Source organism: Onychomys torridus, chromosome 2 (assembly GCF_903995425.1).
Source record: "Onychomys torridus chromosome 2, mOncTor1.1, whole genome shotgun sequence".
NCBI classification, from domain to species: domain Eukaryota; kingdom Metazoa; phylum Chordata; class Mammalia; order Rodentia; family Cricetidae; genus Onychomys; species Onychomys torridus.
The window spans coordinates 14,985,781-15,129,959 of NC_050444.1; the positions used below are offsets into that span (position 1 = coordinate 14,985,781).

The 144,179-nt window shown below is 36.9% G+C and overlaps 1 protein-coding gene across 4 annotated transcripts; it reads left to right on the forward strand.

Annotated features, from left to right (window-relative positions):
• The first annotated feature begins 31,291 nt into the window (after positions 1-31,291).
• On the forward strand, positions 31,292-102,495 carry Triqk (triple QxxK/R motif containing). 4 transcript variants are annotated; one of them, XM_036179742.1, is made up of 5 exons: positions 31,292-31,414; positions 49,698-49,776; positions 79,048-79,129; positions 95,943-96,028; positions 101,420-102,495. In XM_036179742.1, the coding sequence occupies exons 3-5, from the start codon at positions 79,069-79,071 to the stop codon at positions 101,531-101,533; spliced, it is 261 nt and encodes an 86-aa protein (XP_036035635.1). In that variant the 5' UTR covers positions 31,292-31,414; positions 49,698-49,776; positions 79,048-79,068; the 3' UTR covers positions 101,534-102,495. The 4 variants fall into 4 exon arrangements, with proteins under 4 accessions (XP_036035635.1, XP_036035636.1, XP_036035637.1 ...); XM_036179743.1 differs by having other exon boundaries at positions 79,051-79,129; XM_036179744.1 differs by lacking the exon at positions 49,698-49,776.
• The last annotated feature ends 41,684 nt before the right edge of the window (positions 102,496-144,179 follow it).

The following is a 144,179-nucleotide window of genomic DNA, read 5'->3' on the forward strand; positions in this document are numbered from 1 at the left end:
GAAAATCATTTCAGACTTCAATAACTAACAATCAGTTATTGCTCTGGGCAATAATAAAGCTGAATGCAATTACCTAAAGTGAAGTTAGCAGTGTAACAAATGAAATACAGAGTGTTTTCCCCCCTCTCCCTTAAAACAAATGTAGCATCCCCTCATCCAATGTTACTGTGTATTACAATAGGGTCTTTCAAACAGCATTGTCTGAATAGCCTATTTGAGGTTTGGAATACATGTGATTACAATTTATAAAGTTACTTTTTATGATATCATTGACTTGGTTGATATTCAGAAAAATCAGCAATAATAAGTAATAACAGTAAATAAAAATACCATGCTAGTTAAGACCCACAAACTGTATACTATAAAATATTTGCTTGAAAGATTTGCTTGATGGAGTTGTGTTTTTTTAAAATTACTCTTATTAATGAACATAATAATTTTTTGCTGGAATTTATTCATGTAGCAAAAGGGCCAGCACAAAAAAAAAAATAATAATAGAATCACCTTTCTGAGTTAGATAGGTTGGGCTTGCACATACTTATTGTCTTTTATTGTTAAGGTATTTGCTGAAATGAATAGTGAAAACAAGGAAGTAGTGAACAAGAAAGGCTAATGTACAAGTTTTACTCTTAGAATTACTTTTTCCTGTGATGCTATTTACTTACCCAAAACTGATTTCTAATTCATTGTTTGCATATATTTCCTGTTTGCCACAACAGAATGTAATTATTCTGAGTCGGATTTCACAGTAGAAAGTTAATCCTGCTGTTTCCCATTTTGTTTAACCATTTTTTTAATGTATAAATGTAGTTGCATTTTTGCGTTGCTGCTCCTGAAAAAGTGGCTTTTCTGGCAATTTGACTGTTAGCATCCATTTGATGGTGAATATGGCCTTTCCTTAGCTCTGTATTCAGACAGCTCTGCCAAAGTATTTTCCATGTTCTTTACTCATTTATGTTTATAACAAATCTTTGGAAGTCTGATGCTAACATCTGCTTTCTGAAGTAATCCTTTCCCTTGCTCTGCAAAAGCACACCCTGACTTATTACTGTCCAGTTGTTTATTAGAGTTAGGCTGCTAACAATTATTGTTGTTTAAGAAAATGGATTGTTTCAGAGGGAAAATCATGTAGGAAAACTGCATGAATAATAGTATTAAAGGTTATATAAAATTGGCATTCACAAATATTGAGAGCATCTGCTTCCCCACAGATTTATATTCTGTAGTTTTATTACATGTTGAGTGATTAAAGGGATGTTCCTACTTCATGGACCACACTGTTGGGAAATAAAATTCATGTATCAGAATAAAATCATTATTGAATTTTCTTGCTTGCTTAGATGTTTTATTTTAACTTCTTTATTTAATTCTAATTGGTCTTTCTATCTCCCTTTCTTACCTTTCTTCCTGGCCTTCTTTCAATTGATGATTATTGGCAACATACTATGCCTTGGGTCCATAAGTCATACTTTCTACTTGCATAATAAGTAAAACAAATACGTAAACTGCTGATGGGTAGTTTTTATTTATTGTTGTTGTTTTGTTTATAGTGCTGGCATTAAACTCAGGGCCTTACGCATACTGTGGTCATTATTCTACCGCTGGACTACATCCCCAGACCAGACCATTATTTTTTAAATTGAATGGGAGTCAAACCAAATATTTAAACTGTTCCTTAATAAAGTCTCATTGAATGTTTTTCTATTTATTTGCAATATTTTGAGGATGAAATATTAAGAATATTGCACATTGTATTTCCCTCTGACCTCCACTGAGAGGTCAAACTCATTTAATGACAGAGAACTCAGCAAAGATTTAGCAAAGCTGGTTTGGTTGATCACTCTTGTGTAAGATTTCACATTTCTTACATTCTCCCTTCATACTACACATAAATACACAAACACACATGTGTGCACATGTATATGCACACATACAGCAAATGCACTGGTGGCTTTCAGATTAAACATGCATCTTGATCATTCAGAGAGTCTATGAAAGCATAAAATACTGAGTCCACATGTGTGTTTCTGTAATTCAACAGATCTAGGAAAAAGGCTGAAAATTGCATGTTTGTCATGTTTTCAGATGCCAACTCTGGATTAAAGACCTGCACAGTAAGAACTGCATCATTAGGAACATGTTCTATCCTCTGCTTCAAGGGTGAGGTTGATAAATCAAAACTACTGGCACATGCTATTAATGTTAAGCTCAAGATGGAGCTAATCCATCCATGTAAAGTGGTTTTCTGCCACTGCTGCTCTGCTGCTATATTTGTGCCAGTCTCCAAATATTAACAAGTCCTGGAATATGTCTGAATTTTGGATTAAAATTGAGCATTTGAATAATAAAACAAAGTGAAAAGCTAGGCCCCCTTTCTGTAATTTGTGTAGTTAATTTTATTTTTAATTCATTGGAGAGTGACCTAGTAGGGCACAGTATATTTATAACTACACAAGAGAACTCACCTTACTAAAACCACTATGTCTTTCTAGGATGGCACCTACATCAGTTGATCTACCAACAAGAGCAGCATCTGTACAGAACATTTAAGATATTATTTAGTACCAGGAAAAGAAAGAAACATAATTGTGTTTAATACAAAAAGCAAAGCTGGAGAGGAAAAACTGTTGCCACTTAAATCAGGTTTCTGATTTAAGACTTACAGAAGGATAATCAATTCACTCAATTTTGAGGCCCAAATTACTTCTTATGGCCATCCTGCCTCTAATTTATGTCTCATCAGCTTTTGCTGTTCTCCCTTTCCATTTGTTGCTTCATCATCCAGTACTAGATATTCTTCACAGTCTTCCTAGATACATTCTCCAGTTGATGAATATCATCCTCTCCTTCCCACTCTTGATCATCCACTTCAGTCACTAGCCCTCAGCATTTGCATTTACCAAGGCTTTGATAGACGTGAAGCAGAAGCTGGTGAAAATGGACACGAGTTTCAATTTACGGAGGGTTTGGGTCCCATCCCTGATCATTAATTGCACTACTTTATCAAGTTTTCCAGGTTTTTATTCCTTAGATCTTTATCTGTAAAACAAAGTTCATTGTCACTCTACAGCTATGTTATTGCTCTTTACCTATTAAATCATTTTAGGTTCTCTGAAAAATAGTGACTTATTTGTTGCCAGTATCACTCCAGTAAGAGTAACTTAAAGCTATCATTTCATTTCCATAGTGTCAATGTCTAAAATAGTATCAAGACCAGGTCCTTAATAAGTATCTCTCAAACGAATAAAAAAGTAGTGGAATAATCACTTTCTTTATTTGATATTCAAAAAAGTCTGCCAAAGTTCTAATATAATTACATACTTACCTACAAATGACCTTATATTATTGTTGAAATACTTGCCTTCAAATCAAATTAAGGAGTTTTGTTTTACTCTTTTTTTTCATGAGAAATACAACATATGGATTGAAACTATTGATTTTATGCTTTGCCTTCTAATTGCACAAAAACTAATCCCTCATTTCTTTATGTAAACTATTTGATTATTTATTTTTCTATCAATTCTTTTCTTTCTTTATTTCCTTCTTTCTTAGTGAACTGACAAGTTTATTCTCAGTATAAAATAATATTCAGCTTAATAGTGATAATAATTTTTGCAGATAGGAAAACACCCAAACTTTAAAAGTTGCAAAGCCAGCTGGTGACATAAAGGACAGAGATCAAACTAGTCTATAGAAATGATAAGTCCTTAAGAGAGAAGGCTTTCTATATGCAGTAAGGTATATGGAAATATACGCTTAACATCAAAATATTAGTAGTACTCAACAATGCAAGATGAGAAGATAAATGCACAGTACAAAATGGCAGAAGTATGTTTAGTGTCCATTCAGTAACATTTGTTTATTTATTGATATATTTATCTATCTATCTATCTATCTATCTATCTATCTATCTATCTATCTATCTAATAATCTATCTATTTATCCATTTATGTATTTATTTATTCATCTATCTATCTATCTATCTATCTATCTATCTATCTATCTATCTATCTATCTACCTGTCTATTTATTTATCCATTTATCTATTTATTTATTCATCTATCTATCTATTTATTTATTATTGGAGGGTTGGGTTGGGAGAACAATTTATTTGACTCACAACTTCAGGTTATAGTCTACCATTGAGAGGAACTTGAGTGAGGACCTCAAAGGAGCTATTTAAATTACATTCAGGGAGAAATCAACAAATACTTGCTTGCTTGTCTGCCAGTTTGCACTCAGCCATCTTCTTGCACTTGGTGGAATGGGTCACTTAACAATCAAGATCCTATTCCCCAGACATGCCTACATGATTCCTCTGTCAATTTTCCTTCCAGGGTGTTTCTACCTCTGCGAAGTTGACAGATGATAACCAACTCCACTTGAACAAAGGAAACACTCAACAAGAGGCAACCCATGCCTGGTGCTTGAGACCTAGCTAACGGCCTGTGGCTAATGAAGTCATGGATTTTGGAGGAGCACCTATGGCTGACACTTTATTAAACCACCATAACCCCTAACTCTATCCCTTTTCCCCTTTTAATGAAAACAGATATTTTCTCATATAATATTTCCTGATTATGTTTTGCCCTCCTTTTTATTCCAAATCGTTCCGCTCCACTTTCCCTACCATCCAGATCCACTCCCTTTCTGACTCTCATTAGAAAAGAACAGGTGCCCCGAACTCCCACCTGGACCAGAGGTGAGTGCCTGGGGTCACACCCAGAGAGGCCCGCACCTGGGTCAGAGCCCAGGGCACCAGCCACTCCTGGGAAGACCTGCCCAACTGGGCCCCAGGTTCTGGCCATAGGGGAGGACCCCCCCATCCCCAACAGAAAGGTTTCGCCTCTCCAACACCCTCTGGTGCACCCTATAACCTCTGCGCCCTGCCCCCAAACCCATCTGCCCAAGACCCCAGCCACTTCCTGAGACTTAGAAACCAGCCCCCAGCTTCCATCCTGCCTGGAACTCCCATCTGGACCAGAGGTGAGTGCCTGGGGTTGTAGTCAGAGAGACAACCACCTCTGAGTCCCACCCCTGGGCACCAGCAATCCGAGGAGGACCTGCCCAACTTGGCCCGAGTATCCGGCCAATCGGTAGGCCTTGTGGGAAGGCTCCCATTTTCCAAGACTGCAGGCAGATCCTGCAGTCTCCACACCCTGCCTCCACACCCATTTGCCAGAGACCCTAGCCACTTCCTGAGACTCAGAGACCAGGCTCCAGCTCCCATCTGCCCTGGAACTCCCATCTGGACCAGACAGACCCTCCAGTGGACACTACAAACTCAATGCCTTGCCCCCACACCCATCTGCTGGAGACCCCAGCCACTTCCAGAGACTCAGAGACCAGTGTCCAGCATTCCATCCTGCCCCAGAACTCCCAATGGACCAGAAAGCCCCCAGCTACCATCAGCCCCAGAACTCCCATCTGGAGCAGTGCTTCCATCCTGTCCCGGAACTCCCATTTGGACAAGAGGAGCTCCCATCTGGACAAGATAAGGAGATCCCAGGGACTTCCTGAGACTCAGAGTCCAGCACCCCAGCTCCTATCCAGCCAGCACTCCCTTCTGGACCAGAGTGAGGCCCCCTAAATCTGTCAGCTCTGTCTGGACCAAGTACACTGATAAGACAATGAATGAACCCAAGAGGAGATGGGCAGACGTCAAGGCAGAAGTACATACAACAAAATAAAGAGCAATACAGCATAACCAGAACCTAGCCCTTCTCCAACAGCTAGACCTGAACATCATGGAATGGAAGAAGAAGAAGGAAACAACCTTATAAGTAACATCATGAAGAGGCTAGAGCCTTATATAGAAGAAATCAAAAATAAAGTGGAGGAACAGACAAACAAAAAATGGGAAGAATGCTATAAACAAAAAAAAAACTAAAGGAAAGGACAATTAAAGCAGAAGAAAACAATAAGTTCCTGAAAGAAAATCATGAGAAAGCAAGGGAAACAGTCCAAGACCTGAAGAGGGAAATAGAAAAAATGAAGAAGACACTAGCAGAAGAAATGCCTGACATAGAAAATCTGAGTAAATGAACAGGAACTTCAGATGCAAGTATAACCAAGAGAATGCAAGAGATGGAAGAGAGGATCTCTAGTGTTGAAGATACGGTAGAAGAAATAGATTCATCAGTCAAAGAAAACACTAAAACCAACAAAGTCATGACCCAATATGTCCAAGAAATTTGGGACACCATGAAAAGAACAAACCTACGAATAATAGGGATAGAGGAAGGAGAAGAATAACAACTCAAAGGCACAGAAAATATATTTCACAAGATCATAGAAGAAAACTTTCCCAACTTAAAGAATGAAATGCCTATGAAGATAAAAGAAGCCTATAGAACACCAAACAGACTAGACCCCCCAAAAAAGTCCCCTCATCACATAATAATAAAACAACTAAATGTACAGAATAAAGAAAGAATATTAAGGGCAGCAAAGGAAAAAGGCCAAGTGACTTATAAAGGCAAACCCATCAGAATAAAACCTGATTCCTCAATGGAGACTTTGAAAGCCAAAAGGACCTGGACAGATATAATGCAGACATTAAGAGACCATGGATGCTGGCCTAGATTAATATACCCAGCAAAACTTTCAATCATCATAGATGGAGTAAACAAGACCTTCCAAGACAAAACCAGATTTAAACAATACTTACCCACAAACCCAGCCCTACAGAAAGCACTAGAAGGAAAATTCCAACCTAAGGAAGGCAGACACACCCATGAAAACACAGGCAATAGATAACACCACAGCAGTAAACCCCAAAGAAGAGAAGTACACACACACTACCACCAAAAAATCAAAATAATAACAGGAACAAACAATCACTGGTCATTAATAACCTTTAATATCAATGGACTTAATTCACCTATAAAAAGATACAGACTAACAGAATGGATACAAAAACAGGACCCATCTTTCTGCTGCATACAAGAAACACACCTCAAACTCAAAGACAGACACCTCCTAAGAATAAAAGGCTGGGAAAAGACTTTCCAATCAAATAGTCTTAAGAAGCAAGCTAGTGTAGCCATCCTAATATCCAGCAAAATATTCTTCAAACTAAAATCAATCAAAAGAAATGATGAAGGACATTACATACTCATCACAGGAAAGATCCACCAAGATGAAGTCTCAACTCTGAACATTTATGCCCCAAACACAAGGGCACCCACATATGTAAAAGAAACATTACTAAAGCTTAAATCACATATAAAACCCCGCACATTAATAGTAGGAGACTTCAACACCCCACTTTCACCTCTGGACAGATCGGCCAAATTGAAACTTAACAGAGACATAATGGACATAACTGATGTTATGGCTCAAATGGACTTAATCGATATCTACAGAACATTCCACCCAAACAAAAAAGAATATACCTTCTTCTCAGCACCCCATGGAACTTTCTCTAAAATCGACCACATGCTTGGCCACAAAGCAAATCTCAACAGATACAAAACAATTGGAATAAGCTCCTGTGTTCTATCAGATCACCATGGTTTAAAGTTAGATTTCAACAACAGAAAAAACTACAGAAATCCTACAATCTCATGGAAACTGAATAATGCTCAACTGAATCACCAATGGGTTAAGCAAGAAATAAAGAAAGAAATTAAAGACTTCCTAGAGATCAATGAAAATGAATACACCACGTACCCAAACTTATGGAACACTATGAAAGCAGTGCTAAGGAGAAAATTCATAGCACTGAATGCCCACATAAAGAAGCAGGAGAAATCTCATACGAGTGACTTGACAGCACACCTGAAAGCCCTTGAACAGGAAGAAGCAAAGTTTCCCAGGAGGAACAGTCGCCAGGAAATTATCAAATTGAGAGCTGAAATCAATAAAATAGAAATAAAAAGAACAAAACAAAGGATTAATGAAACAAAGAGTTTGTTCTTTGAGAAGATCAACAAGATAGACAAGCCCTTATCCAAACTAACCAAAAGACAGAGAGAGAGCATCCAAATTAACAAAATCAGAAATGAAAAGGGGGACATAACAACAGACAATGAGGAAATCCAGAGAATCATCAGGTCATACTTCAAAACCTCTACTCCACAAAACTGGAAAATCTAAAAGAAATGGATAATTTTCTGGATAGGTACCACATACCTAAATTAAATCAAGAAGACCATTTAAATAGTCCAAAAACCCCTAAGGAAATAGAATCAGTCATTAAAAGTCTCCCAACCAAAAAAAAGCCCAGGACCAGATGGTTTCACTGAAGAATTCTAACAGATCTTCAAAGAAGACTTAGTACCAATACTCTTTAAATTGTTCCACACAATAGAAGCAGAAGGAATATTACCAAACTCCTTCTATGAGGCTACAATTACCCTGATTCCTTAAACAAACAAAGATGCAACAAAGAAAGAGAACTACAGACCGATCTCTCTCATGAACATTGTTGCAAAAATACTCAATAAAATACTGGGAAGCACACTCCAAGAACACATCAAAACAATTATCCACCATGATCAAGTAGGCTTCATCCCAGGGATTCAAGGGTGGTTCAACATATGAAAGTCCGTCAATGTAATACACCATATAAACAAACTCAAAGAAAAAAACCACATGATCATCTCACTAGATGCAGAAAAGGCATTTCACAAAATCCAACACCCCTTCATGATAAAGGTCTTGGAGTTATCAGGAATAGAGGGAACATACCTAAACCTAATAAAGGCAATCTACAGCAAGCCATCAGCCAACATCAAATTAAATGGAGAGAAACTAAAATCAGGAACAAGGCAAGTCTGTCCTCTCTCCCCATACTTATTCAATATAGTACTTGAAGTTCTAGCCAGAGCTATAAGACAACATAAGGAGAGTAAGGGGATACAAATTGGAAAGGAAGAAGTCAAGCTTTCCCTATTTGCAGATGACAGCATAGTATATACGAGTGACCCCAAAAATTCAACCAAGGAACTGATACAGCTAATAAAAACCTTCAGCAACATAGCAGGATACAAGATCAACTAAAAAAAATCAGTAGCCTTACTGTATACAATAGACAAACAGGCTGAGAAGGAATCACCCTTTACAATAGTCACAAATGATACAAAATGTCTTAGGGTTATTCTAACTAAGCATGTGAGGGACCTATATGACAAGACCTTTAAGTCCCTGAAAAAAGAAATTGAAGAAGATGTCAGAAAATGGAAAGATCTCCCATGATCATGGATAGGCAGGATTAACATAGTAAAAATGGCAATCTTTCCAAAAGCAATCTACAGATTCAATGCAATTCCCATCAAATTACCAACACAATTCTTCACAGATCTGGAAAGAATAATACTCAACTTCATATAGAAAAACAAAAAACCCAGGATACCCAAAAGAATCCTGTACAATAAGACAACCTCTGGAGGCATCACAATCCCTGACCTCAAGCTCTACTATAGAGCTATAGTAATAACAGCGGCTTTGTGCTGACATAAAAACTGACATGTGGATCAATGGAATGGATTTGAAGACCATGAAATTAATATGCACACATATGAACATATAATTTTTGACAAAGAATCCAAGTCAGTACAATCAAAAAAAGAAAGAATTTTCAAAAAATGGTGCTGGCATAACTGGATGTCAATGTGTAGAAGGCTGCAAATAGATCCATATCTGTCACTGTGCACAGAACTTAAGTCCAAGTGGATCAAAGACCTCAACATAAAACTAGTTACTCTGAACCTGATAGAAGAGAAAATAGGATGTACTCTTGAATGTATTGGCATAGGAGAACACTTCCTAAATACAACACCAGTAGCACAGACACTGAGAGAAACAATCAATCAATGGGACCTGTTGAAACTGAGAAGCTTTTGTAGAGCAAAGGACATGGTCAACAAGACAAAGCAACAGCCTGCAGAATGGGAAAAGGTCTTCACCAACCCCACATCTTACAGAGGGCTGATATCCAGAATATATAAAGAACTCAAGAAATTAGACATCAAAATGCCCAACAGTCCAAGTTAGAAATGGGCTATAGAACTAAACAGAGAATTCTCAACAAAGGAAGTTCAAATGGCTGAAAGACATTTAAGGAATTGCTCAACATCCCTAATTATCTGGGAAATGCAAATCAAAACAACTCTGAGATACCACCTTACACCTGTCAGAGTGGCAAAGATCAAAAACACAGAAGACAGCTTATGCTGGAGAGGATGTGGAGCAAGGGGAACTCTCCTCCACTGCTGGTGGGAATGCAAGCCTGTACAGTCACTTTAGAAATCAATATGGTGCTTCTTTAGAAAATTGGGAATCAATCTCCCCCAAGACCCATCTGTAGCACTCTTGGGCATATACCCAAGGAATGCTCAATCATACCCCAAGGGCATTTGCTCTGCTGTGTTCATATCAGCATTGTTTTGTAATAGCCAAAACTGGAAACAACCTAGATGCCCTTCATCTGAAGAATGGATAAAGAAAATATGGTACATATACACAATGGAGTACTACTCAGCAGAGAAAAACAATGACATCATGAAGTTTGCAGGCAAATGGATGGATCTAGAAAAAATCATCCTGAGTGAGGTAACCCAGACTCAGAAGGACAAACATGGTATGTACTCACTCATAGGAGGATACTGGAGGTAAAACAAAGATGACTAGACTGCTACACAACTCTAGGATGCTACCTAGAAAACAGGACCCTAGGAAAGACACAGGGATCGTCCAATGACAGAGAAATGGATGAGATCTACATGAACAACATGGACGACAGTGGGAGTAATGAAGGGAAGATTTGAGGGACAGAAAGCTTTGGGGAGCAGGAGATCGCAGCTGGATCAAGAACAGAAAGGGAGAACAAGGAATAAGAGACCATGATAAATGAAGACCACATGAGAACAGGAATAGGCAGAGTGCTGAAGAGGTCCCCAGAGATCCACAATGATATATCCTCTGTAGACTGCTGGCAATAGTTGAGAGAAAGCCTGATCTGACCTTGTCTGGTGATCAGATGGCCAAAACACCCTAACAGTCGTGCTGGAACTCTCATCCAATAACCAATGGAAGTGGATGCAGAGATCCTCAGCCAGGCCCCAGGTGGAGCTTCAGGTGTCCAATTGTCATGAAAAAGGAGGGACTGTAAGAGCATGAATTGTTGAGACCAAGATTGGAAAAAGCACAGGGACAAATAGCCAAACAAATGGAAGCACATGAATTATGAACCAAGGGCTGTGGAGCCCCCAGCTGGATCAGGCCCTCTGGATAAGTGAGACAATTGAATAGCTTGATCTGTTTGGGAGGCACCCAGTCTGTGGGTCGGGGGTCTGTCCTTAGTGCATGAGCTGGCTATTTGAAACCTTGGGCTTACACAGGGACACTTTGCTCAGTCTGGAAAGAGGTGACAGGACCTGCCTGTACTGAATCCACCAATTTTAAAATGAATCCCCAGGGGTGTCTTGGCCCTGGATGAGATGGGAATGGAGGGAAGGGGCTGGGGGGAAGGTGAGGTAGGGGCGGGAGGGGGGAGGACAGGGGAACCCATAGCTGATGTGTAAAATTAAAACACAAATATAATAATAATAATAATAATAATAATAATAATGATAATGATAATGATAATAATAATAAAAGAAAAGAATTGGCTTCTAGGGGATAATAATGAAATAAAATAAACAAAACTAACTCACCAGAATAGGCCAAAACAAACAAACACAAGGAAAAGAGCCCGAGGAAAGGCACAAGAATCAGATATAGACACAGATACACATTCAGTCTCACATTCAGGAGTCACATAAAACAATAATCTGGAAGCCATAATATATACATAAAGGGCCAGTAGAGTTGAAAAAGAGAAAAATAGTAAACATATAAACAAAAATTTAAGAAGTCTTTTTTAAAAAGCTCTGATATGACATCACGATACAAGGAATTACAGAGATACCATTAAGTTTGTTTTCTGTTGTGCAGCTATGTTTGGGCAGCCTCCTTTTAAGGGTGACTTATTTTCCCAGTGAAATTCCACTAGAGAAAACTGAATTTTCATTTCAAAGTGGCTGTCAATTAGAGAGAGCTTCTGGGTTAGGACATGTCCATTTCTGTGGGTTCATGTGCATCCCTCACAACATACCTTCAATCCATTTCTCTTTCAGTTTCTACTTTAATATAGCTGATGATTAGTGAAGTCAAAGTAAATATAAAGAGAGGAGAAACCTGTCATTATTAAGAAGGCTAAATAGTCCACAGCAGAAGGCAAGCAGATGAGAGACAGGCCTCCAGGCTGCACCACCACCACTGCAATCCACAGGATTCTGTTCCCCAAGATCCACTCCACTTTCCAAACCCACACACCTGTTCATCCTCTCCATGGCCAGTCCTCCCCAACAATGCCAGTAGACTACAAAGGCACAGGCACTACCCACACCAATTGGAAGAATATGTGAGTGACTGCCATCCCAGCTGAACTGCCCCAAGGACCAGACACTAAACCCCAAGGCACATCTTGTGTCTCTCCCCCTTCCATTTGAGCAAGGCAGCTAGGCCTTGCCCCCAACTCTGGTGGAACCCCACTGCTCTGGTGAAGTCCCCAGCAGCCAGCAAGCAGGTGAGAGACCTGCCCCCAGGCTGCACCACCACACTGCCACCAACTAGATTCTTTTTCCCCAAGACCCACTCTGTGACCCAACCTCACAAACCTTGTCATCTCCCTTGTGGCCAGCCCTCCCCTGCAATCCCAGCAGACTACATAGGCACAGCTGAAACCCACACCAGTTGGAAGAACATGAGTAAATGCCAGAGTAAGAATACACTGAACTGCTGGGCGGTGGTGGCACACACCTGTAACCCAAGCACTGGGGAGGCAGAGGCAGGTGGATATCTGTGAGTTTGAGGCCAGCCTGGTCTACAGAGCTAGTCCAGGACAGGCGCCAAAAGCTACAGAGAAACCATGTCTCAAAAAACAAACAAACAAAAAACAAAACAAACAAACAAAAGCCAACCAAACAAACAAAAAAATAATACACTGAATGTAGAGGACAGGCAGTGGTGGCAAACACTTTTAATCCCAGTACTGGGAAGCACACACACCTTTAATCCAAGGAAGTGATGTCTGGGCAAAGTAAGGTATATAAGGCATGAGGAAACAGGAACTCACTCTCTTGGGGCTGAGGTAAGCTAGTGGCTGCCTTTTCTGATTCTCTGATCTTTCAGCTTTCACCCAATATCTGACTCTGGGTTTTTTATTGTAAGACCTTTTAAGATTCATATTACAGAAAACTTTCCCAACTTAAAGAATGACATGCCTATAAAGGTACAAGATGCTTTACAGACCACCAAACAGGCTGGACCAACAAAAATAAAGACCCCTCATCACATAATAATCAAAATACTAAACATACAGAACAAAGAAAGAGTTTTAAGAGCTGTAAAGGAAAAAGGACAAGTAACACAGAAAGGCAGACCTTTCAGAATTACACCCAACTTCTCAATGGAGACTGTAAAAGCCAGAAGGTTCTGGACAGACATTTGGCAGACATTAAGAGACTACAAGGTATGGCCTCCCATGGGGAGTCAGCAGAGCCTGGGTACATTCAGCAGAGGCAGGTCTAAGCCTCTCCCTTTGCATCAAGGCTGAGCAAGGTGTCCCCACACAGTAGTGGGCTCCAAAAAGCCAGCTCACTCATGAGGGATGGATCCTGATCCTACTGCCAGGGGCCCCTTAAGCAGATCAAGTAACTTATTTTTTAAAATTGGATTGTTTAGTATTTTATGTCTAGTTTCTTTATATATTTTGGAGATCAACCCTCTCTCAGATGTGGGGTTGGTGAAGATCTTCAATTTTTTTAAAGTAATTTATTTTTATTTTATGTGTATCAGTGTTTGCCTTTTCCCATTCTGTAGGCTACTGTTTTGTCTTATTTACTGTGTCCTTTGCCTGACAAAAGCTTCTCAGTTTAAGGAGGTCCCATTTATTAATTGTTGCTTTCAGTGTCTATATTACTGGTGTTAAATTTAGGAAGTGATCTCCTGTGCCAATGTGTTCATCAGGTTCAGTGTAACTAGATTTATGTTGAGGTCTTTGATCCACTTGGACTTGAGATTTGTACATGATCTCCATAGTGCTAGCTGCGACTAGAGTTGAGCTGCTGTTAAGAGCATCTGTAAAGGTTCAGGGGTGCTTGCTCCCAAGGTCCTTGGGGCTCCTCTGTCCTAGTTTACTCTCTGTTGCTGTGATAAAACACTGACCAAAAGCATCTTGAGAGAAATAAAGAGTTCATTTAGGTTACAGACCATCATGGAGGGCCATCAATGTACTACCTTAAGGTGACAAACCTGGAGGAAGGGACTGAGGCAGACACAGCAATGGAGTATTGTTTCCTGGCTTGTTCTTCATGGGTTGCTCAGATTAGTTTCTTATATGACCCAGGACCGCTTGCCCAAGGTTGGCACTACTCACAGCAGTCTTGGCCCTATTACAGCAATCTTTCATCAAGAAAATGTTCTAAAACATGCCCATAGGCCAATCTGATGGAGGCAATTCCTCAACTGAGGTTCCCTCTTCCAAGGTGTCTATAGTTTGTCTCAAGATGACAAAAATGTGACCTCTTTCATGTTTATATATGTGTGTGTGTGTGTGTGTGTGTGTGTGTGTGTGTGTACGCATATATGTATGTATGTATGCATACAGGAGCACATTTTGCTTTGATTCAAAATTAACCTTTTGTCACTTGTTATCAACAGATTCTACTTGGTAAAAGAAACAAAAAAAATGGTTTTATTTTGTTTTTTTTGTTTTTGCTTTTCGAGACAGGGTTTCTCTGTGTAGCTTTGCGCCTTTCCTGGAACTCACTTGGTAGGCAGGCTGGCCTCGAACTCACAGAGATCCACCTGGCTCTGCCTCCTGAGTGCTGGGATTAAAGGCATGTGCCACTACTGCCCGGAAAAAAAAAATGTTTTTGTTTTTTTTAATATATATATTTTAACTTAAACACCAATGATACAGATTCATCTTGGCAAGCCTTATCATACAAACCATAGTACAGACACAAACATAAAACATAGAGAGTATAAAAAGAGCATCGATGCAAAAATAGCATCCATATTAGTACATAATTGACTGAATTCTTAGAGCAACAGATGTTCTAGCTAATTTAATTTTCTTATAAATTGACAAATAAGACAAGAAGCTCCCAACATTTGAGAAAAGTCTTTATGAACTGTCTTGCTTCACTTCATTGTATCAAAAAACAAAAATCTCACTGCACTGTTTTGTTGGTGATTCCAGGTTTCCCTCTATCCTACATCATTCTGACTGCTACTGCACACAGTGATAACAGTTTCCTATTTTAAATCTATACTTTAAATTGCATCTTAATGAATTGTTAGTGGTTCCTAAAAATCACTAATATGATAATTAAACTTGATTATCAACTTGAGGACATTTAGAATTAGGAGACACACCTCTGGGTTTTGAGTCTTTTTCCAGGGAGGATTAACTAAGAAGGGATATCCTGCTTTGAATGTGAGTACCACAGTCTCTGAGAGGGCTACCTGGACTGAATGAAAATGAGGAAGTGAGGGGAATGCCAGCACTCACTTCTCTCTACTTCCTGACTATACATGCAACATGACCAGATGCCTCAGTTAGAGTCTCTTATTAGCAAGCTCTCTGTGCCATGACGAACTAGATCCTTCTAAAACAGCCAGAACACACCCTTCATTAGGGTGCATCTGTGGGCACTTTATTTCAGCAGCAAGAAGAGTGATTAGTACAGAAAGCTGGTACTGGGAATAACCTGGTGCTTTTCTAAAGTGCTAATAAATGCAGTATAGGCTTTTGATGTAGGTTGCAGCTATGAGCTAGAGAAGCTCTAGAATTCTCTAAGCAAAGTTTAATGGGCCAGTCTGGGGGGAGTTTGGAAGACCGGAATACTAAGAGAAATGAGAATGGTGGAAACCTGACTCATGAAGTTCAGAACAGAGCAAGGATTCTATTGGGAATTGCAGCAAGAGAAACAGAAATACATAAAACTTAGTTTGATGAGGGACTTGGGAGTTTGAAGTTGTGATTGAAAGGATGCAGAGAATGAATCTGTAGTTGTTAGAACAAATAGCACAGTTAGAGAAACCCCTGCTTTGAGCTAAGACTCCACTCACGGAAGGCTCCAGCTCATAAAAATGCAAATTCTTTTTTTTCGAGGCAGGGTTTCTCTGTGTAGTTTTTTTTCTTTGTTTGTTTTGTTTTTCGAAACGGTTTCTCTGGGTAGCTTTGCGCCTTTCCTGGAACTCACTTGGTAGCCCAGGCTGGCCTCGAACTCACAGAGATCCACCTGGCTCTGCCTCCTGAATGCTGGGATTAATAAAGGCATGTGCCACTGCCACCCAGCTAAAAATGCAAATTCTTTTGGCAGGATAGAGAATGAACAGAGAATATAACTTAGTGGTTCTTTGCTGAAAAAACACCACAATGGGTAGTTTTTCCAGGTTCGCCCAGTTAGGTGCACAGAGCCTATGATGAAAGGGAGACAGACAGCTCCAGTTGGCCCCAGAACTTGGCACTGCCACACACATTGTACTAGCTATGGGGATATACAAAGCACAAGAGTAAGGGAGCCCTGGAGAAAGAATGCCACTGAGGCTGGCAGTATGTGTCTTTTGAGGACTTTGTTTGGTGGCTAGGGTGTTACAATTTAAAATGATGTGTTTTGTGTCGACCTAACAAGGGTTGAGCTTGTAGTGCTTAATATTGTCCATTTGATGTTCAATTGTTATTTTGATGGGATTTGGAATCATCTGGAAGATACATCCCTGGGCACATCTATGAAGGTATTTCCACAGTAGTTTAACCGAGGAAGGAAAGCTTGCCTTGAATATGGGTAGTACCATGCCACATGCTTCACTTCTAAACTGAACAGAAGGGGAAGGCAGGTGGAGCACTAGCATGCATCTATCTGTTTCTAATGACAGATGAAATGGAACTAGCTGCTTCATGCTCCTGCCACTCACTACCTCTACCCTCATGATGTACAACTTCTGTTTTATTTAGTTACTATTTGATTGCTGTGATGAAACATTATGACCAAGGCAATCTGGAAAAGAAAGCATTTGATTTGGAGGCTTGCTTCCAGTTTCAGAGGATTAGCATGTGGCTATCACAGCAGTGAGCATGGTGGCAGGCATGGCTCTGGAGCAGCAGCTGAGAGGCCACATCTGATCCACAAGCATGGGACAGAGAGAGAGAGGCTCAAGATGGCAAGGGATTTTGAAACCTCAAAGCTACCTTCAGTGACACACTTCGTCCAAAAAGGCCACACCTCCTAGTCTTTCCTGAAACTCCTCCACCAGCACGGAACCAAACATTCAAAGACATGAGTCTATGGGGCCATTCTCATTCAAGACACCTCAGATTTCCCCCAAACAATGAACTGAAGTAAACCTTTCACAAATTTACTTGGTCAGGCATTTTGTTACAGCAACAAGAAAAGGAACTGACACAACTTAATACCAAGTTTTAAGTATTAATCTTTTCTGGAATCTTCCATCATTTATTGTTGCCAATTTTAAAAATATGTTTTTAATTGAAATAGAATTACATCACTTTCCTTTCTCCTTTCCTTCCCTCCATCCCCTCCCAACTATCTTTCCTCAAACCCCTTCCATATACCCCAAGTTTCAAGAATATATATATTCTTTTCTTTGATAGTTATTGTTATACACACATCCATGTATGTATATGCATGCACAAATATATAAAAATATAATTTTCTAAGTCTATTGTTGTGGTCTGTTTATATATGGCTTTAGGTCTGAGGTTTGTACAACCAATAAGAGGGTTGACTCCTGGGAGAGGCCAGTCTCTTGTGGTAACATTTGCAGTTGCACTTATTTGTCTAGGGTGGGATCCAGAAAAATTATCACTCTTCCACGTTAATATGACCATTGTTATTGTAATTTTATTCAGTCATGTTTATATAGCCATTTCTAGGAGAGACTGTTTCACAGCCGACTTCCCCAGTATTCTGGCTCTTACCATCTTCCCATGCTCTCTTCTGCTATGTTCCCTGAGCCATAGATGCAGGAGCTGTAATGTAGATGCATCCATTAGGGCATGGCTCCCCATGATCTGGGAGACATCACTTATTAATGTATTACATTTAGTTATTAAATTCATAGATTATCCTATAACCAAACTTCTCTGTTTGCTTTCCTGATTGAGAATGTGGTTCCCCCCAAATTTCAAGTTTTTAGGTATATCTAAATAATTTTCATAGAAAATATATTTTCAAGTTGCTGATGCCCTTTAAGTTTGCTTTCTATCCTCTAAGTGAAGATAGGGATTGACATAAAAAGTGAAGGTTGCTCACTAAGAAGAACCCAAGTAAAACTGGGAGAGATATCTGTTTGTATGCTACAAACACTGGATTATGTAAAGAAGACAATGAGTTATGAAACATTTTATGACTCCTCAGTTATTGAATCTGAACAGCCTTAAGCAATTGAAATGCTAAGCAAAGAATTCAATGGTATAGTTTTTAGAATGATCAATGACCTCAAGCAGTAGACAATGAACAAAAAATGTAAAGTAGTATGTACAGAACTTGAAAAAGAAATTTACCAAGTAGAGATTCTGAAAATTACACACACACACACACACACACACACACACACACACACACACACACACACCATTGGTATTGAAAAACTCAATGAAATACATTAAAAGTGCAATGGAATGGATCACCAATTGACAAAATCAAGCACAAGAATGAATACCAATGATTAAAGTCAAGATTTATTTTTTATACCTAGCTTTTTGAGAAACCTTCAGACTGATTTCCAAAGTAGTTGCACTAGTTTACACTCTGCCAACAGTCCCTACATCCATGCCAGCATCTTTTGTTAATTGTATTCCTAATCATAGTCATTCTGATATGAGTGAAATGGAATCTTAAAGTGGTTTTAGTAAAATACCATTAAAATGGAAGTAGAGTGGGGTAATATTGGGAGAGGAATGTTTCAAACATGGTGAGAAATGGGGGATGGGGAATTAAGAATGTGGAAAGAGGTATAACCAAAATGAAGGGAATATAAAAAAGATACATGAAAATCTATAATCTTGCAACATACATAAAATATATAATTAAGTGGGATAGTGTAACAAAAGTGACATAAAAGGACAGAGAGGATAGTCGTAGTGAAAAGCTTAGGTAAGAATGGAGGGAGGGGATAAAGGGGAGATCAGGGCATAGGGTTTGAGTTAAAGAAAACTAAGGCTGTATGAATAAGTCTTCTAGAAATCCACTAGTTAGTAAGATAATTAAAAACACAATATTAAAAATGAGATTTTGATCAGAAATACTCTGAGGCAGTAGATGATACATGTCCTAGAAACCATCGGTAGTTACTGAAAATTTTAGTGGCAGACAGTAGTGATATGTCAATTTATTGGTGATAAGGAAACAACATAGGGTATTTCCATTTCTCTTGGTAGATGGCATAACTGGTAATACTCCATTGTTGAAGCTATTATCCACTTTGATTGCAAAACACTGATAAATTCATCTCCATCTAACCAGAAAATCTCACCCAGTATTCATAGTGCTTGGAATGCTATCCAAGCTGCTGGAGGTGGAGTAATTATCTTACCCTGTTCTGGACCTAATATGCGACAATGCTAACTCACTGGGCAATTTGTGTCTACTGGTGAAACTGTGGTAGGATGGTTATGACATCAACTTTCTGATTGGATTAGAGGCATGCTCTATAGGAGATATATCATGTCTGGTAGGGTAAACCTGTTCAAAATTTCATACCTCTTGGTTGCAGAGATCATAGTCCTTGCAGGAGATGCCACCTATTGATGTTTCACTAAATGGTCACATTGATAAGTTGCCCACCTTTTATCAATGTTTTGCTTATTGTTCATGAAGACATATAAGATCTGAACATTTGATGGCTTTAAGTTCCAAATAATTGCACAGTTGTCCCACAAACAACATGGTCAGGAACATTATAGCAACATTCTCTGTGTAGTACCAATTGCAAAAGCAACATAGAAAGAAAGGATTTGTGTTTCTTTGGGGTTACAGTTCATCAACAAAGGAAGCCAAGGCAGGAATTCAAGTGGGGAATCTAGGGGCAGGAACTGAATCAGAAGCAAATGAACCCTTTCCTTCCATGTTGCTTTTGGTCAAAGTGTTTTAACACAGCAATAGAAAGTTTCTTTATATTTATGTTCATGTCAATAGGTTTGTGCAGCTTTCAATGTGGTCAGAGAAGCTCTTTTGGTTTAAAGCAGTTAGTGGTTGATACTGAGATTCATAACTGGTCAATGTACTAAGAATAAGATATTTTCAGTGTACAGGAGTAGATGGTTCATATATATCACACTCCTATCCAAGGATCAGAGAACACTTTGGGCGAGTGGGTGGAAAGAACATAAGAGCCAGGAGATGCTGAGGAGTGCTAAGAATTCTGTCTTCTGCACTCAAAATTGTTAAAGCACATAGGAACCCACAGCAGCACCAAGACCTGCACAAAATGAAAGCAATCAAAATTACAGCATGGATAGAGGAGGGGCTCTGAGGCTCCACCCCCAGCTGAGAAAATAAAGGCAGATGAAGTTTGTTCAGGGAAAGAAAATAATATTTTTTTAGGATGTGCCCTCTGGTAGGTCTCTCATGCTCCCGGAAAGGACCCCACACCCATGTTCACATGTTCAGCACTAAATGAACTCAGTAGGCTACTATCAAAGTACACTGTATTAAAGTGTGGAAATGTTATGTAATTCATTACTTTGTATACTTAATATATGCTATTAAAATTTTTAACAAACACAGAAGAAACACAGATGATAGAGTTATTATACAAATAGAATAAATAGTCATTATAAATATACTCCAGATGCTCAGAAGTTAGAGAAGAGGATGTAAATATTAAGGAAATAAATGTGTGGCATTTATAAAGCACCACTCCAAACTTCTGAATGCAAAAATGAACAATGTGTAGCATGAAAAATTAATTGGATGAGACAAAGGGCCATGAATTTGAATATAAAACAATAATGACTATTAAAACTTATGGAGATAAGTAGAAAATAAGAAATTAAGTATCCATGTATATATTAAGTGTATATATGCACATATATATATGAATATATGAAGTTCTTGAAGGTAAAAAGTACCAGGAAAAATATTTAAAGTCATGACTGAAATATTTTAAAATTTGATGAAATTACAAATCCATGTAAGAAATGAAACAGATCAGAAACACAAAAGGCAAGAAAAAAATGGCACTGTTCCATGGTGTGATCAAATTGAAGTGACCAGTAAAGGAAAATATCAGAAGCACACAGAGAAAAAAGATTCAGTAGTTACAAAGGAACAGACATATTGTCAGAAATACACAAGGCAGGAAGAAATTTGGATGTTGTCTTTAATGTACTGAAAAAAATTTGTACCAGGATTGTATGCCCAACAATGATATGTTTGAAAAATAATGGTAAAATGATGACTTACTAGGACATACAAAAGGTTAAAAATTTCACAGCTAGTAGACACAATATTAAATGTTAAAAGACATTTATTAAGCAGAAGGAAAATAATCACATGACATAATAGTTATCTACAGAAAGGAATAAAAAAACTGGAAATAGTAAGTATATGGGTTAATATACAAGGTTTTCTTTCAAGGTTTTAAAAATTCCTTTAAGAGAAGACCTGCCCCCAAAATAAACATACACATTATTCAATTCATAGCATATCTAGAAGTAAAATATAAGACATATCACAGGCTGAAGATATGGCATGGACTGTGAAGTTTATTTCAATATATATATATATATATATATATATATATATAATATTCAATATATATATTACTCAGCTAGATGGTGGCAAGTTAAATTTAAAGATTGTAACCTTGTGGCAACCATTATAAATTATTGATGTTAAGTCAGTAAAGGAAACAGATTTGAGTTATAAAAATATTCCCAAATAGAACACAAACAAAGGGGAACAAAAATACAAAGAGCCAAGAGAAAAAAAAATCAAGAAAATACACAGAAAACCAAGCCATATCAGTAATCACATAGATAGAAAAGGCATATCTCCCAATCACACGTCACATAATGTCAAATTAGATTGAAAGCAAGATTCAAATAATATGTTATCTAAAAACACTTCTATATATGTAGACATAGGTTGCTTAAAGTAGAAACTAAAAATTTAAATAATGTTAATAGTATCCAAAAGAAAACAAAGCTCAGTGTACTGTAACCATAGTACTTGTTGAGTTTGAGACAGGAGGATCTCTATGAGTTCAAGACCAACCTAGGCTACATAGTGATTTCCAGGTTGACTTGGGCTTTAGTGTGGGAACTTATCTCAATTTAAAAAAAGCACATAGGAATGAAATAATCAAAGAAACTAGACATAATTTTATTAGGATCAGAAATGTTGCTTCACAGCAGATGATATTATCAGAAATAAAGAGTATTTTATAATGTGTATCAGGATGTTCTAATGTCTTGTTACACAGTCTCTACTGTCCTGATTCTAACTATTTAACCCATGCTAGAATGAATGAGGTTGGTATTTTATAGACTCATATATTTGAATGCTTAGTCCTGAGCTAAGCAGTTGAAGAAGAATTAGGAAGTGTGGCTTTGTTGGAGGAGATGTGCCACTGGGGGTGGGCTTTGATATCTCAAAAGCCCATGCCAGGGGCAGGGCCAGACCCAGTCTCCCAGTCTTACTCTCTGTCTTTCTGTCTCTCTGTCTCTGTCATCTCCACCCCTTCTGCTGCTACCTGAGGATCAGGATATAAAAGCTCTCAGTTACTGCTCCAGCACCATGCTTACATGTGCGGCCATGTTCTCAGCCACGATGGTAATGGAATAAACCTCTGAAACTGTAAGTCAATCTCAATTAAATATTTTCATTTATAAGAGTTACCATAGTCATGGTGTCTCCACAGCAACAGAAAACTAACTATGACACTGACCTAGAAATTTCAGTAATTCTTCTGCCTTAGCCTCCCACATGCTGGGAACGTGAGCAGGTACCACCACACCACCTTATAGTTTATTTATTGCCTGTCTCTAAAATGTATTTATTTATTTATTTGGTACTTGGTCAGTTATATTCAGCATATATTTATGCTCTTCCAATGTACCTTGTGTGTATGCAAGAATTACAAGTGTTAGAGCAGAAATATCAAATGCAAAATAAGTAACTGAGGTCTAGACAGTCTTAAATTCTTCAGCTATGAATGTAGGAAGCATTAAGTTAGTTGAAGCCAATCTTTTTAGCTTAATTCATTTTAAAAATTGGTGTAAGGTTACCTTCTAGTAGTTACTATATACTGTAACATGGCCAATGATACTTCATTCAGCAGTAAATGCTTACACAATAAGTAATGTAACCAAGCCCAACTCAGAAGTACATCCACAGTTAGAAACACAGCGGCATATCAGCCCTCTGTCAGATGTGGGGTTGGTGAAGACCTTTTCCCATTCTGTAGGCTGTTGCTTTGTCTTGTTGACCGCATCCTTTGCTCTACAAAAGCTTCTCAGTTTCAACAGGTCCCATTGATTGACTGTTTCTCTTAGTGTTTGTGCTACTGGTGTTATATTTAGAAAGTAATCTCCAGTGCCAATGCGTTCAAGAGTACTTCCTACTTTCTCTTCTATCAAAATGCCCAACAGTCCAATTAAGAAATGGGCTATAGAACTAAAAAGACAATTCTCAACAGAGGAAGTTCAAATGGCTGAAAGACAGTTAAGGAATCACTCGATATCCCTAATTATCCGGGAAATGCAAATCAAAACCACCTTACACCTGTCAGAGTGGCTAAGATCAAAAACACAGAAGACAGCTTATGCTGGAGAGGATGTGGAGCAAGAGGAACTCTCTTCCATTGCTGGTGGGAATGCAAGCTTGTACAGCCACTTTGGAAATCAATATGGCACTTCCTTAGAAAATTGGGAATCAATCTCCCCCAAGACTCATCTGTAGCACTCTTGGGCATATACCCAAGGAATGCTCAATCATACTACAAGGGCATTTGCTCTGCTGTATTCAGATCAGCATTGTTTGTAATATCCAGAACCTGGAAACAACCTAGATGCCCTTCAACTGAAGAATGGATAAAGAAAATATGGTACATATACACAATGGAGTACTGCTCAGCAGAGAAAAACAATGACATCATGAAGTTTGCAGGCAAATGGATGGATCTAGAAAAACCATCCTGAGTGAGGTAATCCAGACTCAGAAGGACAAACAGGGTATGTACTCACTCATAGGAGGATACTAGATGTAATACAAAGATGACTAGACTGCTACACAACTCCAGGGATGCTACCTAGAAAACGGGACCCTAGGAAAGACACAGGGATCACCCAATGACAGAGAAATGGATGAGATCTACATGAACAACCTGGACGACAGTGGGAGTAATGAAGGGCACAGTTTGAGGGAAAGAAAGCTTAAGGGAGCAGGAGATCCCAGCTGGATCAAGAACAGAAAGGGAGAACAAGGAATAACAGACCATGATAAATGAAGACCACATGAGAACAGGAATAGGCAGAGTGCTGAAGAGGTCCCAGAAATCCACAATGGTACATCCTCTGTAGAGTGCTCGCAATGGTCGAGAGAAAGCCTGATCTGACCTTGTCTGGTGATCAGATGGCCAAACACCCTAACAGTTGTGCTGGAACTCTCATCCAACAACTGATGGAAGTGGATGCAGAAATCCTCAGCCAGGCCCCAGGTGGAGCTCCAGGTGTCCAATTGTCGAGAAAGAGGAGGGACTGTAAGAGCATGAATTGTTGAGACCAAGATTGGAAAAAAAGCACAGGGACAAATAGCCAAATAAATGGAAGCACATGAATTATGAACCAAAGGCTGTGGAGCCCCCAGCTGGATCAGGCCCTCTGGATAAGTGAGACAATTGAATAGTTTGAACTGTTTGGGAGGCATCCAGGCTGTGGGTCCCAGACCTGTCCTTAGTGCATGAGCTGGCTGTTTGGAACCTTGGGCTTACACAGGGACACTTTGCTCAGCCTGGAAGGAGGGGACTGGACCTGCCTGTTCTGAATCCATCAGGTTTAAATGAATCCCCAGGGGAGTCTTGGACCTGGATGAGATGGGAATGGAGGGGCTGGGGGGAAGGTGGGGATGGGAGCAGGAGGGGGGAGGACAGGGGAACCCATGGCTGATGTGTAAAATTAAAATGCAAATGTAATAATAATAATAATAAAACTGTTTAAAAAAAAACCACAGCGGCAGAGAGTTATTATTTGTTGTTCTTTGCATATGGAGCATAGTGTTTTCTCCTGGATGTGTGACTAAATAAAAAGGTGCAGAGTTCCAGCAATCAGAATAAATGCCTCAAACATCTGCAGCTATACATATGTGGAAAATACAGCTGTGTTTATTTCAAAGATAACACATTTACATGCATACAATACATTTGCTTAAATGTATATTTTATGCATGTGCAAAATTCAAACAAAGGCATTTTCTCTATTTGAATATGCATTGGAAAAATGACTCAAAGACATTCTCCACGTTTATTTAAAGCTAACAGCATTTATTTATATAGTATACTTATTAATACACAATCATAACTCTTTCAGAGTAACATATTTTAAAAGATTAAAGTAACTTAAATGGGAGCATAAGTCACACACATCAAAAAAGTTTTTGGTAGAGTTATTCATAGTTCAATCCTTCAGAAGACTTTGAAAGTTCAGCAAGATTTAAAAAAAAATCATTTGCAATTGGAATGTGTTCATTTTATTCCAACAATTTTGTTGCAACAGGGTAGGCATTTTATTTGAAAAAGGAAACATATATCTTGAGTTATTTATTTTTCTTTCTACTATAATATCTGACAAGATACACATTCCTTGTTTTTGATTTAGTACATGATAAATAGAATGCTACATTATTTAAAACCCTTCCCTGAGAAAAATACATATACAAGCCTGGTTAAGAATATTAATATAATCTCATTTAATTCTACCTTTGCTTATGTTTAAAGAAGTGGATATCCTATTCCCTTGTGGTCTTCATTTATCATGGTTTCTTATTCCTTGTTTTCCCTCTCTGTTCTTGATCCAGCTGGGATCTCCCACTCTCCTAACCCCTCTTTCCCTCGACCCTTGTCCTTTATTACCCCCACTCACATCCAGGTTGCTCATGTAGATCTCATCCATTCTTGAGTGCCATCTTGAGCTCCTTGTTCTTCTCCATCATTATTTTTATCATCAGCATCTTCACCATAAGACTTCAGCATTATGTTCCAATTCTTCTTTCTTCTCTTCAGTCAAATCTTCCTGAACCTCCTCCTCTCCTTCCTTCTGGTACTGTTCATCAATATCATCCTCCTGCTGGTCTGGATTCCTTGCCATCACCAAGTGCTCATCCATTTCTGCATTCTCTTGCTTTGCTTCACCTTTTTTCTGCTCCTCACTTTCCTCTGGCAAATTCTCTTCCCTCACTTGCTCAGCTTTCTCAAATTCATCTTCCCCTTGATTGTTGGGCTCATCTGCTGGGTTTACATCCTCCACAGCCATCCTATCTGCCTCAGCTTTGGTGTTAGCTTCTTGGGGTCCTGGTTCATGAGGTTCCTCTCTGTTGCCTGGGTGTTCTTCAGCTTCATCTTGGAATTGGTTCTCTCTCTCATAGGCTCCTCCCTCTTCTTCATGGATTCCCTGGACCTTGGCTCCCTGCATGACATCATACTCTACAGCATTGTAATTAACTTGCTGACATAGCTGCTGCGGGTGCTGGGGGTGCTGCAGGTGCTGGACGTCCTCATGCTATGCCTGCTTCTCTGAGCCATCTCTCTGGACAGGAGCTGCTGCTGCTGTAGCAAGTGTCCATGTAGCCTCTGTTGTGAACCAATAGCTGAGGATTAGTAGTTGATTAGCTTGAATGCTGTGGATATTGATCTGTATAAATAAAATGCTGATTGGCCAGTAGCCAGGCAGGAAATATAGGTGGGACAAGAAGGGAGGAGAATTCTGGGAAGTGGAAGGTGGAAAGGAAGAGCTGCTGCCATGACAATATTTAAGGTACAGGTAAGCCATGAGCCACGTGGCAACTTAGAGATTAATAGAAATGGGTTAATTTAAGATAGAAGAAGTAGATAACAAGAAGCCTGCCATGGCCATACAGTTTGTAAACAATATAGTTTCTGTGTGTTTACTTGGGTCTGAGTGTCTATGGGCCTGGCGAGTGAGAGAGATTTGTCCTGACTGTGGGCCAGGCAGAAAAATCTAACTACAAATGGCGCCCAATGTGGGGCAAGAGTTTTCACCTAAAACCTAAAAAAAAAAAAGATGCTAAAAACAGCTTCCTAGTTGTCTCTTTCAAGTTAGCAGCAGCCTGCTTGTTTGGGCTACTATGGTGGGTTCCTGGTGTGTGTGTCTGACCTGCAGTGTGGTGGGAATGAGGAGTCTACAAGTGGCACTTTACTCTGCTGCATGGTGGATTTAGCCTTTGCTAGTTAAAAAAAAACAAAAACAAAAACAAAAACAAAAAAAGGTTTCTGGGCTATGTGCTGCTTTGATAGAACTGCTTCTGATAGTTGATGGTACACATGGCTCCAGACCCAGAGCTGGCAGTAAACTGTACCACCTCCATGTTAGAAAGCTGAGGTGGGCGGAACCAGCAGCCACAGAGGCCTTTCAATCTTACAAAGATGGATATTACACAGAGAATCTGTTTTATATTGTCTTTGGGATTTTTAACTACAGAAAAAGATTTGATCGTAAAAACTGTTGAGTTAAACAAATATGTAAATTTTAAAGGCATCTTGACATCAAAATTTGGATATAAGGATATGTTGCTTGGAAAAGAGTCTCTGCTTTTGTTTCCACAGAAAGCCAGAGGCGGTAGATTTGTTCCAGATTAAGATACATCAGGTTTGATCAGCCAAGACCACCTGAAAGGTCTCTGATGACACCATGGCCCAGATGATCCAACATCCAGAATGGTTTCAAGGCAACTGGCTCAGAGGTTTGCCCTCACAGACTACTCCATAATCCTAAAATTTTCTTTGTGTACCCATAAGATACAGCGCCCCCTCCAGCAGGAAGTAGTAAGAGAAACTATGCCCAATTTCCCAAAATTATCAAGCTGGCTTTGGAGATGGAATTGGCTCACTCCTTCTCTAAACCCAGACACATTGCTAAAAGAAAAGGTTAAGAGATTTTTGTATCCCAAATCAGAAGAGCCCTGTGGTGTGGGACAGAAAAAGAAAAAAAAAACCAAAAAACAGTATTTTTATTTAAAACATCTTGGTTATAAATGTGTTCTCTTTCTAAAGAAGAAAAGGGGACATGAGACAGATATAATAGGAAAAAAAGGGTAGATTAAGAAACTTAAAAAGAACAACAACTTGCTTAAAATGTTTTACATTGGTATAGATTTTAGTCTATTTATACAAACTTAAAGTTAATTTTGTTATACTGTGTGTATATTTCTACTCTTGTTTAAGGTATTATGTTTATATAGCTCATTTAAAATTGTAATGGATAATTAAAAATAGATTAATAATTAATCATCTAAGATAATCATACTCGTAGCCATGTTAGTTAAGTCTTCTAGGTATACATAGAGATATTTCAGATAGATAGGTAATCTTCAAATACTTCAAAGACCTAAAGAATATGACATTTAAAATATTTTTAAAATTTTAGACTTTCTGGACAGTGAGACATGTCTGCTCCTGGCAGCACCAGATTTACTTCAGAGAGGAGGAGGGGATTGAAGACACTTCATATCTTATCTTCACCTTGGCAAAAATAGCCATATGGACAAGAAACTGCTCTTGCCTGAACTGCTTGATCAACTAGACATGCAGGACCCATAGAAAGGTGACCACTAAACTTTGTTTGACAAAATGGTCCTTACAAGACACTGAGAGAAGTGATTGAGAGACTCTAGCCCTGTGGGCTGAAGGCAAATGCCCCAACTTTACAAAGGAACATTAGGTGACTGTCCAGGCTGCCAGCTGTCTTTGTCTACCCTACAAGACTCCCGAAAAATGCTTGCATCCTTCTCCCGGTTTTCAGGTAATATTATATCCTTCTGAGGTCCTTGATGTGGTTGAAGACTAGATAGTTATAATTTCCTCAGTTATGATAACGATAAAATAGTTATAAAACCTTAGACTCACAAATATAAGATAGATAGGATATCTTCTTTAATATTGTAACTGTAATTCTTGCTTGATAATTGTTTTGTTATATGTAATTTTACTATGTAAAAGTTAAAACCTTCCTTTAAAAAAAAAAAGAAAAGAAAAGGGGAAGTGCTGTGGATATTGATCTGTATAAATAAAATGCTGATTGGCCATTAGCCAGGCAGGAAATATAGGCGGGACAAGAAGGGAGGAGAATTCTGGGAAGTTGAAGGTGAAAGGGAGAGATATGGCCAGCTGCTGCCATGACAAGATGTAAGATACAGGTAAGCCAGGAGCCACGTGGCAACTTAGAGATTAATAGAAATGGATTAATTTAAGATAAAAGAAGTAGATAACAAGAAGCCTGCCACAGCCATACAGTTTGTAAACAATATAAGTTTCTGTGTGTTTACTTGGTTGGGTCTGAGCGTCTAAGGGCCTGGCGAGTGAGAGAGATTTGTCCTGACTGTGGGCCAGGCAGAAAAATCTAACTACACTTGAACTGTTTGAGAGGCCCCCAGGCAGTGGAACTGGGATCTGTCCTTAGTGCATGAGCTGGCTTTTTGGAACCTGGGACTTATATAGGGACACTTTGCTCAGCCTGGGAGGAGGGAGGAGGGGACTGGACCTGCCTGGACTGAATCTACCAGGCTGAGCTGACTCCCTAGGGGAGACCTTGCCTTGGAGGAGATAGGAATGAGGGGTGGGCTGGGGGGAAGGTGGGTGAAGAGGGAGGACAGGGGAATCCATGGCTGATATATAAAATTAAATTAAATTATAAATTTAAAAAAAGAAGTGGATATTCAAAAATAATTGAGAAGTACAGAAAATAAAAAAACATATTTTAAGTTTCATTCCTCAATATGGTATGATGAGAGATTTGGGAGAAATTTTTATGTGTCTACATTCTTTCTGTATGGTATTTTGCCTCTTACAAAAGATGTGATGGGTTAGCAAGGAAGATAGCAAACTTCAGTAACAAAAATTACAATTGAAGGGATTTTATTATTGTATTATAATTTTCTTTTTTATTTAAAAATAGATTCTCCCCTCATACCATACATCCCAACCAGTTTCCCCTCTCTCCACTACTCTAGCTCCCACTCACCCCCAAAACGTCCTCTCTCCTCTACATCCACTACCCCTATGTTTCCTCTCATAAAAGGGCTGGCCTCCAAGAGAAGTTAGCCAAACAGGACAAAACAAGATACAACAAGACAATGCAAATCCCTCATATCGAGGCTGGACGAGACAACTCAATAGGAGGGAAAGAGTCTCAAGAGCAGACAAAGAGTCAAGAGATACACCTGCTCCTGCTGTTAGGAGTCCCACAAGTACACCAAGCTGACAGCCATACACACAGAGGACCTGGTGCAGACCCATGCAGGCCCCATGCTGCTTCAGTCTGTGAGCCCATGTGAGCCTGCTTAGTTGATTTGGTGAGTTCTCCTGGTGTCCTCCATCCCTCTGACTCCTACAGTTTGGATTTTAAATTAGTTTACATCAGTGTAAAGATAACCACTGCTGACCCTTAGATTTGCTCAGTGATTAAAAAAAACGTAACCACTTCTAGTCTGTTTCATACACTGTAGATAATAATCTTTCAAGAGGTTTTGTCAGGATTGCAGAAGGCATAGTTTAGAAAGCAGTCCATTGTCAAATACACTCCCAATGTTAAATACCTCAATATTGTTTGTTCCTGTTTTACAGATGTGAAGCTGTCTGAAAAAGACCCACAATCATAGTCATTGGTCACATTTCAATAATTACTTTTCCTAAATTGACTCTCTTGATAAGAGTTTCCCATTCATTTTCTGTTTTTGAATTTCACTACACCCCCACCCCTTGACTCTCACATGTTCTCACTCTTGGAAAATTTGCCTAATATGGATTTTGCCCTGACTGGATTTGAGTGTGTTTGCGTGTGAAAGGTGAAGTTGGTTACTCATTAAAATAAATTATTATGTTTGTGAAAAAGTCATCCTTGTGCATCCTCAGAAGTACTAAAGCTTTCTGGTGTAGAGAAAGGGTGGGCCTAAGGGCTCGCGCCATCCTGCAGGCTCGCGCGGGGAAGGTCTAGCCAATCAGAGCGCGGACTGAGAGCTGGCCCCGCCCCTCCCCCTAAGGTCCTCCTGGAGTAGGGGAGTGCGGCTCCTCGTCCCGCCCCTGCCTCTGAGTGACAGCAGCGTGGACAGCTGCCCACCCGGCCGGACCCGCAGTTGGGCCGCCCTCGTTGTGCTCCGCTGAGGTGTGTTTCCGGCGAGGGCTGGGGGTTCGGGGTCCCAGTGCTCAGGACGCGGGCCGGAGCTGGAAGCGCGCTTCCCCAGCGTCTCCCAGCCCTGTCTCCGGAGACTGTAGCTCCGGCCCGGGGGCGGCCCCAGGCGCGGGCCTGGGCCTTGGGGGGCTCTTCCTGGGGAGCTGGGCTCCGAGGCCTCCTTTTCCATGGGTCTCGGTCTGGCTGGGCTGGGGCGGGGTGGGCGTGGCCGCCTCGGTTGCGGAGCGACGCGGGGTGCGCGCCCTGCCAGCGTGTCTTGGAGCTCCTGGTCTTGAAACTCAGTCCCACCCACTCCCCTCCGCCCCAGTGTTACCCTAGGCTGTGGATTCGCTCCCTGTGCTGTCCATTAACTCGAGGGCCTTTTCAGGTCGGCGTGTAATTCTAGTTTCTACAAATTCTGCTCAAGCCTCCCTCTTCTGTGTTTTAACTCCTGTACACTCTATCCTGTTTCCCTTTTATGGGAACAGTCTCTGAAACCAAAACATTTGTAGAGAAGAGTTGCTTTATTGGTTAGTGCTTGTGGCTAAATGGGGTTACTTTTCCTGATGCTTGGTGAGTCCTTGAACCCAAACGATGTTGCTGTCTATGTGGATGCCTAGGAAAAGGGGTTCTGCGGTATAGTGTCTTCTGCTTGACCTTAATGAACTTTCTCTGGAAGTCGCAACTCATTATAGGAAGGGCTTTTGTATATGATCTCCCTTGCAGTCTACTGTGAAGCATATTAAACATCTAAGCGCCTACTATTGGACCCATATTTAATGATGAACTACAAGTGCAACACAGATAACTTCTGCAGATCTCTTCTTCCCCCATATCTTTGGCCCCACATGATTCAGCAGAATAAACTTTCTGTAGGAAAACACAAAGGAGAAAGAAGTAGGTCTTTCTGTCTCTGTGCTAGATTTCCAATGTAAATCCTCAGGAAGGGAGCTTTGCTTGTTCCGCTTGTTCACTAGCCTGGTAAGGCAAGGTTAGTTTTCCTTATGTGAGAACCCTCAACAATTTCTCATCTCTAAAGTGCTCAATCCCTAGTAGGATTAATTGATTTAAAAGGATTATTAAAATAGTGATCTGTACAAATGCAAGGTGTTACTGATTACAATTTCCATTTGTTTAGCTTAGAGTACTTTAAAATGTTCTTGACTTTTCTCTTAGTTCTTTGATTTGTTGAGAAATGAAAATAAAGCCATTAATCTTTCCCTTAGTAGTTCAGCATTGTTACTGCTTAGGAGGCACATGAGTGTCTTGCAGGGCAATTTCTCTGCCCTTAACAACATTAGTTCCCCACCTGATAAGAATACTTAGAAGCAGGGCTGTGGTCGTGTGGGGGCTCTTGGAAAGATTAGGAAATGTTAGTGTTAAATCTAGTAATTTCCAAACTTTTTGATGTCACCATTTTGAGAAGTCAAGGAAAGCTGTAAGTAATACTTTAGATGGGTCAGAAATTGAAGAGTAAGAGGAAGTTATGTTGAGACCACCTGTTTTAATTTAGGGACAAGGTAATTATTTTGTCCCATGACTGATTAAGGAAAACTTGGAACAGAGATTTTTAATACTCTTTCTTCCAAAGAGCCTCTTAACCCATCTAACTTTCCATATAGGGTCATTGCAATCCATATCCTATTTATTAGTAATCAACCAACATCCAATGCTGAATAATGTGTTGCTGTGTTAAAGTGTAAGCTGTATTTCATTCCAGATCTCCATTGATCTTGCCTATGAAATCATATTCAGGTATTTAAACATGTGAAGAAAATTTAGTGTTATAGGGCAGTGGTAAATTTTATTTTGAGATACACATAAAACATGTAAAATTTCTCTTGCATCAGTGTTCATTTGGACAAAGAGAGGCTGATTATGTTTAGTTCATGCAACTGTAAAATTGTTAACCTGGTTCATTTTTACAGTTGAAGTGAAAGATCTTTTGTGTTTTAATTTACATAGACTAGCACACATATCATGGTTTTCTCTACTGGTAGCTGTTTTCCTGACTTTATTTTCAAATAGAAGAATTTAAATAGAGTTTGATATTTTTCTTGCTCAGATAACCCACAAAAGCAGATACCAGTTGTAGACATGCTACCACTCACTGGATAGAGATAGCATCAGAGTATGAAGTATGTATTTCATACTTTTGTAGTAAGTGTTGAGTATTCAAAAGTACCCGGTATTTCTTAGAACTATTCATATGAACTCTGTCCTTCTTTACTGGGCTCTCAATTTTTAGTAAATAAACTAGATCAAAGAAAGATAAACTAGATAGAGCATCAATGGCTTAAACATCTTAAGACTTAGAAATGGATTTTTGATTCTTGTCTTGAGTTTGTAAACAGTATTTGAACATCAGTTTTGTTATTAACAAGATGACTGGGGGTTAGTGCTCCTGACAGGAGACCAAAAATGGCTAGTCCTTTCTCCTAGTCTCTCTAGCCCCTCTAATCCCTTTCCCAGAGACTAGACCTTCAATTACCTGCTGGGAAAATATTTCGTTTTCAGAATAGATATGCTTACTCAGACTTACAGTTTTGTATCCCCCACATTAGCTCCATCATGGGAGTGATGTAGACTGGTGGGTCCCAGTCACTGATTAGGCAGTGCTCTCCAGTAGTTCCTGACCTTGTTGCTGACAAAATACCTGACTACAGCAACTGAGGGATGAAAGGTTTATTCTGGAGTAATGTACCAGAAGTAGTCAGAGGTGGTGGGGAAGGCCTGGAGTCTTTACTTTTGGTGTAATAACACTAGTTTAGTGGTTTATAAACAATGCAGTTTTATCAACTTAAACTCCTGTAGTTTGTATCATATTGGATGGTAATAACAGTATTATCAGCTCTGTATTCCTTTGTGTAACTTCCATTAGACAATCTTGGTTTCTGTGCCTTTCCCATCCACTCACATCCCTACATATCTGACCCTCTTCTTTCATCTTTTAAGACGGCAACATTGCATGTGTCTGACTTGTCCTTTGTAACCCCATCTCCTAATGACAGTGTGGACCCATCAGTAACTTATTCCAGGTTCTGTGGATTAAAATTTGTACATCTTTGGGCTTAGGAGGTATAATACCATCTCTGGTATAAGTAAGTCAGAAGTTCACAATGTTTTATTCTCATTCAAATATATATTGTCACTACTGAATTGATTTGTTTCTTTAATACGTGCTGTCAGTTTTAAATAAGACCTAACTAAAGTATTTGGAGACTCTGCTCCATCAGCTTAAGTAGCATACACATACACTTTTATGTTCATGGCACACGTCTTATAATTAGTACCTTACCAGGTTGAGTTTTTCCCAAAAGCAAACATGGTAGCTAGACGCTCTTATACTTATAGCAGCAGATTTCTATTGCTCAAACCCTAGTAATACCAGACACATGGGAATATATTTTAAATTCCTAAAACATTGCTCTGCTGGCTTTGTGGAATTATACAATGCAAAGAGCAGATGTGAAAGTGGGAACTTTCCAATCCTGAAGATATATTCTTTTGTTTTCATGTGAAATAGTTTTTTTCTTTATGATTGCATTTTGAAATTGTTCTTTCTTTGAGTGGTCATATCTTACATAAAAAAGATGCTTTTTGAATTTCTGGTTCGTTTTCAGCTTGTAAAATGTTTTCAACTCCTGGCCTGAATGATGAACGTTAATATATAAGACTGAATGATGCCTTTCCATTCAGTAGATCCAGATTTACTCCAGATGTCCATCAATGTTTTGCTTGCCTCAGCATCTTCTTGATCTTTGATGAACTGTGCCAACATCAGAAAAATCTACTTTTCTTTACATTTCATAATAGTGCTTTTTATTTTTATCATCTGTAGAAATGGGTCAACGTTTTCATGAAGATCTTAGACTTTGCTTTTGAAAGGCAAACATGTTACTACCTAGATATTATAAATATTTGACCATTGTATGCTAAAAACCTGTGACTATTGTAGATGTAACCGGCTTGTTAAATAAGAAACACAGAACCAATTGCAGAGTTAAAAACCACGAGGTCAGAGCAAGAGTGGAAAACCTTACCCTTCACTGCTTCTGCTGTTCTTCCTCTCCACAAGAGACCTACTTCTGTGTGTCCTGTCTATTTATAGACTTTCTGTTCTGTTTTCTCATTGGTTGTAAACCCAGCCACATGACCTCCTCATCACTGCCTGTTTGTACAGACCTCCAGGTCTTCTATGGTTAGTATTGAGATTAAAGGCGTGTATCTGCCATGCTGGCTGTGTCCTTGAACAAACAGATCTACCTAGCTCTGCCTCCCAAGTGCTGGGATTAAAGGCGTGTACCACTACGGCCCAGCTTCTGCTCTGGCTTGCTCTGACTTCAAGGCAACTTTATTAACATACAAATAAAATCACATTTCAATACAAATAAAATATCACTATAGACTATAAAGGTAAGCATTGTAATGTTTAATAAGAAAATTACTTATTAATCATATAATCAAAGATTTGCCTGGAAAAGTATGTAAATTATACAGAATAAATATAAAATTTAATGGAGTCTTCAAGACTTGCGGTGAATTCAAGGTTGATAACTCTAGGAAGAAGCTTGCACTGAGAGAAAATAGAGCTGTGAAGGTGCTGAAATTGTAAAGGCAGGCATACCATTTGATTGGGAAACAGAAAAGAATTCAGTGGCTAGGACAGACTATTCTTAACTTGGTTAAAGCAGGGGCCATTGGGACCTAGAACCACATGAAGAACACTGACATAGATAATGCAAAGAAATCTGCATCATGTAGATGAAAACAAATGGAGGTTTTAAAATAGTATAGTACACAGCCAGGTTAGCCCTTTCAAATATTAGTTCTCAAACCTTTCAAGTGCAGAATTCTCTAAAATCCTTTAATTCTGTTATCACATAATTGAGGGTAACCTTGACAAAGTCTGACCTCCATGTTATTAATAACATTTTCCTTTAAAGGATTGTGTATAAAGTTTCTTAGATACCCTAGGAACACATGGAGTATTTAAAATGCTGTCATATGTAAACATATGTGCTAAATAAATCAAAATCATTCAAAATTCAGAAGATTAAGTCATCTATAAGCTACAAAATGTAGTATTATCTGGTCTTCCTAGGTATATCAATTTAGACAAAACATAATCCACAATCATGTATATTTGCTTTCTGTGATATCTTTAAATTTTGCCTATAGAAAGTTCATGAAAGCTTAACGGTTCTATTTTGATTAGAGGGCCACTTGGCAATATTTAGATTTTATAGTTTAGGTGTGGATAATGCAATCTCTAAACTAATGCTTAGTATTTCTTTTGATAAAATTAACATTTCAGTGCCTATAGGGAATTTGACTACCTGTGCTCTGCCTTTAATATTGGCTCAAGAGATAATGAAATCATTTTTGGATTTTATATATATATATATATATAATTTTTGGATAATATATGAATTTATATTTCACTTATAAAGAGTTTTTCTTCCATTTCACCAATGGAATGTCAGTCCACAGCTCAGAATACATTCCCTGTAAAGAGTGAATTCTCTGGATACATTTCAATCCCTTCCCCTCTCAAGACAGCATGTTCAAGTGGGTCACTTACTGAGTCCCACGGGAACCATTTCTTCAGTTGCAGCTAATTGTACTTATTCCAGAGGGACATAAAGACAAGTTCTGACTGTATAGCTGAATACATAATCACAGTGCTTGCCGTGTTAACTGCCATTTTACAAATGCCAACTAGTCAATATTATCACTAATTTCATCATCATTTATAAAGGGTCAGTACCTGTTATTTATATTCTAAAAATTCAGTAGTTCCATTAAATTACCATTTCTGGAGCTTTGCATAATGTGTGATTGATGTGACAGCCAGGGATGGACTGTCATTGGCATTCTAATGCCCTCATTGGGCATGAGATTTCTCCAGTGTTTATCCTTGCTTCTCTTTGTGAGTTTCACATACACAATTAGGAGACATGAACATGTTATCTTTACACAGTTTAAACACTTCTAAGACACACGTGGCCCCCAAGTTTTTAGATAGGGACTTCATAAGAAGTTATTATGATACTTTTATTTTAAACTCCATATTGAGATATATAGTCCACAAGCATAATATTTGCCATTTTTAAAATGATACATTTGAATAGGTTTAGAATGTTACAGAATTGTACAACTGTTAACACTAATGTTGAAATATTTTTTTCTATTTCAGCAAGACATCTTTTCTGCATTGGGAATTATACTTTATCTCTTCTACTGCTACACTATAAGCAACCCTCAATCTTTGAATCTCACTATTGATTTTTTCCCATTCTGAATATTTCATGTAAAGTGAGCAATAGCGTTGATACAGTTGGTGAGCTCCTCTGCCTGCTGTTTTTCACTTAGCTTGTTTTCTAGGATCATCTGTGTTGTAACATGCATTAGCATTTGATTCATTTCTCACTAATATTCCATTATGTGGCTGTGCATTGTGGATTGGTTTCTCTTTTCAGTTGTTAAAATAATTCTGTTCTGAAGACACATGTGCATGTTTTGTACAGAGATGCCTTCATTTCTCTGAGTGTGCATTTAGGAACAAAAAGAAGCGTTGGTCATATGCAATTCTATGTTTGGGTTTTTGAGAGCAGTGCGCTCTAATGCATGAGTTCACTCTTTTACTTTCCCAACCAGTGCATGGGGTTTCTAGTCTGTCTTCATGGCCATTGTTTTCCTTTTGATAGAGTCAACCATACAGAGGTGAAGTCATGTGCCATTGTTCTGAAATTCTATGATTAATAATGATGTTGAACATCTATTAATGTGCTTGTGGAAATTTGAAAATCCTTTGGAAACATGTCATTTCAAATATTTGATCATTGGAAAATTGGTTAAATATTTTTTTAAATTGCTAAATAGTAATTATCCTTCATATAATCTGAGTACAAAACTTTTATCCAATAACAGATTTATAAATGTTTTCTTGTATTGTGTGGATTATCTTTGTATTGTTTTCTTCTTTGAAGCACATACTATTTTAATTGTAGCTAAGTTTTTTGTGTACTCTGGTTTTAGTTGTTAAGAAACTGTTATGTAGCTCTAAATCATGAAGTCTATCTCTGATGTTTTTTCAAGTATATCATAATACTAGCCCTTGCATTTAGGGCTGTGGTTTATTTTTTGTTATCTTTAGTCTGTGGTGTGATATGAGCATTAAACTTTATTCTGTAATAGCAGTATTTATTTAAAAGCCATTCTTTCAAGTTATGACTCTTGAATTCTTATCTGTATTTATAAAAGGTCTTCAGGCTGGATAGATGGCTCCACAGGTAAGAGTGCTTGCTGCTTTTGCAGAGTACTGAAGATCAGTTACCAGCACCCACACTGGGTGGCCTACTGTATCAGATTCACAGGATCTGGTACACCCTCTGGCTTTCACAGGCACCCTCATTCACATGCCTGTGCTTGTCTGCATGCGTATTTGTGTATGTGCGTGTGCACTGACCCCCTCACTCACCCACCCCTATATATACACAATTTAAGAAAGTGTTACCTAAAATTGTAGGATATTTATATTGATCACATTGGAATTGAAAAGTTTATATTCTCAAATACATGGTTTCTAGTTTTCAGTTAGTATTATTAGAAAGCATCTTGAATTCACAAAAATTTGATTCTCATCTATATGAGAGTAATTTCAGTGTAAACTAGAGAAAAATTCAGTTTGGTGCAAAATATGTATGTAATACATATTACTTTTATGTTAAATGAACACATGTATATACATTGGACAAAAATGAATACATTACATTTATATATGGTGTTTTCCATTATTACTGTTAATAAGTGTTTAGGAAATAATATGCACTTTAAAGTTTATGATTAAATACTATTGTTTTATGAGTTAATAATACATAATTGAAATAGCTGAAAGTAATTTGAAATTAGTCTTTTACATTCATGCATGACAATAGCAGTTCTCAACCTATGAACCTCAACTCCTCTGATGGTCACATACCAGACATCCTGAATATCAGATAATTACAATTTATAACAGTAGCAAAATTACAGTTATGAAGTAGCAACAAAGTAACGTTAAGGTTGGGTATAGCTAGAAGCTTTTCTGTGTTCTGCCTGCCAGTTCCCAATCCTGCCACCACATGTAAATAATCACCACAACATGAGGAACTGTATTAAAGGGTCGCAGCATTAGGAGGTTGGGAACCAGTGCTCTAGAAAGTAGTGGAACATCTCCCACTGCTTCTCAGATGACCTTTGCACATGTATTTGGTCAAGTAAATTTCTGTAATGATTTCCTATAAAGGACCATTTCCTAGCCATTGTTATGGAACTGTGCCTTATGAAGATGCATTATTTTCTTAATTTTCTGGGGAAGTTAAATCTGTTTTAGGTTAAATAGGTAACAGTTAGAAACCAGGAATCAAAGAATGAAAACAAAAAGAACCATACAAAACTCCTAAATTATTTTTTGATCATATGTGTGTGTGTGTGTGTGTGTGTGTGTGTGTGTGTGTGTCAACTGTTTGTATTTGTATGTATGTGTGGGTGTATCTGGAGGCCCAGGCTGACATTAGGTATCTTCCTTAATTATGAAACCATGAGATATAATCTCCACATAATATAATGAGATAGGGTTGGGCACTAGAGCCCAGAGCTGAACCATTTGACTAATCCAGCTAGCCAGCTTGCTTCAGGGATAGCCACTCTCTCTGTTTCCCAAGCACTGAGATTTCCAGTGGGCCCCTGTCCTCCCTGTCTATACATCCGGGAAACCTGAACTCTGATCCTTATATTTGCACAGCACACTCTTTACCAGCTGAACTCTTTCTCTAGCCCCTTCAGCGTGTCTTGTTTTTAGTCAGTTAGGTAACTGGAAATCATCCATTTAATTTGTCCATATAGTCTCAGCTTAAATTACAGTAAGAAAAGTCAAGCAAGAGTGTAGCTTTGTGACTGGAATTGAATGTGCCAGGAATGCAGCTCAGCTTCTGAGGCCTTGCTTCGGGAAACATCTCTTTTTTGGCCGCTTTCCAGAGTTTAGACTTGGCAGCATCAAGGACACAGTGTAAGGTGTGTTTTCTTGATTGAACATGTGGAAAAGGTGTTTTGATTTGTGGTTTGTTTCCTTTTACTTTGTTTTTCTTGGTTTGAATTATTTGCTTCTGGCAATGAACTTGGGTTATGAACATGGCTTTTTGTTGCACAATTATAATGAGAAAATGTTGTACATGGTTTCATTTGTGTAATTTAGACATAAAGTAAATCAAGATTCAAAAGCTGTAGATTTTTATCTAACTTATTTGTTACATAATATTGTGCTATTATGTACTGACTGATTACCACATTTAGCATGTAGTCTCTTGATGCTTGGTACATTATTATACTTTAGTAGATTACAATATTTTGGTAATTACTTATTGGCTTTAATCAATGTTGCAATATATTAATTAGTGAACATAAAATTAGCTATACAGCATTACATTTACTGTTCCTTAGTATTTTGACACATTGCTTCAAAGGAGTTATAGAGAGGAAACACTGCATAAAGTCAGCCTCTTACCCGTTTGACCACACTTTTCCTTTCTCACTCCCGATTCACAGCTTGTTGGTTATTCCAGCTCAAAGCTGAGGCTCTGAAGTTGGCCAGGCTTTCTTTACTAAACCTGTCCCCTTGTTTACTTTCTAATCTCATCTTTGCCCTTGTACTCATTCATTTGTTTCAGGCTTAGCCCTCACTCTTTGAACATTTTCAGGCTCTCCCCCGACCCCATTTCAGAAAGCTTGAACTTGCTGTTCTAGTCTATTTCTTTTGCACTGCATTAAAATGTCACCATCTCTGTGTATTAAAAGGTCACTTTTCAGTTAGAAGGTCTTCCATCAACACTGTATCATTCTCTATCTTGTAGTATTAATGAGTGTTTAATAAGTCATATATTTGATACTTATCTTGCTTATTATGGTTGTCACCAGCAAGAATATGAGATAGAATTGTGGTTTTATTGTGAATTGTGCCACAAAAACCTCATATATTTGAACAGTTGGTGCTTTGTGAGGAGTTGAGGTTTAGTGGAGGAAGTAACTCAGTGGGCCATAGGATGTGTAGGTGAGCCCTGCTTTCTGCCCTGTCTGTCTTTCCTGCTCCATGGAGATGTAAGCCAGCAGCATCCTGCCCCTGCTGTCACACTGTGATATGCACCTCCCATCATGCCTGCAGGGCTGCAGTAGACTGTGTCCCTTATAGTGAACCAAGATAAGTCCTTCCTACCCTAACTCATTTCTTGAGAGGTTGTTTGGTCATGGCAAGACAAGCAAGTAAATACAGTATGTGATGGCTGTGTTTCTACTCAGTCTCCATTAACTAGTCTTTGGTAACTAATAAGTGAATGATGAGTGAATTCATAATCATTTGTAAAGTACATACTAAGAGTTAAATACTGCTAGATAGTGATGATACTAAATGCTGTGCACAGTTCTTGCTTTGATAAATACAGTTAAATAAAGAAAACATAATTACAACAGCCATTTTTATTACAATAGTGTATAATAAAAACATGTAACAAAATGTTGTATTGACCTAAATCAGAGTAAAGTGTATTCATGAAATGCTTCCTGGAAAATGATTAGCAGTTAGAATAGCCTTGGATGTTCATATATTCATTTATGTATGTAAGTAAGACCATAGCTCAATTTCTTAAAACCACAAAGTTTATTTCTTACATGGGCAATATGCCCAAAATGGATTAGTGGGAAAACTTAAGTGCCCCTGAACACTTGAAAATACCCAGTGTTCACTGCAGCAGTGAAGGAGACCAGCTACTTGGGCGCTACATTGAGAGTTTGTGTATATTTGTTTGACCAGGGGAACAAGCCCATGTGCCTAGACTGAGTGAAGATGGCTGGGGGATTTGAGAGGTGTGAGCATGGGGTAACTATGGAGTGGAGTGGAAGGCAGCAGAACACAGGCACAGAGTTACAGCACATTAGGCATTTACCAAGCCCAATTGCACAGTGTACTGCAGAAACTGCCCTAGAAAGCTCATCGTTCTTTACATTGTTGTGAGCAACATTTGGAGATATATTCCTTTAAAAGAATTCTGTGTGGTTTCTCTGAGAATCACTCATGAGATGCAGTCTAGCTCATGGACAAGAGTCTTGCATCATGTAAATAATAAAATTTAAGAAAAGAAAATTTTCTGAAACTTAAATAATTATCTAGTACTTTCTAGAAGCATTTTTATGTGAGTCTTTTATTATAAAACTTCTTTGTGATCAGTCTTAGGATGACAGCAAATTCGAGAGAATGATATAGAGATTTCCCATGTGTTTCCTATCCCAACACACATGTAGTTTCATCTGTGATCCACATCCCACAGCATGCGCGCGCGCGCACACACACACACACACACACACACACACACACACACACACACACACTAAGGAGTGCACAGTGGTTCACTCCAAGCTCACTGCTCTGTAGGCTTCACTGTTGGCACCATCTCTGGCCCTGTGTATAGGGACACATGTCCTCAGAATGTATTTACTGCTTTAGGAGTCTCCTGCATCTTCATCTTTCTAGGACTCACAACTCCTAGACACCACTTTGCTTTTAACTGTCCCCATAATTTTGCTTTTCCTGCTGAATATCATATAGCTAGAGTAATAGAATTTGTAGAATACTGAAAAAAATCCAAATTGGCTGTTTGTGTTTCTACTTCTGAATACTCTTTATTATGGTCATTAGTTCATGTATTGGCAGATTGTTTTGTGTTTTTAATTTTTGGAGTTATTTATATATTTTATATTTAACTCTCTAAACTATAGCTAGAAGAGATTTTCATTCATCCTATAGGCTGCCTGTTCGCACTGCTGATAGTTTCTTTGCTGTACAGATTTTAAATTTCATGTAAGCCTTAGGGTTATTTGCTGTGTAATTGGAGTCATCTTAAAGAAAGTTCATCCTGCCTCTATATCTTGAAGTGTTTTCCTTAAGAAGTTTCAGGGCTTAAGGTCCTATACTGAGATTTTTGATCCACTGGAAGGTTATTTTTGTGCAGATAAGTATCTAATGTCTCCTGCATTTGGATCTGTCCAGTTTTCCTGGCTTCATTTATCGACAAGGCTGTCTTTTGTTCTAATGTATATTTTTGGCATATTTGACCAGAATTAAGAGCTTAGCTATCAAGGAAATGCAAAGTAAAATTGTTTGAGAACCCATTTCACTCCTCTCAGAAAGGCTATCATCAGTAAAATTACACATGCTAGTGAGGATGTGGTGTCAGATGAACCCATATACTGTTGGCGTGTGTGTAAATAGTATAGACACTATGGAAATCAATATGGAGGTTTCTGAATATACTAAAAGTAGAAATATCATGGGACCCAGCTATACCCCTCCTGTGTACACACTCAAAGGACTGTCAGTCCTACTATAGAGACCCTTGTACATCCATGTTGACTGCTCACCTATTCATATTAGCTAATGTCTATGAAGAAATTAATGGATAAAGAATATATGGTAGATCTATACAATGTAGTTAGAGTTTTCCTGCCTGTCCCAGTCAGGACAGATCTCTCTTACCCACCAGTCTCACAGTCGCTCAGACCCAACCAAGAAAGTACACAGAAACTTACATTGTTTACAAACTGTATGGCCGTGGCAGGCTTCTTGTTATCTACTTCTTCTATCTTAAATTAACCCATTTCTGTTAGTCTATACTTTGCCACATGGATTGTGGCTTACCAGTGTCTTTACATGTTGCTTTTCATGGCGGCAGCTGGCAGTGTCTCCTTCAGCCTTCCACTTCCCAGACTTCTCTTCTCTCTTGTCCCACCTTTACTTCTTGCCTGGCCACTAGCCAAACAGCATTTTATTTATACAGAGCGATATCCACAGCACTTGCCCTTTTCTTTTTTTTTTTTTTAAATGAAGGTTTTAACTTTTACATAATAAAATTACATATAACAAAACAATTATCAAGCAAGAATTACAGTTACAATATTAAAGAAGATATCCTATTTTATATTTGTGAGTCCAAGGTTTTATATCTAATTTATCTTTTATAATAACTGAGAAAATTATAACTATCTAGTCTTCAACTACATCAAAGACCTCAGAAGGATATAATATTACCTGAGAACCGGGAGAAGGATGCAAGCAACTTTTGGGAGTCTTGCAGGGCAGCCTGGACAGTCACCTAATGTTCCTTTGTAAAGTTGGGGCATTTGTCTTCAGCCACAGGGCTAGAGTCTCTCGGTCACTTCTCTCAGTGTCCTGTAGAATTTCTGCCTGTTTCCCCTGCGAAGCAGGTACCTGAAGGACCATTTTGTCAAACAAAGTTTAGTGGTCACCTTTCTATGGGTCCTGCATGTCCAGTCGATCAAGCAGTCCAGGCAAGAACAATTTCTTGCCCAAATGGCTATTTTTGCCAAGGTGAAGATAAGATATGAAGTGTCTTCAATGCCCATCCTCTTCTCTGAAGTAAATAGGTGTTGTCAGGAGCAGACATGTCTCATTGTCCAGAAAGTCTAAATTTTAAAAATATTTTAAATGCCATATTCTTTAGGTTTTTGAAGTATTTGAAGATTACCTATCTATCTGAAATATCTCTGTGTATACCTAGAAGACTTAACTAACATGGCTACGAGTATGATTATCATAGATGACTAATTACTAATCTATTTTTAATTATCCATTACAATTTTAAATGAGCTGTACAAACATAATACCTTAAACAAGAGTACAAATATACATACAGTATAACAAAATTAACTTTAAGTTTGTATCAATAGACTAAAATCTATACCAATGTAAAACATTTTAAACAAGTTGTTGCTCTTTAGAAGTAAGTTCCTTAATCTACCCTTTCAGACTATTATATCTATATCATATCCTCTTTTCTTCTTTAGAAAGAGATCACATTTATAATCAACCTGCTTTAAATAAAAATATTGGTTTTTTTCTGTCCCACATCAGAGGGCTCTTCTGATTTGGGATACAAAAATCTCTTAACCTTTTCTTTTAGCAGTATGTCTGGGTTTAGAGAAGGAGTGAGCCAATTCCATCTCCAAAGCCAGCTTGATAATTTTGGGAAATTGGGTGTAGTTTTTCTTACTACTTCCTGCTGGTAGGGGGCGCTGTATCTTATGGGGACACAAAGAAAATTTTAGGATTATGGAGTAGTCCGTGAGGGTAAACCTCTGAGCCAGTTGCCTGGAAACCATTCTGGATGTTGGATCATCTGGGCCATGGTGTCATCAGAGACCTTTCAGGTGGTCTTGGCTGATCAAACCTGATGTATCTTAATCTGGAACAAATCCATAGCCTCTGGCTTTCTGTGGAAACAAAAGCAGAGACTCTTTTCCAAAGCAACATATCCTTATATCCAAATTTTGAAGTCACGATGCCTTTAAAATTTACATATTTGTTTAACTCAACAGTTTTTATGATCAAATCTTTTTCTGTAGTTAAAAATTGCAAAGACAATATAAAACAGATTCTCTGTGTAATATCCATCTTTGTAAGATTGAAAGGCCTCTGTGGCTGCTGGCTCCACCCACCTCAGCTTCCCAACATGGTCGTGGTACAGTTTACTACCAGTTCTGGGTCTGGAGCCATGTGTACCATCAACTATCAGAAGCAGTTCTATCAAAGCAGCGCATAGCCCAGAAACTTTTTTTTTTTTTAACTACCAAAGTCTAAATCCACCATGCAGCAGAGTAAAGTGCTGCTTGTAGATTCCTCATTCCTGCCACACTGCAGGTCAGACGCACAAGCCAGGAACCCGCCATAGTAGTTCACACCTGCAGGCTGCCGCTAACTTGAGAGAGACAACTAGGAAGCTGTTTTTAGCTCCGTTTTAGAATCTTTTTTCTCAGGTTTTAGGTGGAAATTCTTGCCAACATGTTGGGCACCATTTGTAGTTAGAGTTTTCCTGCCTGGCCCAGTCAGGACAAATCTCTCTCACCTGCCAGTCTCACAGTCGCTCAGACCCAACCAAGAAAGCACACAGAAACTTACATTGTTTAGAGACTGTATGGCCGTGGCAGGCTTCTTGTTATCTACTTCTTCTATCTTAAATTAACCCATTTCTGTTAGTCTATACTTTGCCACATGGCTTGTGGCTTACCAGTGTCTTTACATGTTGCTTTTCATGGCGGCAGCTGTCGCTGTCTCTCCCCAGCCTTCTACTTTCCAGAATTCTCTTCTCTCTTGTCCCGCCTATACTTCCTGCCTGGCCACTGGCCAATCAGAACTTTCTTTACACAGAGCGATATCTACAGCAACACAATGTGATTTTATTCATTTATAAAGAAAAATTAAATTATGGCATTTGTAGAAAAATGGATCGAACTGGCAGTTATCATGTTAAATACAGCTATCCAAATTCACAGAAACAAATATAACATGTTTTTTCTCATATGTAGCAGGAACAGAGTAAGATGAGGGGGAGTTGGAGGGAGATTAATAAAAACAAAATGTGCATGTGCATGAAATAGCTGTGATGAAACCCATTACTTAGTGTGATAATTAAAAATAATAAAAAAGAGTAATAGCTTTTTCGTACTAGTTTTTTTTCACCAAGTGGTTGGTTTCTGTTCAGTTGTTTTGTGTTTGGTTTTATATATATTATACTTCTTTGTGTGAAAGTGTCATAGTTTGAACATTCACCTATTGATGGAGATAGTTGTTGCTTCTAAGTGTTAGCAGTTAATGTGCAGGTTTTTTGTGTGAACATAAATCTTCAGCTCCTTTTGGTAAATACCAAATATTGTGATTGCTGGTTCAATGATATATGATTAAATTTGAAAGAAAATGCCCAACAGTGACTTCAATTCTGTTTTCATACCAGCAGCGAGAGTTTCTGCTCAATACACAGAAATGGGCTCTTCCCTGGGAAAAGCCACTCTCCCACTCTCAGTAGTCAACTGTTTCTTGTAGTTCCTTGTCCAGGAATGTGACCCCTTTCCTGTTAGCATGTCTATTGATATTACCATTGTTCAGATCGTGTTTATAGAGCTATTTCTGTGAAATCCTCTTTTACAGCAGATTTCCTGGTGTTCTGGCTCTTACAATCTTTAAGCCAACTCTTCTGCATTGTTCCCTGAGTGATAGATGCAAGAGCTGTGATGTAGATGTGTCCATGGGCTGGGCTTCCCCATGATCTATCTGTCAATCTCTGCATTGTTTCCAATTGTAGTTACCTATGGTAGTCTCCATTTGTTGTAAAAAGAAGTTTCTGTAGTGAGGGATGATAGTTACACTTATCTGTGGGTTTAAGGAGAAGATTTGGAATATAGTTAGGAATTATGTTGGCCAACAAAGGGGCAGTAGTATATTCTCTTCTAAGGGCCATGACCTCACTAGCCCTGGAACATTGGCTAGGTTTCTAGTACCAGCCATGATTTCTCTCCTCTTGAGTGGGTTTGAAATCCAATTAGACAGCATCTGGCTATGACCAACAAGTGAGTGCCACTTACCACATCTCTATGGATATCTTGTCATGCTGGTCATTGTTAGACATCATAGTTGTCATAGCTGGTTGAACAATTAATTGTTCCCTTTTCCCAACAACCTCACCAGCCATCATTTGTTGTCAACTTTTTTGTTGATCATAGCTATTCTGACCGGTATAAGGTAGGATATCAAAGTTATTTTAATTTGCAGATCCCTAATTGTAGTTGGAGAGCTTCTCTCCAGGAGCCACCAAGGCCCCGCGGTCCCTCAACCCATGTATAAAATATTCATATGGACACTTATTTAAACTGCTTGGCCATTAGCTCAGGCCTAGCATTGTCTAGTTCTTACTCTTATATTTAGCCCATTTCTATTAATCTATACTTTGCCACGTGGCTCATGGCTTACCAGTACCTTACATCTTGTCATGGCCGTGGCTGGCAGTATCTCCCCTCAGCTTTCCTGTTCCCAGCCTTCTCCTCTTCCTTGTCCCACCTACCTTATCCTTCCTGCCTGACTACTGGCCAATCAGCACTTCATTTATTTTAACCAATCAGAGCAACACATTTGACATACAGAACATCCCGCAGCACCTAATTGCTAAGGATGATGAAAACTTTTGAGGTATTTCTTATCTATTTCTATTTCTTCTGTTGAAAACTCTCCTTTGAGGTCCCTAGTTATCTTTAAATAGTCATGTGTTTCCTTGGCTGTTTTTTGTTGTTGTTCGTCTTTGTACATTAAGAACTATACTAATCTTCTGTCAGATGTATAGCTGTCAAATATTCTCATTCATGCAGTGGGTTTCTTTTTTACTTGATTGATTGTTTCCTTATTGTTCGGAAGCTTTTTAGTTTTATGAGGTTACACTTGTCAAATGTTGGCCTTAATTCTTAGGCATATGTAGTTCTGTTCAGAAAGTCTATTCCTATGCCTATATGCTGTAGAATATTGACTATGCTTTCTTTTATCAGTTTTATCATTTCAGGTTCTAAATTGACATATTTTTATTTTGTGGCATTCATTTTTGTACAGGGAAATTGATTGATAGGAGTCTAATTTCATTCTTCTGTCTGTGAACACCAGTTTTCCCAGCACCATTTGTTGATGATGCTGTCTTTTCTCCAGTGTATGTGTATTGACACGTTGTCAAATATCAAATGGTTGTAGTTATGAGCACTCATGTTTGGGTCTTCTATTTTGTTTTATTAGTCTACATGTCTATTTTTGTGCCAGTACCACATTGTTTTTACTACTATAGCTCTACAATATATCTTAAAGTTAGGAATGACAATTCTAGTATTATTCTTTTTGGTCAATATTGCTTTGACCTTCTAGAGTCTTTTAGGTTCCATATGAATTTTAGTATTATTTTTCTAGTTCTTTGAAGAATGTTGTGGTATTTTGATTGAGATTGCATTGAAACTATACATTGCTTTTGGTAGATGGTCATTTTCACAATATTAATTCTGCCATGAACACACATATTTTTCCATTTTCTAGTGTCTTTGTCTAGTGATTTGAAATTTTCATGGTGACTGTATTACTTTTCCTTGGTTATGTTTATTCCTGGGTATTTTATCACCCTTGAAGCTGTTATAAATGGGAGTGGCCATGACATCTTTCTTGTGTATTTGTTGGTGGGAGAGAAAGGCTACTGATGATTATAAGTTGATTTTGTACCTTGTCACTTGCTGGTATTGTTGATTCTTCCTAGAAGATTTCTGGTGAAATTTTTGTGATCTTTTATATATAGTATTGTGTCATTTGTGAATCGGGATAATAGACTTCATATTTCTATTCCTTTAATTTCCTTCTCTTGCCATTTTGCTCCAGATTCCATGGCCAAAACCCTGTCTCATTCCTAATTTCAAGGGATGGCTTCAAGTTTATTCCACTGTGGACAACATTTGCTGTGAGTTTATCATATATGTCCTTTATTATGTTGAGGCATGTTGCTGCCACTCATTTTCAATCTAGGATTTTTATCATGAAGACATATTGGATTTTGTGGAAGGCTTTTCTGCATCTACTGAGATCATCATATGATTTTTGTTAAGTTCATTTATACAATTTATAATGTTTACTTACATGTGTATTGAACCAACCATCCTTGTGCCCTGAGATTAAGCTAACTTTATCATGATGACTGAATTTGATATGTACCTGTGTTCAGTTTGCTAGTATTTTATTGAATATTTTTCCATCTATGATCATTAGCGATATGGGTCTGTAGTTTTGTTTGTTTTGATACTATCAACTTTATCCATTAAAATTTTTAGCCTATTAGTCATACTTATTTTAAATTACTTGTCAGTTTGTAGTTCACGTTTGGCATCTCAGTATTTAGGAGGTGGCAGGAAGAATAATATTGTGAGTTTAAGATAAGCATGGGCTACAAAGTGAGTTCAAGGCCATCTTAACTACTTGACAAGACCTTGTCTCAAGAAAACAAGAAAGGTCACAACAAGCAACAGCCAAGCAAATAAAATAAAACACACTGTGGATTCCGATATCATTGCTATGTTTGGTTCTGGTGTTTACTTATCTCTTCAAATTGTTCTTGTTTAGTTCTTTGTTTTTGCTTTTGCTTTTATCCTTTTGTGCTTAAATATTAAGCCAGATGTAATATACTGTATGGAAGGAACTCTTGCAAGATAGGCCTTTAGTACAATATCCGTTCTCCTTTTCATGTATTGGATATATTCTAAGACCATTAGTGGGTACTGAAACTGGTAAACCAAGCTGTACAAATACTGTGCATTTCCTATATATACATCTCTCTAAACATAATTTATAAATTAGGAACAGTAAATGTTTAATAACAATAACCAACAACAAAACAGAGCAGTTAAATCAGATAGGATAGTAATATATTAAAACTTACGTTGGCTTCTCTATCACCATCTTACTCAAAATATCTCATTGTTCTTACACTTTTTTCTAAAGAGAAGTACTTTGTAATGTATAATTAGTATTTATGAGCTAATAGCACAATTACTTTTATGGTTTTGGGTCATTATTGAATAAAATAAGGATATATGAGTACACAGAGATAGTAATGATAATTCATTACTAAGGGACCAATGGGATGGTAAGATATACAATATGGATACACTGAGGAAATCATGGCCTAGGCAGAACTGAGTAGGATAATATGAGATTTCATCACACTTCACAGAACTATGGGCATCTTAATACTTACAAATTGTTCAAGTAAATTATCCATTTAATTTATACAGAAAACAATTGACTATGAAACTGAAACATTCAGAAGTTGAACTGTGGGTAAGAAGCTTGAGGCTCCCTGGATGTGATGGTAGCATGTGGGGAGGGGGCAGCATTCTACATTCTTATAATTGGAACTATCTTTTAGTGAGTATATGCTCCTGAATTGGGCTCTCATAGCTATTCCTTCACGTTTGTGTTTGTTTTTGTTTTCCTCCACTGTAATAGGCTGGAAATAACAGACTGGCTGTAGTGACCTGGAGTTAGTTATTTCCCTTTGTTCATCTGAAGAGTGGAGTATAATTGCTTGACTCATCCCCCAATATCAGTTAGGTTGCTAGTTAACTAGTACCTTGAGAGAACAGAACTTGTGAAGAATAGAGTGCTCTGACGTATTTCAAAATAGCAACCTGCCACCAGGAGTAGAGCCATCTTTCTTTTATATTTGCTTGGAGAACCTATTAATCTCCTTGAAATGAAATTCACAAATGTTCACCAATGCTTTTAAAATTAAGGATGCTATTTACCAGTCTTGTGTTTCTTCTACTTTCCTCCAAGTTAGTTTCAGTATTACGAGGCTTAGTACACCACTCTGAACCTTGTGTTTGGTAGGCCAGCATATATTTATCTTTTTAATACTTTTGTGAATTAATAATGAATGTAGTTTATGAACTTCATTATTGAAATAGTAATGTGGTATAGTGAAAAACTTAAATATTGAATTGGAAGATCATTGACAGAGAAAGAAAATATTTAAGGGTGAAAGAAAAAAGGTCACTGTGCTTTCCCCAGTGAGATTTCATCAGAGAAACTAATTTTTCATTTGCAAGTGGTTATCATTGGAGATATTTCTAGATTAGAGATGGAGGCATATGTCCACTTCTCCTTTCAGCTCTAGGACCCCATCTGGTGCAGATCTGTGTAGGCCCTTAGTATGTGACCTTGGTCTTTGTGAGTTCTATGTATATCAGCCATGCTGTGTGTAGGCCTTGACTCCTTGGTGTCTTCTATTCCGTCTTGTTTTTATAATCTTTCTGCCCCATATTCCGCAGGGTTTCCTGAGCCCCAAGGGGAAGGATTTCATGGAAACAACTCCTTTAGAGACATGTTCCAGTGTCTCTAACTCTCTCCATATTGTCTGGCTGTGGGTTTCTGTATTTGTTCCCATTTTCTGTAGGAGGATGCTTCTCTGATGATACCTGAACAAGGCATTGATCTATGAGTATAACAGAATGTCATTAGGAGTCATTTATTGCTACGTTACTTTAGTAGAACAGTAGTATTTGTCTTTATCCCAAATCCTGTTCTATCTTCTTCTACTCTTAAGGATGGGCCACATGCCCAGCAGTAGATGGCCAGAAAATAAACTCAATGGCATCTTTGATGAATCCTGTCTTATAATGTCATGTCAGGACTTTTTCCTTTCAAATTTTATCTTTATTCGTTCATTCATTTGTTTATTTATTAATTCTCTCTCTCTCTTTCTCTCCCTCTTATCCTACAGGTCCTTTATGTATATGTTATGGCTTCCAGTTTTGTGACTCTATGCAATTTCTGCCTCTATATCTGTTTCTTGTGCCTTTTCTTGGGCTTTTTTCTCCTGTTGGTTTGTTTTGTCACATTTCTCAGTATTTTTTAATTAGCTCTTATTATATTTCATTGTATTATTATCCTTTAGAAGGCTGTTTGTTTCCTAATGAGAGAGAGAAAAGGAGTGGATCCAGATGGGAGGGGAGATAGGGAGGAGCTGGGAGAAGGAGAGGGAGGGGAAACCATAATCAAGATATATTACATGAAAAAAATCTACTTTCAGGAAAAGAAGAAGAAAAAAGAAAATAATATTGTGCTAAGAGAGACAAAGGCAGGCTTTCTGCATAGGACAGAGTCTATATTAAGAGAAAGTCCCATTCTGTTGGAAGTCTTCATTTTTATGCTATGCTAGGTGACATGCAACTCTTTGAAATAAACTTTGATAACTTTGGAAAAACTACAAAAAGTAGTTTTGTCTCAAAAATGAGACAAAATTGAAAAAAAATCTGACATATTAAAGAAAAATAAACTGTAACCAGAGATTATAAATGTGACAAGTACATGAAAAATTTGCAAGGTAACCTTTTTCCATGATTGATTTATGTAGTTTCTTCATGGATAAAAGTTACATATTTTCACAAAATCTGTTTTTGTGATCTGAGCTACCAATCACAAGTGAAAAGACTAGGGCTGAAAATAATCCAGGGCATTTTACTACATTCATTTTTAAATGCTTTATTTGAAAGGAATGCCCTGGTTTGTGATTTCCATGGTTTTCCCTGTTTAGAAAAAGGCAGATGGTATGAAAACTGGACTCCCTTATTTAAAGGGAGTGTTGATATTTATAACCAAGCTTATCTCCAGCAAGATTTGTTTTTTGCAGCTGTTCCAGGTTGGAAAAAAATTATATTAAAGTCCTGGCTTGCTGTGCTTTCCACATTTAGGGGGGAAACTTTCAAAATGTGAAAAAGTACTGTTTAATTTTAAACATGAATGCGATGTAAACTGTGAGATTTATGTCTAAATGTGAATTTTCTGTTTGTGTGCTGTGATACTACTCTTTTTGTTTCACTGGTCTACTTCCTCGATACATCACACTTAAGAAATAATTTTCTCATTTTGCACATGTCATCAAAGCATTCTAGGAAGTCAGTAGACGTTTTTAAGAGTTAGATTATATCATTAAACAAACAATCATTTTCACTGGGAAATTAACTTTGCTTCCTCTTATAGTTATTTAAGATAAATATATTTATCTTTACCTTTTACTCTTTGCTTCTTTTTAATTATAAGTGGTACTGTTTATCCTTTGGCATACCTTAGATACTTTTGATTATAATTTGATTGAGAATTAACTGCCTTTTATACTCTAAACAATGCATGAGGCTATCTCAGTGGGCACATGTTGTCAGTAAAGACTGAATTTCCATGCCTGCGTATGCATATTATCTGTGAACATAGGTATGTCTGTATTCATACTAACACACATATTATAAAGAATGGCTTTGTAATTAATATGATGTGAATAAATATATTGATTATTTCATGAATGTGGCAATATGCTTGTCAAATGCAAGTAGACTATTATTTACATAAAGATTATTTTCTAGAATATGAAAGATTATACAAATTTTGATTGATTAAAATTCATTTTTCCTTTTTAATTTTGAAACACAAAATTTTATTTAAAAGTTTCTGTTCCTTCTTTGGCACAAGTCAGTTTCACTATTCATTCAGAAATCATGCAAATCAGGACATTGCTTAAATCTACAAAACAGGCAATTGCTAGGAGCCACAGTTTCATTATCTCCAGAGATGATTTTTACTGTTTGATGAATAAATCCTATAAACATTGATCTTCAGCTCAGAAAGTGAAGACTCATTCCTTATCTCTTTAGTCAGGGTACTTGAGTATATTTAGTTTATTAGCACAGACTGTGTATATCTGTATTATCCTGTCTTTACTCTCTATAAAAGCTTCATGGTTCCAAGTGGAGAAGAGAAGAAGGCAAATCCCTATGAGCATGTTGTCTGTATTTTCTGGGATGTCCTTATTGTAGTATGATACTGTATTACACATATATTATTCTTTGCCTGTATAAGTATTTATTTTGTGAGTTTAGAAAAATTTAAAAGAAAATTTCAAATTTGTAAAAACAGGTAACAATTAATTGAAGCACCTAATCTGTAATTTTTTTTCCTGACATGTAATGCAGCTTAAATTCTGTAAAAGATACATGACTTTATAAATAAAATGTTGCAAATCTTTTATTTCTGATTTTGCTGTTCATGGAGGTTTGAAAGAAAATGGCCCCCAAAGGGAGAGTGGCACTCTTAGGAAGTGTGGCCCTGTTGGAAGAAGTGTGTCACTGAGGGGGGGAGGCTTTGAGGGGCCTTTGGTGCAAGCTTCCCTCATTGTGATTGTCAGTTGATTTCCTGTTGCCTGCAAATGTAGCACTTTCAGCTCCAGCACCACATCTGCCTTCATGCCGCCATGTTCCCTGTCATGATGACAATGGTCTGAACCCCTGAAACTGTAAGCAAACCACCCCAATTAAGTGTTTTCTTTTTAAGAGTTGCTATGGTCAAATCCAAGATTGCAAAAAACACAGGGACAAATAGCCAATCGAATGGAAGCACATGAATTATGAACCAAAGGCTGTGGAGCCCCCAGCTAGATCAGGCCCTCTGGATAAGTGAGACAATTGAATAGCTTGATCTGCTTGGGAGGCACCCAGTCTGTGTGACAGGGACCTGTCCTTAGTTCATGAGCTGGCTGTTTGGAACCTTGGGCTTACACAGGGACACTTTGCTCAGTGTGGAAGGAGGTGACAGGACCTGCCTGTACTGAATCCACCAGGTTTAAATGAATCCCCAGGGGAGTCTTGGTCCTAGATGAGATGGGAATGGAGGGGAGGGGCTGGGGGCAAGGTGGGCATGGGGGCAGGAGTGGGAGGACAGGGGAACCCATGGCTGATGTATAAAATTAAAACACATAATAATAATAAAATAAATTAAAAAAATTAAATTAAAAATAAAATTGAAAAAAAAAAAGAGTTGCTGTGGTCATGATGTCTCTTCACAGCAATGAAAACCCTAAGACCTGGGTTGTTTAGGGATTTCCATGGGACCCCCTTGGCCAACAGCTCAACTGAATGCAATGCAGCCCCACCACTGGAAGCCTTACCTGGGTATAACAGATGACTAGTTGAGACTCCGTGTCCCCATTACTTGGAGTCTTCATTAGGATCAATTTCATACACTACAGGAAGTTTCTGCTGCACTAGGTATCCTCACCACCTTCTTAATGTCTCTTAATTCCTGCCATCTCTGCCCACATTCATCATCCTCTGCCCCACCAGTCCCATCCAATCCCCACCTGCTGCAGTCCACCTGGAAAATCTATTTCTCCTTCCCAGGCAGACGCATACATTCCTCCCATAGCTCCTCTTTACCCCACCTCTTGGGTCTACAGACTGTAGCTTGGCTATCATTTACTTCACAGCTAATATCCACTTATGTTTTTCTTTCTGAGACTGGGTTACCCCATGTAGCATGAGTTTTCTGTTTCCATCCATTTGCCTGCAAATTTCATGATGTTATTTTTTTAATAGCTGAGTACTACTCCGCTGTTGTAGAGAACATTCTTTTATTAAATGACAAGGCTGAACAGATGCTGTGTCTCATGAAATAAATATAGAAGTATCAGCATATAAAAGATTGAAATAAAATATATTTATAAGCCATATTAATAAAATTGGATGCGGAGAGGGAGCCTTTATTACATGAGGACATTCCATTAGTGTCTCCTTATAACTAATATTATAATTAAATTTTGTCCTTGTTATTAAAATTAATTTATAAGCATCACTTGTATTTTAATATATAAATTACTTTTTCTTTTTATAATTGTATTCAATTCAGGATACATTTTGAATTCTTTTGCTTGCAGCTTGTCATTTTTTGAACATTAGTAATTGTTATTCTGTTAGTTTACTGAAGCAAATAGCAAACCACTGATAATCTCTTTTGCAAATATCCCATAGAGCCCATCGCAGATGTTAGACATTTGCCTTCCCGGTAGATTGGATCATCACTGGCCTGGCTAGCAATGGAGAATTTCTCATATTTACTTGGAAATTTAAATTTCTCTAGCTGATTCTTAGACCAAGATTTAATGTGTTGATGGTACAGTATCAGTCCCACTTGGATAATAGTCATCTTTTAGAAACATCTAATGTGCAAACTTCATTGAAGCTTGGTATTTTTGTGCTATTTACACATAGCATAACCACAGGATTTATTCTGTACGAAATAAGGATGAGGAGGCAATTAAACTACCTATGATCCAGTCAGTTCATAGCAGTGAGTTTTTAAGAAAACAATTGTTTAACTTAAATCTTTAAAAATTCGCTACATGAGTATTTACATCATTTTCACTCTTCCTCTCTCCCTACCTTCTCTCCTGCCCCCACCTCCCACTCAATCCATGACTTACGTGTTGTTTTATATAGATATTGTTATATATATGTGTGTGCGTATGTGTTATATAGTATTATAGATGTATACTATAACAAATATTTATATTGCATATATATAATGTGTATTTTATATGTGTGACATAATATATATGCATACATTTTTATATATGATATCTATTAAGTCTATTTAGTCTTGTTCATATGTACATGTGTTTAGAGCTAACCCTTTGGATTGTACCATCTATCAGGTGACTCCTCCCTGGATTCTCTCTCAGTGGCCATTCGTTGACTATAGCTTTTCAACTATGAATAGGACCTTGTAAGATTTCCCCAACTGTATTGGCATGTCAACTGTTATCATCATGTTTAAGCAGCCAAATTGTTGAGATTTCATGGATGTAGCTTTCTTGTCATACCTATGTGATACAATCTCGTGTCAGACTTAAGGTCCTCTGGCTTTTTTCTGTCCCCATTCTATGATATTCTGAGAGCTTTAGATGGAGGGGTGGTGCTATAGATTTATCAATTGGAGTTGGGCATCCTATTGTCCGTCAGTCTTTATACTTTGACTAGATATGAATTTCTTTAATATTTTCTATCTGCTTTGTTTGGGAATGCTAGTAATGGAACCTAGAGTCTAGTAGTAAGCTGTATCCCTATTCTCATACCATATTTCTTTTATTTTTCATTTGTTTTTTATCTATCTATCTATTTGTTTGTTTATAGGCACTGTTTCTTTGGGTACCTCTGGCTGTCCTGGAACTCACTCTGCAAACCAGGCTGCCCTTGAACTTGGATCCTCCTGCCTCCCCAGTGCTGGACTAAAGCATGTACCACCACTGCAGGCTCTTATACCTTTTTAAACTTGCACATAGAAAACAAAATAGGCAAGAGTAACTGGTTTTCCAGGTTAACTTCTGTCAAACATTCAAGTAAAGATAATCCCTATAAAAAATCCACTGATGTGAATGAACTAACCTGTTGTTTTGAAGCACATAGATAGGAACAGCACTTCCAAACTTATTTCTTGGGCTGACACAATTTTGAAATAAAATCAAGACAAGTACATTATAAGAATGAACACAATCTCGTTTAAATGTTTTCAAAAACTTCTTTTTAATCTGTGTTAATCATCACTTTGAAATGTTGTTTCTTATTTTTATAGCTTTTTAACTAATTGTTTTACTACTTGTAATTTGAGATTTCATACTTCTAGTATGTTCTTTCTAGTTAATCTTTTTTTTTTTTTTTTTTGGTCTTTTTAAGACAAGGTTTCTCTGTGTAGCTTTGTGCCTTTCCTGGAACTCACTTAGTAGCCCAGGCTGGCCTTGAACTCACAGAGATCCACCTGGCTCTGCCTCCTGAGTGCTTGGATTAAAGGCGTGTGCCACCACTGCCTGACTAGTTAATGATTTTTTAATCCTTTGATTTTTCTAGTATTTTTTCTTGAAATTTTAGGTACATTTATTTTATTTTATTAATTAATTTATCTATCTATCATCTATTATTTATTTATTTATTTATTTACTTATTTATTTATTTATTTTTTGTTTTTTTTGTGACAGGGTTTCTCTGTGTAGCTTTGTGTCTTTTCCTGGAACTCACTCTGTAGACCAGGCTGGTCTTGAACTCACAGAGATCCACCTGGCTCTGCCTCTGGAGTGTTGGGATTAAAGGCGTGCGCCACCACCGCCGCCGCCGCTGCCACCATCGCCACCACCCAGCTGGTACATTCATTAAAATCAGTACTATTCTATTGGCATAAACATAATTATTTAGCCGGGCGGTGGTGGTGCATGCCTTTAATCCCAGCACTTGGGAGGCAGGCAGATCTTTGTGAGTTCAAGGCCAGCCTGGTCTAAAGAGTGAGCTCTAGGAAAGGCACAAAGCTACACAGAGAAACCCTGTCTCAAAAAACCAAAAAAAAAAAAAAAAAAAAGACATTTCCATGACGTATACTATGTATCTTTATCTCTTTCTATATAGATGCCTACAGCATCATAGGGTATTAGGCATATTTTCACAAAATGAACATTCATAGATCAATAATCCTGATTATTTTAGCTGTAGTTTTTAGGTAGTTTTTAGATAGTTTACAGGGTACCATTTGTTGTTCTCAACATGGCTGTAATTTAGAGTCATTTTACTTTTGGATAATATATTTCAAATCTTTAGTTACCATATTTTCATTAGCTAGAATTGTATTATTTCTGTTTTAAAACTGAATGCTTCCAAAAGGTCCATCATCACTGTCAATCAGTTCTTTGACATCTTCAGTGAAAAGTATAGTATCTTTGATGAAATAGAAAGGTTGGAACAAGAGTTGTGGCTAGAAACCAATGATAGTAGACTCTTCAGTGTTCTTGTTCTTGTATTATTTTGTATATGATCAGTTCTTTTTTCTATGATATATTTTAACAATAGTTTAATTGTGAATTTAGTATTTTTTCTTATTCTATAGTGTATTTGTATTATTGATGCTGTAGTGCTTCTACCTATTAACATTTTCTGTACTATTTTCCAAGTTTCCTAAACTCAGGACTCATTATTGCATTTCTCTAGTATAATTTTGTGGCTTTTAAATGTGTAATTTGCCTCATGGTTTGTAAATATTAAATTTAATATTCCAATCTGTTTGGAAACTACCACTCTGAGAAATTCTTGCATTAGTGAACTGGTAATGATGGTGTCACATGGGACTTTCATATAATGAATGCTTTTAATGTAACTTTTGTCCAATTGGATGCATACTAGTTCTTCTATACTTTGACATACTTACTAATAAAGCTCTTTTTAAATAAGTCATACAGAATTTCAATGTTATTAGAAACTAAATAACCACAAAGGACATTGTGATGGTTCACTTGAGCTTTTTGTTTCCCATTCTACACTTAGATTAGATTTACTTCATCTTTATTTGTTTTAGAAAATGTATATTAAAATACTATGTTTTGTTATTATTATACTTTTCCTAATATGCAAAACATGTTTCCAGGCATTAAAATAATTATTCTCAGCCTAGTACATAGGCTCATGCATGCATGCTAAGTTTCAAAAGTACAGAAGAATTTAGGAATATTTTATGAAGAAAATTTGTCAGGCCATCTATTCTTTTACTGAAAATAAATAGCTAACCTAAGGCCTTATACCTTCTAATCTGTGTATACATTATTTCTTATTGTTAGGGAACATAGGATGAATGTCTTTTGGAAGCTATTCAGGAACATACCTTTACATTTCTGTTTCAGTTTATTATCCCTTAAGTAGTTAGATATGCAAAGAGATAGGAAAGAGATTGTCTAATAATAGTTATATATGCAGAGTGATAAGAAGGAAAGAGATAAGGCAGTATTTCCTACGCCCTCAGTGTTGACATGCCTGACTTCTTTTAGGATAGTTCTCTGAAATTTAGAGGCCTGGTCATTTGAAGTCGGTGACACATATTGAAATGACTAGCAGTAAACACATATTTGTTCTGTCACTAAAAATAAATCCAGGAAGCTCAGTGTAATATGATATCTATATTTTTGAGTTAAAATATGAGAATCATATTTTAAAGATCTTAGATTATGATATAATATATATTTATAATTTCACAATAAATAACTTGAATTTTAGCAATTTGATATGTGATTACTTTATAATTTATACTTATATATACTTAGTAGGCAATTATTAAAGTCATAATTTCTTATTGAAAAAAGATTGTTTTATACAATATTTTCTGATTATGGTCCCCCCAACTCCTCCAAGATACTTCCCACCAACCCAAATCTATATCTTTTCTTGCTCTCTTTCATTAAAAAATGAACAGGCATCTAAAAAAATAAACTAAGATAAAATGAAAAGAAACCTGAAGTATATAACAGACAAACAAACAAAAAACAAAGAGATAAAGAAATAGCAGAAGAAACACATATAGATGTAGAGACACACACATTTGCACACAAAGAAATCTCCTAAAAACACAAAATTGGAAACCGTAATATATAAGCAAAAGACCTGTAGGGTAAGAAAAAGAAAAAAAGCCCAGACAGAGCATTATGAGAGGAAAAACAAACAAACAACAACAAAACCAACCTCCAAAATTACTATTGAGTTTGTTTTGTGTTGACCATCTACTTCTGAGCATGGGGCCTGGCCTTTAGAGTTCTTTGTGTACAGAGTGAGACTCTGTTAGAGAAAAGTTGTTTTTCATTTGCCAGTGGTAATCAACTGGAAATAGATTCTTGGTCAAGGATGGAGGTTTATGTCCACTTTTACATTCAGTGCTGGGATCGCATCAGTACCAGACCTGTGCAGGCCCTGTGCATGCTGCCAGTCTCTGTGAGTTCATATGTGTCCCAGATCTTCTGTATTTAGTAAGCCTTTAGTGCCTTCCATCTCATCTAGGTCTTACAATCTTTCCACCTCCTCCTACGCAGGGTTCCCTGAACCTTGAGGGGGAGGATTTGATGGAGACATCCCATTTAGGACTGAATGTTCCAAGGTCTCTCACTCTCTGTACATTGTCTAGTAGTGGGTATCTATTTGTTCCCATCTATTGTAGAAGGAAGCTTCTCTGATGATGGCTGAGCAACTCACCAATCTATTTGTATAGCAGAATGTCACTAGGAATCCTTCATTTTCTTGCCACATTCCTTTAGCAGAACATCAGTCTTTGATTTTTCTCCTAAGTCTCTAGTCTCAGGTTCTTGGGCACCTGAACACTGTTGGGTATTGGTTCCATCTCATGGAGTGAGTCTTAGATTAGATAATGGTTGCTTATCCCTACAAGCTTTGTACCACTGTTGCTCTAGAACACCTTGTAGGCTGTTGTGGATATTGCTTTGTGTAAATAAAAGGCTGATTGGCCAGTAGACAAGCAGAAAGTATAGGTAAGACAAACATACAAGAGAATTGTGGCAACAGGAAGGCGGAGGAGGAGACACTGGCATCTGCTGCCATGAGAAGCATGATGTAAGTAAGATACCAGTAAGCCACAACCCACGTGGCAAGGTATAGATTTATAGAAATGGGTTAATTTAAGATATAAGAACTAGATAGAAAGAAGCCTGAGCCATTAGGCCAAACAGTTTAAATAATATAAGTGTCTGTGTATTTATTTGGATCTGAATGGCTGGGGACCTGGATGGGACTGGAGATAACTCCAGCTACAGTAGGCAATTCATCATTGTGGATCAGAAGGTTTGTAGCCAGGTTGGTGTTTACATTTCTTCTTTGGTAGTGTGCAGAATACCTTCCAGTACCATAAATGCCAGTCAGTAGGGATGAAAGCACTAGGTAGGCACCAGCTCGACTTCTCCATGCCCAATGAATTGTGTAGGTTGTTTTTTTTTTCTTTAGCAGTATGGCCTGGACATCAGTTTGTGGAGAGCAACCAATATCATCAGCAATAGCCTAAATTATTTGGGGGTTCCCTTGGAGCATCTTTGGTCAACAATTCAGTTAAATGTAACCCATTCTGAGAACTTGAAGTTCCATTTGGTAATAAGAAATGTCAAACTGAGGTCCATCTACCCTGTTATTTGGCAATTCCATTTAGCTCACTAGTGTATGTTTGTGTGTGTGTGTGTGTGTGTGTGTGTGTGTGTGTGTGTGTGTGTGTGTCTGTCTGTCTGTCTGTCTGTGTATTAGGAAGCTTCTACTTTATATGACTCCTTAAATGGCCCTTAGTTTTAGCTACTCATCCCCATTTTCACTCCCTTAATTCCCTCTTACATCACCCTCCCTGTTTAATCCTCCTAGTCTACCCCAGTCAGAATGACCAAGATCAATAAAACAAATGACATCTCATGATGGTGAGAATGTAGAGGAAAACACTTAGCCAATGCTGATGGGAGTGCAAACTTGTTCAGCTGCTGTGAAAGTCAGTATGGTGGTTCCTCAGCATGCTATCAATAAATCTACCTCAATATCAAGCCCTCACCACACTTGGGCGTATACCTAAGGTCACTTTATTCTGCCACAGAGACATTTGCTCAACTACATGCATTGCTGGTCTATTCATAATATCCAGGAATTAGAAACAGACTAGATGTCCTTCAATGGAGAAATGGATAACAAAAATGTGGTATATCTATATGGTGGAATATTACTAAGCTGTTTAAAAATAAAATCATCAAAGTCATAGGTAAATGGATAGAGCTAGAAAAACTTAGTGAAGTAACCCAGAGCCCAAAGACAAATATGATATGATATATATTAACTTATATGTGAATGTTTATAGTTAAGTATTCAATAAGAAAGGTACAGTTCATATAACCTACATATAGCATAAGGGACAGAAGGGAGGATTGAATCATACTGGGAAGTCAAAATACTATAGGTAGTTATGGATGGATAGTCATACATTTAAAAATACTTTATTTTTAAACATTTTATGTATGTATGTGTAGGTATCTGAGTGTGCGTTTGTGGACATGATGTCAGCCACCTGGCCTGGATGGTGAGTGGAAAATAAATACAGGTCCTCTACAAGAGTAGTATGTGCTGTTAACTGCAAAGCCACGTATCCAGCCACTGAAAACATACTTTTAGTTTCCTATCTAGAATTCTTATCCTTTATCTTCTAAGAATTATAATTTCATTCTATTATATAGACTTTAACAGGCAACTCTATGTTTAGGGGAAGTAAATCATATGGCCAGTTTAAGTAATAAGGTGTGGCACTGTTGTGAGAGGTCATAGAACTTTAGAAGAGGATCTAGTTGTACTAAGTGAGTGTCTCTGTGGGGTGGGGTGGGCCTTTTGGGATATAGCCTTCTGATTCTGGTGAAATATGTTTGTTGACAGACTGTGCCATAGAACTGGGTTCCTCTTGTTCCCATTGCCCAAGCTTTAACCATGATGCACTATTTTCTTCCAACCCATGAGACAAAATAAATCCTTAATCTCTTAATCTTCTTCTTTGAAATATTTTATTCAACATCAAGCAAGGTAGCCACCATCAGTATGGTCCGTTTAAGCTGGCAGCGGATGACTCCCCCAGACATAAGCATATTAAGATATGCAGACCTTGACTTAACAAAAGATCAGTAAAAGAGAACTTGGACCCTTGGAAAAGTGGCAGCTTCTAAGATAACAAATAAGGAAGTGCTTTAAAAAGGATAGTAAGTTTTCAGTAGGACACAAGCCACCTTGAAGGGCCATCAAAATGATAAAAATGAATTCTTACATAGAAATAAGTCTTCTGCAAATGTATACTGATAAACATGTATAAATGAATAAGAGAATATTATATGTTGATTGCTAACATCAAATTTGATGAGGAACAAGATAAAAGATACACAGTTTCAAGGCTTATTGTAAATTATTATAAAATACAAAAATGAACATTCTAGATTCACAGTGATGAGAGAAGAATGCCCCTGTACATCCTGGGATGGTCCTGGCTTTCACTTGACATAATGTAATGGAGCCCCCTTTCAGTCTTGAAAATGGATTGGTTAGATGGTAAATTGTGTGGTTGACTTTTTTATTATAGGTCTCTGTTAGGATTATTTTACAGAACTAGTAGATAAGCATATCTCATGACAGTCTTTGTATCTTTTATAGTAACCAAATGCTTATTCTTTTTAGTAATAGTTCTTCTAAATCAGATCCTTAATAACTGAGCTCACTATTTCTCAAACTATGCATAGAACAGAATTTACAAGATAAAATTATATATAATTTTAAAAATTAGAGAATTACAAAACAGGGATTTCTGTTCATCACTAATTTTCCCCTTACAGCTTTTATACCCCAACAAAATCTTTCAAGCAGTATAAAAATTGCAATGTGGTTACATTCTATGTTCAAGTGAATGATTACAATGAATATAAGTAAAAGTCGTTTCCCATTTCTCTTACATGTTTAAATATTTTACATATCACAGGTGAAAAACAAATTATCCCTAACAACCCATATACATTCATGTCCAAGCAACTTGTTATAGATGAACAGAGTGTGAGCAAGCAAGATATTTTTCTCAGTTAGTTCTTTTACTGTCAGGCTGCATATTGTGATTATAAAGAAAGGATCTATTATTTTATTATTTATCTCAAAAGGTAACCTTAGGAAAAATCTTGAATAAATCACAAATCTAAACTTTTATATATAAAAAACAACCAGTCAGCTCTACTTTAAATTCACATCAACAGGTTTTTTGTTTTCGTTTTTTTAATATCAGGAAACTTGGAGCAGAAATAGGTGGAGGGAATTAATCATCACCTTTGATCTACGCCAGCCAGCAATAGCAAGGCTGCCATTGTTCTTATTTCCTGACCTCAATGAGTCCCTTGTTTAACTATTAAAAGTTTTTCTAAACTTTAAATTGTTCCTCAAGATTTTCTACCTTAAAGCCATTAAAAAAAATCTTAACCTTAAGTCATAGTGAAAGCTTTGTTTTAACTATGGTGCACACCAAAACCCATGAATACAGCTCTCAACATTAAGGTTAAAAAAATTTGAGCTAGCCTAGCGTCTGGGACTCAGTTGCTTTCCTTAATCATTAACCTAAGCCACAGTTGTAAGTCCTAGCTGTGCAACACTTCCTTGTTCTTATTTTCTGTCCTCTGTAGCCCCTACTTTATCAAGGGCAGGGGCAACACCATATCCTGCCTTTACTTAGATTAATTTTCCCACAAAACTTACCTCTATCACAATCTCTTACTATATTTATTAGAAACCCCAGTCATCAAAATTCTATTTAAACTAACATTATTATTATATAAAATTATTGCTTCAATTAAACAGTGTAGTGGTATTTGCTTGGCCCATAACCCTCGGCTATACAGCTCAAAGGAAGTGGTGCTTTCTGCAGTTGTACTTGACCTCTGATAAGGAGCTGGAGAAGGGTCACAACACCTTGTCCTGGCTCCTGGCTATGAGGTGGACTCACTCCTGGTCAGATCAGAGAATGACTTCTGCTGTCTACTCTGTTCTGTAATTGTGAGTGTATTTCCTCAATTTATATCTTAATAAATTCTGTTACTCATTTAATAGATTCACCTGAATTGATCTTAATAAAACAGTATGGCTTAAGAAGAAATCATCTTCACAATAATCTGCAGGTAAAAAAAAATGCCCATTAGAACAGGATATTTCCATGAGAGATTCACACTACATTAAAGGCAATGGGGATTCCCCCACACCCATTCACACCATTTGAGACACCAGAGGAAAAATGGCAGTGGTAAACATGTAAAGGCACAGCAGTAGCAAGAGACATTCTGGAGCTGAAGCCTTTGGGGCCTTGTCTATCCGAGATTCACCTGTCAGTGCCTTACATTCTGGTGGGCCAATCTCTTGAAATCAATTTCCATCAGCTGTTTTAATTAATGAAAGTTGGTTAAAAGTAGTGATTCTTATAGATTTAGAGTCTATTAGAAAAATGCATCTGCATGGGAAACATTAGAAATTTCTTGCTAAGTGTATTTTCCTAATGCTGTTTTAGAGAATTGTATCAAAAGCTTTTTAAAAAGATTTATTATGTTTTTAATGTCAGGGGAATTGGGGAGAGGAGAGGAACTTTGTCCACATATAAGTACAGTGCCCATCCAGAAGAGGGCTGTTGTGAGCTGCCAGATATGGGCACAGAGAGCTGAACTCCAGCTCTCAGGAAGAGCAGCATATACTCTAAATGCTGAGCCATCTTTTCAGTACCCATTGTAAACATTCAATCATTATGATTCACTAATATTATATTAGAGCCTAAGATGTTGAGTTCATGTAGAATTATGATAAGTGTCTGCCATCTTGGATTGTTACTTTTTTCTACTGAGATGAGGCACCCCAAGAACAGCAACTCAAGTGAGACAGGATCTACTTTGGCCCACAATTGTAGATCAGAGTGGTGAAAGTAAAGGAACAGACACCTCAAACAACTAGCTGCATCATGTCCACCATCAGGACATTTGAATGAATGCTTGCTTACAAGTGCCCTGCTCATTCTTTCCACACTAACAGTCCAGATCCCAGGCAGTAGATGGTCTTAGCCACAGAAGTTAGCCTCTCTGTATCAACTGTTGTGATCAAGATGAACTATACCAGCATGCCCAGAGTTCACCTCTCAGATGATTCTAGTCTCTGTCAAATTACAACAAACACATAACTGTCATTATCTGCTAACTCAAGAATTATGGAAAAAGAGAAAATTCCATCTGAGATGGCCACATCTGTGACTTATTGCTTTCCTTTTTCCTGTGGAACCTACATTTGGTACCAAATGAATAATATGGGTTTCATATACATATTTTAAAGGAACTTTGAAGGATTATAAATATGGGGAACTCTAGGTTTGGATTTGTATCTATAGCCCTAGTTTCAATTACTCTTTGTCTTGTTAGGAAATATTATCTGAACTGTTATTTAGTAGTCATGGTGGACATTACCCTGCCTTTCTTAACATTAGTGTCTACTTTAGTTACTTTCTGTTGATAGGAAGAGACATTATGACCAAGCGAACTTATGTAGGACAGTATTTAACTTGGGATCTCACAGTTCTAGAAGATTAGAGTCCATGACCATTATGGTAGGGAACATTTCAGAAACAAGCAGGTAGATGTGGCACTGGAGAAATAGCTGAAAGCATATATCCTGATCCACAAACATGAGGCAGAGAGCTAACTGGGAATGGTGTGGGCTTTTTGAAACTTTAGATCCTATGCCCAGTGACATACCTCCTCCAACAGGGTCATACTTCCTAATGGTTCACAAAAGTTCCACCAACTGAGGGCCAGGTTTACAAATAAATGAACCTATATGAGTTATTCTCATTCAAACCACCACAGTGTCCCTGAATCAATTTATCCAGTCTTACTTCTCATTCTGCTTGACTTGCTAAGCATTTCTATGCAGTGGTCCAAGTTGTCTACCTCATGAATTTTATGATAGTATGGTATAAGTCTGTTTATTTTATAGTTTTGTTCATGTGCCTTCTTAATTCAATACTACAGTGAAACCAAAATGCATTTTTATTTTTAATTTTTATATTATTTGAACCTTTAGCAACTGAAATAATTACATTTACATTATTTTATTAAAATGTGTGTTGTGACTGCATGTGTGCCTGTGAACGCTTGATGCTGATGGTAGGGGAGGTTAGAAGAGGGTGTTGGACCCCCATAACTGGAGTTATAGATAATTATGAGCCACTTTGAGGTGCTAAGAACTGAATCTAGACATTTGGAAGAGCAGCCTGACCCATTTCCTAGTTCCCTCTAGAAACTTGTTTAAAAGAACAATTTACATGAAAAGTACCTTTATTTAAAGGGTAGTATAATTTGTTTGAGTAAAGATTTTCTTTTCCCTTTTGTAAATGCTTGAATTCTTTTTATTATGCATATGTACACCTTTGGAAGCATAGTTACACTTTAGAAACATAGTGTATGTGTATTTGAGGAGGGATGTATGAGCACAGGTATGCCCACACATGACCCCTTCCAGCATGCACATTTGATGTGCAGAGGAGACTATCACATGTATTTTTCTTTCTGAATCTGTTGCTTGAAATTTTGGCTAGGATTAATAATCCTAGAAATAATAATGGCTGGCTATCAAGCTTCTGGCATCTGCCAGTTTCTGCCTCCCATTCTTTAGATTACAGGCATATGTGGCCATGCTTGTTTTTTTTTTTTTCTTTTTACATTCTTGTTGGATAATAGAACTCAGGCCTTCTTGCCTTTACAAGCACTGTTATTCACTGAGCAATATCCCAGCACAATTAATGACTTCCACTTGATATTCACAAGTTCATATGAGTAACCTAGACTTGTAATTAAATAACCTATCTCCTTTGAAAATATAGCACAAGAAATTAATTAAAGTTCATTCTTTGCTTTCTCTAGTGAAGCTTTATTGATTTATAATGGCTACTTCATGTTTGGGAAAATGGTCATTTATTGCAGGTTGTCTTCCTTATATGGCATTTCAGATTTGCAGTGCCTATTCTCATTATTGTTTTGCAAAGTTTAGAATTATAAAAATTACTTAATGGGTCACAGGTAATACAGCATCAACCTCCCTCATAAAGAATGTTATTAATGACACCCACAAGGCAGCTTTCTGTCTATTCTGGGCAGTATAAATTTAATGTGTTGTTTTCAAGTATGTCATGTGTCCAGATGCTACAACAATCTGCGCATTAAAAGGCATCAAAGGAAAAGTAAGCAAAATATTTGTGCATATCTTTTGATGGGTACTGAAGGATTTGTGATACAATTATTTTGAAGCAGCCAGTTCTGTTAGGTTTGAGAAAAATCAAGTTCATTGTTTTCTTGGGGTAGTTATACACTTTTTATCAGCAGGGTTTAAAACTCTCCCCACGGTGAGCACAGATCCTGTGTATCCTTCTCCTATATTACTTATTTCTGTTGGTGGTATTACCATCTGTGTAGCATAGTATTTTGCCAAGCACAGCCCATGACTAGTTACATTTGAAAATTCTGGCAAAGAGTAGGTGTTTGTTGGTTATACTTGGGCCCTTCAGCTAGCCTTACTGAGTATCTCTAAGGAGTAAGTGTGGCCTTGGACTCTGTATTTTAATGAACTATCTTCGAGGTTGAGAATCATTGCTGTTATTAGTTGTTCTGCCTCATAGACCTATCTAGGCTGTTTCCCAATTCTAAACAGCCAATTCATAAATATCACTTTGTTTCTGTGTGTTGCTTCTATGGTAGATTGCCTTTGTAATTTCCTTAGCCCTTCTCAAGTCTATTAATTATCTTCTAATTTCCCAGTCTAAGTAATGGTAGTAAATATATATATATATATATATATATTTACTTTCCATCCAACAAAGAGGCTGAAGGGCATCACAGTCCCCTGTCAAGCCTCATGCTTTCATCTAAGAGTTTTCCAAATGATTGCATGTAGAAGAATTTACCTGTGAGCTTGTTAAAGAAGCAGCGGTAGTCATCAGACTTGATGCTGACACCAATTACTTGGAAGTCTAAAAGTGAAATAGCACTGAAGCTCTGTGAATCTTAGTCACTGAGATTCTGCTTCAGCAGTGCTGGCTTAGTAGGAACCTACTTCGTGATGCATAATAAATGAAGGATGGACAGACATTTTGACAATTGCTGACCTATAGTCTCTAGTCTGTCCTTGTTTATGATGTCCCTGCTCCTGGATACCCGAGATTTCCTCTTAGGGGCTGACTTCTGCATAGCTAACCTTTCCCAGGATTGGATATCCCCAATTTATCCAGCCTCAAGATAACTCTTGAAAGGCCCCAGTATTCTGTGTAGTCTTGAGATAATTCAGGATGGGACATATTTGTTTATTTTACTCACTTTTCAGTATAACCCATTTGGTCATATGTCCTCCTTATAAAGATTCATGTCCCCTATAATTCATGTCCCCTATAAACTCCTGATATTGCATTCTTGAAATTGTTCCATCCTTAAGCATGTCATTTTCACTTAATCAGATTCTCATAATAGATATCATTTTCACATAGTCTTTTTGTTAGTTTTGCTTTTGTTTATGGCATTATTTTAGGAGCCTAGCCTGGCCTCAAGACTGATCTTGAATTCCTGATGCTTCTGCATCTACTTCTAATGTTCAGGAATTAAAGGCCTTTGTGCCATTAAGCTCATCTATAATTAATATGTGGATAATAATATTAATTCCATATTTTTATATTATATTCTTTCAACCTTCCTTTTTATTATCTGTGATCATCTCTATCCTTCTGTAGTCTTCTCAATGCAGAGTTTGTGTCCAAGCTTACAGGTAGCTATATCTAGGCCACTTCACTGTTTACATTCATAGTGAAACTTTATTCTGTCTCCTTTATGTATTTGCCATATGTTGTCTACCACTTTAGCTGCTATTGGCCAAAGTTGGCTCCATCTCAATAATCAGTCACCACACATTCTTCTTTCAAGATTGTCAGTTCTTCATTAATAAAAAGGACATTTTGTTCAAAAATTTGGTTGCTTTTAACCCCAGAGATGGGCTTATCATCTCACAACAGCTTTAGTGTATTCAGATGTCTCTACTAATACATTCTGATTAACTCTACACTCTGCCAACTCTACTTCTATAGCTTTAGACCCAGAGTATGTCACTTGGCTCCTCTTTATGGTCCCCTACACCTCTGTCTTCTTTGTTCTTTCTGCTGTGCCCATTCTGGAAAATCTGAACTCTATTCTATCACACTTTCTCTATGTCAAAATTAAGCAGTTGGGAATGCCAGAAGAAATGTATTATGTGTCATAATATAGCCCAGTGACTCATGGTCACCAAATTCATGTTTTCTGGGGGCTACCACTCCACAGATCTGTCTTCTTCTCCAAAGTCTACAGTCCTCCAAAGCATCGACTCCAGTTTCTGACTCTTCAATTGCCTGAATCCCCACCTTCCTTTTCACAAGTAGCTTATAGCATTGCTTCATATTTCACATATTTGGGCTACCAAACTCTCTTTCCTGTTTGCTGTCAAACCTCACTTCTTGGATGTGTATGTTGAGTATATGATAACTTTTTAATATTAGTGAAAGGGGTAGTCTATGATGATTATTATATCCAATATTGTTCACCTCTTTATTTTTGTCGTACTGTTCACCTCTTCTTTTCTGTCTTCTATGGTTTATGCTATTTGTAACCACTTTAAGCAGCATTGCTTCCATGGGTCATATATAGAATCTCTTTTGGCCTGGTACATTTATTGCTTTGGCTATTTCTTTAATGTCTATGATTGGCTTCAAGTGAGTATGATGTGAAAGATCACACAGCTTTTGCTTTCTATTTTGCCTTATTTCTCATAAGAAAACACAGTAGTTCTTATTATACTCATTGGTACTGTATTTATTTTATTTTTATAATTTAGTTGAAGAGTCCCACAACTAAGATACATTTCCTAGAACATGACTTCTTGGGTTTATAAAAATTGTTATTCCGTAGTTATTTTTCTTATAAGTTTCTATATCAATGTTTGAAAGTGATTGGATTTTAGAAATCATCTTTTCACATACTCAATGTTTTAGATAGATTTTGTAAATGTAAGCTAAATCAGTTAGGGAAAAATAAGGTGAACTGATTATTCTAATTACTCTGATAATTAAAAGTACTACTATTCCAGAGCCTCCTTCTTATTCTAATGAATTGTATCAATGCAGTCAGCCCCCTGTATCCAAGTGTATCATATCCAAGGCTTATACATTCATAGTTTCAGCCAAAAGCACATTGTTTCTATACTGAACTCACACAGATATTTTTCTTGTTACTATTTTTTTCAAAGTTCAATAAATATTTACATGAAATTTACATTGGTATAAAGATATGAACTAATCTCAAGATGATTTAAAGTATATGTAAGAATGTATGAGGATGTTATCAATTAATATTAACAAAATTTATTAATTGATTAAATCATTAACATTATTTAACATAATACTAAATATAGGTCATAATAATGCACATTGTCTGCTTCACACTAATAGATTTTCAAATTGTGTATTTGTTATCATGTCTCTACATATGGAAAATCATCTCTAGAAACCTGAATCATAGATAGTGCCATTTAGGCAAGGTCTGAATGATTCTTTTCAATGGAAATGACTCTGTTATTTATTATTAAAAACAAGTTATAAAAGTGAAGATGTATTGAAAATATATTTAGAACAAATTTAAGAGCTTGAGTAGATCCATGAAAATGAATGAGCTTGTTACCATCATGGAACTCAAAGGTAATGTGAGCCAGGCTTGGTCTTACATGTCTGTAGTTTCAACACATGAAGGAAGAAATAGAAATATCAAAATTTCAAGGCCAGCCTTGGCTACAGAGTGAATTTATGGCCAGTCTAGGCTATGTGAATCACTGTTGCTTTGTTTGTTCAACTAAAACCAAGTTTGGCAGCACAGTACAATATAAATAGTAAAGTAAACAAATGACAATATTGGATTTTTTCTTTACCTTAAAAAGCCTTGTCATCATTCAGAAGACTCAGATATATTAACTGCATTGTCAATTTTTTGAATACTCTGGAAACCTTGAATGTGCCATACAATCAAGAAGAAATATCATCCATAATCATCATTGGATCCAGCATGATGCTATATTTTTGTGACTTTTAAAAAAATTATTTTAGATATACTAAGTATATTTTCTGTTTAATTATACTTTCATGTCTAATGGAGAATTTTCATAGGTTAGGGTCTTTCTTTTAGCCACTAACACTAAAATAATTCTTTTCTCTGACCAAAGTTTAAATATTTTAATAACCTATATTTTGATATGGATTTAAATGTTACAATCTGAATTTAATTTTTTCCTGGAAGAAGAGGCATATACAAAGGCTTTGGGTTTCCTACCTTTAAATTTATTCTTTCTGGACTTCATAAAAATGTATAGCTGAGCAAAACAACATTATTTCCATATGTGATTGACCATATGGATACTTTCCTTTTGAAAGGTTCATTTTGTGTGAATGAAAGTGAGAGTAGATCTGTGCATGTGAAAGTGAGAGTAGACCTGTGCATGTGAAAGTGAGAGTAGATCTGTGCATGTGAAAGTGAGTGTAGATCTGTGCATGTGAAAGTGAGTGTAGATCTGTGCATGTGAAAATGAGTGTAGACCTGTGCATGTGAAAGTGAGTGTAGACCTGTGCATGTGAAAGTGAGAGTAGATCTGTGCGTGTGAAAGTGAGTGTAGACCTGTGCATGTGAAAGTGAGTGTAGACCTGTGCATGTGAAAGTGAGTGTAGACCTGTGCATGTGAAAGTGAGTGTAGACCTGTGCGTGTGAAAGTGAGTGTAGACCTGTGCATGTGAAAGTGAGTGTAGACCTGTGCATGTGAAAGTGAGTGTAGACCTGTGCATGTGAAAGTGAGTGTAGACCTGTGCATGTGAAAGTGAGAGTAGATCTGTGCGTGTGAAAGTGAGTGTAGACCTGTGCATGTGAAAGTGAGTGTAGATCTGTGCATGTGAAAGTGAGAGTAGATCTGTGCATGTGAAAGTGAGAGTAGATCTGTGCGTGTGAAAGTGAGTGTAGACCTGTGCATGTGAAAGTGAGTGTAGATCTGTGCATGTGAAAGTGAGAGTAGACCTGTGCATGTGAAAGTGAGTGTAGACCTGTGCATGTGAAAGTGAGTGTAGATCTGTGCATGTGAAAGTGAGTGTAGATCTGTGCATGTGAAAGTGAGAGTAGATCTGTGCGTGTGAAAGCTGAGTGTAGACCTGTGCATTGTGAAAGTGGAGTGTAGAATCTGTGACATGTGAAAAGTGAGAGTAGACCTGTGCGTGTGAAAGTGAGTGTAGACCTCGTGCATGTGAAAGTGAGTGTTAGATCTCTGTGCATGTGAAAGTGAACGTGTAGACCTGTGCATGTGAAAGGTTGAGAGTATGACCTGTGCATGTGAAAGTGAGTGTAGATCTGGCGTGTGATAAGTGAGAGTAGACCTGTGCATGGAAAGTGAGTGTAGACCTGTGCATGTGGAAAGTTGAGAGTAGACCTGTGCATGGTGAAAGTGAGTGTAGACCTGTGGCATGTGAAAGTGGAGAGTAGACCTGTGGCATGTGAAAGTGAGTGTAGGGACCTGTGCATGTGAAAGTGAGAGTAGATCTAGTGCATGTGGGAAAGTGAAGTGATAGATGCTGTGCATGTGAAAGGAGTGTAGACCTGTGCATGTGAAAGTGAGAGTAGACCTGTGCATGTGAAAGTGAGTGTAGATCTGTGCATGTGAAAGTGAGAGTAGACCTGTGCATGTGAAAGTGAGTGTAGATCTGTGCATGTGAAAGTGAGAGTAGATCTGTGCATGTGAAAATGAGAGTAGATCTGTGCATGTGAAAATGAGAGTAGATCTGTGCATGTGAATGCTAGTTCCCTGGAAGTTCAGGAGCATCAGGTCCAGAGGGAGCTGGACGCACAGAAAGCTGTGAGATGTACAACATGGGTGCTAGAAACCAGACTGAGGTCCTCTGCAAGAGACTATGTGCCCTTAACCACTGAGCCATATCTCCGACTCTACTAAGTAACACAAACTATGTTTAAACATACAGAGGACAAAAATTGCTGTTTAGTACAGGTTAAAAAAGCATTTCAAAACAGTAATACCATCTTCAGGTTTAAAAGTTCTAGAGTGTAAAGTTTTAACTAACTAACATTTTAATTATGAATTATTTCAATATGTACTCTAAATTTTGAATAATATTGGTATTTTTCTTTCTTAGATATGTTATCAAGTTTCAAAAATGTTAAAAAGTTCTCTGATGACTTAATCTGAAATCATTCCTACAGCAAAATACATTAATAATAAATAGCAGCTTATTAATCCATATTTTAGTTGAGCTGGGTCTCAGAGCAAGTTACCTCCTCAGGGAAAGCAGTGTTCTTTATAAAAGAAGGTGATGAGACATAGTCTCTATGGAATTAAATTGTGAATATGATGTTGGTATTGTTATTCTCTATCTTAACACATTTTAAATTGTGACTGATCTCATATGCAAATAGCTGTCCTATTAGAAATCGTTGCTGTATGTGCTAATGTCTCCCTGGATTTCTTCAGAGTGTGCTATCATGTCATCAAAGCAATAGAGATGAATGATTATTAGTGCAAGGCTTTGAAGAGCAATGAAAAATCAGAATGTTTTCAAATTTCTAGATGATAAAAGATTGACGATTTGTGCCCTACAGATGAATGGGCATGTCTTTAGATCACTTTAAACATAATCAATGCATTTATTAGTATAGTAAAATACTTTTCACCATTTTCTGTTTATTTCTCCTAACAAAATTAAGTCATGTTCAAAATGTTCTGTAGGGTTTTTGTTTTTATTTATTACTCACCATTTGGTTGAATATTTTTCTTTTGCTGAAGAAACACAAGAAGAAAGTTGAATTTTTGAATTCTCATCAAGTATTATTATCAGTCACTGAAATAATTAGAAACATAATTGAAAGCCAACTTTTTTGTCTTTTGTCTAGATCTTTGAAATTCCTTTGTTTTTTATATAAAATAATTTTATATTTTATATAAAGTATATTTATATAAAATAAATATGTATATATTATGTCTGTTTGCAGCCTACAGCACTTATGACCATTTAGATTTGTTAACTTTTTGGTATAATATTATGAAAAGCACAATCAGAAATGAATAAAGTTCAATTTCTTTCAATCAAAATATACTGTTTTTTATTACTACAAGTAATGGATCAATATAATACTTGCCTTTTAAGTGTTACTTTTGTTAAATGACCAGGAAGAGAAGGAAGACAAAGTTAGTGTAAATAATACCATTTGTTACAAAGACTTAGCAGTTGGCTGTGTTTTATGTGTTTAACTTAAACATATTCCATGAAGAAAAAAAAAAAACTATATTAAAGGAAGAATATTAGCTTGTGTTTTATTCATGTAAACTGACTTCTCTCTTGATATGGATACATCTTCAAGCTCCACACAATTAAGATTAAAATAATGACTCCACTTTACTATTAATAAATGCAAACACTATGCAAAATAGAACTGCTATATGAATACATTATACCTATTGACATTATTTACGGCTTGTCTTGACAGAACTATTTTTAATGTTTTGATTTAAAACAAGTCAGACTATATAGGACTAGGTGATATTTTAGTTTCATTTAGAAAACCTTAAGTATATATCATCTTAGATGTAATAACCCCATGGTTTATTAGAGGTAGAGACTAAATTCATTTGACTTTCTGTTGTCAGAGATATTTTACATTCCTAGATTTTGTTATACCATCAGTCTGATATTATTATAAAAATAAGCTTTTAGATGAGCTTATAATTTTTCTTACACATGGGTAAGTTATTTCTTTGGGGATGTTTCACTGTGTTGAATGAGATGATTGTGGACTGTGAGTATATGTAAAGAATGTAGTTGAACTTGAACAGGCTTCAGATGTATTTGGTATCTGAGAACCTTTAATAAAGCTCATTAGGAAAAACCTCATCAGCTTATTTAGCGCCTGAGAGAGCTCCCTTTTTTTAATCCAGTCCAAACCTGAGAAACTAGCACCGATTGTCCTGTCTCAAATTCTGTTCTGAGCTCCTTGAGGTTTCCAGACTATGAAACTTATCTGTTACCATTGCCTTCTCTAGTGTCACCTGTAGAAAGGTCTTGTTGAATCAATCATGATCGTTTTAGAGGAACTCCTCCGCCGGTTACTCTCTGTGATTCTCTCCTCTGGATGTCACCTCCTTCAGCATGAAGCAGAGATCACAATGCACAGTTGCCTTCCGTGGTACAGCATCAGCTCATTCAGCAGACAAGGACCTGGGATTGTTTTGATTCCCTACTCTTTTACATAAAATTTCTGCTTCCTTACAAAATAATTTCCTCATCTTTTGCTAACTTTCTTACCACTCACAGGTTGTTCCATGCGCCTGCAATTTTGCCAGTTTCTTTTCTAGATATAATTCCATATGCTTTTCGTCTATTCTTTGGGACTCTGGACTTCTATTTATCATCTACTAATTTCTACTCTGCGGTAGCCTGAAGTGATTTGATTCAGGGCACCAGTATTGTTCATCCTGTGATCTCTGATTCTCCCCTCACATCTCTCTATCTCTCACTTTCTCTTTTCTCTCCCTGCTGTCTCTCAGGAGAGAAATATTAACTGAACTTTGTTCTTCAAATATTTTTCATTTTTCTTCCTATATGCATTTTAGAAGTTATCTTTTCCAGTCTCTTTAACCCCACGTTCTTAGAATTCCTGTGTCTTTATATATTTTTATTTATTATTTTTAATTAAAATATAATTATATAACTTCTCTGGATCCTTTTCTCCCTCCCCTCCATAAAGATCTACAGGTCCCTAATGACTTCTCAGGGAGGGAGGGTTAGCTTCTTCCAGGGATGCAGCCCCTAATTGGTACCTAGGACAAAGTAGGCAGTCCTGAAACCAAGTATGCTCAAGCCACACTAAACAGACAAGACAGATTGTATTTACATATTTGTACATATATATGTAATGATAATAAGAGACCTTTATAGTTTTAATCCTAAACCAACTTCTTGCTTGACCATATGTTTTTCACATAGAACTACACTAAAAGGAGTGAGGAACAACTTCCAGCAACCAATATTTGTGTTAGTATATATTTGTGACTTCAGTAAATATGGCCCACAAGTATCTAGTAACTCACAAGAGAATTTAATTCTTTTCTCAAGGATGACAAGTTATTAAAAATATTTCCTCCATTCTTTGGATAATCATGTTTCTACAATGGGACCTTCCAAATTTGTCTGGGGGCTCATTTATATTCCAATACATTAGATGGAAAGAAAGAGAATACATGGTCATTCTTGGGAGTTTTTCATACTTAATTCAAACTCCTAGATCAAGAACTTAATTACATATATTTAATTAAAGCTAGGAAATATAGTCTAGCTGTGAAAATAAGAAAAAGTGAGTGTAGATTTAATGAGAAGAGTATAGTTTCTGGTGCAATAGTTAAATTTAATAAAAATAGAATTTGAAAACTGATTTGAGGATTATATCATGCAGCACATACTATAAAAGCGAGAATAATAATACATGGAAGTGTTCTTTGCTGTTATATCACAAGAACCAGAGCAGAGCCTAAACCTACCCATCTCAGCTGTGTTTGTGAGATATTTCAAAACAAAATTCCAACTGTCCAACTCACAGACTTTTAGCCTTTCTGTTTTAATGTAACACAGTGGATACCTACAAAGGAATTTGCCGTGTACAGATACTATTACCTAACATTCTAATTTAACTGAGCTCAGTTGTTAATGAAGTTAATGTAACCTAGCATAAATATGTAGAATTTTATCACAAGTAATTGTATATCTGATGGTTTACTTGAAAGTTTTGGGTTTTTTTTTTAGATATCTAATTGAAGTTAAGTCAGTAGCATTTTACACTGTTTTAAAAAATGATCTTAAGGAACTTTTGGGGGCGTTCTCAAGTAGGTTTTTTTTTTTTAATGTGTTTGATTATAATTGTTTTCTTTCTTTTTAGCAGATATTTTGGAAATCAAAGATGGGTAGAAAAGACTCTTCCACTACAAAACTTCCTGTTGATCAGTACAGAAAGCAAATTGGTAAGCTATGCACTTTTGTGAATGGATATAAGTGAAAAGACAGTCATGTATGTCAATTAAGGAATATATTTTCTGTAATATATGTGACTCAAAAATATAAGACTAAAGAAATACCTTATAAATTATTAGGAGGAAAAGCAAATATAACCCTGCCTCCTAGCAAAGATTAGACTTCATGTTATTTGCTTTGTCCAGTGCTTTTGTGATTTTATCAATTGAATTAAATCAAAATTATTATTATTATTAGGAATAGATGCTGTTTATAGTATTTTACATATTATTATTTAATGTTAGGCCTTTATAGCATTTAAAAAATTAATTCTGTTGCTCTACAATGACAGTGATTTAATTATTTCAGAATTATTACTGAATAAAATATAAATGTCATATGCAGAACTGAGCTTAGAAAGACAAGGAAGAACTTTCCAGGAGGCATAAATGAAGCCTTCTGAAAGATGAGACGCAAGACTCTGGTGATAAGATCCCAAGCATATCTGTAGATCCTAGTGCCCCTGGGGGAGATGGCCTTCTAGAGAGAAGACAGTATGGAGACAGACAAGAAGCAGCCTGCTGTAATGCATGCTTTCTCTCAAGTGCATATGATGTGCTTGCCTACACAATATGCATGCACTGGTTAGGTAGAGCATGAAGGAAGACCTACGATTTCAGAAAATTTGTAGCCTAGTGCCATAGTCTTCAAAGAAAGAATAATGAAGTAGAAATCAGACACTAAATGAAAACTTCCCCTTCTTTTTTTTTTTTCATTTTTCTTTATTAAGAAATTTTCTACTCACTCCACATACTATCCATATATCACCCTCCTCCCTCCTCCCACCCCCAATCCTCTTTCCCAAGCCACCCCACATCCCCACATCCCCCAAATTGAGGTCTCCCATGGGAAGTCAGCAGGGCCCAGCACACTGAGCCTAGGCAGGTCCAGACCCCTCCCACTGCACCAAGGCTGTGCAAGGTGTCACACCACAGGCACCAGGTTCCAGAAGCCTGCCCATAGACCAGGGATAGATCCCGATCCCCCTGCCTGGGTTGAGCCAAACAACCATCTTCCATATCCAAAGGGCCTAGTCCAGTCCCATTGGGGCTCCACAGCCACCAGTCCACAGTTCATGGGCTTCCAGTAGTGTGGCCAGTCATCTCTGCACATCCTCCCATCATGATCTTGACGTCCCTCACCTGTAGTATCTCTCCTCTCTCAAATCAATTAGATTCCTGGAGCTCAGCCTGGTGCCTTGCCATGGATCTCTGTGTCTGCCTCTATCAGTCACTGGACAAAGGCTCTATGATGACAGCTAGGTAATTTGCTAGGCTGGTCACCAGAGCTAGCGAACAGGGAAGACCCTAGGAGGGACACATGGATGGCCCTGTGAAGGAGAAGTGGATGAGATCTACATGAGTACACTGGGTGTGTATGGGGGTGGTGGTGGCAGAGGGCGAGGAGTCAGGGATGAGAACATAGGGAAATGGGAGGGTTGATCTGGAACATGGACAGAGTGGGAGGGCAGGGAGGGAGATACCATGATAGATGAGGACATCATGGGAATAGGAAGCGGTAGTTGACCTCACCTTGGTCTGCTGGCAGTGGTCCAGATGGTGTCTGGACCGGTCTGTGGTGACCGATGGGAGGGTGAATCTGGAAAGAGACAGAGTGGGAGGGCAGGGAGGAAGATATCATGATAGATGAGGACATCATGGGAATAGGAAGAGGCAGGGTGCTGGGGAGGCTCTCAGGACTCCACAAGGTTGACCCTGTCTTGGTCAACTTCCCTTTCTTAACATAGCACTCTCTTCCTGCTCTTTACCTCTACCCATTCTTTTTTAAAGAAAAAAGTAATTAATAAAATCTCTTCAAATAATTGAAGAATAAAAATACATTTCGATTGAATTCAGATAATTAAAATAACTGATATAAAAATAACATATATCTATTTTATAATATCCCTAAAGTATACACTCCATAAATTAAAAATATTATAAAAAAGACAAAGTAAAAGAACAACAAAAATACAAAATACATAGGCCAATTAATAAATTTTTGTATTTTTATTATGTATAACTATATAAATTCTACATATATTTATATGTACACATATACACATCAATATATTTAACTATCAAAAAGTCAATTAAAATATACATTTTTCCACATAATGGATAAATCCACCTAAAATCTACTCATCAATTTTCTGTTGTACATGGCACAGTGTTATTAAATGTAGCTGATATTTAGATCTTTAGATGTTGGGACTTGTTTCTGTTTGACTTACATATCTCCATTCCTGTCCTTCAACTTGTGTAGCAACCAAAGATATCATTACTTCTTTTTTATTCTTTTCTTTTTTAGGTTGTACTGTAATTACATCTGTTATGGAATATTTGTTGAAGGTGTGTTACATTGTTTATGCTATGGAACATTTGAGAATATGTGTTACATTCTTTTACTTTGCATTTGTTTAACTCTGTGAAGCTGTGTTATTGCGCCTGACTAAAATACCTGATTGGTCTAATAAAGAGCTGAATGGCCCATAACTAAGCAGGAGAAAGGCTAGATGGAGCTGGCAGGCAAAGAGAATAATTAGGAGGAGAAATCTGGGAATGAGAAGAGGAGGATGACATTAGGGCCTGGCCACAAAGCTACCCAGCAAGGCATGGAATAAGAAGTAAAGAAAGGTATATAAAGTAGAGAAAGATAGAAGCCCAGATGCAAAAGGTAGATAGGATATTTTAAGTTAAGAAAAACTGGCTATAAATAAGCCAAGCTAAGGGAGGGCACTCATAAGAAAAAATAAGCCTCCTTGTATTTATTTGGGAGCTGGGTGATGGGCCCCCAAAGAACAAAGCCAAAAGAGCCAAATAGAAAGCAAATAGCTACATACATGATTTTCTCCTTCCTTTGCCCCCTCCAAAATTTCCTATATATCCCCCTTGCTCTATTTCAAATTCATGGCTTTTTCATTTATAATATATATATATATGACTTCTTAATTCATTTGACTCAAGTTATCAGGCTGTGGGCAGAATGCAGTAAGATTCTTGACAAGAATGCAACTTGCGTGGCCTCTAGCCCATTTCAGACAGATTATTTTTTGTTTGAAACTTCATGAGCTGACTACAATGTTATAGGGTTCTTCTTGCCTGCAAGTCCAAGCTCTTTCACATTCCTCCTACAAATTAGTTCCAAAGTTCCCCAAAACAAATGAACAGGTTTGCCACAGCCAAAACCCCTCTCTTGGTACCAGCTTTCTGTTAGTTCCTCTCATCATTGTTGTGATGAAATACCTGACAGAAGTCACATAAGGAGGGGTTTATTTTGAATCACTATTCAAAGGATAAGGTCCATCATGTGTGAGAGGGCATAGTAGTAGGGGTGTGTAGAAGCTGGTCACATTGCATCCACATTCAGGAAGCAAAGAGGAATGAATGGTACTCAAGTCTCCTCTATTCAGTCAAAAAGCTCAGCCAATGGATGCTCTTTTCTGAATTTCTGGTAGAAGTCATCTGTAAAGACATCCAGTATTGGGATGCTTTTAGTCAGGGAACTTCTGATTACTGATTCAGTATCTTTATTTGTTATTTGTCTCTTTAGGTTTTCTATTTATATTTGATTCCTTCTTTGTACCATGAGCTAAAACTGTTTCTAGGAATATATCCATGTTTATGTAAATATTCCCATTCCTTCTAGTTATTCAGTTTGTTGGCATATAATTATCCTCAGTAGCCTGTTATGATCTTTTATGATTGAGTTTATTTTCTTGAATTTTTTTCCCTGTCTTCATTTTGGTATTTGTTCACTTCCCTTAGTTTAGAAAACCCTTACTCTCTCTCGTTAATATTCTTTATATAGCATTTTAATCTGTATTTCATGTGCTTCTTATCTAGTATTTATTATTTTAATCTCTCTGCTTATTTTGCCCTTAATTTACTGTTTGTATATTTTTGAGCTATTTTGGGTTGTTTAGTTGAGATGATTCACTTTTTTATTCAGAATTTTTATTCATTTTACAAACCAATCACAAATACCCCTCTTCCCTCCTCCCACACCTCTAGCCTTCCCCCACCCACACACCCCATTCTCTCCTACAAGAAGGTAAGGCCTCACATTGGGAGTCAGCAGAGCATGGTACATTAAGTAGAGACAGGGACGATTCTTTTTAATGCAAGTAGTTATTATTTTAAACACTATTCCATGCTGTGTCAGTCCATTTCCTGCTGCTTTAACAGAACTAGACTAAACCTAATAGTATGTAAAGAAGAAAAGTTCGATAAGGTATATACCTGCTGGCAGCTTGTGTATGCCTCACTAATGTTTCTTAATATACCATCAGATATCGCATGGAAACTGAAAGAAATCCTAAATCAGCTCAGTCTGTTTCTGTTCTTACAGTCACCAGTCAACCATGAATCCTTCTTGATCCTGCATAACCCTAACTACCTCCTACCTCCAACTATTAGTCCCATTTGGATTGTGAATTACATTTCAGTGTGAGTTTCTAGCTGTGGCTCCTACTTTTGCTGCATGGGATTAATTTGTTCATTTTCATCTGTCACAAAATGTTTCTTTCAATCAGTGATTATTTAAGAGTTATTTACATTTACATCATATCTGTTAATTTTCCTATTTGGCTTGTGTTAGTGATGTATGATTTCTTTGTATTCAGAAAAGGTATTTTGAGTGAGTTTAGTTTTCTTGTATTTCTTAAAATTTGTTTTGTGCTCTAGCACATGCAGAATGTTAGCATACCAGATTGGATACTCTCTATTCATCTATGGGTTATATTATCTAAGTCTACTTTTACATTTTGTTGATCTATCCATAAATAAAGCTGCATACTATCAGTATATTATTTCCTATTCATAGTGATATTTCTGGTTTCATGAGCTGTTTGTGTATCATCCATCCATCCATCCGTCCGTCCATCCATCTATCTATCTATCTATCATCTATCTATCTATCTATCTATCTATCTATCTATCTATCTATTTTATATCTCTATCTATCCATCCTTATAACTCTCTCTCTTACCTCCACACACATATATATATGCATGTGTAATATATGAATATATATATATATATATATATATATATGTATATACTTTAAAGTTTAGTACATATAAAATATGCCTGCTTAATCTGTAGGTTTCAAAGTACATGGATTCAACTAAGCTCAGAATGAAAATATATTAAAAATTGCCTCTGACCTTAACACAATGAGAGCATGTTTCTTATCATCATTTTGTAAACAATACAAAACAATAGGCTTCATAATGCATTAGGGATTATTCAAAATCTAGAGATGTTTTGTGTTCCACATGTAAGCTCTGTGCTAACAGCATGTGTAGACAGCATCTACTGAGTGTCCTGGCACCACCCTCTGAAGACTACGGAACAACTACAGACATAATAAGTACATCCTTCTCTTGAATTGGCTCACTTATAATTACATTATGAGTTGTTCATTTGTCACAGGTTTTATAAAGTTTGTTTTTGTCAGATGTAAACCTCGTCACTCCAGTGATTGTCCTCTGCTGGCTCAAGTGCTTTCTCTTGCTCTCTATGCCCTCGCTCTTCCTCTACAATATCCTTTCTGTTTCTGTAATGACACAGCTTATGTATCATTAAATCTAAAGTAACTCATCTTGAAGGACTTTCATTGTGTCTCTTTGTTTCTTTATTGGTGCATGTAATCCTTTTACATTTAAAGTAATTGTCGATCGAACAGGAATTACGTTTGCCATTTGGTTGTCTTCTATTTTTTTTTTTTTCATTTTTCCTTCTCTTCCTGTTTCTTTGCATTTGATGATTTTTTTAAATGCTATAAAGTCTTTATATTTTTTTGTATCTACTATTTATGTTTGTCTCTGGTCACCCAGAAGCGTACATGAAATGTAAAAGTCTAGCTCATACTTGTAATAACTGAAATTCATACAAAAACTGAAGCGTGATTTCTGTGTTATCAGGTTTTGATGAAAGCCTTATGTGTCGTCAATTTTGGTAGCTTATATTTAGATTCAACACTAATTATGATTTTCAGATATAATTTGTATATTATATATATTTAAATGCCATTGTTTAAGAAAGAAGAATTAAACTGTTCTAAAATTATGACATTTTCTAGTCTATTTTTAATTAATTTGTATTATTTTGTTGCTTAACATTGAATATTTAATGTTTATTTTTTTATTATCCCATTTCTCTTATGACTTAAAAAAAGTATTTGAAAAGTTTTTTATCTGAGCTGTTTCTGTTTTAAAGTAGTATTGGAACTTCTCCTTCTAGCTTTTATTTAATTCTCAAGCATGTTACTCATTCTTAATTTTTACATAGACTTTAATATTTTATTTTATGTATAGCTTTGATGTACAGCCCTCAAAGTCCTTATTTTTGGGCAAATAAACTTACTTTATAACGTTTATGGTAAATAAAAGTTCTTTATTTCTTCAGTTTCATTTTATCCTTATTTAATATTAATTTTCTTCACTAGTTTGTACCCTATCTACATCTCTGAAATATTTGGATTACATCTGTTCATTGTTAAGTATTTAAAAACTTTATTTTCTTTCTTTCTTTCTCTCTCTCTTTCTTTCTTCTTGGGATTTTTATTTATTCCCTGTTTTTATCCATCATATTGGATTTACTGAAATTTAATGTTAATCAAGGTTTTTACCATACAGAATATTCTTCTCATTTCTCATATATAATTATTTCTATGTATTAAATTTTAGTATTCTTGAAGGCAGAAGCTCTTATTTTTTATTTGTATCTATAGTGATGTTCACAGAAGGTTCTTAATAAAGATTTACTTAAATAGCTTTAATTTTTATTTTTGAGATTAATGTAATTACAATATTTCTCCCTTCTCTTTTCTCCTGCAAGCCCTCCTGATATACTCCACTTGCTTTCTTTTAAATTCATAACCTCTTTTTTCGTCAATCATTATTACATGCACATATGTATATATGCACATACATATTATTAAATGTAAGCTGCTCAGTCTGTATAATGTTACTCATACACCTTTTCAGGGCTGAGCATTGGGATTGGATAACCTGTTGGTATTCCCTTTCCTAGAGAAGACCATCTCCTCTGTTTCCATCTTTCTTTAGTAGACGGTTGTTCTTTGTGAAGGACTGAGGCCTCGTGGGCTCTCTTTTTCCACGTTGGCATGTCATTTTTGTGTCCTTGTCAGTTTAAACATTTTTAACTTAGAAACTTTGCTAAAGAGGTAGTTGTGGAACATTTGTGAAATTTTTGTTTTTTTCTGTTTAGTCATTTTTTTTGTTTTCCTTTAGTATCATAAATCTTAGTGATTGTTTATTTTTATGCTTTTAAAATATGTTGTGGCCTTTGCAGTATACAATTGGTGTCAATATGTTCTGCCCAGCACTGAAAATTGTTTGAATTAGCTCAAAGTTTGTCCTGAGATTTACATGTTTAGGGATTAATTTTCCAGGTTGTTTGTTATAATCCAGATATCTGTAAAATTTTGAGGAATTTCTTTTTGAAATTTTACTATTACAAGTATATTACCTTTATATTTTAGGAAGCATGTGGTATCATTTTATGTGACTTGTATATGCTCACAGAGCAAGGTTTCTAATTATTTCTTATTATGCAATAATATCACCAACTTGATTAATATTTTAAATAGATATTTTGTTATGAGTATTTATAATTTTGTTTATCTTTAAGATACCAAAATGCAAATTGTTTGTTGATTTATCCACTAGAGTTTCTGATAGATACCCTAAGAAAGCCTGTTGAGTTTTGGTTTCATAGTGAAATTTCTGTTTGTACATGTAAATTCTACTGTACATACAGTAAAATATCATGTCAGGTCATATGACAGGAAATTATGTAACAAATTGTCTTGCTCTTATATTTAATTCTGGTAGTACAAGAAAAGATTATAAAATATTTTTGACTTTTGAATAATGGAGGAGGGATTTGAAGCAGTTGAAAATTATCCTAAAAATGTTCAAGAAAGATAAATGTCTGTACTGTTGATTAGCAAATATTATTTGTCAGTACTTTTGGCATGCTGCAAATAACTCATCCTCCAATAATTCATTTGAGTAATTAAATTTAGATTGCAAATTTTCCTTTTCAAATATTTTGACTGTTATCTCTCTTCTTTTCTATTGTATCTTAATTGGTGTGGTCTATATAAATGGACAATAAATTATATATCTTTGTAATAGAGATCAGACAGTGAATAGAACTTGGTAATCATCCCAGACAGAATTATGATTGAATATATTTGAAAGATTAAAGCACTGAATTTACTTTTTTTCTAATTAAAGGCAATTAAAGATTTGCAGACACAAATAAAAGACAATGAATTGAGGAATAAGTGTAGGAGCAAGTCCATTTGCAGGTGAAAGGATGTGTCTTTGAAGCAGAACCAGCTGTATTTTCATCGCAAGAATAACAGTTTAGGAAGCTTTTCTGCATGTGCTTGTTTGATAGCATAATGTAGTCATAAGCAGCTTATGCAGTATTCAGAAAATACAGAGCATTAATGTTTAAAGCAGCAGCAAAGGCAGAAGAGCAGGCTGCCACATGATGATAATGAACATGGCCAATGTGTAGTTGAAGAAAAACAGTTTGCTTCTAAAAAGATGACCATTTACAAAACAGTCACCAGATATTCACATGATAATGAACCTGAGCAACTGCCTCAACAAAGGGCAAAGATACAGTCTTCTTTCTGGCCAAGGGTAAAGAATTGAATTGGATAGAGCCAAAGGCAGTTGTCTTGTTTTTGTTTGTTTGTTTTTACTAATCTAGGGAATTCCTACTTAAAGCTGTGTAACATTAAAAGCAAATACTACTTTAAATATGAAGTAATTCCTTACACAAATTTTATATTGATTTAGAGCATCACATAAATTACTGTATCCTTTCCTAAAACATTGTGATATGAATAATGAGTATATTATTAAAATTTATGATTTTTTTACTAAAAATATTTTGTTTGTATATATATATAATATTTGTTTAAGTATTTGTTTGCTTTAAGGGAAATTGCTTAGTCTTAAATATGTTTTGACGTTACTGAATATATAATATAACATTTTAAATAATATTTTATTAATTCTTTGATAATCTCATACAATATATTTTGATCATACTTACTTCCTTAACTTTTCTTACATCTACCCTCACCTCCCTGCCTACCCAACTTCCAGTTTTCTTGGTTATCCATTTCTTATTCTCTGTACATTGACCAGTTGAGTTGGGGTCTTTATGTTAATCATCATCTACTGTAAAAAGATGCTTCTCTGATGAAGGTTGATAATACATTGATCTATGGGAGTATAAATAAGCCATTAAGAGTTGTTTTAATACTATGTCCATTTAGCAGAATAATAATAGTATTGGCTTATCTTCTCCTGTGGGTCTATAACTTGTTTAACAACAGGTTTTTGGTTCTATTAATAGTGCTAGATATGGTTTCTCTCTAAAGGAGCTGGGTTTTGTTCCTTCAGAAGCTGTGGGTGACTCCCATAACATTTATGCCACCATTGCACCCAGTGGGTATATCTTTAAACATAAAAAATGAAATCATGTTATTTGTAGAAAAAAGGACAGAGCTAAAGATTATTATGTTAAACAAAATAAGTACAACTTAGACAAAGATCATGTTTTTTCCCATACAGAATCTAAATTAATCCATGCACACACATCCACATCCACACACATGATTTTTTAAAACAGAGTGTCATGCGGCAGACAAGATGGCTCCGTGAGAAAGGCATTTACCACCTGGCCTAGTGACTTGAATTTGATCCCTGGGATCAACATTGTAGAATAAGAGAAGCGACTCCAGAGAACGGTCCTCTGACTTGACCTCCACACATGCTCAACCATAAATAAATGAAGAAAAACTTTTAAAAGAGTATCAGAATTATATTGGAGAAAAGAAGTATAAAACAATTGATAAGACAGAGTAGGGAAGAAAATTATGATGTGATTTTTCTTGAGTATACAGAAATAATGCAGAGAGTGTGCTGGAATGCTTACAGTGTGTTGAAATGTCTGACAGTGTCTCTTTAGAAGGAAGAATTTATTTTGCCTCATGGTTCCAAATGTCATAGTATATAGGCTTTTCATTCTAAACCTATGATGAGCTTTCATGACAGCAGAAGCATGTGACAGAAATCAAAAAACAAGGGTCTAGGGACCAGTTCTAACCTTGGAAAGCTTGACTCCAGTGACCTACTTCCTCCAGGAATGTCCAACTTCTTGAAGTGTCCATCACCTCCCAAAATAAGATGACCAGCCAAGAACCAAGCCTTCAGTACCCTTCATATCCAAATGGTAACAGAGCAGATGAGTGAGGTCCCCAAATGGCTTCTTCCACAAACACAATATATATGTTTATTACATAGTTATGCATTATGTATATGTATATTTAACAAATGAGATGGCAACCTATATCTAAAAGAAGAAAAACTTGTGCTAACACAAAAATCATTGTGATTATCTTCAGTGGCTGGAATGTTAATTTACTGTTCCCTATGTACAACTTAAGCAACTGTCTGAGAAATACTCTGGACATTTATACACATTTATTTGAGATTGAATCCAGAGTCCTGTGCATACTAAACACTTAGTTTAGTAAATCACTAAGCTATATTATCCAACCTGATTGTATTATTGACATATCCAAAATCAAATGCAAGCTTAATACTTTACATATAAAATCTAGATTAGCTAGTTCCAGAAACTAAGGACAAGTACTCTAAATACAAGGATGTAGGGACTTCTGTGTATTACAGTTTTTATAATCATGTGGGCATATGTCTCTCTCTTGAAGCCACAAATATCTACTTTTTGTATACACATGAATAGCACATCTGTAACTACAGAATTAGGAATGGAAATGCAAGAGAATTGTTACCTCAAGTTCAAGGCCATCCTCATCTACATAACAAGATAGCCAGAAAATTAAAAAAAGAAAATGCATGTGTTAAAAGTTTTCCTGGCCAATAAGCCTTCCCTGCACCAATTGGGAACAGGTAAGGCCCCATTTCCAGACTGAGAAGACCAGGTTCCTGGCCACTACCCTTGGGGGCACAATCCATGCCTCTCCTCCAAGCCATTGGAGCCCCATGGACCAAACAGCTGCCTCTTCCCCTGCCCCCTCACCAAGAAAACCATCATCTGCAACACCTGTGTCTACTGGAGACATAAGCCCAAATTGCACCCATTGGGAACAGCTGTTCCTTGAGACAGATTCCACTAGTGCCCATTGGACTAAGTGCTGCTCCCAGAGACAGAGAATCCATCAGCACTGATTGAACCAAGAGCCTGGATTAGACCAAGAGCTCCCATTAGGCCAAGAATATCAGTCAGACCAAGAGAGGCTCCCTCAGATACAGACACCACATGCATTGAGTGGGGGAAGAGATGGGTAGATGCCAGTGCAAAAATATGGTCAACAACATAAATACCAATATGACACTATCAGAACCTAGTGGTTCTACATCATCAAGACCTGAACATCCCAAAGCAGAAGAAGCAGAAGAAATCGACCTTAAAAATGACTTTAAGAAAATCATAGAGGCCTTTAAAGAGGAAATGTAAATTTCCCTTAAAGAATTAGAAGAAAAGACAAACAAAAAAATGAAAGAAATCAATAAAGAAATTGAGACGAAGACAAAAAAAAATGGAAGAAATCAATAAATCCCTTAAAGAAAGTAAAGAAAACAATTAAATAGATTAAGGGAACAGTCCAAGATTTGAAAACTGAAATAGAGGCAATAAAGAAGACACAAACTAAGAGAATGCTGGAAATGAAAATTCTGAGTAAAAGATCAGGAACTACAGATGCAAGCATAACCAACAGAATGCAAGAGATGGTAGAGGGAATCTCTAGTAATGAAGATACAATAGAGGAAATAGATTCATCAGTCAAAGAAAGCACTAAAGCCAAAAATGTCATGACACAAAACATCCAGGAAATTTGGGACACCATGAAAAGACCAACTCAAAGGCACAGAAAATATATTCAATAAAATCATAGAAGAAAACTTCCTAACCTAAAGAAGGAAATGCTTATGAAGACACAAGAAACTTAGAGAAAATCCAAATAGACTGCATCCCCCCCAAAAAAGAAGGCCCCTCACCACATAATAATCAAATCACTAAACATACAGAATAAAGAAAAAAATATTAAGAGCTGCAAAGGAAAAAGGGCCAAGTAACATATAAAGGCAGACTTACATCAGAATAACACCTGACTTCTCAGTGAAGACTCTGAAAGCCAGAAGTTTCTGGACAAATGTTATGCAGACACTAAGAGACCATGGATGCCAACTCAGATTATTATATCCAGCAAAACTCTCAATCACCATAGATGGAGTAAACAAAATATTCCATGATAAAACAATACCTATCCACAAATCCAGCCCTAAAGAATGCACTAGAAAGAAAAATCCAACCCAAGGAAGTGAAATACTCCCACAAAAACACAAGCAATAGATAATCCCACACCATACCAAAGAATCCAATTATAAAAATGGAATACAGTGCTAAACAGAGAATTCACAAAAGAATAACTGAAATGGCTGAAAGACATTTAAGGAATTGCTCAACATCCTTCATCATCAGGGAAATGCAAATCAAAACAACTCTGAGATACCATCTTAAACCTGTCAGAATGGCTAAGATCCAAAACACTGAAGACAGCTTATGCTGGAGAGGATGAGGAGCAAGGGGAACACTCCTCCACTTTTGGTGGGATTACAAACTTGTACAGTCACTTTGGAAATCAGTATCATAGCAATGCCCGTGTTACTACCCATTCACCATGTTGGAGCAAGGGGATGAGGATTAAAAAGAGAGACAAGACAGCAGGTCGTTCATCTTAGTAGAATGCCCTTTATTGAAGGAGGGAGGAGGTCTTAAATACAGACTTACAACGCAGTAGGAGAACCTGGGAGGGCAGATGTTCGCTATAGATGTTTTACATTCTAGCATTTCACCAATATGCAGGATATGCAAACAAGGAACCTTTGGTGAGCTGTTTAGGAGGAATGAAACCAGCAAGGAATTAGCATAGGGAGGACATCTGATCAAGGTCAGCAAGCAAGGCAACAGCTCCCCAAGGAACAAGGGCCAGGGCCCAACAAGTATGGCAGTTTTTCAAAAAATTGGGAATCAATCTTCCTCAAGACCCAACTACACCACTTTTGTGCATATACCCAAGGAATGCTCAATCATATCACAAAGACACTTGTTCAACTATGTTCATAGCAGCACTATTCATAATAGCCAGAACCTGGAAATAACCTAGATGCCCCTCAACTGAAGAATGAATTAAGAAAATGTGGTACATATACACAATGGAGTACTATTCAGCACAGAAAAACAATGACATCATGAGGTTTGCAAGCAAATGGATGGAACTAAAAAAATATCATCTTGAGTAAGGTAATCCAGACTCAGAAGGACAAATGTAGTATGTACTCAGTCATAAGTGGATACTAGATGTAAAGCAAAGGATAACCAGACTGCAACCCACAGCTCCAGGGAGGCTAGCTAGCAGGGAGGACCCTAGGAAGGATGCCTGGATTGCCCAGGGAAGGAAAAATAGATGAGATCTACATGAGCAAACTGGGAGTGAGGGAAGTTAATGGAGGGGAAGGGATGGGGGATAAAACATAGGGGAATGGGAGGTTCAAGCTAGAACAGGGATAGAGTGGGAGAGCAATGAAAGAGATACCATGATAAATGAAGACATCATGGGAATAGGGAGAAACAGTGCTAGGGAAGTTCCCAGGAACCCACAAGGATGACCCCATTTTAGACTACTAGCAATAGTTGAGAGGATGCCTGAACTGGCCTACTCTGGTGATCAGGTGACTGAACACCCTAACTGATCATAGAGCCTTCATCCAGTGACTGATGAAAGCAGATGCAGACATCCACAGTGGGGTGCCAGTCCGAGCTCCAGCAGTTCAATTGATGACAGAGAGGAGAGTTTCTATGAGCAAGGGACATTAAGATGGGAAAAATGTACAGAGATGACCAAGCAAACTAGTGTAAATGCATGAACTATGGACCAATAGATGAGGATTCCCCCGTGATACTAGACTAATCCCTCTAGATAGGCAATACAGTTATTTAGTTTGAACTGTTTAGGGGTCCCCCAGGCAGTGGGATTGAGACCCAGCCCTGGTGCATGAGCCAGCTTTTTGGAGCCTAGTGCCTGTGGTGAGACACTTTGTGCAGCCTTGGTGCAGAGAGGAGGGGCTTGAACCTGCCTCAACTGAATGTACCAGGCTCTGCTGACTCCCCATGGGAGACCTTGATTTGGAGGAAGTGGGAATGGGGGGTGGGTTGGGGGGAAAGCTGGGAAGGCAGGAGGAGGGAGGAGAGGGGAATCTGTGGTTGGTATGTAAAATGAATAGAAAGTATCTTAATAATAAAAAAATGGAAAAAAAAAAAAAAGGTTCTCTGGCCATGATAGCAAGATAGAGTTTGAGTTTCAAGAACTTAGTGGATGTCCTGTGAGTGCTCTCACTGTAAAATGCATGTATGTTATTGCATGTCATGGACCAGAAGGGGATTGGGAAATTAATGCCAGATGTGTTGTTTGGAAATGTGCCAGATGCATACTAATTTTAATAACATCCATTTTAAATACATTTAGAAATTTGTATCCACCTCAGTGATAATCGAGTTTTGTTCTGTAAAAGACTGTAGGTGGATGAATGGGAGGTGGTGGCGCATGCCCTTAATCCCAGCAGTCGGGAGGCAGAAGCAGGTGGATCTCTGTGAGTTTGAGGCCGGCCTGGTCTACCAAGTGAGTTCCAGGAAAGGTGCAAAGCTACACAGAGAAACCCTGTCTCGAAAACCAAAAGCACAAACAAAGAATATAGGTGGAATAGGGTTACTTAATGATTTTACGGCGGCACAAGTTGAATGGTGAATTCTTACTGTCACAGTGGCTCTAATACCTCTCCAGTGTATGCTATGATGGGACATTATATAGAATAATGAAAATTACTTGTTAATCATGTTTAAAATCATCAGTCATACCTACTTTTCTCCACTTTTCCTTAAGATTCTTATAAGCCAATGAAAGAGAGTGTTTTCTTTCTGCTGATATCTGTGATCTTCACATTTATTTTCAGATTCTCATTAGAAATGTGTTTGGTAACCCTGAGTGGAGAAGCTGTATCACCATTTTCATTGTTCTCAACTGTTTATATCACAGCGTGACTAATACAAGAATAACTTGACCATTGAGATGTGAAATCAGAATGAACCCTTGTCAAGTTCTTTTCTTGTGTTTTTTTTTTTTTAGCAAAATTAAATGTTACTAATTTAAAGTGGGTCAGAGTCATGTTTTTCTGCTAATTATTTATTTAAATTTAGAACGTTTGATATCCATTTTTTACAATTGACTCTTTTCTGCATCATTAAATCCCATCAACAAATAACACTTATTAAGCTTCTGCTGGTAGATTAGAGTGACTACCCTGCACCAGTGTGAAAACAGTCTCTTTTTAAGAACTGAAACACAGCTCCTCAGCCAGAGGAACACTTGGATGTGTCTAATGAACTCAGATGGAGCACCTCTCCATCACTACTATCCATTTACCTCATTTCTCTGCCATTTCTATTTCTAAAAATCTATATAAAAGTTAAAATGTACTTTTGAATCATTAGCAGATACATTAAGAAGCAGATGTATTTCACATTAATTTTATGACATATTTTTAGTTTAAATCAACTGCTTTCAGTTTTATTTGAGTGTGACTAGGATATGGAAATTTGGAGTGAAACATTGTATCATTTATATAAGGTAACTGTGTGGATAAGCTCTGGAAACTGACCTCTGAGAGGAAAGGGGGTGAGGTGTGAGTAAGAGAGCAGAGTGTGGATATGAACTATGCTGTACTGTCCTGTTAACTGCTGTTCAGAAAAGTATGTTATACTTTTGTACTTAAAACTACAGCCACTTGTTTCCTTTAAGAGAATTTTAAAAATACATATTTTCCTTGATAATCCCTTTGTTGTGAAATCTACTATTTTTTTCCTGAGGCTGAGCACTGCTTAGTTTATAGCTTGTCAGTGGGGTCACCAGATGGTACACCAAAACCAGAAATTTTGTGACACTAACTCAGTGTTGCTTCTTTTTGGCTGTGAAATGTGAAGAAGATTGAGTGTCATATCTAAATGTCACTATCCTCTGTCATATTAGTCATGTCTGTTCTGTTTTCTGGTGAAAGCAATGGAATTAGACATACTTCGTTCTAATGAATTTAGGGAATTCAAAGTCAATTGCTTGTAGATTCCTCTTTTAGTCTCAGAGAAAAATGACCAAATATTTCTTAAATTAATCATTTGAATAGTTAATATATCTATAATATTATAAATTTAATAGGAGTTATTTTTAATTGCTAAAACTATTTAATAATTGATTATATATATATATTATTTTATAATTATATATACATATATAATCATATAATTATATATATTTATTTATTAGTGCCTTTATTTAAAGGACACACACTTACTGTGAATATCTTATTCTCTAAAAAATGAAAATTATAATTTTGTTTTGACATTCTGTGCATCAAATCAAGATGTCCGTCAGACACTTCTTCTGAAGCAAAAGATATCAGTCTTTGAGTGACGTTTATGGTAGTCTCACCTGTGAGTATCCACACAGTTCTCTGACCATGTTTTTATAAACATTCTTTGACATTTTGTAGGTGATTGTGAAATTTGAATTGTACAAAAACATGACTCATTGTCTGAAACTGTTTCTTTCTAGGTAAACAGGATTATAAAAAAACCAAACCTATTTTACGAGCAACCAAATTAAAAGCAGAAGCAAAGAAAACAGCACTAGGCATGAAGGTATACTTCCATTTGATCAAGTTATAATGTGTTGTATTATGTCTGTCAGTTCATTTTGCACAACCGAATTGTGTAACTGTAGAAATCTGAACATCTTAAGCTAGTTCAATCTCAATAAAGTATCTAAAGTAGAGGTTTTTGTAAAATAATTTACTTATTGGAAAACATCATTTCTATCTTGAAATTTTGAGGACTCTTAAAATAAAAGGTATAATTAAAGTATATATATATATATATATATATAATATTATATATAGTACATACAAAACAAGTCTCTTCTAAAGATTTCTGTTGTAGCTATTATAACTATTTTTCAAACATTTCAATCATGTCTGTGGGTTAGTCAGACCCTTTTACTCATTGAATTTCACTGTATAGTTGTCTACATAGTTGTAATACAACTGTCTTTTTGTTATCTCTAGAACTCCATGTAATGAAATTCTAATGATATCCTCGAACTTGTCCTTTATGCTACCCAGTGTTTATCTGCTTAAGAGAAGAAGTGCCACTGAGAATGATGGCAGTGGGTATTAGTCCAGTGAGCTAACAAAACCAAATTTATTTTATTGTTGTTCATGTCAGATGTTCACCAGATATTTAGATGAAGTAAACTAGGTAGGATAATCCATTTAGAACTAATACTATCGAATGTGTAAATTAAAAATGACCAATACAAATATTTTATGTAAATATTAAACTGCTAAAAGAAGATTTGGGTTTCATCTGGCAGATAAAAAAAATCAATTTTTCTAAGTTATAGCTTATAACAAATGCCAAGGTATTACCAGCAAGCTGTAACAGCTGTTGAACTGCCAGATGATATATTTGGTTATCTTCCAGAACTTGCTATTATGATCATGAACACTGCCTGCCTTTTGCCTCTGATTGCTGATTTTGATCAAGCTTTACTGTGTGATGTGCTGTTTTTACAACACAGTCTCCTCAGTTAGTGTTTGTGGCACATCTTTTTAATGAAAAAAAAAAAGGTTTTTTTTTATTTAAAAGAGTGATTTATCTTTTTAGTTTTTTTTTATAATTCACATGCTATTGCATTCTTGTAATTCATGTAAAAGACATTATATGGCATGAGGTTTTTAAAAAGCAATGCTTAGCTTTCGTTTTCTGTTTGGTCACATGGTGATTGACTCTTATCATAGGAACAATTTTAATATTGTCCTCTAAGGAAACAGTTAATATTTGTTTTATGTTTCACAACATACTAGGGATTTATAAAGGAAATATTAGTGTAACAAAATGCATTTCTAGCATAGTTTAATGAATAATTATATATTAAGATTATCAAAATAATACAACCTTCCATATATTTATATACTACATTTTTATGCATACCCCATATTTAATTTGCTATTACATTTTTGGCTTTGCTTTGAGGAAATAACTGTGTTCTGATTATAAGAGCTATTAGCTAATATCTGTTTTAAAAACTGTGAAGAATTACTTTTTCTTAGGTTTCTTTTACAATAAAAGTATACACTGACAAGTGTCTAACATAAGAATATAGATCCATTTTGATAATCTAGCATATCATTCTAATTGGTGAGCCTTGAGAAACAAAGACTTTAACTACTATTTTCTTTGCATAAAACTGTGTGTTCAGAGGCCATTACCATTATATGAAACTTTTAAGAATCAGAACCATGAAGGTGTCTTACATTTCAAATCTAGCATACTAATTAGTTTGCCCTGTCAGACTTTGATTGCCTTGTCATTTTGCCATAGGATTTTAAATAACAGAGTTTCCTTCAGCAATTGTCTTTTAATGCTTTTTAATTTCCCTAGTGAGTGATTTTACCCATATTGATAATGTCAGAGAAGCAACTGAGAACTAATGAACATCAAACATGTTTGACTCTTATCTAGTTGATACAGGATGACCATCATGTCATATTATGGTACTACTTTACTACTTTTGAGTGAGTCAGAGTTATACTCTTCAAATGATATTCAAATAATATGAATCTACAGAAAATATGAACAGATGCATGGAATATAAAAAGATACCAATGGCCACAAAACTGAGTATGTCATGAAAGGCCTGAGATCACATCCTTGTGGCCCTCACTGTTGGCATGAGGAGTGATCTGACTAAATCTAAGAAGCTGTATTTGTAGGTGGAGGGTATGCCCTTCACCTCCAAACTGTCAGCAGAGCTAAAGAGTAGACAGGATTGAACTTACCACATTTAAGGCATCTGTGACTATTAAGTGATAGGGAAAACCCAAAATTAGCTGTGGCTAGTTTGTATAAATAAGACCCATGAATATTTGTCTGGGCCTTCCTTACTTCTACTGTTCTTGCATTGTGTAGCCATTATGATATACAAAATACTCTTGGATTTGCTGTGAGGCTAGTATTACGAGCATTAGTGACTTAAACTCTTTAAAACATCACATACTTTTAATATGCTTACTATGAAAGTTATATTGGTATTACTTGATCCAATTTTACTTACAAATCACTATAAGCTATTACAATATTATAGAACCTCTGGAAAGAGATGATTAAAATGTGATTGTCTTGTAAAGATTGTACTGGAAATCACTCCCAGATTGAATTACCATATTAAACCAAGTGCACTGAGCCTTGAGATGACCAGTTGAGAAGTAGGCATTTGCCATTTAGGGCTTCTGGCACCTTGTTCTAAACATACAATTGAGTTATAGAGAATGTTTTAGAGGATCAATGAATGATTTCAGCTTAAAAATAAAATTAGTTTATTTTTCTTTTTTGGAAAATAATTTTTATACAATATATTCTGATTATGGTTTCCCCTCCCCAAACTCCTGCAAGATTCTTCCCTACCTCCCCTCCCATCCAAATCCACACCCTCTCTGTCTCCCTCTAGAAACCCAACATGCTTCTAAAGAAAATAATAAAATAAAATAAGATAAGCCAAACTAAACCAACAAACTGGAATAAGACAAAACAAACAAGCAGGAGAAAAATGGTCAAAGAAAAAGCATGTGAAACACATACAGACGCAGAGAAACAATTTGTTGTACATATCACTAAAATTCTCATGGAATGCAGATACCTGTGTTCCTCGACATGTAGAAGGAAACAAATGTACATTTGTTTATTTTAAAGGTCTATTAGAAAAACATAGTCATCACAAAGAATAAGAATAGAAAACTTAGCTTCTCCACATCAATAAAATATTCAGTGTCAAGCAGATCCTGCCAGCATACTTTTGGGATGAACAGCTTGAAATGTTGTTTGTTCTTTTTGTTATTTCTGGTTTAAATCTGAACAGCAGCCAAATCATGGAAAGGGAGTCATATGCCTACAGGTGTCTAAGGTTATGGGCACAGCCTCGGGCACCCTGAAAGCTTAATTTTAAGATTTGATCATGGCATGAAACTTCAAAACAGTCATCTTCCACAGTGTTTGCCTCCACCAAAAGGCATTTTGAAGAAAAGTGTTTGTGACATCAATTTCAGTGATTTGAAGTCATTTGCATGCCATATATTGACCAGACAGCATTGAAGTACAGGGATTTTTTTTCTATGCAAAATCTCAACTTTCTATCCTTAACGTTCTTCTTAATACCTCTGAATATCCTGAATGCATTTAATGAGGGAATGACAGGTCATCGTAAGGATAGAGAATGGAAAAAGAGCAATTACGAGTGGTCATCAGTAAGATGAGAAACACAGCCGTGAACCAGACTACAAATTTCATTCTCTGATTGAGCTTCTGTGAGTGATGGCTGCTGGTGATCAGTTGTGTTGTCCACTCTACAAAGCAGATGGAGTTTGTGGTTGTGTCGCTTGTTTATTACATCCTCTTAAAATTAGTAGCCGTTTAACCAGATGGGCCTGGGAGCACAGCTGTGGCTGGGAGAAAATAAATGAAACCTGTCTGATACTGCCATGCCCTTTGGAGATGCCAAAGTGTTCCAGCTGTAACAAAGAAAATTTCACTTTCACTTGACATTACATTGATATATTAGATTTTAAAAATCAAATCCCACAAAAATTGTTGACACAGTTTTCTATGCTGTAGCTTCTATCCATATTTATTTTCATAGTTTGGATATCTAAGTATATAATCAAGAAACTGAAAATCTGTACATAATGTGTTTGTATGTTCAACATTCACCCAAAATTTCATGTTGATTATATATCAAATTTATTTTAATTTTTTTAAAGTTTAATAGGTGGCACATGTTGCATTATTTATTTTACATTCATATGAAATGTGAAATATATTCATACAAATGCAAAGGAATTGCTTCCCCATGAAACAATACCATATATATATAATGCAAAGTAAAATCAGCAGGGTATTTTAGAGCATTTTGGATCCTGAACTGGACTCTGTTCTTTTGTCAGTTCAGTAAAATAGCATATTCATATTGAGAAAGTTCTTTTGCAACAGACATACACTGATATTTTTGAAGGAAAATGTAGTTTTAGCATATGTTAAATTTTACCCATTACTTAATATAAATGATTGATATCATCAACATCAAAATACCAAAGGCAGTATATAATCCCTGTCTTCAGAGCTAAGATGAGTCATACTAGCTTATACCTTATGAACTCAGAGTTCTCTTTTGTACCCCACTGTGCAAGTTACAGAGTTCAGAGTTCTAAACAGTAGAATGTGTAGCCAGGCATGTTGGCTCAAAGCTGTAATCCCAGCACTTGGGCTGGAGACTAAGGTGGGAAGTGAGGGAGCTGGAAGCCAGGCTTAGCCATATAACATGTTAGAGGCCAATTTGATTCAAAATGGAGGAGACAGAGGAAACAGAGAAAAGAAAAAGGAAACAAAGCTCAGTAATAATTAGTGGAAAAGGGGCCATGAATTGGAAGGAGAACAGGGAGAGACATATGGGAAGGTTTGGGAGCAGGAAAGAAAGGGTGACATTTGGTAATTCTATTATAATCTCAATAAAATGAGTATGAAGCTTATGTTTGTATAGGATCTATTTTCTGGAATCATTTATCAGGGTATTTCTTCCCAATAGAAAATAGAGTGATAATTTGTAAAAGTATCTTCTGGCAAATCCTATCACTAATAAATAAATAATATAATACTTAAAAAATAGTTACATGAGCTCAATTAGAGACCAGTTCAAATATATAAGCACAAACCATATTGATTACACTTAAAATATTGATGACAAAATTAAGAAATATATTAAAACAATAAATTTAAATTTTACCACCAGAAAAATCTTAATAGAAATGCCTCCCCCACTTATGTACTTGCTCTTGTAATATGTATTCTTTTATGAAAAACAGATTACTTATTAATAATTATTGAGTTGGCATTATTTATCCTGCACCATAGAGTGATATTGTTATCGTATGTGATAAGCTAGTCTCTCTTTGTCAGCTCACGTCTGCTGTTCCCTCTCTGCAGGAAGTCGGCCTCATGCTTGCAGCTATACTGGCCCTCCTACTGACTTTCTATGCTTTCTTCTATCTCCGGCTGTCCACGAATACTGACTCTGATCTGGACCCAGATGAAGATTAGCTGAGCAGCAATCAATAAAGAAAGGGAAATAATTCTGATAAAAGCATCCTTGGGGACAAATACTTGGCCAATTTCCAAAACCAGAACATTTTGAATATTTTCTTCTTGGTACTGTCAATTTGCAGAAATATCTTTGTACCTAGCAGCATAAGATATCTGGAGAACTTGCCCAGCAATCTAGAGTCACACATGCTACTCAATACTTTGTAAATCTTTCTTCTCTGGCAGATCCTCTATTCATGATATAGTTGGATAACACAATTTTCAAATGTCTTCCCAATTTACATGTATAACTCAACCAGTTACACATAACTAAATCTATTTTATCTTATGTATATTGTAAGAAAAGTATTCATTGTCATTTGCAAAAGCATGCTCAAAATCATATTTAGAACTTAAGAATGAACAGAAAGTAATGGGAAATTTTTATTTTACAAAGAAGTGTGTTTTCTTTCCAGACATATTTTATATCATTATGGAGACTATCTGCACATACATCTACAGGATTTTCCATCCTTGCCAACTGTTAGTGCACATGTGCTGCGTCAGAAATGGCACCTGGATGACAGAAGCGCAGAGAGTCACACATGTCCCTAAAATCGACTTCCTTTCCTCTCGGGCTGCCTGAACTGGTGTAAATAGAAAGTTCAGTTGATCTTGATTTTAATTAACTTATTACTCCATTAATATAACACTGGAATTCTATATTAATTATGTTTTTCTGGCTGCCTGCAGTATCAGTTTGCCCCACTTGTTAGGGAGGTATGTAACAATCTGCCATTTAATTGCACAGGGTTTTTCACACTGCAGAATTAGCAGGGGTGTTCCTACACAGAATAATTTCATTGGATTGTCTCTTAAATCTAAGCATTATGAAGGCTTTTTTAAAATTACATTTTGTCTCTAGAGAATTAATTCCCATGCTGTAGAGAAAAAAATAAATATTAGAAAATTATATATCACATGTTACTTTATTTTGTCAGTATATTTTGTGTTGTAGCATAAAGACTATTCAATACTTTATTGGCAATCAGAGTTTTAATAGAATTCTAAAACACATAAAGCTTAGAAAGTTCTGCGATACATATACACACACACATATATCCACAGAATTGATATTGGCTCCTCTCTGACATAAAGATGTATAGAAAATGGCTATCTTGAAATATGTGCAGAGTTTTGGAGTGTATATTGACTTTCTGAAAAACATATAGAATTCTAAGAACATTTCCTTACTTGCCAAGAGACAGAAGCTCTAATAAATACTCTAGGAGTTAATCTGGCTATATAGCATAGTTTCTAAAAGAACATATATTCTTTGGTACTTTTGCAAAAAGCTGAGTATGTCAGTGTAGCATTTGTTCTGTCTAATTTTTGAAGTAGCATAATTCATTTCATCAGTGTGAAACAGCCAAAGGTCCCAGTAGCTTCACAGATTACTTATGCCAAACATCTGAGGGCAAATGTAGCCAGTGTTCTTTGCTGCATTCTTCCGCTTGAAATCCCAGACGCAAGAGACAGAGGAAGAGTTTTCTATACTCACCACAGAGGACCCGTCCAAGTGGCATTTGTAGGAAAGGTTGCAGCATTTTATGCCATGTGGTATATCTGTTCGCGAAGTGGGAGGCAAGGGAATATCCAAGCTGGCATTTTGGATTTGATGGGCCTTTTACTTTCCTGAGTGACATGCCACATGTCAAGAAATACTGCTTTCTTCCAGTCTCATCACATTTACGTGAGCAATTTTCATTTAGTTATTTCCCTCCCATATGGTGTTAAAAACAGTCACATCCAATAAAGCTTATTTCTGGTTTTCAGTGTAACTGAAGTGAGAGAATATATAATCATTACTTATCTGATACCGATCCAGGTTAGATAGTAGCACAGTTCACAGTATTCAAAATAGATGTGCACCTCCTGGAAATGTTTGACAAGTGGTTGTTCTGAGAAAAACTTTACCATTCTGTTCTATTCATGAAATGTGCTTTGGAGAGAAAATGTTGTTTCTATAATAATACATATCAGTCGAAATGTACTGTAATAATAAGCAAGTTTCACCACCTGAATTTCTCCATGTCCAGCATCCATTTGTGTAGCTGGTTGATTTATGACATTCCCAGAAAACAAATCCTAGGCTAAAAGCTTTGATTTCAGTAAATAGCAGGTAAAGCAAGATGATAATATTTTTACATAATACAATTTTCATAAAATGCAAATTTCTTGAACTTACATTAACAGGAAACAGCTAATCTTATGAACAGAGACACCAGGCTAAATTTCTAGTTTGAATATTTCAAGACAGAAGGATGTTAGCTCCCTACTCTTTCAGAGGACTACACTTTTGATTAGTGAGTAGCATTTGTCGTCAGTGTGGGGTTAGAAACAGGTGTAATGGTTAGACATGGCTATTTTCCCCATATTAACTTACTCTGCTCAGAGTGATGGATGACAAAATCAGAAAACATTATGATGACTTTTAAAGATCTTTGGAATCCGTTAATGTGTGATGTGATATAGATTTCCAACCAAGGCCAGAGAGCTAAGGTATAACCTGTGGAGAGTTGCAAACAAGGTGCAGAGGTTATGATTTCCCATGGAAGTTTAGATAAAAATCATTTAAATTTATTTGAGGAGAAATATTATAAAAATATAACATCATTTAATATTTCTTTCTAAAAAGAACAAAACCCTATTTTTAGTGAAAATTATAGGGTGGTCTGTTTTGCAAGTATAAAATATAAAGAGTCTATGAAGAACTCTTCAGAAACAATAATGACATACTTTAACCCCAACAAATGATGGTAAGATCCTGAGAATATGAGTTTTCTTATTTCTGTCATTCCAGTGTGTGGTCATCTGCTGATGAATTTAAATGCATGTAAGAATTTGGTTTAGTGTATTTCAGTTGCCTCAGAGTGATTTTTTTATATAGAAGATACTAAAAAATTGTTTGAATTTAATAAATATATCTAACCACAGTATTAATCAATCCATAATTTAGCATTTATAGTTGTCTGGTGTATTGGAAGATTTTATATATATATTTAATTTCTTGCAGAATCAAACAACTAATACAAAGTCAATATGAAATAGGAACATCAGTCTTTTTTAGGAAATCAATGCGTATTTATTTTAAAACATTTTTAGCATTTCATGTCAACTTACCATACATATTCATTTCATTATAATGTTTATGGGAATACTAAAGCACTCAGTTTTCTATCCTCTAAAAGTATATAGTCAATAATAATCATTACATAAATGAATGCTTAGAAATTAAACATATATTTATTTTAATGTACTACATCTGTAACACACTTCTGATCCAGAGACTACCAAAGTTGATTCTTTATTCTCGCTCTTAACAACAGTGACACTTCTTTACACTTACCGGAGGGTTCTCTGGGTGGGGAGGACCTTCCTACTTCTCCCCTAGTAACATTGCCTTCTTCGATTAGCACTACACCAACGTAGCCTGGATATGACACCGCATCTAGAACCACTACAAACTTCAGTAAGAACAAAGCTGTAGCAGATGAATCTGACACCTACAGAAACATTCTTACCATTTTCTTCAATTATAATAGCATAGATAAGTACAAAGAGAATTGGAGAGTCATGTGAAGAAGTGTATCACTGTGGAACAGTCATAGCGGATCAGACTCTTTGAAAACAATTGAACTGCAGCCCCATTCTGCATACTAATGCCTTGTTACACAATTTTTGTATCCTTAGCAACAGATATGGGATGCTTATTTCGAGAAAAATAAGTTACTTTACATGCCAGAAGATTTTTGATGACAGTGCCCCCTCCTATTTTTCATTTTTTAAAACAACAACCAAATTGGTGGGGAGGCAGCCAAAATTTGAGGTACCAATGTTTCTCGAACAGATGTCGCACCATTATTTTTTAGCTCGTTTGGATGAATAAACATGTGAAACTGTGAAATATTACATTTTAGATTTTTTCATTAAAAAAAGAGACAATCTGTTTACTGTCCTAATTGAGACAACAATCCTCATGGTTGCCAGTTTTGGCAGTCATAACAATGAACTATAAATATTTGGACCAATCAAGTAAATGGTGAGTATAAAGGCTATAGCATGTGTAAAGTTCTATTTTCACGGGCACCCATCTTAGTATGACTTTTTTTTAACTTCATTAAATAAAATTGTTTGTGTGGAGCTAAAGTTTTATGGTACAGCTAAAAGAAGTGGATTTCAGGATCTACCTTCATCCTAGTATGTCAACCTCTTGAGTGCACAGCTGTCCATCTGCTGCTAACAACTTGAGTCTGCAGTTGCTCTGCTAAGGCAGAGGGCAGCCAGCTTCACAGTTGCCCTTCCTGAGTGGTGTGTCTGGTGACAGCACCAAATTCAAATGGAATGTTTCCTTAATCTTCTCAGATTCGTAAAAAGATCACACACGTTTTACCTATCAAGTTGCAGAAATTGGCTTTATAGTTAAGTAAGGCTTTAGAGATAGAAAATGTTATCTATAATTTTTGCAATAATAACTAAAAGAAAGGAAATCATAACTCTCACTACTTCCATGATGCTTTACTTGAAACACCAAAGTGGGAAAATTAGTGTGCTGGACAGCCAGCTATGGTAGTGGTGCAATCATTTGTGATCCGAAGAGAGTTCTTCAAGGGAATCTTGTTTGAGTTCTCTATCCTCCTCCTCTGAGTGTCCACCTTCCACACTGGTTCCTTTATTCTTCACTTGAATAGTTGCTAACATCCTCTGGGGGGTCCCTTGCTTGTTTTGTTTGACCTTCACTTATACACAAACAGTGTGCCTTTCTTATAAGAATGTTGCCTTTTTGTTTGACTGGTTGGTTTATTATTTGATTGACTGAATACTACCTAGGCACCATTACTGCAGCTGATATAATTCAATATTATTTCTTAGTATCATCTAATACCAAGTCAATACTCAAATGTTCCTAATTGTCTCCAAGTTATCTACTTTTAATGAACCCTGAATCAGGCCTTTAGTACTCTTGATTACTTTTTAAATTTCTTAGATAGCAAAGAGATTTGTTGTCATGCTTTTTGTTTGTTTCTTCTTCTTTTTTTTTTTTTTTTTTTTTTTTTTTTTTTTTTTTTTTTTTTTTTGGGTTTGTCGAAGCAGGGTTTCTCTGTGTAGCTTTGAGCCTTTCTTGGAACTCACTTGGTAGACCAGGCTGGCCAGGAACTCACAAAGATCTGCCTGGCTCTGCCTCCTGAGTGCTGGGATTAAAGGCGTGAGGCACCACCGCCTGGCATCATGATTTTGTTTTTGTTTTTTTGCCATTGACTTACAGATTCTAATGATATCCATTATTCCTGATTTGGGGTTTGCTGTTGTTATTCATTTCACTATTCCATTTTTGATACTTTTATGAAATGTGATGTTAGATATTACATCTAAGCCAAGAATATTCATAATACTTAATGAGAAATATATCTCATTATCTTACTTGATTAACTATGGTTTATCAATGGGCTCATATGCTACCATTGTGATTCCTTCTGAAATAAAGCTTTCAAATAGTATTTTGTCTGTATCTGTTAGTATGCATTCAAATTGTTTATTAGATCCCTTATCTCTTTAGGTACTGCAAGATGTAGTTTTCTGTCATTCCTTTGGCCTTTTCTTAAGTGGAATTATTTATCATCATCATCATTATCACTATTTTTATTATTGTTGTTGTTAAGGCTCTATGTATCTCTATGGGATAGAATATAATTCTTTGATGCAAATAAATAATTTGTAATGAACAAATTGATTTAAAAGCAGGTTTATCTCCTTAATTATGTATATGTGTATGTAAATTTTATAGTTTTAGAGTTTTTTTTTTAAATATAGTATTACAACCAATACTCTGTTGTGCTATCAAAAATCAGAACTAATTCTTCTGTGCTTTGGTGTTTTGTATGTAATTTCCTTCTGTTCTCCCTACTTTCTGTCTTTCACAATGTCTAAGGAATATTGTTCCATTTTCTCATGTAAAATTACCCGTTTTTAATTATAATTAAAATATGTAGCCATTCTAACCTGTATCTCATCTGAGAAAGTAGAGATAAGGACATAATGGTTCTCATTGTCAGCGTCATAGCTGGGAGTTAGCACTCTGTAGGGGGCTGTGCAGGTTTGCTCTTGCTGCTGCTGTCATCTGTCGCCATGTAGTTGACCTATTTCAGTTTACTGCAATCATCTTTCTACTACCAAAATGAAAATCCTATCATGATGGACATTAGAAGTACATGACATTTAAAAAATGTAAGTTATGAGCAAGTATTAGAAGTATTTTCATTAAAATAAGTCTGCAATACTTGACACTTTTTGAAAATGAGGCCCAGTGCAATAAGATTGTATGTATGTATGTATGTATGTATGTATGTATGCATGTATGGTATATATTTGTTTATCTGAGATGGACTCGTGTAGCCCAGGAAGGCCTACAATTCACTATGTATGATTTTAAGTTTCTGATTCTATGTCTTCATCTCCAGACATGCATCATTATGTTCAGTTTAAGATTTGTAATCTAGCAAAATATTGAATATTATACATTATATATCCCTTTAGGTCAAATATATGATCATTAATAGCTTCTTTGATCTACATGTACATGAAAATAATCCAAAAGTTAATAAATATAATCTGACATCTATCTTTTCTAATGTCAATTTAAATTATGGCATATACACAAAGTTAGGAAGTATGAGTCTTCACTAAAAAACAAAAACAATCAAAAATCTCTACAAAAGAACATATGGAAGCTTTAATACAAAACAAACCCCCAGTCATCCTGGATGGAATGATTCAGTTGTGCTAATATAAATATTCTTTTATTTGAATACAGAGAAAATTAATATATAAACTGTTAATATGTAGTATAACATTATTTTAAAGCATAGCATATAGTCATAATTAGGAAAAGCTAAACCACCAAGAAAAAAGATGCTTCATGAGATCCAGACATAGATTTTTTTAAATGAATGATATATAATGATGAAAAGTTAGTCATTAAGTGTAGTTTTTAAATTGAGTATCCTTTACAAATTAAAATATGCCTATATACCATGACTTACAACTAGAATAATTTCTGATGAAATTTACAGTCTCTCTAAAAAAATGAAATCATGTAAGTTATGAGGAGAAATCATAGACATTTTTAGAATCTTTTAGTAGAAAATTATTTCTGGACATTCATTTATGAGTTAAAAATCATAAAGTCAATACTCTTAGATAATCACACATTAAATACAGTCTAAAGTTGGAATCTTGTGCTTAATTAAGGATCTGAAGAAAGAATGTCTTTCTTGAGAGTGATAATTGAGCATGTTTTCTAGAAAGCTCTTTTAAAGTGTACCTTCGAGCTCTAAATGCTATCCATACTTTACACATTCATTACAAGATGATGATAACAGTATTGTGCAAAAATAAGCAAAGCATGTTAGCCATAGCACTGTTCATAATGCTCAGAGCATTAAAGCAATGTTAGTGCCTAGCCCAGGAGTACAAGTGATCCATGTCAGCTCATAAAGTAAGCATGGTATAGTCTTCAAGTGATAGTATTTAACTTAATTATCACAGAACAGAAAGTTGCTTATAAAATTACATGGCATACAATTTTATTTTGTTTAAATGTGTGTCTCTAGGTATGCGTGTGTTTAAATGCACAGGAAAGACATTTAGCCAGAAGTAAAGGGTATTAATCTCTGTGTACAAGTTAAGATTGATTTACATCATTATGATGAACTGAATCCTTCATCTCTACTCTTCAGAGACAGCTAGGAGGGAAATGTTTCATTGAGCTACTTAAGAGTCCAAACACCTACTAGGTATGTTTCTGCTTTTACATTATCTTTCCTTTTCAGTCACTTAATAGTTATTAGTACCTATTAGGTATTTAATATGTCATGTCAGCCTTCACAATTCCTCAGAATAAGCACTGGATAGGGCTGAAACAGCTTTGCAGTTTTCACAGTGACAAAGTCATTTATTGTTTATACACAGACTATTTATTAATCACTTTCTAAATTCAACTCACTGTGCTTTGTGCTTGCAAAAAATGGTCAATATTAAAAAAAGAGAAAAGCCATACACTCATCTCATGACAAGTAATATCGACAGAAGCCAATGCTCTCATCAAACAGGAAAGGGAAAAATTAATAAAAGGGTAAGATTATATGAGAATGGTTGTGAAAAATCAACAAAAGGGTACAAAGGTATTTTGGTGTCTATTCCATCTGGAATCTAGAATGTGAGTGGTGCTGAAAGCCTGAAAGGCTGTTAATGTCCTTTGTGATCACTAGTTTTTTCTTTGTCTTAAAAAGACTTTCTCTTGTTTACTTTTGGAAATTCCTATGTATGTATCATTTAAGATTAATCAGTTCCCAGGGTTCCTGGGGTTTCCTTACCCAAAGCCGTTACTATGGCAGACTGCATCCTTTGCTTTTGCTGGGTATTTTGTTATAGCCATGCAACAAATAACTAACACAGTAACCATGTGATAAGTCTTAAAAACGTGCTTGATTCTTAGAAAGCCTTTGGGAACTTCCTGTGTGTGCGCTTTATCACTAATATACTGATTATGTCTTATACTAATTTTAAATTTAATCTCAAATGATTACAGTTTAAAAATTCATGTAGTACATATATATCCACATGATACTGAAAGAATTATTTTAAAAATTAAACTCACCCATATACTTAATGACCAGCATGCTAATATTTAGTATTTCCTATTTTAGTTTTTACCATTTGGAATATAAAACAGAACTTTCATAAATTTTTACTTTACTGGTTGGCCTTGAAGTTAAACAACTTTTAATATATATTTCTACTCATTTACATTTTAGCTTTGTTAATGTTTTTGTCAACTGAAAACTTTGGGGGCCAGGGAGACAGTTCAGTAGTTAAGAGCTTGTACTGCTCTTCCCTAGGACCTGAGTTCAGTTTCCAGCACTGACATCAAGTGGCTCACAACTGTCTGCAGTTCCAGATCCAGAGGGCTGAATGTTCCTGATTTGTGCGGGCACCTGCACACATGTGCACATATCCACAAACAGACACATAATTTACAATGAATAGAAATAAATCTTATAAACATGTTATTTCTAAAAATAGAATTTTTATGATTTACTAACAAATTGTATCAGCTTTGTGTGTGCTTGCTTGTATGTTTAAAATATATTGTTAGAATGTAGTGTAACAGTCACACTTTTTTTGACAAGTGTGTTGATTAAAAACAGTTTAATGGAATTAAATTCTGAAACACATTTTTTTAAAGTAATTATTGATATCAGAGCAAGCCTCCTTCCTCCAGAGCCAGGCCAAAATTGATTTTTCAAAAATCTGGTGCAGTTTTAGGTGCCCCACCCAATTGGTTTAAATACTACCTTCATATAATTACTGAGATATTCTCAGATATCTGAGATATTCTCAGTGATGGCTAAATCATCTCACATGTCTGGGAAGTCCTTTCTTGCCCGGCTCTGATTTTCTCCCCAGCACATCACAGTCAGCCTTGTGTATATTGTCCCAGTGTTATTCCTGGGCTGCGGTCTCCTTTTTGCCCCAGGGTCTTGTCAGACCGCTGTGAGACATCCTGGATAATGCTAAGATTAGGACTGCAGTCTGCTTCAGTGGGCATCTGTCAATCTTGGGATATGTTCCTGAGCCATGATTATGCAATCACCTTGAGAGCAGAGGGTTTGTATGCAAACATTGTCTGCAGAAGTGACTGTGTGACCTGTGGTCTTTTCAATGATTGCTCAACATTAGAAATGGTTGTTCTCTTTCTCTGATAAAATCTAATCATTTTTAATATGATTCTATTAAATCAACATAAGAAAAGTTGTCTGCTTTAATACAAACAAACCTAGCCCACATAACATGCTATTTTTATTTATTTTGTTCATTTCATTAAAGCAGTTCCATAAGTTTCAGCCTAAAAAATTTATAAGTGTTTTTGTTAGATATATTCTTAGATACATTTTAGTATTTATAGTACCCTGTCCATTTTAAGTGAACTTATTCATTAGCATTTTTTCACACATGTCTAATACATTCTGGTCACACTCATCCCCTACCCTCCTTTATCTCCATCCCACAAAGTCCAACTAACTTTCTATCCTCCCACCAAGTCCTCATCTCATTTTCATGTAAACATTTTAAAATTATATTTTTATTACTATGTAGAAATACAAAGAATATTTGCATATTATTCCTGTTGATATGGTAGTAATACACAATACATTATTTTTATTATATAAATGATATATGTAAATATAATAAGTACTTTACACAATCTGGAATTTAGACATATGGCATTGTATTCAAATAAATGGTATCTTTGTCCATTTCCAGCTTTAGTACCATTTAATTTTCCTTATCAGCTCAAGTTGAGTTAGACCCTTCAGTATTTTGCAGCATAGACTGTAACTGCAAGTCTCGACACAAGTGTTATCTTGTGAAGCCCACTATCAGATACACAGTAAATATCTGTGACTGCCTACTCACTACCCTCTGTTCCAGAGATGAGCCCTCAATAGTGGCATCTCTGTTATAGAGGAGGTAGAGTGGCAGGTAGTTGTTTGTGAAGATGTCTGCTCTGTGTATACTGATGCCCTGGGTCAGCATAGTTCACGATCCACTTTTCAGAACCAAAGTACTACAATCCTTCTTCGCCATATAATCCTACCTCCCCATCTCCTGTAGGGTTCCCTGGGCTCTGCCTACTGTTTGGCTGTGGGTCTCTGAATTTGCTCCTATCACCTGGTAGAGGAAGCCTCTCTGATGACAGTTGGACGAGGCACTTGTCAGTGTAGCAGAATATCACTAGGAATCATTTCAATTACTATTTTTCCAGCCCTTTCTGGTTCCACCATAGGTCTCTGAGCCAGCTAGCTTTTGGATCCTGGATATCCAGGCAGTGTCCAGCATGGGCTCTCTCTCCAGGCTTAGATCCATCACTCATGGTTGGTCACTCCCACAAGCTCTGAGACACCATTGCCCCAGCACATCTTGCAGGCAGGACAGGTTGTGGGTTATAGGTTTGGTGGCTCGGTTGGTGTCCCAATCCCATCACTTGGAGCCTAAGCTAGTTATAAAAGATGGCGTGTTCATATCTTCCATTACTGGAAGTCCTTGTTAGGGTCACTCACATAGGTCCCAAGAATTTTCCACTGCACTTGCTTTCCACATTGCTCTCCAGTGGCCCCCGATTTCAGTTATCTCTTCCAGTGCTCTCTCCTTCTTTTCCTCCCTTCCCCAAATGATTCCTCCTATTTCCATCCCTACCCACCCCCAGGCCATCTACAAAATCTATTCTATTTCTCCTTTCCAGGGAGATGCATTCATTCCTCCCTAAACCTAACCTCTCTGGCTGGGTCTGTGGATTGTAGCATAATTACCATTTACTTAACAGCAAATGCCCACTTTAAGAGAGCACATATCATGTTTATTTTTCTTGGTCTGAGTTGCCCCATTCAGGATGAATTCTTCTACTTGCACCCATTTGCCTGCAAATTTCCTTATGCCATTGTTTCTAACAGCTGCATAATACTCCATTGTGTAAATGTACTATATTTTCTTTATCCATTCTTTGGTTGAGGGTCCTTTAGGTTGTTTCACGTTTACGCATAAAGCTTCTATAAACAAAGTTGAGCAAGTGTACTTGGAGTAGGATGGAGTATCTTTTGGGTATATGCCCAAGAGTGATATAGCTGGATCTTGAGGTGGTTGGATTCCCAGTTTTCTGAGGAACCTCTGTATTGACTTCCATAGTGACTGTACAAGTTTGCATTCCCACCAGCAGTGGGGGAGTGTTCCCTTTGCATCACATCCTAGCCAGCATGAGCTGTCATTTGTGTTATTGATCTTAGCTATTCTTTCAGGTGTTGAATAGAGTCATCCTTATTTTTAGTATTACTAAATCATTCTATTACATTATCATGTAAATGTTTTATTGAATGTAAACATGATCTATCCGTTTATCTGTCATCATCTATCTTCTACCTAAGTATCTATCTATTATCTATCATCTAGTTTCTATATCTCTATTTCTTTCTTATTACAGTTTGAGATTGCTTTCTCCAAAATGTTCAGAAACTAGCCTTCTTTAATCACTTTGTATCAGATGAGTCCTTCATATATACCATGGTCTTGAGATTTAGCATTTGAGCTAACGTGAAATTTTTCCTGAAACAAATGAGTTAAAGCCCCTTACTCTTTGAAAATGGCTAGCATTTGAAAACAGTAGTTTCAGTTTCTCATATTGTTTATGTTAGGAGTCGATGTCTATTTGTGCCAAATAATGTTTCTCCTGTAAAACAAATTGCTAAATGGTCTTATTAATAAAAAACCCAGATCCAGATATTGGGGTGAAAGCTGAGAGATCAGCGAAGACAAGCCACAGCCAACCTCATCTTACCAACTCCTCAGCTTCTAAAGATACCTAATTCCTGTATATGCATGACTGTATGCCTTTTTGTTCTGCATCTCACTTCCTCTCTTTTTGTTCTGCATCTCACTTCCTCTCTCTACTCAGCTAAATCACTTCCTGTCTTTCTGTACAGACATCCAGACTTCTATAGTTACTGCTGGGATTAAAGGCATGTGTCACCATGCCTGGCTCGTTCCCCAGTGTGGCCTTGAACTCACAGAAATCCAAATGGATCTCTGCCTCCCTAATGCTAGGATTAAAAGTGTGTGCTACCATTGCCTGACTTCTATGTTTAATATAGTAGCTGGCTTTTTTCTCTGATCCTCAGATAAGCTTTATTAGGGTGCTCAATATTTTGGGAGACACAATATATCACTACATTCTCCATTTGTTGATGTTTTACTATTTAGTAAGGTTTTTAGAGTTCCTACCCTGGCTTCTACCAGGCTTCCCTCAATAATGGACTGTGATCAACATGTGTAAACCAAATAAAGCCTTTTTCTCCTAGTTGCTTTTGGATAGTATTTTATCACTGCAACACAAAGCAGATGAAGACAAAAGAATATGATTTGTATCTCACTTGTATTATCTTGATTATTTTCTTCAAAGTTCTCCCATTGACTTTTAACTGAATTCATTAAACCTTGGTTATATTTTAACTTCCTCCTAAGATGGACTTAGCCATCTGTTTGCTTCAGTTTCTGTAGTTATATAGTTTTTCTTACTCTATTATGCTTTTTATTCTACTTATGTTCTCTCGATTACAATTTTATTCTGGTTTATGCCAACATCCATCTATCTATTTACCTACCTTCTTGTTACATATCTATATCTATAGCTAATCTTCAAATGCTTTTTGAGACATTTTAAGTTAACACTGTGATTATGTTTGAGGCTCTGTTTTAGACCCTTTCGTGTTCGTTCTTTTTGTAGACCAGACAACTGAGGTATTTCAGTTTTCTTATTCTGTTACCTTTGTAAAGGGTTGTTAATTTTTTTCAAAGCTACTAACTTAAATTCTTCTCATTTCTGTCTTCTTCCTGGTAGCCAGTGTTAAGAAATACCAAGTGTCAGACCCCCCTCACTATGTATCCCTGCAGTCTGTGGCCTGAGCGTGTACTCTACTACTTCCCTGGATCTCTTGAGCTTCCTGTGCACAGGCTTCAGGAGCTTGTCACAATGTGGCATTATCTATCACTTAATAATAAGTTGATAGCTATGGCATTTTCTTTTTCTCAGTAATGAGAATGGACTCCCTGTGAGGCCTTTGTGGGACACTGGGACACAGAGCCTTTGAGGCTATACCTTACCTTAGCTGCTGCTCACAGCCCTGGCTGTGGGACTCTCTCCCCTGTCTCCCACTGTGTATGGGTTGCAGCCTGCCTTGACCCTTGTCTCCTGAACTGTTAGATTCACCCTAGCCTCATTGCTGGTCATGTCAGAACAGGCTCTCAGCTTTGAAGGAGGGTTTTGGTTCCCATTGGCCAGGTACACTTGCTCTGAAGGTCAGGTCAGCTGTCAGGCACCAGTCACATGCATAAGAAGAGTAAGCTTTAGGCCAGGGCTGGCCTGGCCCAGTACTGCTACTTAAGGCATCACCCCGAGTTTATACCCAGGACCCACCACAAACTGAGAGCTATGGGTTCTAAAATCATGCCCACATAGTGGAATCATTTCTAATTCTACTTGTCCTTTTTGTAGTTTTGGAACAGGGTCTTTGCTATGTAGTTGAGGCTGACTTGGAACTCATGACTCTTCTGCTTTTGCCTGTCAGATGCTGGAATGGCAAATACCACCATCCCCAGTTATAATATTAGTGTGGGGGCAGGAGTGGAATTTGAGAAGAGATTCAGGTTCAAAAGAGCACTATTACCCTCAGTCCCAGAATTCCATTGGAAACAGAGATTTTAATTTATTGTGTCCAGGAATAACTATATACAATAAAATTACCTTGCAATTTCCCCCATAGGTTTGTTATGTTTTGAATTTTAAAGTTTTTCATAGGTTTGAGTTACTGCACTCACTACTTTGAGTATTGGGTCTTGTAGTATTGATTTTCATGATATTATTTGACATAATATCTTGCATGTAGCTTTCTCAGTAAGTTACTGATGAAGATTATTACTGCTATAAGAGAACTATTCTAAAGAAATTTATATATATATATATAATATTTGGCTTACTTATATTACATGCCCTCTTAAAAGTTTCTTAAATAGATAAATACTGAGAAATAATTTATGAAACAAATGCAATATGATCCAATTTATTTAAAAGTCATTTAAAATAATCTTTAAGGAAAATAATGCATGTAAGTTCACATTCTCCTGACAAAACAGAAAATAATGAAAACTAATTTCTCCAATTAATATTTTCTCGGTCCTTTTTCAGTTAATAAAATAATAATAATAAAAATAAAAACCTATGCATTTTATTTCTTATTGTAGTTCATATGAAAATTAAGGCATCAAACAATAAGAAAATATGATACATTATTTTAATCTCCAGTATTTATTAATTCATTTAATTTAAATGCAAATTATATGTTTTAATAATCATAAATTGCCTAGCATCAGGTTGGTCCTCATAATGAGCAGTGTGGAAGATGGTACTTTTTGAAATTCTAATAAAGCATTCTATGAACCCTCGCTCCTTTGTGAGCACTGCTGTTTCTTGAAACATTCTGAAATGTGTAGCTGAAATGACTGACAACCAGAGAAGGTGTTTAAGGTTGGAACAGGAACCACCCTGGCTTCATGGCTCAATCTGAACACTGAGTTAAGAGGAAATTTCACGTCAATCTGTGGAAAGATTTTACTTGTGATCATGAAGGAGCAGAGGCCCTCTCACCAGCAGGTGTCAGAAGTCATGTGATGGACACTAATGATGTCTGCAGCCTTTCATCATCTGTCAGAGACTAGTCACAGTCTTTTCCACACCAACAGTTGAGAACATTTAATGAAACAAAACAGCGTTATTGAGCTCCAGGTTCCTTGTCTTCTTTGGCCCTAGAAATGAGGCTCCAGGTTCATTAAATTGTGGCTTGTGGAGGTACACCACAATTAGAGTCTGTCGACCGAAGCAAAAATGATAATAAGATCCCAAGGCGAGTCTTTTATGTACACTGGTCATCCTGTCCCCATCTCAAAAGTTTAGAGAAATTCAACAAATATCACAAGCTGGGTCATGTGCATGTGTATATTTACCTTTCTTTAGTATACAATAATATGTTCTTCATTTAAAAATATAAAAAGAAAAAAGTTAACGCAAATCCTTTTATCCGTGATGTTATTTGATAATTTTTATTTTGATCTGTATCTTTCCATAGTATAGGAAGTATTCATAAGCATACAAAATCTGAGGTTTATTTGTTCCTTGTCCTCAGTGATTACAGGAATATCCAGAATTTTTTTTTTTTTTGTCTTAAACCAAAAGATGTACAAATGTAGGCAGAAATTGGCACAGGATATTGCTGTATTTCTTAATTCATTCACTCTACAAACACTGGGTGTCTGTGAAGAACAAGGTACTTTTTAGTGGTTAGAAATGAAGCAGTGAGTGAAAACTGAGTCCCTCTCTCACAGAGTCTTTGGGCTGCCTGCTCCTATTCTGCATTCTCAGATTTCCCTAACATTTCTTCAAATAGCACCTTTCTCAACCAGGTACACACAAACTGCTCTCTTAAATAATAACCTGATGCCTCATCCTTCCCCTGAAACCCTCAAATCTTTTGTCATGGTCACTTCTTAACCCCTTAACAATATCACTTTTGAATATTATGCATACTTTAGTTATTAAGCATACTGTCTATTGCCAGTTTTCCCCACTTGAAAGTATGTGGGCTAGTCCCATACTTCTATTTATGGACTATATCAAGTCTCCCCTAAGGATTGATTCTACTGACTGAGAGTTAAAGAAAAGGTCTAGGGAGCGAGAGTCTGGGATAAACATTCTGGGAATTTGGCTCTACAGATAGCAAAGGTTGCTGGGTCATTAACAACACTCACACCCAGCTTTCTGGGAGGAAAACAGGTATTTATTTCCTCCATTGAGACCACACCCCTGAGTGATTAAAATTCCTGTTTTCCCTAGTGATCTGTGGATGCAAGGACCTTTGTACACCCTACATAAAATAGGGTATTGGTCTTTGGTGGTAAAAATATTTTATTGTTAATTCCAATCTCATTACAAAGTATTGTAAGATTTTTTTAATTTTGTAAAATTAGTCACATAATTACAATGCATAAACTGTAGTGTAATCCAACAAATGAACAGAAAATAGTTTGAATACTTTAAGATGCATAAATTTCACTTTAGAAGTCATTGATGTAACTTTCCTACTCCTCTCTCCCAGGCTCCTGTCCACTTACGCTTATCATAGCTCTATTTAAATGGACTCATGTTGATGTTCCAGGCTAGACCCTTCACTTTCTCCCTCCAGCTGCCTTCATTTTCACCTACTGGTCTTCATCAGCCATGTGAAGCTATTACCCAACATCTCCAAACCCACCATAGGGTGGTTGCCTATGGGCTGGGCCTTGAGGTGGCAGGGGAAACAGTAGGACGCAGGGTCCATTGATGATTGGCTCATTGATAGTAATCACTCTGCTGAAGACCGAGACATTTAGACACTTAAGCTACAGCATGGACTGGTATTGGTGTTGTCATGAAGCATCACTTGCAAGAAAGCAGCCCCATAGAAGAGGCTTACTACATCAAATATTACTGAAAACACTGAAAGGAAAATTTGGAGAAATAGAAACCAAGAAGTAAATCCCTTTGTGACAGTGTCTGCAAATCAAATCAAGCATCCTTGCTAAACTGAAGTAACTATGGAGTTATTATTGGTTAGTGGAAACATGAATCAAGATGCCCAGTAGCTCTCCTCGACTACTCTGAGGAAGGTGCAACTCCAGGGAGGATTTCTTTAAGGGAAAATATTAACAAAATGAGCAGCTGCTTTGGACATGTCCCAGGCATCATATATCGGCTGCTGCTTATCACGCATACAAAAAAGGATGGAGAGAAATGGAACTGAAGCCGCTATGACCGTGTGTGTGTGTGTGTGTGTGTGTGTGTGTGTGTGTGTGTGTGTGTGTGAGAGAGAGAGAGAGAGAGAGAGAGAGAGAGAGAGAGATTTGCTTGGACTGGAGACATTATTTTTTGTTTATTTGTTTTAAAAATATCATGTATATTATCTAAAAATAAATTGCATTTAAACCAAAAATTTTTTTAAAAAGCAAAAGAACATTGATCTGGAAAATAAGATTCAGTCTCAGCTCAAGATCAGGCACAGAATCCATTGGCATTCTGTGAATTTCTCTCCTGTTTCCATTCAGCAGTGACACAGGTCCTGTGGCTGCCTAGCTCTTCTGCTAGATTCCTCCTCCTGCCACCCAATGCTAAGTCCTCTGGACCACACATCCCATCTTTCACATCTGTACCCCACACTAGCTGTCTCTTCTTTCCTGCACACATCTTCTATCACGTGTTCAGTACTAGGTTTTCTTAATAACCCAGTGCGACGGGAAGAAGCATTTGATCTAGGGTTCATCCAAGTGCATGCTTTGTCTTTCTCATGTGCATTCACTCTTCCCTTGCCTTGCCTTTCTGTCAGCACGTCTCCTCCACATCCGCTCTACCTGAGGTCAGTTATAATCTGTGGGATATCTGGTTTAACTGACTGGTTCTGGCAGGTTTTACGACCTTTTCACTCACCTTCTTGACTCTTGCCTTTCCTGTTTGTGGCATTTTACACGGTGGAAGCCATCTTCTGCATGATGCCATCTGTCCTTGTAACTCCTGCCTCTGTGCTTTTCCTGACTCTTTCGAGATTCTCTATAGTTTTCTGAGTTATTCTTTGTCTTCACATCTAAATGACAAGAGCCCTCAAAGTCAAGTCTGAGATACTCTTTCATTTCCACAATCATTTGATCTGCATGGACTAGTTATTCCAATCCATTTTAATTCTCCAAAGTTCATCTACATATTTCATCTCTTTTCTGCCATCATTCTGTCTGTACTTTCTAGTGCTTTCCCATTCTCACCACTAGCCCACTAACAGTGTTTGTATTTTTTCCCTTTCTCCCCAGGGCATGCACCTTTCCTAAAGTAAAATTATCCAGCAACTATTGGAATCATGTATGCAGGTTTCTACCTCCCTGTAGGCTTGCTCCGTATCAGTCATCTTTTCCTATATTGCAGTGTCTATGGCCCATATATGTTTATATTCATTAGAAGTCCAATGAGCTACCTGTTGTGCAAGGATACCATCTCTATATCTTTATTTATAAATAATATAAATAACCAAATAGAAATAGCTAATATTATGATATCAGAGTAAGTCACTAGGCAAAGATAATTTACATCCCAAATTGTATAATGAACTCCCAAATTAAGGTCAAAGAAAACTATTTTCACACTAACCTCAAAGAGCAGTAGACATCACCCAGATTTACAGGGAAGTATGTATTTTTTCATAATTCTAAATAGCTGTCCACTAAAATGTAAAAACACAATTAAAACATTCACCTATTAGTTGCTATCTTCTATTACTTTCAGCAAGCCATTTATATGTGCATTAATACATGTTTTTACAATGTTTTAGACATTTATTATGTATGATTTCACTGTTCTCTGACTACCTTGGCAGAGCTCACCCTGAAATAAAATTAACATTAATGATTATTAATAACATTTTAATGGAGCATTATATTAACATGTGAGATTAAGGCTTTCTCATATGATAATTTCTTTTAACAGTTTAAAATTTATTATGCCATTACACTAGCCCCCTTTTCCTTGAGCATTGTGTGGGCTTGCCACTTCCAAAACCACCAAATTTAATTAGCAAAGAATGATAACAGCAACAACAGCTATCATTCACTGAGTGCTCTGCCACCCTAGGCCGATCAGGAAACACTTTAAGTGCGTTGCATGCTTTGAGCCTTGAGAATTCCCATGATCAGTATTATCATGATTCCAATTTTACACTGAGAAACTGAATCTTAGATTATGCGAAGTAACCTCTTCAGTGTCATAATGAAGAAGTTATGATTCCAAGTTTCCAAAATGAAAATGTCTGAGTTCAGAATGAGCTGTACATGACTGCTTCTTCAGCTTTTGTTTCTCTCTGCTTTCTGTGAACGGAAGATTTGAGACTGTCCATCTACTCTAGCTATTCTTGTATTTAACATCTAAGGATATGTTATAGTCAGTGTTCTGGTAGGAAAAACACTAAATATTAATTACCTAATAGGGAAATTATAAATGCCCCGTGGTGTGCAGTGTTTACTACATTCCCATGGTACATTAATTGAGAACAATTAACTTAAAAAATTAACCTGGAATAGGTTTTTAGTGTATAGTGATGCTACATTTGCATAAATATGCTCTCTTGCCTATGTGGGTGTGTGTGCCTGTACATGCGCTATGAAGGCCAGAGGGTGATGTCAGGTTTCTTCCTCTATAATTCTACATGTTTTTTGTTTTGTTTTGCTTTGTTTTGTTTGTTTGTTTGTTTGTTTGTTTTAAGATCAGGTCTATCACTTGAAACAGGAGCTCATTGACTGCATGGAAATCTGGTTAGTGAACACTTGTGATCCTCCTGACTCGCCTTCTCAGTGTTGGATCTTTGGTGTACACAAACACATGTGCCTTTCTATGTGGGTGGAGTGGATTTGAACCTAAGCATTCTTCTTCAGCAGGCAGTGTACTCACTGAGCCACTTCCTAAACTCCATGTTGTCTTTGCTTTACATCTTCCCCAAATAGTTAAACAGGATGGGTGTGAAATATGTATGAGAGCCTACAATAAAAATTATTAAAACTAAATTATTTATTTTAATTAAATTGCCTTAATAAAATTTTCATTATCATAATGAGGATGAAAATGGGAAAATCTTTAGCAATGGTGCTTTAATTGGAATTTGGTCCAGAAGGGTCCATGATTGAAAATTCTTGGTTTTAGGCTTTGACATTTGAGGGGTACAAGCCAGACCCTGACTTGGAGTCAGTTTTCTAATATGCTTTTGAGTATCAGGCACATTTGCCTACCTGTACTCTCATAAAACTTTGAAATAAAAACTACAGTTCTTCATGATTTCCTTAAGGATATCCAAATAGAGTGATGAACAGAAAAGGTAGAGTTTCCATAAATTCTAAGAAAGGACTATTGAAAATACTAGGAGACATTAGTGCAGCTGAGAAATATCAGTTCTGTCCCTCTGTGCAATTTTTGCTTCAGTTTTCTCTTCTTAATCTTCACATTGCATTTTCTGTCTGAAGATCATTTTTCTCTATGGGGAAGCCAGAGAAGTCACATGATCTCAAGCTGACAGCGGACAAGCCTGCCCTTCCCTGCCCTTCCTCTTATTTTGCTGTAAATTAGACTCTTTGATATTTATCCTTAGCAATTTTTAGCCACCTCAATTCACTCCAGGCCCTGTGTTCTCTGATGGTATTCTCTAGAAGTCCCTGATTCCTTATTTAGGGGTAGTATGTGTTCTTTAATTTATACTTGTACTTTGAAATCTACTAGGAAGTTCCCTCCAGAGTTATGTGGTATCTAAATAGATGACTCTGGGTTATTTTAAATTAGCAAATGTCCATGAAATCCCTGGATATTCATCTCCGTGCAATGATGACTCTGAAGGCCACATATGCCAGGAGTTTACAAACCGGGAACTTTCATTCACAGTTCTTTCTGGACCAAATTCCAATTAAAACCCCATTGCTAGTGATATTTACATTTTCATCCTCGTTAGAATACTGAAATTTTTATTAAGGTGAATTAATTAATATAAATAATTTAGTTTTAGAATTTTTTTTTTATGTTCTCATACATAGTTCACACCATCCTCACTGAGAAAATAGGAGACTGCTGTCATATGGGTTAGTGATCGCCTACATTTTTAAACTGAAACTGTTTCTGCATTATCTGTTCATTTAAGGAAATGTGTATAAATTAAAATTTGTGGGTACTTTAAAACATGTTTATCAGAGGGTGAAAAGATTACTCAGTAGTTAAGAACCCATACTGCTCTTCCAGGGGACCTGAGCTGGATTCCCAGAACCTATGTTAGGTGGTTCACAATTGCCTACAGGCACCCACACTCCTGTGCACATACACACATGCAAACACATGCTGCAGAGTATTTCTTTAACTGTGTAAAGATATGTTACATTTATTTATGCTGCTTTTGTTTTATGATGTAAAGATGTGTGATTACTTATGTAAAAATGTCTTGTATTTGTTTCACTTTGCCTACCTAATGTATCTGATTGGTCTAATAAAGAGTTGAATGACCAATAGCTAGGCAGAGACAGGACAGTCAGGACTGGCAGTAGAGAGAATATATAGGAGAGGAAATCTAGGCTTGAGAGAGAAGAATGAGAGAAGGAAGAAGATGGGGAAAAGAATGAGGAGAAATTTGGGTCACACCCAGGGCCAAAAGCCAGGCAGACATAGAGGTAGCAGGAAAGTAAGATACACAAAAAGAAAGAAGGTAAAAAGCCCTGAGGCAAGTCATAGATAAAGAGAAATAGGTTAATTTAAATTAAAAGAGCTAGCCAGAAATGAGTGTAAGCTAGGCAGAACATTCAAAAATAATAATAAATCTCCATGTCACAATTTGGGAGCTGATTGGTATCCCTAAAGAAAAAAAACCTAGTAGTTAGAGAGAGAGAGAGAGAAAGAGAGAGAGAGGGGGGGAGAGGGAGAGAGAGAGAGAGAGGGAGAGGGAGAGGGAGAGGGGGGGAGGGAGACGAGAGGCATGAACTAATACTGGAGAGTAAGTGACTAAGAATGAATGACAGGGTGAGTATAGTCAAAAGTTTCTGGGGTCTTGCCCAGGCCTGCCGTGCCATGGCTCTCTCACCCACGGTCCCACAGCTGCTTGGGTACAAGTAAACACACAGAGGATTATATTAATCATACATTCTCAGCCATTAGCTCAGGCTTGTTACTGACTAGCTCTTATACTTAAATTAACCCATAATTTTTATCTATCTATGTTTAGCCACATGGCTTGGTACATTTACTCTGCCTTGTCATCTTGCTTCTTCCTTGTCTGGCTGGTGACTCCTTACTCTCTCCCTTCTTCCTCTGTCTCTCTTTAATTTTCCAGCTAGCTATAACCTGACTTGCCATAGGCCAAATGGCTTTATTTATCAACCAATCAGTGCAACGCATATTCACAGCATACAGAAAGACATCCCACAGCACTTACCCTTTTCTGTCAAATCAAAAAGGAAGATTTTAACATTAACATAGTAAAATTACATATAATGGAACAGTTATCAAGCAAGAATTACAGTTACAATATATAGTCTATTTGTATTTGACAAAATTAAAGTATTCTATCTATCCTATATTTGTGAGTCTAAAGTTTCATATCTAATTTATCTTTAATCATGCCTAAGGAAAACTATAATTATAACTATCTCATCTTCAACTACATTAAAGACCCCAGAAGGACATAATATTACCTGAGTAAATAGGAAATGCATTGTAAGCAGCTTCCAAAACTCTAGAATGTAGAGACAGCTGGCTGCCTAGACAGTCACTCAAAGTTCCTCTGCAATGCTGGGGCATCAATCTTTTGCCAGAACAAGGTGAAATGATCCTTTAGATTCCTGCTTCTCAGAGGAGACTACCAGATGTTCTACAAGACAGAGGGAAAAGTGACTGAGAGACTCTAGGCCTATAGGCTGAAGAATATATGCCCCAACATTGAGGAGGAACCTCAAGTGCCTGTCCAGGCAGCCAGCTGTCTCTGTCATATAATGATAAGCCACATGGCAACTTACAGATTAATAGAAATAGGTCGAGTTATAAGAGCTAGCTAGCAAGAAACTATGCAATCAGTAATTAATATTAAGCCTCTGAATGATTATTTTATAAGCAGCTATGGGATGTTGGGGCTGAGAGACCAGAGAAACCTTCTGGCTACATTTAGCTGCCCAACGTGTTGCCTTTCCTCCTAAAACTTGAGAGAACTTAAAAAGAAATTCTAAAATTGACTTAAGAACAGCTGTCTACTTCATGTCTCATGCAGGCTGAGATATAGAGATGCTAAGGATGCTGTGGCATGCGGGTTCACAGTATGTGGGCTTGAGTGCATCATGGTGGATTCCTGCCACAGTACACAGAGGTGTCTCCAAGCCATGCAGTGCACTACATGGTGGATTTAGCGTTTACTCATTTAGACAAAAAGGGTTTATGGGCCAGCTGAAAACTCTCTCATGGCAGCATGGACCCCAGAGTTAGTGGGGTAAGCGTGACTCTCCTGGGTACCCCTGCCATGTTGAAAAGCTGAGGTGGGCAGTATGAGCAGCCAAGGCTGCTGGCCCTAGCCACACAGCTTAGCAGTTTAAAATCTCTCTTGGTCAGAGAAGGATTATATATTCACAATGAGACAGGTTCAGATGGCATAAAACTCTAAACTGTTTACAATGTGTGTGAAAAGGTACATAGGCTTAGAATAGAGAAAAAAGAACATATGCAGTTATATAAAGATATGCATAGTTTTAAAAATAAAGTCTTTAATGTGATAGTAAAAGTAATGTAAAAATTAAGCCATGTAAAGATGGAAATCACATGCAGAATCTGGATTATATTGTCTTTGGGATTTTTAACTGCAGAAAGACATTTGATTGTAAAGGCTGCTGAGTTAAGCCAATATATGTATATGTATGTATGTGTACACACACACACACACACACACACACATATACTTATATATGTGTGTATATATATACATATATATATATATATATATATATATATATATATATATATATATATATATATATATATATAATGTTGACTTCAAAATTTGGCCTATGGCAAGTCAGGTTATAACTAAGTGGGAAATTGAAGAGAGACAGGAAGAAGAAAGACAGAGGTGAGATAAACTCCAGCACCGACAGGAGAAGAAAGATGTGAAAATACCAGTAAGCCATGGCCACATCGCAACATATAGATTAATAGAAATGGGTCAAGTTATAAGAGCTAGCTAGCAAGAAGCCTTCCATGGGCCATGCCATTGGTAATTAATATTAAGCCTCTGAATGATTATTTTATAAGTAGCTGTGGGACCTTGGGGTTGGGAAAGACTGGAGAAACCTTCCAGATACATATGAGAGAGAGGTAATTTGATTATTAAAGAGAGAGAGAAAGAAAGAGTGTGGAATTGTGTGGATACAGAGTTGGGAAGAATAAGGGAGACATTGTGAGGGGGAAGCATGATCAGATATACTGTATGGAAACAATCTCTTGTAATAAAAAAGGAAGGAGACACAATAAAGAGAAAATTGGATGCTAAGAACAGTGGAAGACTACAATGAAGATCATTTAACAGAAATGACCTAACTGTATTCTTTTCCAAGATGATCAATTATTTTAAAACATACTCTCCTACTGAATCGGTGATAAGAATCTTCCTACAGGAATGAAGTACTCAGAGTTTATTTCTCTGCCTGTTTTTGACCACTAAATGACTGGTACTAAGTGCCTGGGGCTACCTTGGCGTTACACAAAGACTTCACGTTATTTAATAGTTTTAATGGTCAGATTGTTAGCCTGGCTAGACTTACAATGAAATTCCAGACACACTTTGGGATGTGTCTGTGAAAGAGTTTCCAGAGGAAGTGAGATGAAAATGGCAAACCTATCTGCACAGTAGTTGGCACCTTCCAATAGTTTGCTCAGGTAGATGAAAGTCTACAGAGAAAGCAGGGTGACTCTACTGCTTTTACTTCTTTATGGTAACCCATCCATTAGAACTGCTGCCATCCTCTGCTGATGCAAACTCCTTCATGGTCAGATTCACAATGTGCACTCAACTCTCTCTAACTTATGAGTATTACTGAGACATCCAAGCTCTTGGCCCAAACAAATGCTGGATTCTCTGCCGGTCCAGCATGGAGATGGACAAAATTAGAATATTTAGTTCTTTTATAAGCCAATCAAATAAATTCATTTTTAGAATATATTTCCATTGTAATGGTTCTCTTCCTCTAGATAACCATGCCTCATACAGATTAGGTACCAGAAGTAAGGTAGTTCTTGAAAAACAGAATTTTAAGGACTTAATTCTCCTGGTTTTGGAGTTGCTTACCCAGTTAATTACACCTACTAAAGACACCCCAAATAGTATGGAGAGCTGTGACAAAGATGCAAAGTAAATATATTTGATACTGCTGCTTTGAAAGGCAGAGTTTAGTGGATCTACATGTAATTTATTTGAAGATTGGTGGAAAAATCACCAAATAAAATGATATTGGCTAGTTTCTTTAAGCATCTCTGTATAAAGTAACAAATGAAAAGTATTCAAAGATGAAACTTTTCAACAATGTATGTGCATAAAGAACTATAAAGGCTTCTAAGTGTGCTCTGAGATAGAATCCTCATTGTAGGGCTGACCCTATTGAAGACTAAACACAATCCATCACTGTGTAATTGGTACAGTAGGCCATAGATTAAGTTTCAGTCTCAAGTGTGTCTAAAATTAAAGTGAGACCACTGATTGGAAAAGAGCAACTCATGCAACATGGTCAGTTGTGTGTGGGAGGATTCTGATGTGGTTAGGACACTGAACTTCTCCCCTTACTGACATCTGTATCCCAATGATACCTCTATACTGTTTGTCTTTCCACTCTAGCTTGAGGAACTTAATCCTTCATTCTCAATGGTCACAATAATGACCTTCTCTTAATGAAATGCCAAGCAAGACAATGCTGATGCCCTTCAGTGACAAGCCTCATAAACAACCTTTGCCTCTGCACAGATAAGGAGACTCACATCTCATCATTGTACAGGATGAGGGAAAGTTCTATACTCACACACAATTCCTGGAGCTTTCTAATACATACAAGCAGAAATCTGGGGAATATGTATGTAAATGGATTTTAAGGGTAAGAGATAACTGGTGGAAGAAATATGAAATGCATCATGTTGAATTTAGTTAGGGCCAGTCATCAGAGATTCTGATGTAGTGTTACAGCTTTCACTGCTTGAAAAGTGCTAATAGCAAATTTAATTTGTTGGCTGAAAAGATAGTCTATTATGGAGGAGTTTGACAAGCCTTACATCCCTTGACTCAACATTGATGAAGAGATTTGAAGACTCAGAAAAAACGGGAGTGCTGAAGTACATTTGCCATTTAAAATTTACTCCCTTGTAATGGGAACGTCCAGAAGATATGCCTGTCACTAAAAACAATCATGAAAGGAATACTGTCATTTCCCATTCTCTATTTCCAGGTCAACTGGGATGTAAGAATCCCAGCCTCATGTCCCTGCTGCCCTGGACTCCTTTATATCTTTATCACTATGATTGACTAGACTTTCTGATCATGACACAAAATAAATACTTTCTCTCTTACATTGCTTTGTATCAGTTATGTGGTCTCAGATAGGAGAAAAGCAAATAATATACTAAATAAATATATATTTAATATATAGGAATGGTCTAAGTATCAAAAACTCTGAGATTCATTTTCCCCTTAGTCTGCTGATACTCAGCATCTATTTGCCTGACACCATTACGCATTTTCTGTGAAGAATGCCAAGGAATGGCCACAGGTGTCTGGCACATTCTGACTATGGCCAGGAGACCCATATCATTAGGATAATGACCAAGAGTCATCCTGTTTGGCTATGTGTTTGAAATCAAAACAAGAGGCAAAACCAACATAAGTGCAGTTAATTTAAGGCACTTTTGCTCTATTTATTAAGGCTAATTGCAAGTCTGGCTTACAATTAACAATTGCCTGAAGGATTAAAGTGCCCCTGGCACTTGACAGAAAAGAGTGTCCATGGCACTGCCCCTAGATTTAATATTTCCAAGAACGGATTTCTGCCTGAGATGTTATAGCTACAAATAGCATGCTGCATAATAAGTAGCAACACTATTTTGGCAATGCCAAAGCAATTGATGATTTTTTTGTGGCAGTCTATACTAGTGTCTAGTAGCAAAGCAATACAGCTGGAGGCTAATTAATGGATGCAGGTAGGATGTTCCATCCTGTAAGGGGGAGACTGCCTGTTCTCTCACCGGCTGCTGGCTGGAGCTCCCATACTGATAGTATGTTGTTGCCAGTGTTACAACCTCATTAGAAAATTAGCTTTTAATTAACTTTGAAAGCTACTGCATGGGTTTAGATGGGAGGCATACATTTGTACACATCTTGTTGCAGAATTAAACCTCCCCTTCAAGTTCTAATGGGCCTCTCCTACCTTACAGAAAAGCAGCAGTCTAGCTGCATGTAGTCAGCTGCTCCAGAGGTACTGGTGGCAATGCAGGTTCAGCTTGTTCTCAGTTACAAAGAGATGTCCTTTAGTGCATCCCCTTACTCTAAGGCCACTTGAGACATAAAATAGCAACAGAGGGGACCACAATCAGATGTTTCCCTTTCATGCTCCTCACCCCCAACCTGGCATTAATGGCATATAGTCTGGGAAGAATGTGCCTTATCTCATTTTTATGCTTAAACATTTCTGCCCGAGCACAGTGGTGATAAACCTACAACAAGATAAATGGCTAGATCATCACTCTTCTCCCCAGGGAAAGCAGTGCTGTCAATTAGTATAATGGGGGGGTTTGGGGACAGCTTTGGCATGCCCTAACACCAGGGAAGACTTCTGTCCTGGGTAGCTAGAAAGCCCAAAGATGGATTTGAAACGTGGCTGCAACACTAGGGTGGCCAGCTAGCAAAGAGGGAAGTCAAGGAGGCACGTGATTAATCATCAGACATGACGATGGGAGGTCAAAGAAGAGGCCCAGGAGAGCAGATCTTTTGAGCTTCGTTATAATTAGACATTGCCTCTTTCAATTCTACTCGGTGGCTTAAAAGGAGATATGGGTGCTCTTGGTTTAAGAAGTAAGGCGCCATCATTTACCAAGAATAAGTGTTCTTTTGTTATGCTTTTGCAAAGCACTGACTATGACATCTCATTTGACCTTATTACCAGTCTCAGAGGGATTGAGGGCAGCTGGCATTTTTCTAGTTTTGCAGATGATAGAGCTCTGTGACACAGTAGAGGTTGGTAATTTCCCTATGATCACACACACAGTCAGCTGCTGGTGGCACCAGACTAGAGTCCAAATAATCCAACTATCCTTATTCTTTATTCCCACTTCTCTACTGTATTAAACCTCACCTTCCTTCCACAGAAACTAAATTACCATCTGCTAAGATGTTATTCTTATATTTTTCTCCATTATGTTGTTATGCAAATGAGAAAAACAAAAAAAAAACCATATCTTGGCAAATACAGCCTGGAAAACATGAAATAATGTAATACAAATTGGACAGTATCATTTTAGACCTGATTTTTTCCCCCTACAGCTGGGGGGCGGGATAGAAAGAGGATTTATTTTTAATATCAGCAGAAAGGAACAGACTTTGCAATGTTGATATTTTTATTTAGGAACAGGTTCTTTGCAGAATGGAGGTTGAATTGTAAATTGTCTTCTCACATTTTCTATCCTGCCTGCACATATCTCAACTTTATGATGCTGTCTAAAGACTCCATAGGTTTTAGCATTTGACCTGAAAAACAGTGTCACTCCAAATTTCAACCAAAATGTTAGCTTCTAACTTCATTATCTCTCTGAAGAACCTACCATCTATAGCTTCCACTTTTGAATATTTTAAAGACATACCTTAGCATTCGTGAACATCAAGGGCTTGTCTGGGAGGAGATGCCAGTGGCAATAGTGACTGACGATGACAAATACCGGGCATTCTGCTGAAGTCTTCGCTGCTATTGTCCTCTACAGCCATCCTCAGTCCTGTGAGATGGCACTGCTGTTGCCAATAGGTTAAGCTGAGGCTCATGGTGACAACAACGTGCTCAAGAGCCAGCGGCAAGGAATGACAAAGCCAGTGTTTGAACTCAAGTTTTCAGGTTTCAAAGCCTAGAATCTCAATAGATACAGCTTTCTGAGAATTGCCAAAGTCTCAGCTGAACCCCCAGGATTTCTTAGGAACTGTGACAGACCACAGTAAAGCCTCACTCTCCCAGACTGTTCACCAGCTTCATTTGAATGTATACCTCTCATAAAACACTTATTACTTTACCCTTTTTGAAAGTCTGAATTAGCAGAACCTAGGAAATTGTCATTTAATTTGTCAAGTGATTCTAAAGCTAGGGGTTTCACAACTATACTTTGAGAAACACTGACGGATCTTCCTTCCTTCCTTCTTTCCTTCCTTCCTTCCTTCCTTCCTTCCTTTCTTTCTTCCTTCCTTCCTTCCTTCCTTCCCTCCCTCCCTCCTTCCCTCCTTCCTTCCTTCCTTCCTTCCCTCCTTCCCTCCCTCCCTCCCTCCCTCCCTCCTTCCTTCCTTCCCTCCCTCCCTCCCTCCCTCCCTCCCTCCTTCCCTCCTCCTTCCTCTCCTCCCTCCTTTCTTCCTTCCTTCCTTCTTTCCCTCCTTCCATCCAGATTGTATTCCATGTATAGGTCTTACATTTTTCTGTTATATTTTTATCTTCAGTCTTGTTTAAAAGGCATAAACTTGTCCATTTGGTTATTGTTTTAAAAGTACATGGACATGGACATTGCACTTTTCATTTTCAGGGTGCAAGGCAAGCTTTGGAAGTATCTTTGGCTTTTAAGGTCAGGAAAGAAGAGCAGTCTCAAATGTTGAAGAAAATGGAGTAGGGAAGATCTGGGCTACATCCATTGTTCTGGCTTTCCATGGGAGAGCATAATCTTCCTGATGTAAGGAATTAACATGTAAGAACTAACAGTCACCATCCTTCACAATCTACATAAACTGAGAAGTTGCCATTGTTTACTGAAGAGCAGAGGCCAGCAGGTGGGCTTCCCACTATCTCTGGCAAGGAAACCACCTTTATAAATTGAATTCTCCAGGGAAAACTGCCATTTTTTTCTTCTAAAAGTACCTGTCCCTTATACTCCCTCTAGAAAGAAAACAAAATAGATAGGTATGAAAACAAATAAATATTAGGTCAACTTCATGTGCCTACTTGTATATATGATCCACATGAATCCATATCAAAGAAGAGTAAACTCTAGCCTGTCCAGAAAAGATGTTCCGTCTTCTTCTTCTTGCTAAACAATAGCCTACCAGTTGTTTAGGTACCCATGAGTATGAAGCCTTCTTTCCTCATGCTATGTTTAACTCCACTGATGAGGGGGTTTCTCTTCTAAACCTTTAGCTTTCTTTGTGAAGAATGCTTCCAACTTTGTGCCTTGTAAATCTTCGTACTGCAGACTGCACCTTCCTGTACTTTTTACTCGGACCCACACTCCAACACAGTCATTGAGAGCTTATCCCTCATGAAAATACCTAGTCATTATTAACCTGTAATCTCCAGCAACTATGTATCTTACTAAAACTTGTTTTTTTCACTAATTTATGAAATTAATAAATGTGCTGCCCCTTTATAATTTCCATTTAAATGGTTATTCAGTGAAACCCAGAACCTCATATCTGATGGCTCAGTGTGTTGGGTGGTGTGTTCTTCACATTCCCACTGCCCCTTTCTCTACTCAGTTATTTATCATCACTCACCAGCCTGCTTTCTTTATGCCATCATCACTGAAATTTTCTATGTTGTCTCCATAATCTGTTATTCAAATAGTGCTCAGATTTTCTTTCTGAAGTACAATGTGATGATTGCATTGCCTTGTTCCAAAATATTTCCTAAACATAAAAGGCTAGGCATATATAAAAGATCTTAAGCAAGTTATGTGAACCTAGAGGAGGCAAAGGGCAACCTGGGGCATAATAGTACCAAGCTAATTAACGATGCTTACTGGAGGTAAACGGGATAACAAAAGCTAACAGACAAGATTCGCTGTCCAGAAGTATATGTGGTAGTGTCATAAGGTAGAAAAAAGTCAATGAAGTGATTCCCAGATGCCCATGGAGACCAATTTGCTGGCTGGAGTATCAGGGTGGGCAGAAAATAGTTATCATTCAAAACTTCAGTAGTACTTAGGCTATTGGTGCATGTTTATGTGAGGACTCCTGGTTGAAAGTTATTTTAAAGATTCATGTTTACTTTGGCAGGAAGAACTGTTTTTTCCCCCACAACACAGGTGAGGTCACAGGAGTAGTTAAACATGCGGAGGCAAAGAAGAGCCTTGGGCTCCAGTCTTCCATTTTACCATTTCTCTTCTCTATATTCTTCTTTTCTCCCTAGTCCTCTTCATTTTCTCCCTCTCCGCCTCTTTTGCTTTCTTCTCTTTCCTCTTCTTCCTCCGACTTCTCCCCTTTCCTTACTGTACTTTTTTTGTTAGGACATTTCTGTCCATATACACTCCTTTAACAAAACCTATCCTTGCGTGGTGGTGGTGGCACATGCCTTTAATTCCAGCACTTGGGAGGCACAGCCTGGTGGATCTCTGTGAGTTCAAGGCCAGCCTGGTCTACAGAGCGAGATCCAAGACAGGCATCAAAACTACACAGAGAAAACCTGTCTCGAAAAACAACAACAACAAGCCAAACAAAATCTACCCCTTCTTTCAAAGATGAAAACTAAAAGGGCTTATCTCTTTTCCTATTGTCTCAAAAAGTGCTATGAGCATTCCTGACCTCACAGTTTGATTGTAAACTAAAATTTCTGAGGAGCATATGGAAGGGCATTTCATTGGCAAGTTCCTCATTAGCTTATGGCTGCAGGTGACGAACAAGAGGCCTCTCTGAAACAAGTGGATGCTGGGTCTGTGTAGAGAACTAGGTTTTCAAACTAAAGAAAACTTGTTCTATTTAAGAGGAAAAGGCAAAAGTAAACACAGTCAATGCTAAATGTATTTAACTGAGGCATGTTATGGATGAAATATAAACACATACCACACAGGCTAATGTGTTCAAATACTTGTTCACCAGATGGTTCTACTGCCATGAGACTGTGAAGCCTAAAGGAGGTGGAGTTAGTTGGCCAGCATGGGCTAAAGCTGGACCATAGAGTGCTTTAGCTCAGCTGTGCTTTAAATCCCTCTCTGCCTCTGGTACATCAAGCCTTTTTCCCTTCAAACGGTTCTTTTAACAATATATTGACTTCTATAAATATGGAGGCATGTTAAATCTTTATCAAGATATCAACATCTGGGTTGTCCATTTTCAATACTGTAAATAACCTCTGAAACTTGATATCTGATAGATTGCTTCTTCAGACAACTGAGAATGAGTTTTGAAATTATTATTACACCATTGCCCACTTTCCTTTTGTCCCTCCAGACCCTCCCATAGATCTCTGTAGTACTTTTCCAAATTCACGGCTTCTTTCATTAATTGTTGTAACATGTATTTATGTATAAGTATATATATATACATAAAACCTGCTCAGTCTATATAAAGTTAATTTTATGTGTTTTTTCAGAGCTGACCATTTGGTTTTGGATAAACAATAGGTATACTCCTCCCTGGGGAAGACTGTTTCTTCCACTCTGAATTCCTTAGTTGCTTGTAGATATTTGTGTAGAGTGATGCCTCATTGGCTCTCCCCCATCTCCCTTGGCATATCGATTTGGCATTTGGTAAGACTTTATGAGTGTTGCTTCTGTCATTACTAGGAGATACAAGCTCACAGACAAATTCCCTATCCTCTGGCTCCTACATTCCTTCCATGGGCCAAAAGCTCAATATCTGTCATCTAAAGTACCAAGTGCCAAACTGGTTTTAACACCAAAGCAACTGGAAAAAAATGAGAAAACTTTAATATAAGTATGGCCAAAGAACACACAGATCTCTAAAATAACCAACTGACTTCCAGAAAAAAATGTTTGCATAAAGTCAGGTGTAGCAATGCCAGCATGTAACCCTACAATTCTGGAAGTGTCAGGAGAATTGTGAGGTCAAGACTAGCCTACCTTGCACAGGAAGATCCTGTTTCAACAGACAAAGGAACCAATCAACAAAAAGCAAAGTTTGCTTAAAACATTAAGATCAACAACAAAAGCACTATCATTAGATCACACAATCTGTGGCTTGTGAGGAACATGTATGTGCATATAACTGATATAGGAAAAGAGAAAGGTGAGCATGGTGAAAGAATGCTAGCAGTCCACTGTGAAGTGTGGGAGAATTAGTGCTCCTCAGGGAAGAGGTCCCCTACTGGTCATACAATACCAAGTGATCAGCCCTGAAGACATCTCCATACAAGTCCGTCTCTACTGACTGAACAGACTGTCTTCTTATATTTAAGGAAGAACACACACACACACACACACACACACACACACACACACACACACACTTAAATTAAAAGGCCATGAACTTGAAAGACAGCAAAAAATGGATATCTGGGAGAAGTTGCAGAGAGGAAAGGGAAAATGATTTAACTAAATTTTTACTTCTAAAAATAAATAAAAATAAACAATAAATGATAATGGAAGAAGTCAGAATTTGGTGTTGGGTAAACTAAACTATCATGAGCTAATTATGTGAGAGATGATGTCTAAAGAACTTGATAATTTATAAAAGAAGATTGACTGGCAAAATTAAAGACAAGTTAAATTTTGATTTTAGATAATCAATGACTATTTCTAATTTATGGATGTTTCATGGGACAAACTAATATATTGAATCTTAAAGCTAATATAATTTTAATCTAGCTATTTTAAATAAAAAATGGTTCACTTTAGAAATATTTTTTCAATAGATACAAATAGCAGAAGCCATACAGTAACTGATGCATCATACTTCATTAAAAATTTAAAATAAAATTATGATAAAATATGTCACTACAAAGTGAAAACACAATACATAGGTTGGAGGAAGTATTTTTAGTTGATAGGACAAGCAAAGGGTTAACAATCAAGAATTTGTAAATTGCTTGTATAAATAGGAAGGGGAGAGGAGAGGGGAGCATGAAGAGATAGAGAGAGAGGGAAAGAGGGAGGGAGAGAAGGAGGGAAGAGAGAGATCAACTCGTTAGAAAATATTAGATCAAAATGCATAAAGATGTCATTTCAAATGGAAAACCAGATGGTCCACATTACAAGATAACAAACACCATTAGTTAGGAAAATTAAAATTAAACTATCCAAGAGCTACCATTTTTGCTCATCTAACAGTTAAAGATTGAAATCTGACAGACCAAGTATTGGAAAGGCAAATGATGAGAACTTGATCAGTTTTGGGTACAAATCCTTGATCACTGTTGGGCACTAACTCCTGAAAGCTAATCTGGCAATATGTTTGAATTTGTCTACAAAGAAGCACACAGGTGTGATATTCTTTCAGTCTGATCCTCTGTGTGAGGTGTGTTCCTAAAACTATGCTGTCCAGTACAGTACATAGTGATACTTAATTGCAATTAAATAAAATATAAATTTTGATCAGTTTACCAGCTGCTTTCCAAGTGCTGAACAGCCACATGTGGCTAATGCCTGCACTTTAGGGTTGAGAATTATAAAGTACATCCATTGTCACTGTGGACAATGACCCTGATTACTTAATATAATTTCTATGAGGACATATTTGTTTTTCTGACTGTTTTCTCTCACAACCTGGCAGAACTGTTTGTATCTTAAGCAGCAATTACCATTCTAAGACAATTTGCCTCAAAGACATACTTCCTGTAATCTAGGTCAATAACACTTAGCAACATTAGAGAAATGTCTAACTCCTGTAGAAGTATATAAAGAAATGAATGTAAATATAGAGTCTGGGGAGAGGAGATGAAAATGGTCCATTTACCTAAAACAAATTACCAAATTGTTTGACATGAGCCTGAGGATTTGTTTTGCCAATAGTTTGTTTTTGCTTTTTAATTAAATTTGTGCACAAATTTATAGATTTTCCTCTTCAAAATGATTTCTTTTTTAAAAAGTAGAACAATTTATAAAACCAAGTCTTCCTCTGTTGGGAGAAAACCTTTGGCAGTGTTCTGTAGAGGATGCTTTATATTGGTTTATCCCATGCCTCACTGTTTCCTTCATAACAGCATCTGCCTGGACTACAGAGTCTATGAGGCCTGCTATCAATCTAGAAAAATAATTGTGTTGCATTTTAGCATCCTTAGGCACCCAAATATCCTAGCTATGTTGTAGTTGTGTGTGGCTGACAACATGAGATGGCCTGAAACTTAAGATAACACACACTTGAAAAGGTAGAGCGTCACTTGATTGAGTTAAGGTATTTTAGTATGAGCTTATGATTCTCTGCACTTTTTTTCTTCCGGGGTTTTATTTATACAGACATGTCTGTATTTGTGTATTTGAAAACTGTTATTTTGAGGAAATGAAGGAGAGGTGAAGGTCCAGGCATTCTCGGTTGCTAGGACTTACTGCAATATTCATAGATGCCCTAGAAAAAGGCCAATGCTCTGTCATTTGCTTCACACCTGAGTGGGGTGGGGAAAGCACTGTGTACATAAAGAAGCTCAATATTATCTTTTCAAGGAACAGAAATGACAAAATCAAGTGCCTTATTGCCTTTTTGTAGAAGCTAGTGGCTGGCTGTTTACTGCTAGCTGCATTCCTTCTTTTAATTAATTAGGCAGCAAAAGCTGGGATAGCAGCTGCCCAGTAGAGGTAAAATAGCCATTCTTTGGGGATGGTGTAAGAAGAATTGCTAGTTTCTTTTAGTTTGGGCATGATTTAGCTTAATGACTTAGTTTCGTGCAGTCCTGGAATAAGAGAAACAAAGTCAGTAGAATGATTTGGGCAATTGCAGGTAGAGAAATTCAGAGGGACTGAATTCAGGGTTCAGATAGAACTATGGAGACATGTCAGTCTTCCTGTGGTTTAACATGAACCTCACATGTATTAAATAACCACTTCCTACTTCTCTTCTTCCAGCTCTTCTAAGCATTTGGCCATTTTTAGATACATCACATTACTGGAGCCATGCAATGTTTGTTGTTTGGTTTTGGCTTCTTTACTTAAAAGAAAGTCCTCCAGGTACATCTATAGTCTTATCATGGCAGGACATTTTTCTTCCTTAAGTTTGGGTACTATTCTGTGGCATCTATATCCTATATTTTCTTTATCAACTTGTGGTGATATTGTGTTCCCAAAAATAATGTGCACCCTAATAAACTTATCTGGGGTCAGAGAACAGAACACCCACCAGATATAGAGGCCAGAAAATAGTGGCACACGCCTTTAATCCTAGCATTCCAGAGGCAGAGATCCACCCGGATCTCTGAGTTCAAGGCCACACTGGAAACAGCCAAGCATGGTGACTCACTCCTTTAATCCCAGGAACTGAAGGCAGAAAGCAGAAAGGTATATAAGGCATGAAAAACCAGGAACTAGAGCTGGTTAAGCTTTTAGGCTTTTGAGCAACAGTTTCAGCTGAGATTCATTCTGAATGAGGACACAGAGACTTCCAGTCTGAAGAAACATGATCAGCTGAGGAATTGGCAAGGTGAGGTGGCTGTGGCTTATTCTGCTTCTCTGATCTTCCAGCATTCACCCCAATACCTGGCTCTCAGGTTTATTTTATTAATAAGACCTTTTAAGATTCATGCTACATCAACTTGTCCATTTATAAATATCTAGGAAGTTTACATATTGTAACTCTTACAATAATGTGATATTGGGCATTAGAAGACAGAAATCCTTTTGAGATTCTGGTATCTATCTATTCTTAAATATGGTTACTGGGTTATATGTTAATTCAACTTAATTTATTGAGTAAACTCCATACCTCTTTCAGTAATAACTGCTGAAATTCATAATCCTACAAACGTCATTCAAGGATTCTAAGTCCTCCATATTGTTTCTGTATACTATTTTTCATATTGCTCTGACTCACTATTGAACAGAAACTTAAGGGAAGGGTTTATTTTGGTTCATTTTTTAAGAGGGTGCAGAGCATGGGGATGGGAATGCATGGTGGCGGGAGTAGCCTTGGCAGGCACAGTGAGGACATGAGGCAAATGGTTACATGGCACTGGTGGTCAAGAGGCATGGAGAACCAGAGCTGAGCTGGGCTTGGTGGAAGACTCACAGGCTTGCCTCCAGCCACAAACATCCTTCAGTGAGGCCCCAGTTCCCTACTGTCTTGTTACCTCCCAAATCAGAGAATACCACCTGGAAACGAGGTATTTAGACACACGCACATGTGGAGTATGTTTCCTATCCAAACTATATATTCTCTAACACTTATCTTTATCTTTATTTATTTTATTTTTGGGAAATAATCTTAACAGTGGTGTCAATACTGCATTGGGGTTTTGATCTTAATATATGTGATGAGCAGTAATGTTGAACATTTCCTCTGGAAATCTTTTATATAGTTTCCTTTGGAGAAGGTCTACTGAATTCTTTTGTCCATTTTAAAGGTGATTGTTTGTTTTTATGTTTGTATTTCCACTGACTGGAGATTTTTACACATTTTGGATGCTAAACCCTTACCAAAGGCACTGAGAAATATTTTCTGTTTTTTGTTTTTGTTTTGGATTTTTCCCCTTTATTTATTTTTTCATTTTACATACCAACCACAGGTCCCCTCCCATCCCTTCTTCCACCCTCCCACCCCATCCACTACTCCAAAGGGTAAGACTCCCATGGAGAGTCAACAAAGCCTGATACATTCAGTTGAGGCAGGACCAAGCCCCTCCCCCTGCATAAAAGCTGAGCTGAGCAAGGCATCCAACCATAGGAAATGGGATCCAAAAAGCCAGCTCATGCCCCAGGGATAGATCCTGATCCCACTGGCAGGGGCCCCTCAAACAGACCAAGCTCTACAACTGTCACCCACATGAAGAATGCTTAGTTTAGTCCCATGCAGGCTTCATAGCTGTCTTTTGCTTTACATCTAGTATTCACTTATGAGTGAGTACATATGATGTTTGTCTTTCTGAGTCTGGGTTACCTCACTCAGGATGATTTTTTTTTCTAGTTTCATCCATTTGATTGCAAATTTCATGATGTCATTGATTTTTACCACTGAGTAATACTTCATTGTGTAAATGTACCACATTTTATTTATCTATTCTTTGATTGAGGAGCATCTAGATTGTTTCCAGGTTATGGATATTACCATTAATACTGCTATGAACATAATTGAGCAAGTCTCCTTGTAGTATGATTGAGTATCCCTTGAGTATATGCCCAACAGTGGCATCCTTGGGTCTTGAGGTAGATTGATTCCCAATTTTCTGAGAAGTCACCATACTGATTACCAAAGTGGCTGTACAAGTTTACACTCCCACCAGCTGTGGAAGAGTGTTCCCCTTACTTCATATCCTCTCCAACATAGGCTATCATTTGTGTTTTTGATCTTAGCCATTCTGACAGGTGTAAGGTAGTATCTCAAAATTGTTTCGATTTGCATTTTCCTGATGACTAAGGATGGTGAGCAATTCTTTAAATGTCTTTTGGCCATTTGAGAATCTTCTCTGTTTAGATCTCTATTCCATTTTTTAATTGTATTATTTAGTATTTTGATGTCTAGTTTCTGTATTTTAGATATCAGCCCTCTGTCAGATGTGGGGTTGGTGAAGATCTTTTCCCATTGTGTAGGCTGTTGTTTTGTCTTATTGACTGTGTCCTTTGCCTTAGAGAAGTTTTCAGTTTCAGGAGGTCCCATTTATTAATTGTTGCTCTTAGTGTCTGTGCTAATGGTGTTATATTTAGGAAGTGGTCTCCTACCTCAAAAGAACAATAGCCAACTTCATATGGGGAGCCAAAAAAACCCCAGGATAGCTAAAAACAATCCTGTACAATTAAGGAACTTCTGAAGGCAAGCTCTACTATAGAGCTATAGTAATAAAAACAGCTTGGTATTAGCATAAAAACAGACATGTGGACCAATGGAATTTAATTGAAGACCTTGGCCTTAATCCACACATCTATGAACACATAATTTTTGAAAAAGAAACCAAAATTGTACAATGGAAAAAAGAAATCACCTTTAACAAATGGTGCTGGCATAACTGGATGTCAACAAATAAAAGATTGCAAATAGGTCTGTACCATAGCTCTATCACCATGCACAAAACTCAAATCCAAGTGGCTCAAAGACCTCAACATAAATCCAATTACTCTGAACCTGACAGAAGAGAAAGTGAGAAATGCTGTGGGATGTTCTGAACGCTGTGAATGTGTTGCTCTGATTAGTTGATAAATAAAAAGCTGATTGGCTAGTAGCCAGGCAGGAAGTATAGGCAGGATAAGAGACAAGGAAAATTCTGGGAAGAAAAAGGCTGATTTGGGAGATGCCAGCCTGCCATCCAGAGAGCAGCATGTAATGACACACACAGGTAAAGAAAGCCACAGAAAACGTGGCAACATATAGATTAACAGAAATGGGCTGATTTTAAGTGTAGGAGCTAGTCAGTGGTAGGCATGAGCTAATGGCTGAGTAGTTTTAATTAATATAAGCTTCTGAGTCATTATTTTATAAGTAGCTGCAAGGTTGATGGGGCTGGGCAGGACTAGAGAAAACTTTAGCTACAAGTATTTTCTCACATTTGGTAGAATTTCATAAATCTCTTGTTGTTCTCATTTGGTGCACAGAAGGGTGTTTATAAACTTCTTTTTTGATTAATTAATTAAATGTTTTTATATGTATGGGTATTGTGCTTATATATATATTGGTAGGTGTCCACCAAGTTCAGAAGATGGGCTCAGACTCCCTGAGAATGTAAGAAAGGACAGTTGGGAGCTGCCATATGGTACTGAGAAATAAGCCCGAATCTACTGAGCCATCTCTCCAGCCCCAATGTATAGACACATTAAAGTTTGATGTAACCTCATTGTTTATGTTTGCTTTTACTACTTGATCTCATTTTATGATGCATAAAAAAAATTTGCCAGGACTGATACCTGGATGTCTCTTTTATGTTTTCTTTTAAAAGTTTAACTTGTATGAATTTTATATTTAAGTATTTAATCCCTTTAGAGATGGGTTTTTTTGCATAGGATAAAAATAGAGGCATAGTTTAATTCTTGTACAAGTGAATTTCCAACAATATTATTGACAGGATCTGTATTTTCTTCATTGTATATTTGTCATAGTATTTTCTAAAAAACACTTGATCCCATGCATATGAATTTATTTCTAGACTCCTTACTCAGTCCCAGTGATCTGTATGTATGATTTTAGGAGTGCATGCTATTTTGTTCATTGTAGCTTTGAGATGTATTTTGGAATGACTAAATGCGATGTCTACAACTTCTTTATTTCTCAAGATATTTGACTATTCAGAGTACACTGATGCTCAATACAAACTTCAGGATTTCTTTTTCTGTTTCTGTAAAAATTCCATTGGGATATCAGTAGTGATTGTATAGAATCTGAAGATAACTGTGGGTAGAATTGGGTGTTTTAATGTCACTTTTCTGACCAATATAGAGCATTTATTTGTATGAAAGTTCTATTATGCAAGATGAATAAACTCTAGAGGGCTTCTGTGATTAAATAAAGCTGATCTTCTAATTTTTCCAATCCATCCAGTTTATCATTTCAGAACACAACATAAAACATACAATTTACAATATATTATGTATACTAAATATATTCAGAATATATCTCATGTCAAGCATTCTTACAAAAAACAAATAAACAAACACAAAGAAGTAAAATAGCAGGACATTTTTCCCATTGTAATGAGAGGGAGTCACTATTCAAACATGGTGGAGGAAATAGACTACCATCTCCCAAGAAGCAAGTTTTAAATTTTCCATTTGACCCGATCTCTGGCATTTCTCTCTTTCTGTGTGTTTTAAGACACTAGCCATAACTACCACACATTATTCCCTGAACTTTTTATTTCTCACTAGTCACATGACAAAAAAGAAGAGGCAACATGTATAGAAAAAAAATAGCTTCCATCCTATCACAGCTGCTACTGCTGTGGTGTTTTAAATTCTAGATGACATTTTTCTTGCCAGACTTCTTGCATCTCAAGAAGACTCCAAATGTATTATATACTGGTGAGCAAATAATAGGTATGTACATTTTTTGAACTGCTAGGACTAAAATATTAAGGAATCACACATTAGTCACTGTTCTCTAGAGTAACAGAATATCACACCTATATATAAATCACACACACACACACACACACACACACACACACACACACACACACATACTAATAGAAATTTATATAACCGAGCCCAATAATCCAGATCCAGTAGTTGTTCAGTCCACAAGTAAGATTTCTCAGCTGGCCTTCAATATGAGCTGGTCTTTAGTATGTATATGGGAATCCCAAAAAAGTAGCTTCTGATGCCAGTAAAGGAATAAACTTACCAGTGAGAGCTACAGCAAGCAGGTAGAGAGCAAACCCTCTTTCTTCCATGTTCTTTATATAGATTGCCAGCAAATAGGTGTGGTCCAGATTGAAGGGGAGTCTTCCCAACTCAAATGATTTACTTAAGAAAGCATGGTATCACTATGGATTTGGTAGCAGAGAACTAGGCATTTAAATTACAGCAGAGGTAATACATGATATTAGAGGGGTCACAAAACCATTTGGAGGACTGAAGAAATGGTTTTTGATTGAAGTTTCAAAAGCTACACCAGGAATACTTATAATAAACACATTAATTTATGTTATCATTGTATTTGGTCAAATTGTGCCATGGTTATGGTTACAAGCATTGCCAGAAGGGAACTTTATCCTACCACTTGGCACTGGAGATGTCTAGACCACTATCTTTATTTCTTGTTGACTGAGTTTTTAATCTCTTTTATACAAAAATGGAACTATGTATTCTCCATTTTCATCAAGAAACTTTAGGACCAAGACAACAAGCTTTGGGAGAAAAGTTGGCACACAGTGGTAATCTCCTTCATTATTAAAACTTGTATGTGCACACAACACCTCATGTAGCAATGTTTTACTCTGAAATGATAAACTGTGTGGATTGGGAAAATGGGAGGATCAGATTTATTTAATCACAGAAATACCTGTAATCATAAGCCCAAAGCTTTGAGTTGTAGTTAGAGTTTTCCTGCCTGGCCCAGTCAGGACAAATCTCTCTCACCCGCCAGTCCCACAGTCGCTCAGACCCAACCAAGAAAGCACACAGAGACTTATATTGCTTACAAACTGTATGGCCGTGGCAGGCTGCTTGTTATCTGCTTCTTCTATCTTAAATTAACCCATTTCTGTTAGTCTATACTTTGCCACATGGCTTGTGGCTTACCAGTGTCTTTACATGTTGCTTCTCATGGCGGTGGCTGGCGGTGTCTCTCCCAGCCTTCTACTTCCCAGAATTCTCTTCTCTCTTGTCCCGCCTATACTTTCTGCCTGGCCACTG

What these genes read in the sequence shown, in the direction of transcription:
- Triqk (XM_036179742.1), top strand. Translation starts at nt 79,069, where the DNA reads ATGGGTAGAAAAGACTCTTCCACTACAAAACTTCCTGTTGATCAGTAC. An exon ending in TCAGTACAGAAAGCAAATTG is followed by an intron (nt 79,130 to 95,942) that starts GTAAGCTATGCA and finishes GTTTCTTTCTAG; the next exon opens with GTAAACAGGATTATAAAAAA. An exon ending in AAACAGCACTAGGCATGAAG is followed by an intron (nt 96,029 to 101,419) that starts GTATACTTCCAT and finishes CCCTCTCTGCAG; the next exon opens with GAAGTCGGCCTCATGCTTGC.